This window comes from Homo sapiens, chromosome 19 (assembly GCF_000001405.40).
Source record: "Homo sapiens chromosome 19, GRCh38.p14 Primary Assembly".
Classification (NCBI taxonomy): domain Eukaryota; kingdom Metazoa; phylum Chordata; class Mammalia; order Primates; family Hominidae; genus Homo; species Homo sapiens.
This window is the reverse complement of record NC_000019.10, coordinates 15,815,915-15,957,525: the sequence shown is the minus strand read 5'-3', so window position 1 is coordinate 15,957,525 and position 141,611 is coordinate 15,815,915. Positions and strand designations below refer to the sequence as shown.

The window sequence follows — 141,611 nt, the reverse complement described above, 5'->3', positions numbered from 1 at the left end:
TAGACGGAGTCTTGCTCTGATGCCCAGGCTGGAGTGCAGTGGCTTGATCTTGGCTCACTGCAACCTCTGCCTCCTGGGTTCAAGTGATTCTCCTGCCTCAGCCTCCCAAGCAGCTAGGATTACAGGCACCCGCCACCATGCCCAGCTAATTTTTTGTATTTTTAGTAGAGATGGGGTTTCACCATGTTGCCCAGGCTAGTTTCTAACTACTGAGCTCAAGCAATCCACCCACCCCAGCTTCCTGAGTAGTTATGACTAGATGTCTGTACCACCATGCCTGGGCTTTTTTTTTTTTTTTTTTTTGTATTTCTTTTTGTAGAGATGGGGTTTTGCCATGTTGGCCAGGCTAGTCTCTAACTACTGAGGTCAAGCAACTTGCCAGCCTTAGGTTCCCAAAATGCTGGGATTACAGGTGTGTACCACTGCACCAGGTCAGGGGGTGGACATTTTCTATTATAGAAAGGGTGTGTCTTCTTCAATAAAAACCATCCTTGCCCTTATTAGTTACTGCAGACTACAGATGACACCAGAAAATGAATATACAAAGTCAGACACACAGGTTCATAGAAACCCACACCCAAGGTTGCTGTTGATCTGTCTGTATGCCACAGCCCTGAATTCAGTGTGGGTTCATGTGGAGTGACCCCCAAATCAGTGCATCAGCCCCATCAGGCTGCCAAATCCCAGTTACTCCCATGAAAGCAATGCCATACCAGTGGGTCACAGGTGCAAAGCTCAGAGCTATCTGGGTCTTCTGGTCAACCTCGGGTGTGAGTTCAAATGTTAAAATTTCAAACATGGAAGATACAAGAAGTAGGGCTGGCCCTGGCAGTTGCCAGGCACCAGAGGGGACATTGACATTTTTGCAGTAGGGACTTTCCTACTTTTGCTGAGCAGCCAATGTGAGTAGAAGCATGGGAATCAGTGGTTACCTCCCTAAGGCTTCCAAAGCACTGCTTTTGGATCCTGACAGCAGGTCCAGGTGTCTGGAGGATGCTGCGAGGGTGAGAGGAGGGTGCAGGGGAAGGAAGGGGATCCATCTCCTTCAGCACCAGGGACATTGACTGCCCTGGGATTCCTTGGCCTCCTAGGCTGCAGGGAACTCTGGCTCAGGTGCATCCCACACACTCCTGCAGTAGAAAGTCCAATGACCAGGCACCTTGCAGGGTCCTACAGAGTGGAGACCGGGGAGGATTACTGGTTATACACACAGATGGAATAAATGTTGCAAGTGAAATATGTAAACATATAAATAGTTATACATACATAAACAAGTACATGTTAAGCTGAAAAGTTATTCATGCTAGAGTTTATTTATGCAAATATGACAAATAGAGGCATATGCATTTATGCACTCTCCACCTCATTTCTGTGAAAATGTTGCAGACATACCTGGTGTTCTGTACCTCACTCTCTTAGCATCGTATTTGCCTCCCTTGATATGTGTGCACGTAAAGGAAGACACATTTTAAACAACCCCCCTCCTCATCAATTTTATGACTGGTTACATAAGGCCCATTGCCATTCAGTATCTACCTTCTAATATTCTGTAAACGAATAGGGTGTCTGTGCGTGTGTGTGTGCTGAGCTCTCCATGCTGGGAGGCATCTAAGTAGAGACTGTCAGGGATGCCGTAGCTGGGCTGTGCAGAGCTTACGTCTTCATTGGATGGGAGGCTGGGCTCCATGGGTTGTCCAGTTCCCAGCCCCAGAATAGCTGATGTCCTTCCCCAAAATCCACCTATGAGTCTGCCTTAACATCTGGCAGGAGTTCAAGGTTTCCTGTTGTTCTCCATGGAAAACTCTTCTAGATTCAGGCCAAGGCTCCCTGTGTCCAGGAGGTTGCTCTCCTAGCCATTACCCACAGCCAAAGAGAGCAGGTGGTGAGGACAGGCTGGACCTTTAGGGCCCTTCTCTCAGACAGCGCAAGGCCATGTTTCTGCCCCCTGTGGGATCCAGATCAGACCCCATATCCAGCTTACACAGCAATCGCAGTAACAGCAGGAACAGTGAGTTGCACTTGCTGAGCCCTTAGTCTGCCTTGTGTATTTTGCATGCATTGTCTGTTTTAGTTATTACCATGACCTTGTGAGGCGGGTGCTGCTGAAACGCCCATTTATAGACGTGAAGGAGCACAGCCCGGTGGTGAGGGTGGCACAATGTGAGACTGGGTGGGTAGTCTGGGGGTGTACAGCCTGGCTCCACCAGCTGTGTGACTGTGGGTGGTCACTTAAATATCTCCCGGACTTAATTTCTCATTTGTAAAATGCAAAACAAGGTGGTTAATATACTTAAAAGACTTAAAACAGGTTCCGTGACTCATGTTGGCAAATGTCAATGGCCCTAGTAGGAAGGACTGCATCTCGTGGGTTGAGTGCCAGCTCAGCCACAATAAATACAATACCAGGTAGATTTCTAAAGTTTTTGATGCCAGTCCCTGGCACACAGTACTAATAATACCAGTCGCTAGCAACTCTGGACCCACGCAGGGCATGGGGCAACTCGCTGCCCTGAAGGGAAGGACACAAGTCCAGCTGGCTTCACCACCTGCTGACTGCGGAGTCCCAGGGCCTTGAGTGAACTTAGGCAGTAGCCAGGTAGTGGTCATAGGAGGTTTTGTGTGGGATCCAGTGCTCTGCTGGTTTTAGGTCTAACCCAGCACAGCTCCAGTGCTGATGGCCACAGAGGTGCTTGTGTCAGTGCTTCCCCAACTCCTGGAGGCTTAGAACAGAGTGAGAGCAACTATGTTTGTTTCTGAGAAAGTAAGGGGGAAAAAATAAGTGTCTCTGCCTGGTAATCCAGAGAATTCTCTTAAATGTCATCTAAGACCATCAAGGTGGTACCTTTATGAGTCTGCAAGAACCACAGTGTTATTGGGCTTGGGGTGCCCCCTAATGCAGATACAGCGTATTTTATACCACCTAAGTCTGAATACCTGGAAGCCTTCCTAAGAAAGATGGGTACAAACAAACCCAGACTGAGAAGATTACAATAAACACCTAATTCTTCAATGACCGGACACAGATGAATATCTAGAAGCATCAAGACCATCCAGGAAAACATGACCTCACCAAAGGAACTAAATAAGTCACCAGAGACCGATCCAGGAGATACAGAGACGTGACCTTTCAGCAGAGAATTCTAAATAGCCGTTTTCAGAAAACTCACAGAAATTCAAGATAACATAGAAAAAAATTCAGATTTCTATTAGATAAATTTAACAAAGAGACTGAAATAATTTAAAAGAATCAAACAGAAATTCTGGCATTGAAAAAATGAAATTGACGCACTGAAGAATACACGAGTCTTTTAATAGAAGAATTGATCAAGGACAAGAAAGAATTAGTGAGCTTGAAGAAAGGCTATTTGAAAATGCACAGTCAGAGGAGACAAAAGAAAAAAAAATTTTAAATGAAGCATGCCTACAGAATATAGAAAATAGCCTCAAAAGGGCAAATCTAAGAGTTATTGGTCTTAAAGAGAAGGTGTAGAGAGAGATTGGGGTAGAGTGTTTATTCAAAGGGATAATAACAAAGAACTTCTCAGACCTAAAGAAAGATATCAATATTCAAGTAAAAGAAGGTTACAGAACACCCAGCACATTTAACCCAAAGTAGACTACCACAAGGCATTTAATAATCAAACTCTAAAAGGTTAAGGTTAAAGAAAGGATCCTAAAAGCAGCAAGAGAAAAGAAACAACATAAAATAGAGCTCCAACACATCTGGCAGTGGACTTTTCAGTAGAAACCTTGCAGGCCAGGAGAGAGTGACAGGACATATTTAAAGTGCTGAAGGAAAAATCTTTTACCCTAGAATAGTAAATTCAGTGAAAATGTTCTTCAAAGATGAAAGAGAAATAAAGCCTTTCCAAGACAGTCCTTACTTATCAATCATAACATGGAATGTAAATAAACTAAACTCTTCAATCAAAAGACATAGAGTGGCTCCGTGGATTAAAAAATAAAAAAGACCCAATGATTTGTTGCCTTCAAGAAGCACATTTCACTTGTAAAAACATACTTAGTCCAAGAATGATGGGATAGAAAAAGACACATCATGTCAATGGAAGTTTAAAAAGCATGGGAGTACCTATATTTATATCACACAATATAGATGTCAAGACAAAAACTATAAAAAGAGACAAGAAGGTTGTTGTCTCTTGGACCTAATTGATATTTACAGGACATTTCCTCCAATGGCTGCAGAATATACATTCTTTTCCTCAGCACATAGATCATTCTCAAGGAAACACCAGATGTTTGATTACAAAACACGTCTGAAAACATTCAAAAAACTGAAATAATATCAAGCATCTTCTCTGATCACAGTGGCCTAAAATGGAAAGAAATAATACAAGAAAATTTGGAAACTATACAAACACATGGGAATTAAACAAAATGCTCCAGAATGACCAGTTGGTCCACAAAGAAATTGAGAAGGAAATTGAAAAATTTTATTAAGCAAATGATAATGGAACCCCAATATATCAAAACCTATGGGATACAGTGAGAGCTATAAACGTTCCTCTTATTGCTGCTCTCACTGTATTCCATAGGTTTTGGTAAGCCAGGCACAGAAATACAAACATCACATGTTCTCAAATATTTGTGGGATCTAAAAATCAAAACAGTTGAACTCATGAAGTTGCCAGAGGCTGGGAAGGGTAGTGATGGGTGATTGGGGGAGCAGGGGCAGATGGTTAATGAGTACAAAAAGTAGTTAGAATGAATAACATTTGATATTTGATAGCACAACAGGGTGACTATATTCAATAATAATGTAATTGTACATTTTAAAATAACTAAAAGTATAGCAGGATTGTTTTTAACACAAAAGATACATGCTTGAGGGGGTGGATACCCCATTTGCATGGTATGATTATTATTTATTGCATTCCTGTATGAAAACATCTCAAGTGACCCATAAATATATACACGTACTATATACACACAGACACAAAATATGTTTTTTAAAGTGGCAAAAGATATGAACAGACATTACTCAGAAGAAGACATAGAAAAAGCAAACAGGCATATTAAAAGATCCTGAACATCATTGATTTAGCAGAGAAATGGAAATCAAAACTACAATAAGAAATCATCTTATCCCAGTAAAAATGGCTTCTATCCAAAAGATAGGAAATAACAAATGCTGGTGAGGATGAGGAGAAAAGGGAACCCTTGTACACTGTTGTTGGGGATGTAAGTTAGTACCACCACTATGGAGAACAGTTTGGAAGTCCCTCAAGAAATGAAAAAAACAGCTACCATAACATCCAGTAATCCCACTGCTGGGTATATTCCCCAAAGAAAAGAAATCAGTGTATCAAAGAGATACCTGCTGTCCTATATTTATTCCAGCACTATTCACAATAGCCAAGATTTGGAAGCAATCAAAGTGTCCATCAACAGTTGAATAGATAAAGAAAATGTGGTACATATACATGATGGAGTACTATTCAGAATGAGATTCTGTCATTTGTAACCACATGGATGGAACTTGAGGACAATATATTCAGTAAAATACGCCAGACACAGAAAGACAAACTTTGCATGGTATCACTTATTTGTGGAAGCTAAGAATTAAAACAATTGAACTTATGAAGATAGAAAGTAGAATGGGTAACAGAGGCTGTTAAGGGTAGTTGGGGCTTCCGGGGGAAGTGGGAATGGTTATTGGGTACTAAAAAATAGTAGGAATGAAGATTAAGACCTAGTAATTGCTAGCATAACAGAGTGACTATAGTAAGAAACGATTTAGTTAATTATTAATTAAAACGCATCAATTAAAATACAGAGATTGTCACAGGGGGTCAAAAAAATAAGACTCAGATATAAGTTTTTTTTTTAACAAGAAAACCCTGTAAATATAAAGGCATATATAAGTGAAAAGTAAACAGATGGAGAAAGATATACCATAGCAACATGAGTCAAAAGAAAGTGGAAGAAAAAGGTAACAAAGTGGTTAACACTCACAACAGCTTGGCTCTTGGAAAAATTTTTGATTTATTTGTATAGAAAGTTCTGCTTCTGTAGCACTTTCATAGGACACATTTAATGCCATTTCCATCATTAACTATGTCACTTCATCATCTGTGACCATATGCCCAGAGGGTCTCTCACTGGTTGCTATGGTGCAACCATAGCAGACATGCAACGATGAGAAGCACACATGCGAGTCTTGCCCAGAGTATGCAGGATAAGGGAAAGGATAGTTTGTTTTTGTTTGGAGTTTTATAACATAAACAAAGAATAAAACTTCTTCCAACCATGTCACCTTTTGACTTTTTAAGGCCATGATCTCTGCTTTCCTAGAATGAAATCTCTTTCCATGTTGACCTTCACATTCCAGCAGCAGCAGGAAGCACAGGTGAATGGCACTATGAGTAGCATTAGAAGAGCAGTCACACTGTAAAAATAATATTCATTCCTCAGCTGGTGGAACCAATGGCCAGAAACAGAAAACCAGAAAATTGATACATCCATTGGAGGCAAGGAAGTACATATCTTAGAATGACACATTGAGACTGCAGAGCAACTGTGTCAAAAACGCTGGGATGAGACACGTGGCTATCTTATTAGGCTACCTTATTAGCCCTATTATTAGGACATATTAAAGCCCTATTACCAACCTCCTTTTTTCTATTTTGCCCCAAATTCTTAGTTATTACATTTCCTGTACAGATAAAAAATTTAAAGAACTCTCTTTTTACTTGACACCTGCTTTCTCTCTCTCCCTCTCTCTCTCTCTGTCTTTTGCTCTTTCTTCTGTCTCTGTATCTCTCTCTCTTTCTTCTGTCTCTGTCTCTGTATATATGTATACATATATATGTATACATATATATGTATATATGTATACATATGTATGTATATATATATATGTATATATGTATACATATGTATGTATATATATATGTATACATATATATGTATATATATATGTGTGTGTGTATATATGTATGTGTATATATATATATATCTCCTTCTTGCCCTCTCTCAACGTTTGCATTCTAACATCTTTCATTCAACTCAACATATTAATATCCACACACAAACTTAGGGTATATCTCTCCCAAAGACAGTGAGGAACTTTAAATAAGAAACCAGTTTATCTGAGGCAAATAGTTTATTTTCCTTTGTACATTTCTTCTAATTAAAAGGATAATATTTATAAAACACTGGACACAGTGCCAATACATAGAAAAAGCTCAGTGCTGGGTGGCATTTATGACTATCATGTTATTCTTGCTTTTTCTTACACTAGGGGAAAATAAAATCTTTTTTGCCTGTCCATTCAAGAAGAACTGTGTTCATAAGTGCCCAGACACATCCACGTGATGATCCCCACCTGTCCGTGGACAGAAAACACATTTCTAGGCACAGATAATGGGATAAAGGTCATCATAATGGCTCATAAAGAAAAGATTATGATCACTTGAGCTTAAGCAAAAAGGGAAGGGAAAACAATAGCTAGTATGTATCAAACACATATTTTCACATACCTGAACACTTACAACAGCCCTATGGAGATACACATTATTATATTTCATCACCACCAAACTGGCGCTCAGGAACTTGGAGGACAGAATTTTCTGTAAAAGTTTTTATTTATGGCATTCTTCAGCTCCTTGTTCCTTAGGCTGAAAATGATTGGGCTAAGGAAGGGGGTGAAGACAGTATAGGTGGTGGCCATCAAGGCGTCACTGTACATAGAATGGAGGCCCTTGGGCTTGAGGTAGATAAAGGAGGCAAAACTATAGTGCGTGACCACCACAGTGAGGTGGGATACACACGTAGAAAATGTCTTGTGCCGGCCTTCGGCAGAGGGAATCCTCAAGATGGCAGCCACAATGAAGACATAGGAGAGGATGATGAGGAATAAACAGCCTATCAGGGCTGTGACACACACCAGCATCACACCCATGATGACAGATGATGTCTTGTTTTCACAGGCCAACTTCAAGAGGGAAAGCACATGACAGAAAAAATGGTGGATCACATTAGACCCACAGAAAGTGAGGTGGAAAACTATCGTTGTCACCATCATCCCCATGACTGAGCCACCAGCCCAGGTACAGGCCACAAGATGGGCACAGTCACGGGGGCTCATGAGCACATTGTAACGCAGTGGGTGGCAGATGGCCACATAGCGATCATAGCCCATGACCAGGAGAAGGAAGGAGTGAGTGAAGCCAAACATGAAGGAGAAGAACATCTGGTTGGCACAAGCCACAAAGGTGATGGAATGATGGGTGGAAAGCAGATCAGCCAGCATGCGAGGGGTGATGGCAACAGTGAACAGAATCTCAGAGACGGAGAGGGTGCACAAGAAGAGGTACATGGGTGTGTGGAGTCTGTGTTCAATCCAGATTGTGGCCATGATGAGAAGGTTGCCCAGCAATGTGAACAGGAACATCAGGAGGTACAGCAGGAACAAGATGGGCAGGAGGTGCTGGGGGAAGGCTGAGAAGCCAAAGAGGTTAAATTCAGATATGATGCTATAGTTCTGACTAGGCATGGATACTGTATCTGGTGAGATCAGAAACAAAATTAAGTGACAGTGGTTAAAACATAGACTCTATCACAGACCAAATGGCAACTCAACAGCTCTATGCTATTCAACAACCAGCAGAATTTTCTGGGTCTCACTTTCCTCATCTGTAAAATGGAATAAATAATAATAGTTCTTAACATTCAGCAATGTGACAAAGATCAAATGAGATCACTATATTAGATGATCAAGTCAGATTTTGGCTACTAATTGGGTTTCTATTAACACTGACTAACATAAAGAAAAGGTTCAATACTTGGAGCCATTAGAGACCAGCATAGATGATCAGGGTCAGGTTCTCTTGATAATGTGCCAGTTCTAGAAAACATGTATTTTGATCTTGGGGTTTAAATCTTTTTTCCCTGGGAGTCTTTGTCTTTTAGTTGCTTATTTAACCCATTTACATTTATTTTAATACTGTTTTATTGGTACTCATTTATGCCATCTAATTTCAAATGGTGCATTTACTATTCTAAAAAAATTGAACAGAAAATTTGAAAAGAAATGGCTGGATACATACATGTCAGACAAATATGCACCAAATAAAAGCTGAGGTTGCAATCTTAATAATAATAAAAGGTGGAATCTAAGGAAACAGTGATCACAATGTCTTTAATACCATATGCCACTGCAGGGAACCAGAGTTCCTTGAGACATGGCAAATCTGTGATCTGGACATGGAAGAAAGCCTTGGATATCTTGTACCAGTGTGAAATGAAACCTTCACTAAGTAATGGGATAATATTAAAAGACTGCAAGTACTAGATTGAAAAGATGCCCACTAGTCAAAAAGAATAATCATTGTACAGAAGATGGAGGAATAAGCTAAATGACAATGTGAGGAAGCTTTCAGAAAAATTCAGAAGGTGGATAATTCCACAGAACAATTGGTCTGGTCTCATTGATAAAGGCTCATCCAAAAGATAAGAGAGATTCGGGGACATAGCAACTGGATGCAACATAGGGGACCAGTTGAATCTTCATTTCCATAACCAGCTGTAAGTATTTTTAAGGCAATGGAGAACATTTTGATTATAGTATGAATGAATGATTAGGTATGAGTAATATTAAAGCATTATTATTGATCTAATTACTAATTATTTAGAGACAGGTCTTGCTCTGTCCCCCAGGTTAGAGTAGGATCGTGATTCACTGCATCCCGGAACTCCTGGGCTCAAGCAATCCTCTGCCTCAGCCTCCTAAATAGCTGGGACTACAGTTGTGTGCCACCTCACCTGTCTAATTAAAAAAAAATTTTTTCCATAGAGACTGGGCCTCACATTCTTGCCCAAACTAGTCTCTAACTCCTGGCCTCAAGTGATCTTCCTATGTCATCCTCCCAAAGTGCTGGGATTACAGGCATGAGCCACCATGCCCAACTAATTATTTTTTAAAAGTGCAATCTGGTTATTTCGGCTGTGAAGAAAAATGTTGTTTCTTGATGCATGCTAAAATTTTGAAATCACACACGCTAAAGGATAGAGAATAATATTCATACCATTTAAAAGAACATTATAGCAATCAGCATAAATATAATGTCTACATTACTATATATCCTGGAATATTAAGGATAATAATCCTGGAATAATAACTAAATCAATGACAGATAGATATTATAGTTAGAAAGTTTAACAGAGTTCAGAAATGTAATTTATTAATTATTAATTGCAATGCAATTAATAATTACAATGCAATTAATAAATATTAGCTATTATATATTAGACTCTTCACCAGAGAATAAATATTTTTTCAAGCACATGGATACTTTTACAAAAACTGACATTTCATTAAGATATAAAAAATTCTTTAATTCCAAAGTATAAATGTTATTTAAATGATAATGCATTAACATTAAAAATTAATAGAGAAGAAATAGCTTTTCAAATCTCATATGCTTGGAAGCTAACTATATAATTGAATAATCTTCAGGTTCAACAGTAAATTATAAAAATTAAGAAAGCTTTAGAATTAAATGATTATTCAAATATTGAATGTCAACATTTTAACCTAAAATAGTACTTTGAGGGAAATACATGGCACTAAATAGATTTATCAAGAAACTGCCTCAAGAAAAGTTCATGCTTAATAAAGCCAAAATCACGCATGAGAAAAGATTGAGAAGATAGAGGGAAACAAGGAGAAGGTGCCAATAACAAAACTCCAAATTAAAAATGGTAAATAATTACAGAGAAAATGGATATGTTTAAATTAATAAGTTTTAAAAAATAATAAATTTACTTTGTAGATGAAATGACCAAATACTCAGAAAAATATAAAATTCTAAAACTGGTTCAAGAAAAATGGGGACCTTGTATGCTCAAATAAGCTTTAAATAAATTGAAATGGTAGTCAAAGATGGTCTTTCTCTAAAATCTTTGCCCCAGTGGGTTTTATTAAAGTTTAGCAATTATTATTATGTTAAGAAACAGTTAGTATCTTATACATGAGCTTCAAAAACATAGAAAAGTGTTAGGAAATCTGACCAGCACATCTCAGCAGGTTAATGCAATCTCAGTCTAAAATCAGGTAAGAATATTTGCTGAAAAAAGAGACAAATTGGCCAGGGGTGGTGGCTCACGCCTGTAATCCCAGCACTTTGGGAGGCTGAGGCGGGTGGATCACGGGAGTTCGTGACCAGCCTGAAAAACATGGAGAAACCCCATCTGTACTAACAATACAAAATTAGCCAGGTGTGGTGGTGCATGCCTGTAATCCTAGCTACTTGGGAGGCTGAAGCAGGAGAATCACTTCAACCCGGGAGGTGGAGGTTGTGGTGAGCTGAGATTGCACCATTGCACTCCAGCCTGGGCAACAAGAGCAAAATTCTGTCTCAAAAAATAAAAAGAAAGAAAAAAAAAAGAAAAAGAGACAACTATAGGCCTACTTCACCTATCCATGCAGATTTTAAATTCCAGAATAAAACCATAACCTAGTCAAATTTAATGGTATATTAAAAATGGTTTACCATAATAAAGTGGTATAGATTTATTTCACAAATGACAAGGATGGCTAACATCAGAAAACCTATCATATGATTTATCACAGGAGTTGATTAAAAAAGAAAAATCATGATTATTTCAATAAAGGCATAAATATGTTTTTCTTAAACTCTACTCCTATTTATGATTTTTAAAGAACACTTCACAACACAAAATTCAAGGAGATTTTCTTATCTAAATATAGAATATATAGCACAAAATTAGCAAATACTACATACACTAAATGAAGAAACTTTTTGATGCATTATTTTAGGATCAAGAAAAAGCCAAGGATACTCACTAACTCTGCTGTTCTTTAACATGGAGCTGAAAGTCGTGAGTGATGTTACAAGGCAAGAAAAAGAAACAAAGTATCTAAGGTATCTGAGGACTGGAAGCGAAGAGACGTGATCATCTACATATAAAAGATAAAAGAATGATGGTATAATCTATTGGAACAATAACAGAGCCCAGTGATGCAGAAGGCAAGGTCAGCTGGCAAAAATCCCAGTGATCCTCCTAGTGTCACACCAGTAACAAGCATTCAAGAAATAGAAGTTGAATACAGAGAAGGGGAAGATTCCCAACAGCAACACAAACTATTAGGTTGGTGCAAAAGTAGTTGCACTCTTTGCCATTATCTTTACATTTAATAGGAGAAAGTGTAGGATAATAACTTTGTAATCTAGGCACGAGGAAAGACTTCCTAAGCAAAATTTCAAATGCACAAAATATAAAGAAAAATATAAAGAAACATGTCTCAGGATTCCTTTACACACCCAAATTACTGAGCACTCTAAAGGGCTTTTGTTTATTGTGGCTTAGAACTATCATTGTTTTTTACCATATTGGAAATGAAAATTGAAAATCATTTAAAATATTAGTTATTAGTACATTTAAAAGAGCAATAATGAACCTATTGCATGCTAATATTGACAGAGCAGGAGCATCACTATCTTGGACAAGCCCCTCATTCTAAAATTCCCCTTAATAAAAAACCGCCTAAATCCAAAGGGTGTCAGGCTAATGGCTAAGGTCAGCACAACCATAAACCATAAATAACATCTCCAGCCAGAAATATTCCAAACTCCTCCCCAGTGAGAGACATGCTGGCCCCGAAATTTGCCTCCTCTGGCTGGGAAGATGCCAGCCTCAAGATCACTCCCACCCGGCCGGAAAGATGTCAGCCCCAAGATAACCTCCCCTCCTCCCAGAGACATTCCAACCCTGCCATAAAACTTCTCCCCCACACAGAAACATTCCAAGCTTGTGATAAGCCCCTCACCCTAAAACTAATATGTACTCTTAGTGTGTAAGAGAAACTTCTCCTGACTGAAATTGGCCAGAAGCCCCCCTCAGGTTTTATCTAAAGTAAACCTGTCTTTAACTGCCAAGCCATGTTTCGTGTTTCTTTCTTCTTTCTTTAACTCTTACAAATATAAGTAACATTTTCAGGCAAATAACCACATTAAGAAAAAACATTCCGTGAGAAGAGTAGCCTTGTTTGACGTTTTAGCAAAAACATCGTATGTCCTGGCTTGGCAGGAAACAGCTTGATGCTCACATTTCTTTCTTTATTCAGTCTGTGGCAATATGTGCCAGGCGCGGTGGCTCACACCTGTAATCCTAGGCTGAGGTGGGCAGATCACGAGGTCAGGAGATCAAGACCATCCTGGATAACATGGTGAAACCTCGTCTCTACTAAAAAAAAAATACAAAAAATTAGCCGGGTGTGGTGGTGGGAGCCTGTATGATGTCTTAGTTGAGGCATATGATGAAAATATATTCTAATATATAATTAGAAAAAATAAAGACTTCAGGGATCACCCTGCAGAGGTCCTCATATCATACTTTGAAAAATTCTACTATGAAATATCTAGGAATTAACCCAAAGCATCCCATACCTTCAAAGAGAAAAATTTTAAATCCATACTAATAAACATGTAGAAGATTATCTGAACATACGGGGAGCAGTTTACAGTCTTGGGTGGTATGGCTTGATGTATGAATGATGTCAATTCATACTCAAATTATAACCTCAATACAATTGTGTTTACAGTTCCAGTGAATCAACCATACATTTAATGAAACTATTTGAAAATTCCTTCAGAAAAATAAATGTCAGGCCAGTGTGGTGGCTTACACCTGTAATTCCAGCACTTTGGGAGGTTGAGGAGGCCAAGAGTTTGAGACCAGCCTGGCCAACAAGACAAAACCCTGTCTCTACCGAAAATACAAAAATTAGCCAGGCGTGGTGTTGGGCACCTGTAATCCCAGCTACTCAGGAGGCTAAGGCAGGAGAATCACTTGAAACCAAGAGGTGGAGGTTGCAATCAGTGGAGACGGCACCACTGCACTCCAGCCTGGGTGACAGACTAAGACTCTGTCTCAAATACATACATACATAAATGTTAGCACGAACCATACTAATATTATAAAAATGGAAACAAGAGAAGAGCTGTTCTCTCCCACATGCTGAGACACACAATAGCGTCATAGTCATTTTTAAAATTATGAAAGATGGAACAGACATAGATCTGAATAAGTTGATTGGAAATCTCAAAAAATATCCCTGCATTATTCAAAACCTAATATAGTACATGATAAATGTACTGGCACAAGTCAAGAGGAAAAGGTAGATTGTTTACTCATTGTAGTGAAAAAACTGCTCATTTTATGAAGCAAAGTAAATCTGATTTTCTGCCTAACAGCACATACAAAGGAGGAATCCAGCTGGATTCAAAAAATAAATACCAAATGTCAAAGTATAAATTTAGTAGAAGAAAGTATAGGAGAATAACTTTGTGAGCTAGGCTTGAGGAAAGACTTCCTAAACAAAATTTCAAAAGCACAAACATTAAGATGATTTTTAAAACATGAAAAAAATCAGCATTAAGGATTTCCATTCAACAAAGGGTTTCCAGGATGAAGTTAACAGGCAGATGGGAAATGGGGAAAAGATATTTGCATTGTCTAAAACCGACAGGAACACATCCAAGTAGTGTGGGGAATTTCTTAAAAACTGACAAGGGAATAACATAGAACAAACAAGAAACCGGTTATATCAAGAAGAAGGAGGTACCTTAACGCAAAAATGAGCAAAAGATGTGAGAAGATGATGCATAGGAGTTACTCAGGCAAATGAAAGAATGCTAAAAAAAAAGAAAGAAAAAGAAAAACAAAAAGGAAGAAAAGAAGAAAGGAAGGAAAGAATGGAGGGAAGGGGAAAATAAAAAACAGTAGTGGAATTTCACTGTATACCCCTGCAATTCCCAAAATTATAAAATGTCCAGGGTTGATTGGTCTATGAGGAGAAAGAAATACTTACACACTCTAGGCTGGGCATGGTGGCTCACGCCTATAATCCCAGCACTTTGGGAGGCCGAGGCAGAAGGATCACTTGAGGCCAGGAGTTTGAGACCAGCCTCGCCAACATGGCAAAACCGTGTTTCTACTAAAAATACAAAAATTAGCCAGGTGTGGTGGTGCGTGCCAGTAATCCCAGCTACTCCGAGGCTGAGGCACGAGAAATTCTTGAACCCAGGAGGTGGAGGCTGCAGTAAGTAGAGGTCACACCACAGCACTCCAGCCCGCTGGTGACAGAGGGAGACTCTGTCTCAAATAATAATAATAAAAGAAATACTTTTGCACTATTAGTGGGCAGGTAGAATGGTAGAAATTAAAATTTTTAATGGGATTCATGCTCTGTGTACCAGCAACCTTGCTACTGTGTATCTATCTTGACTTCTGAAACCTGTTTATAGGGGGTCATGTAAGAGAATGTTCCCTGCAGCAGTTATTTTAGTGGAGGTGTTGGATAAGCCTGCTTGTTCCTAATTGGAGAGAAGGCAGGTAAAATTATATAGAGGCAAACAACGGATATAGAGGAAAAAGGATATAGAGCTTTTGGCAGGAGTTAGATGCACACATAGTAATATAAGTCAACCTTTAAAATAATATTGAGTGAAAAAAACAAAAAACAGGATGAACTCTCTAGCATAATTCCATGTGGTCACATTAAAATATATGTACATGAAACTACTCTGAATGATACAGTAATAATGAATCCATGTCATTTGTCAAAATCCATATACACAATGCGAAGAGTATAACCTAATATAAACTATGGAATTTAATTAACAATAATTCATCAATATTGGTTCATCAGTTGGAACATGCATACCACAGGAATGCAAGATGTCAACAAAAGGAAAGACGACTCTAGAACTTGGTTAATAATGTGTCCATATTGGTTCATCGATTGTAGCACAGGTGCTACAGAAATGCAAGATGTCAGGAATAGGAGAGATGACCCCACATGCAGGGGTGAGGCCCCACATGCAGGGGTGAGGCGTATGTGAGAACTCTCTATACTTTCTGATCAATATTTCTATAAACTTAAAACTTCTCTAATAAAATTAAGCCCATTAATTTACCATTTTAAAATAGTCACATAAAAAATATGTGCAGATAGAATGCAATGTGTATCTTACAAAAGCATATACAAATCAAAAAGTGCATATTAAGTATGTGAAAACTCCTGTCAGAAAAGAATGGAAACAGTGAAAGAAAGGGGATAAACAAATGAAATAAGAAAAGGATCTTGCACAAACCAATGTCAATCAAAAGCCTCAAACAGGAAATATCACAGTCTGAATCCTCTGCACCTGAATTCTACCATAAAAGAAAACAAAAATATTTTTATGAATAATGTGAGCCATATTGCTACAAGAGTTTCTGAAATCCTTGGTTCTCGATGGACCCATCCATTATTACACCCCATAGTAGTCTCAATAGGACATTGTCCTCAAGTATCTGCCCTCCCAACCCCCACCATGCAGGAGGAGTCAGCCCGGCGCTTGGAGAACACAGAATCACCTGGACAATGAGGAACTTTACTGGACAACGTATCCCACATGAAAAGACCACGCTTATGACATGGAAGGAAAGTCTTCAGACCATGCAGCCTCCCTACCCAGAAACCATACTCCAGCGTCAGCCACCTTCCTCCCCCATCCCTCCCATTGCTGGGCAACCTCTCTTCTATTAAGCACTTCATCTGCTCCACTCCTCTCCATCCTCTCTCCTGGACTGCTGCCCCATCCTCCTCCTTATCTCCTCTCCTCTGCACACACTCCACTCTGGCTTCCAGAGAGAATTTTCTGAAATGTTTACAAGTTGTGGAGGCATCAGACCCAGGGTGGAAACCCCAGCTCTCACTGTGTGTCTTTGGAGAAAGGACTTTGCAGCTCTGAGGCTCCTCTCCCCAAGTGAAAAACAGGAGTAACCAGAGCACTGTGAGAGTCCACCTCGTAAAAGTCATTGTCATTGACTGATGATGATTTTGGTCTTCTGAGCTGGTTTGTTTGTATCATTCTGTACCAGATGTCACTCACTGACCCCATTCTAGATGCATGGTCTCCAACCCTAGCAGGGACCTTAGTATTCCTGGCAATGACACAACACAGTGTCTGATCCAACCAAGAGTCTGATCCAACCTTCCCCCTCTCCTCAAGCTCCTGCTTCACCCCTACATTCCACCATCCTGCCTCCTGCTTGCTGGAGCAGCCACAGCTCTCGAGGCTGCAGTCCCCCATCTCCTCTGACAGGTGGACAGAATTCTGCCTACTCTGGTATCACTGCGGATGGCTCACACACAGGTGCAGAGCAAACATCTCACAGCACTGGAATGCATCCAGCTCCATCCTACCTCTTGCAACCAGGTTAGCAAGGACACAACAGTGGAGACAAAATATACCTAGAACAGGGTTTCTCAATCTCAGCACTCGTGACATTTGGGACCGGATCATTCTTCATAGTGGGAGCTGTCCTGTGAATTGTCTGACATTTAGCGGCATCCTTTACCTCAATCCCTCAAATGCTAGTAGGAAAATCACCCCCTCCCCACAAGTCCTGACAACCAGAGTATCTCTGGACATGACCACATGTCTCCTGGGGGCCACAATCACATTCACTTGAGGACCGTTGACCTATAAGCTGCAATGGGTACCTGGGCTGGCTGAACAGCCAGGTGCTCTGTGTGGGAAAAACAGACCCCAGGCAGCCACCTAAGCCTGAGATCTCTCTCTTCCCTGTCTCCTCAGTTCTGCACCCCAACCGCCGGCTGGGCAGCTCCATCCACAACTCTCTGACTCTGCCCTTGTACCCATATCCTCTTGGTTCCCCTCCACCTGGGGCTGCCTTCAATCAAGTGGCCATAAGGCAAATGCAGAAAAAGCAGCCTTTTAAGGTGTTTTCAGGGGGTACCTGTAGGCAAGTGTAGGAGCCAGACAAAGGCCTCCTTAAACTGGTGCTGTGAGCTTTATTCCTGCAGTGGCCTTCCCAGCAGGTCATTCCCATGGGCCTCCCCAGGAAACCACCCTGGAAGGGCTGTCCTCTGGGTCTGGAGGGGCCAGGAGGAGCCTCAGGGGGCGTTCAGGAACCTGCAGCCTCCACCTCTTCCTCCAGCACACAAGGGCTCTCTGCCCAGGGAGGCTTTAGCTCCTGCAAAGGATGGGAAGATTCCAGTCTCAAAGGAGATAGGACTGGAGATAATTCTGGTTAAAGATTAATAAGGAAGGGACATACTGAGGCATAGCCGACATCCCCTCCCATCATAGCTGGGAACTCAGTTTTTAAGATTTCTTTTGGGTTTCCATGTTCAAGAGGGTTCAAGTGGTACTCCTGCCTCAGCCTCCTGAGTAGCTGGGATTGCAGATGCCCACCACCATGCCTAGATACTTTTTGTATTTTTAGTAATTTTTGTATTTTTAGTAGAGACAGGGTTTCATCACGTTGGCCAGGCTGTTCTCAAACTCCTGACCTCAGGTGATCCACCCACCTCGGCCTCTCACAGTGCTGGGATTACAGGCATGAGCCACCGTGCTCGGCCCATAAACTTCTATACTCTAAGCTTAAAAATTATTCATGCTAGAGTTTATTTATACAAATATGACAGATAGAAGTGTATGCATGTGTGCACTGTTCACCTAATTTCTGTGAAAATCTTGCAGACATACCTGCTGTTCTGTACCTCAATCCCTTAGCCTCATATCTTGCCTCCCTTGACATGTGTGTACATAGAGGAAGATGCATTTTAAATGATCCCCTTTCTCATTGATTTAGAACTGGTTGAGTTTGAGGCTCATTTCCGTAGAGTATCTACCCTCTAATATTCTGTAAAGCAGGGACCCCCAACCTCCAGGCAGCAGACTGGTACTGGTCTGTGGCCTGTTAGGGACTGTACCACACAGCAGAAGGTGAGCGGTGGGCAAATGAGCAAAACTTCTTCGGTATTTAGAGTCGCTCTACATCACTCGCATTACTGCCTGAGCTCAGTAATGCTCAGTCAGATCAGTAGCAGCATTAGATTCTCAAAGGAGTGCAAACCCTACTGTGAAATGCACATGCAGGGAATCTAGATTGTGTGCACCTTATGAAAATCTAATGCCTGATGATCTGTCACTGTCTCCCATCACCGCCACATGGGATCATCTAGTTGCAGGAAAACAAGCACAGGGCTCCCTGATTCTACATGACGGTGAGTTGTATAATTACCTCATAATATATTACAATGTAATAATAATAGAAATAAAGTGCACAATAAATGTGATGCACCTGAATCATCCTGAAACCATCTTTGCCTCTCCTCCCCCTGCTGCAACTTGTGGAAAAATTGTCTTCCACGAAACTGGTCCCTGGTGCCAAAAGGGTTGGGGACCACTGCTGTAAAGGCAGAGTGTGTGTGTGTGTGTGTGTGTGTGTGTGTGTGTGTGCTGAGGTCTCCATGTTGGGGGACATTCAAGCAGAGACTCTCATGGATGCAGTAGCTGGGCTGTGTAGAGCTCACTTCTTCACTAGATGGGAGGCTGGGCTCCACGGATTGTTCAGTTCCCAGAACCAGAACAGCTGGCATCTCCCCTGCAAGAATCCACCTGTGAGTCTGCCTTAACACCTAACAGGTGTTCAAATTTTCTGTTACTACTTCACCACAGATAACTCTTCTGGATTCAGGCCAAGCCTCCTGTGTCTAGGAGGTTGCTCCCCTAGCCATAATCTACAGCCAAAGAGAACACGTGGTGAGGACAGGCTGGACCTTTAGGTCCCTTCTCTAATACAGTGCAAGGCCATGTCTCTGCCCCCTGTGGGATCCAGGTCAAACCCCATATGCAGCTTACACAGCAACTGCAACAACAGCAGGAACAGTGAGTTGCACTTGCTGAACCTTTAGTCTGCCTTGTGCATTTTGCATGCATTGTCTTTTTAAGTATTATGACAACCATGTGAGGTGGGTGCTGCTGAAACGCCCATTTACAGACGTGAAGGAGCACGGCCCGGTGGTGAGGGTAGCACAATGTGAGGCTGGGTGGGAGGTCTGGGTGTATAGCCCGGCTCCACCAGCTGTGCAACTGTGGGTGGTCACTTAAGTATCTTCCAGGCTTAATGTTTCATTTGTAAAATGAAAAACAAGGTGACTAATATACTTAAAGGACTTAAAACAGGCTGTGTAGGTTATGTCGGCAAATGGTGGTGGCCACCATTCCTGCTCTAGGCTGCCTGCTCATCCCAGGCACACAGGTGGTCTACAGTGTGCCAAACCCCTCTAGCCACTGGGAGCGCTTTCTTCTGTGTCCCTATAACCCCGCCTGTTCATCAAACTCTGGCTTTGCTCCCTGAGCCTAACAGGGATGGAACTGCCAGTAGGTGAGGTCTGTCCTTGCAGAGGGAGTAGGGATTTTGGGGGATGCACCCTACCCCACTGAGGCTGTAGGGCCAGGAGCCTGAATCCCCTGGTTGATTGAGCTGGCAGTGGTGGTGGGGTGGGGGAGGCTTTGGGGCTCCCCAACACCCAGCCAGTGTCAGGAGCACTGTCTTCCCTGCCCTCCTGCTTAGCAGCTGTGCTAGGAGCCCCATCCTTCAAGCACCCCCTCACCCAAGTCCACCCGGCAGGGCAATTCTGGACAGGATACAAGGAGGGCCAGGAGGGGAGCCCTGGGTCTGCTGGGTGGAGCATCCGGGGTGTGGGAGGAGGAGCCAGGTGCTGATTCAAAGACCTCAAGATATTTCCCCTCTGGGACCATGACATTGCCTGAGATTCCTCCATTTATACATGTCCCTGTATTAATATGGCATTGACCCTAATGAATGGGTGCAGAACAGCATGGCAGAGGAAAAAGGTTTGGGCTTGAGGATCTCACAAACCTGGCTTCCTGTGAGCTCTGTAACTTGGGCTAGAGGCCTGCCCTCTCTGAGACTCAGTTTGCTCTTTTGTTAAATGGATGCATTCCCTTCTCTGGATGCCATCACTCAGGTCTCTCCAACAATCCCAGGGCTCTGGCTCAGAGAACCGAGGGGAGGTTGGTGTGAAGGCTTTGGGCATGGTGACGCGGGTGAGCATCTGACATGAGCAGGTGCACTTGACCTAGAGTAGGTGGAACACAGTAGGCATGCTTTACCTAGAGCCCCTGCCACATAGTAGGAGTGCTTTGTGGAGAGTGCCTTGCACACAGTAGGCATTCTTTATGTCAAGAACTTTACATAGAGTAGTTTTACTTTATGTGGAGCACTTGACACACAGAAAAAACACTTTATATAGAGCATCTGGCACACAGTAGGTGTGCATTATGTAGAGTACCGGCCACACAGAGTCAGAGTTTATGAAGAGTACCCAGCATCCAGAGTAGGCACGCTTTATGTAGAGCACTTGACACACAGAAAGAACACTTTATGTAGAGCATCTGGCATACAGTAGGTGTGCTTTATGTAGAGTACCGGACACATGGAGTCACAGTTTATGAAGAGTACCCAGCACCCAGAGTAGGCACGCTTTATGTAGAGCACTTGACACACAGTAGGTGCACTTGACATAGATCACCAGGCACGTAGTAAACATGCTCTACATAGAACATCTGACACACAGTAGGTGTGTTTTATATAGAGCAGCAGGTGCAGAGTAGGTACACTTTACATAAGTTACTCCGCACAAATTTCACTTTATATAGAGGACCGAGAACAAAGAAGCAAGATTTTCTGTAGAGCGCCCAGCACACAGTGGACACACTTTTCATAGAGCACTTGGCACACAGTACACAACATGTATACAGAGTACCTGGCACATGGTAGGTGTGCTTTATTTAGAGTCCAGTACACAGTAAAAGAACTTTGCATATTGTCTTTTGCAAAGAGCAGAGACTGACACACAGCAGCTAAAGTGCTAGCTGCCAGCCCCTTCCCTTCACTCCCTCCTCAGAATCTTTCATCTGTCCCCATCTAAGGCCCATTTTCCTGTGATCCCTCCTCTGTCCCCCTCTAAGGCCTTATCTGACATCCCATTTCCCAGATGGGAAGCCTGAGTCCAGGAGGGGCTCACTACCCACAGTTAGGGCAAGGGGAGGGCAGAATAAGGACTCCACTCAGGGTCCCCCATCTCTGCCCTCCTGTCCCTGGCCCCATCCACTCATGGCCCCTCTCAGCCTTACCTCCCATCTCCCCTCTCTGTCCTCCTATGCTGAACCTAGCCTCCAGGTATTCTCCTCCAGCGGGGCTCTTTATCTCTAAAATCTGACCGGGTAATCCCCAGCACAGTTAGATAGTTTGTTCCTACTCCTGTCAGTCATGTCTCGACCCAGGCCCTGGGTTGCCTGGAGGCAGGACTTGAACTCCTGCCAGACTGTGAAGCCAGAGGCCAGGAGCTTCTGTCTCTGAATCTCCTAAGTCTGCACTGAGAAATGGTGCATGATGAACTCCTGGACCACATGTGGAGAGGAGCTCAGAACATGATCTGGCACAATGGTTGGCCTGGCCCCACTCTCTTGCCACCTGAACTCTCAAGTTCATGACTTTATCTGCCACACTCTTGCCTTGGAAGGGCAAGGTGGCTGTAAACTTTGGGGCTCAGAGTCACCTTTGACTCTTCCTCAAGATCCCCTCCCACTCAGGTGTGAGATGTTGAGACCTGCGGATCCTGTGCCCATGCTGTGTCACCCTGAGCTGGCTCCTCTGCACCCAGCTGGCCCTACGCCAGGTTTTGGTTGGTTGCCCAGGCTTGGAAGACACACCCAGTCCATGGGGATTGGCTCGACCAGCCCAGCCCAGCCTCGCCTCCCACAGCCTTCCGGAAATCAGGGGCCAGAGGCAAAGACCTCCTAGCAGAGGGGGAGAGGAGGGTATGTGGGACAAGCTGCTTCTGATAGGAGCCAGGCTGGCAGTGGCAGGGCTGGAGGGTCCTGGCCTGGGATGGGGAGGGGACTGCCCAAGGTTGGGGTGGGTCAAGGCTGCTGGCCTGGGAGACTGGTGATTTCCTGGTAACTGGACCCCTGGCAACCTCCCAGTGATTCAGGCTGGGCCTTTTTGGATTCTAATCAGCCTCTCTCTCTCTTTCCCTTTCTGTGTAACTGGAGGCCACTTGGCTGCTGGTTTTCATTGGGCATTTCTGGACTTTAGATCTCAGCTCTTGTTTACCCATCTCAGAGCCTTCCCTGATCTGCCTCCAGCACTGCCCATCCTTGCCCCTTTCCACTGTCCTTGGAGCTTCCTGGGCCCTTCCCTGGGCCTCAGGATCCCACCCTCCATCCCGTCTGCCCTGCAGGATGCCGCAGCTGAGCCTGTCCTGGCTGGGCCTCGGGCCCGTGGCAGCATCCCCGTGGCTGCTTCTGCTGCTGGTTGGAGGCTCCTGGCTCCTGGCCCGCGTCCTGGCCTGGACCTACACCTTCTATGACAACTGCCGCCGCCTCCAGTGTTTTCCTCAACCCCCGAAACAGAACTGGTTTTGGGGACACCAGGGCCTGGTGAGTTTGTCAGCAGGACGGGTCTGGGGTCTCAGGATGCATGGAGTTCCTGAGGGGCAGGAATGGGGCTCAGGGAGCTGGGTTTTGAGGGTGGCTGGGGTGTGGGAACACAGAGAAGAGAGGGAGGCAGCTCACTCATTCCTCTGCCCACTCACTCATTCCTCTCCCCGCTCACTCATTCCTCTGCCCACTCACTCATTCCTCTGCCCACTCACTCATTCCTCTCCCCGCTCACTCATTCCTCTCCCCGCTCACTCATTCCTCTCCCCGCTCACTCATTCCTCTCCCCGCTCACTCATTCCTCTGCCCACTCACTCATTCCTCTTCTCGCTCACTCATTCCTCTGCTCACTCACTCATTCCTCTCCTCACTCACTCATTCTTCTCCTCACTCACTCATTCTTCTCCTCACTCACTCATTCCTCTGCTCACTCACTCATTCCTCTCCTCACTCACTCATTCTTCTCCTCACTCACTCATTCCTCTCCTCACTCACTCATTCTTCTCCTCACTCACTCATTCTTCTCCTCACTCACTCATTCCTCTCCTCACTCACTCATTCTTCTCCTCACTCACTCATTCCTCTCCTCACTCACTCATTCTTCTCCTCACTCACTCATTCTTCTCCTCACTCACTCATTCCTCTCCTCACTCACTCATTCTTCTCCTCACTCACTCATTCCTCTCCTCACTCACTCATTCTTCTCCTCACTCACTCATTCCTCTCCTCACTCACTCATTCTTCTCCTCACTCACTCATTCCTCTCCTCACTCACTCATTCTTCTCCTCACTCACTCATTCCTCTCCTCACTCACTCATTCCTCTCCTCACTCACTCATTCCTCTCCTCACTCACTCATTCTTCTCCTCACTCACTCATTCTTCTCCTCACTCACTCATTCCTCTCCTCACTCACTCATTCCTCTCCTCACTCACTCATTCCTCTCCTCGCTCACTCATTCCTCTCCCCGCTCACTCATTCCTCTCCTCACTCACTCATTCCTCTCCTCACTCACTCATTCCTCTCCTCACTCACTCATTCCTCTCCCCACTCACTCATTCCTCTCCCCGCTCACTCATTCCTCTCCTCGCTCACTCATTCCTCTCCTCACTCACTCATTCTTCTCCTCACTCACTCATTCCTCTCCTCACTCACTCATTCCTCTCCTCACTCACTCATTCCTCTCCTCACTCACTCATTCCTCTCCTCACTCACTCATTCCTCTCCTCACTCACTCATTCCTCTCCTCACTCACTCATTCTTCTCCTCACTCACTCATTCCTCTCCTCACTCACTCATTCCTCTCCTCACTCACTCATTCCTCTCCTCACTCACTCATTCCTCTCCTCACTCACTCATTCCTCTCCTCACTCACTCATTCCTCTCCTCACTCACTCATTCCTCTCCTCACTCACTCATTCCTCTCCTCACTCACTCATTCCTCTCCTCACTCACTCATTCCTCTCCTCACTCACTCATTCCTCTCCTCACTCACTCATTCCTCTCCTCACTCACTCATTCCTCTCCTCACTCACTCATTCCTCTCCTCACTCACTCATTCCTCTCCTCACTCACTCATTCCTCTCCTCACTCACTCATTCCTCTCCTCACTCACTCATTCCTCTCCTCACTCACTCATTCCTCTCCTCACTCACTCATTCTTCTCCTCACTCACTCATTCTTCTCCTCACTCACTCATTCCTCTCCTCACTCACTCATTCCTCTCCTCACTCACTCATTCCTCTCCCCGCTCACTCATTCCTCTCCCCGCTCACTCATTCCTCTCCTCGCTCACTCATTCCTCTCCTCACTCACTCATTCCTCTCCCCGCTCACTCATTCCTCTCCCCGCTCACTCATTCCTCTCCTCGCTCACTCATTCCTCTCCTCGCTCACTCATTCCTCTCCTCGCTCACTCATTCCTCTCCTCACTCACTCATTCCTCTCCCCACTCACTCATTCCTCTCCCCGCTCACTCATTCCTCTCCTCGCTCACTCATTCCTCTCCTCGCTCACTCATTCCTCTCCTCACTCACTCATTCCTCTCCTCACTCACTCATTCTTCTCCTCACTCACTCATTCCTCTCCTCACTCACTCATTCTTCTCCTCACTCACTCATTCCTCTCCTCACTCACTCATTCTTCTCCTCACTCACTCATTCCTCTCCTCACTCACTCATTCTTCTCCTCACTCACTCATTCCTCTCCTCACTCACTCATTCCTCTCCTCACTCACTCATTCCTCTCCTCACTCACTCATTCCTCTCCTCACTCACTCATTCCTCTCCTCACTCACTCATTCCTCTCCTCACTCACTCATTCCTCTCCTCACTCACTCATTCCTCTCCTCACTCACTCATTCCTCTCCTCACTCACTCATTCCTCTCCTCACTCACTCATTCCTCTCCTCACTCACTCATTCCTCTCCTCACTCACTCATTCCTCTCCTCACTCACTCATTCCTCTCCTCACTCACTCATTCCTCTCCTCGCTCACTCATTCCTCTCCTCGCTCACTCATTCCTCTCCTCGCTCACTCATTCCTCTCCTCGCTCACTCATTCCTCTCCTCGCTCACTCATTCCTCTCCTCGCTCACTCATTCCTCTCCTCACTCACTCATTCCTCTCCTCGCTCACTCATTCCTCTCCTCGCTCACTCATTCCTCTCCCCGCTCACTCATTCCTCTGATGTGCCATCCCAAGTCTTTCTCACCTCCCTGTCCTCCCACTCCAGCCTGCTTGGATCTTTTTCCTGCCTGTCTTCCCTGTGTTACTGCACCTCTGAGGGTCTCCTGTGGGAGTGGTATGGGTGCACAGAGCAAAGATCTCCTGGCATTTGCACCTTCTCCACTGCTGGACTTGAGGCCTCCTGAGTCTACTGTCCAGGGACTACTCCCTGCCTGGCCCATTTGCTTGTGTCTGCCCATCTCTGTGCTGCTGCTTTCTCACAGGAATTAGCTCTGAGCCCCTTTCCATACGCAGGGACACAGAGGGTCCAGAAGAGAAGTGTGGGCAGTCTCCCGCTGCCTCCTTTTCTGGAGGCACCTTCCTCCTATCTTGCTCTTCCTCACTAACATGTCCCAGTCGGCCTTGTTACCTGCCTGAATAAAAGTTGGCCACTCCCTTCTCTTTTCAGAAGCTGTCCTTGACTCCGCAGACCTTGGCCTCCGACTTAGACCTGCTCTCCCATTTGGGGGACATGGCCTTGGTCTGCTCACTTGTAAATGGCAAAATTGATGGGCGTGTCCATCGGTGCAGTGGAGGGTGAATAGGACACACTAGCACAGAGCCTGGCCTGCAGGAGGTGCTTACTGTAGACAGTTAAGAGTCACTCCTCTACGCCTGGGGGCTGCTGAGAATGGAATGTCCCCAGTGTGGGAGGAACAGCCGCTGGTGGGGACCAGCCAGGACGTGAAAGGGATGTAGGAACCAGCCTCAGGGACATGTCCTGAGGCCACACTGCTGTCCACAGACCTCCTTCCATGCGGACTTTTCCATGTGGCCATCCCCAGGTTGAAACCATTTCCAAGACGAGAAAACACATCCTCTTGAGCAGACAGCTTGCCTTCTCCCTCTGCTTTGGTATTTACTCTTGGATCTTTTATTTATTTATTTATTTTTGAGACAGAGTCTCACTCTGTTGCCCAGGCTAGAGTGCAGTGGTGCGATCTCAGCTCACTGCAACCTCCGCCTCCCAGGTTCAAGTGATTCTCCTGCCTCAGCCTCCTGAGTACCTGGGACTACAGGTGTGAGCCACCATGCCTGGCTAATTTTTGTATTTTTAGTAGACACGGGGATTTCGCTGTGTTGGTCAGGCTGGTCCCGAACACCTGACCTCAGGTGATCCACCCACCATGGCCTCCCAAAGTGCTGGGATTACAGGCATGAGCCACCACGCCCGGCCATTATCTTTGGATCTTGGAGACAGCCCCAAGAGAGAAGGAGCAGGGGTCAGCTGAGATTCTCTGCAGCTGTTCAGAATCCAGACACGATGCTCAGGGCAGAGGCTGCACCACATCTGGAGGCTGCAGGGGGAACTTGATGTGGCTCCTGGTGGGGAGGTGCATTACTCAGGGTTCTCTTTAGAAACTGAATTGACAGGATATCTTCCCGCTTATATCTCATGCATGTATGAGACAGAGAGAGAGAGAGAGAGCGTGAGAGAGAGAGTTTATTACGGAAATTGGAAAATGTGATGATGGAGGACAAGAAGTCCCATGATATAGCATCTGCAAGCCAGAAACCAGGGACACTGGAGTTGTAAATTCAGTCTGAGTCCCAAAAGGCCTGAGAACCTGGAGTTCTCATGTCCAAGGACAGGAGCAGATGGATGAGCACATCCACCCTTTCCTCTGCCTCTTTGTTGTATCTGCACCATCAAAGGATTGGATGACACCCACCCCCACTGGGGAGGTGGATCATCCTTCCTCAGTTTACCTATTCAAATGTGAATCTCTTCTGGAAATACACCGATGGACACATCCAGAAATAATGTTTTACCAGCATGTTTTATCTGGGCATCTCTTGGCTCGGTCACGTGGAATTCATGATTAATTCAGGATGCCTAGAATTAACCATCACAAGGGCTGACGGCCTCTGCCTTGTTTTCAGGTCACTCCCACGGAAGAGGGCATGAAGACATTGACCCAGCTGGTGACCACATATCCCCAGGGCTTTAAGTTGTGGCTGGGTCCTACCTTCCCCCTCCTCATTTTATGCCACCCTGACATTATCCGGCCTATCACCAGTGCCTCAGGTACCCGTGCAGAGCTTGTGGTAGTGGGGGCTGGGAAACATCAAAGGCCTTCTAGCCTCTCCCCTCCCCAAGCTTCTGTGTGGCCCCTGCAGGGCCCAGGCCCCTCTTCCTGCTTCTCTCTCAGCCATGTTCCTCTTTCCTTCATGTATTCACGAACCCCCCATGTCAGCGTCTCCTCCCTCCACTGCCATCTCTCTCTGCCTTTGTGTTCTGGGCACCACTGGGGCTCCAAAAAGCCTCAATTTAGGGCCCTGTCCTCGAGAAAGCCCCGTGCTTGAGGAAATGGATCTGGACAGAGACATCTCAAACTTCGTGGAGTCAGGAATTGGCAAGAAGGAGATGGGTGTGACAACTGGGAGAACAAGGTCTTTCCTGGGGGCAGATTGGAAGGCTTCCTGGAGGAGGAGTTGCTGGAAAAATGAGTAAAAAGATTTTAAAGCAAGGGGAAGGGTGATGCAGTGGACATCATTAGTATACAGGTACCGCTGCCAGGCCTGGCATCAGCCTTGTCTGTCCCTAAGCCTATGGTACTAGGGGGATTTGAGGCTGGTGGAGAATCTGGGCTGCTATTTATGTGATGTTCAAGTCTGGTGAGTTTATTCCTTTTACCTCATCCTGTCACTCATCCACCCTATTCATGGCTCTCCTGCTCCAGGCCCCAGCAATCTCCAGTAGGAGATCCCACCCCAGTCTGGGGCCCTTTCTTTACCTCTGCTCATCCTGTGCTTGAACAGGCCAGACTAAGCAGGGGCAGGGGAAGCATCCCACAGAAACTATGGCTATAACCTCAGGATGCTGAGTGACTCTGGGCAGGTCCTCAGCTCTCTCTGGCTGCTGAAGTCTCTTTCAGTTGCGAGTGATGGAAACTCAGACTCATGTGGTCTAAGCAAATAAAGAGAATCAATGTGCTGTAAGTCTGGGGAGAGTGGTCTTCAGGCATGGTTGGATCCAGGTGTCAATTAATCCACATCACTGGGAATCTGTCTCCTTCTCTCGATTTTACCATTCTCTGTGTCACTTTGCCTTTTCATATGGTGTCAACGATGAGTCTCAGAAGCCCAGTTCCAATCAGAAAGCCCACCTTTCTTCCAAGGGTCCCATATATAGCCTATGTTTTCTACATTATATTTGATTGTATCTGGTATATGCTTCCACCTGGGATCATATACAGAAGTCATCATGTGTGGGGCTCAGTTGTGGCTGAGGACATTTGGGGCATGTCAGAGTCTTTTTGGTTCTTGTCTGAGATGTAGTGTGAGATTGTCTTTTTATTCTACTTCAAATGTCTTGGCCATGTTTGGTGCTTGTCCAAGGTGTAGGACCCAGGGAATCTTTGAGAACTGTCTGAGATATTATTTGAGTCTTAGTATAGTTAGGTCTTAGGGTAGATTTGAATTATGCCGAAGAATAGGCTTGGTTATACCCGGGCCATGTTTAGGACATTAGTGACATCATATTTAAATGTTATCTAGGACCCTTCACTGGGATACACAGAAGTCATATCAGACCATCTCAGGTCCATGGCAGAGCATGTTGTGTCATTTAGGGTTTGTCATATGTGTTTTGGCCATGTCAGGGAATGTTAACAACTGTCGGGGCAATATTCCAGGTCCCAGATCCATGTCAGAAGATAGCAGAGAGTGCTGGGAGTAGACAGAGTGTCCTAGGTCCCTGTAAAGGCATTCTGTAGAGTGTTGAGCTATGCTCAGGTGTTGCAGAACATGTTGGACCTTGTAGGAGATATGTCACTGTGTGCTGGGGCATGCTGTGTTATTGCTCTACTCTGTCGCTGCAGCCTGGTCTGGTCTCTCCTTCCTCCACCATCCTCCCTTCTTCCTCTACCCTTGGCCTTCTTCCTGCTATGCTGGGTGGGATGCGTGGAAGTGCACACCCCTGGCTGGGAGCATTCCTCCATACCCAAAGTCCTTCTCTCACCCCTCTCCATGGCCACTGATGGTCCTCAATCATGTCAGCTGCTGTCGCACCCAAGGATATGATTTTCTATGGCTTCCTGAAGCCCTGGCTGGGTGAGTAATTGAGGTGAATGGGGTTGGGGATATCCTTTAGGGATAAGGGAGGGTGCTGCCCTTGACCACTGTCCTTGGTTGCCCTGCCAGGGGATGGGCTCCTGCTGAGTGGTGGTGACAAGTGGAGCCGCCACCGTCGGATGTTGACGCCTGCCTTCCATTTCAACATCTTGAAGCCTTATATGAAGATTTTCAACAAGAGTGTGAACATCATGCACGTGAGTCCCTTGAACTCTGGGTCCCAGCTGGAGCCTTGGGGTAGAGGGACCACAGGCATATCTGCTCTGGAATTTTGGTTGTGCTTTGGGGACAATGCTCTTCCTCTCTGAGCCTTGGTTTCCCTATCTGTAAAATGGGAATAACAATCTCTACTTAAAAGGTGGTAATGGATTCATGTCCCCAGCACATAGTATGTCTCAAAAGGTGTGAGTTTCCATGCTTCTCTCACAGAAATCCTTCAAACTCAAGAGAGTAAAGATCAAGATTGCATAGTAGCAATTGCTGAGTACAAACCGCCTGAAAACTCATTGGTTTAGAGCAATAAGGGTTTATTATACTTAACAAGTGTGTGAGACAGTTGGCTGGTTCTTCTGCATGTGGATGGGATCACTCTTGGTACATGAACAGCTGTGGGTCATGTGGGCAGCTTTGCTGATCCTGGCTCAGTTTATTCACATGTTTGTTTGGGGCTTTGCTAGCTTTAGGCTGACCTGGGATGGCCTCAGCTGTGACACCTGGACTTTTCTCCATGTGTTTCTCTGCCTCCCGGAGGCACCCTGCTGTTCACATGGCACAGACTGGGTTCTGAGAGACTGCCAGGAGACTGCAATGTCTCTGGACATTTTCTCTGCAATGTTTCAAAGTTCAACCAGGCTTAGGTTAGCACAGACTCAAAGGGTCATAAAACAGTCTCCATCTCTTAATAGAAGTTGCTGGAAATCACAGTGCAAAGGGAGAAGTGAAGAATTGGGAGTTGGGATTTTGTGAAGTGCTTAGGATGTTTTTCTTAATTGCAAGCTGATAAGCTAGTTTTGTTAATACTTCATGGATTCTGCAAGGAGATACGAGAGTCCTGGGTCAGAGACAAACAGCAATTTATTACTCACGGCATAGCAAGCAGCATGTTCTTGGTTTGCATAATTTCTCCAAACCACTTAAATCCCACGGGGTGCCATAGAGAGGTTTGAATAGTTGCCTGCTTATGCAGTACGGTGCATGGAAGGAAAGGAGCACTAGGCTTAGGGAATCTGCTTTCTTTTTTTTTTTTTTCTGGAGTCTCACTCTGTCACTCAGGCTGGAGTGCAGTGGCATGATCTCTGCTCACTGCAAGCTCCACCTCCCGGGTTCACGCCATTGTCCTGCATCAGCCTCCTGAGTAGCTGGGACTATAGGCGCCCATCACCATGCCCGTCTAATTTTTTGTATTTTTAGTAGAGACGGGGTTTCACCATGTTAGCCAGGATTGTCTCGATCTCCTGACCTCACGATCCACCTGCCTTGGCCTCCCAAAGTGTTGGAATTACAGGCATGAGCCACTGCACCCGGCCGGGAATGTGCTTTTTTAGCAAGCAGAAGCAAGCCTGATATGTGTCCAGGAGCAGTCATTGCCTTATCTCTCAATGTTGTTCTCTGCAAACACAATTCTGAGAAACGGCCCAAACAACTACAGGGTGTGTGTGTGTGTGTGTGTGTGTGTGTGTACATATATGTATATATATATGTGTGTGTATATATATATACACACACACATTTGCTTTAAGTTCTGGGATACATGTGCAGAACGTGCAGGTTTGTTACGTAGGTATAAATGTGCCATGGTGGTTTGCTGCACCCACCAACCCGTCATCCAGGTTTTAAGCCCCACATGCACTAGGTATTTGTCCTTATGCTTTCCTTCCCCTTGTCCCCAAACCCCTGACAGGACCCAGTGTGTAATGTTCCCCTCCCAAGTAATAGGGATATTTTTGAAATGAATTTATAGCAATGGAGATGAGTAAAACCAACATTTACTGAGCACTCACCATATCCCAGAAACAGTACCATTTGCCAACTCCATGATACATATTTAGGAATTTAATTTTAATAACCCCATGAGGCTTTGGTTGGTTTTGCCCTGTTGCAGACTATGAAACTGAGGTCCAGAGAGATTAGGGAGTTTGCCAAAGTTCAACCAGATAGTAAGTGAGCTACGAGTGGTGGAGCAGTGATTCTGTCCTGGTTTATCTGGCCCCAAAGCATGTTGTCCTAACTGTTACTGAAGATTTGATAGATGGGACCTATGGGAGTGCAGGAGGTTGACCAAGAGCACACAGACCATAGGAGGCTGAACTGGGACTTGAACCCAGATCTCTCGACTCCCAGCCATGAGTCTTTATCTCCTAATAGTAACAGTTTCTGCTCCTATCCAAGGCTGGTCCTTCCTGGGGATGGGTACCTGGGGCAGAGGACCAGGAGGATGATTGCAGGGAGTCCATCTTGATGTTTGGGTCTGGGAAGGTGCTCCCAGGAGGCAGTTCCCAGCTTTGGCTCTGTTTTTTCTCTGGCCAGGACAAGTGGCAGCGCCTGGCCTCAGAGGGCAGCGCCAGACTGGACATGTTTGAACACATCAGCCTCATGACCTTGGACAGTCTGCAGAAATGTGTCTTCAGCTTTGAAAGCAATTGTCAGGAGTGAGTCCTTTCCTAGGACCTGAGAACTTGGGCCTGGAACCCAAGGGAGTAGGCTGGAAAAGGATGGCTGACCGGGGTAACCAGAAGTGCCTTTCTGAAGGCACTTTCTGTGTGTCATAGCTGGGCTTTGAAGGATGGGGAGGGGGAAAGAGACAGTAGACATGAGGTTGTGGAAGTAGACAGGGGATAGATTTCAGGACATTGAAAATCAGGAAAAGTGGCATGAACTTTATCAGGAGGTTCCCAGGAATCTTTTGAAGAGGGTTGGGCCGATGACAGATGTGGTCACAGCTGAGCTCTGTGGAGGTCTGCCTGTCATGTAGACGCTACATGGAGCAGACATTGAATGCAAGTCTGTTATGGTGGGGGCTGGGTCAGAAAGAGCTGGAAGACAGTGAGGTCTGAGTTTTGTGAACAGTTTTTGGAAGGAAAAGAGTGCAGGCTGGATACTGGGTGGGAGAGACGGGAGAGAAGCATGGTGTCCAAGCTATGCTCTGGGTACCTTGGTGCATGGAGGCAGCTCTCAGAGATGGAATGCCTCAGAGAAGAGAGTTTGGAGAGTCAAGTCTCCTGGCTGTTTCTGGATACTCAATTTCCTGATGGGCAGTAGCTTCTAGCTGCTGGTGAGAGGTGCTCCTGGGACTTTGCATATGTTAAGTTGTTACCTCCTTCATGCAGGAAGCCCAGTGAATATATTGCCGCCATCTTGGAGCTCAGTGCCTTTGTAGAAAAGAGAAACCAGCAGATTCTCTTGCACACGGACTTCCTGTATTATCTCACTCCTGATGGGCAGCGCTTCCGCAGGGCCTGCCACCTGGTGCACGACTTCACAGATGCCGTCATCCAGGAGCGGCGCTGCACCCTCCCCACTCAGGGTATTGATGATTTCCTCAAGAACAAGGCAAAGTCCAAGACTTTAGACTTCATTGATGTGCTTCTGCTGAGCAAGGTAGGCTTCTCTGGGATGTGAATTCAAGTAATAGAGTGGAGATTTATGCCTCTGTCAAATGAAAGAACTTGGACTTGATCCAAAGGGCACTGGGAGCCATGGAACATGCTTGAAAAAGACAGGTCAGAGATAGGTTTGAGAGATGACTCTGTGGAATTCAGCTGGCAGGGGACTGCTAAGTTTGAAATAGTGAGGAGCCTGAGATTTTACTCTACTTACATGTTAGCAAGTTAGGCTGACATATTTTTATGCATATCTATCTATGTCTATATCTATGATGACAGATGCACCAAATCCCTGGATCACAGCAGCCTATTCATCATTCACAGCAATAGCAGCAACCAGAGTAGGATTGTAGAGCTGGCTCTCTATTCCCATATTCCTTCTAGGGTAATGCAATGTTTTTACCTGTAAATACACCAGAATGCACTGCAGAGAGGGGCCCCACAGTATACATCTTGGGGCTTATATAGGATAGCTAGCTAGCACATCTGCCCCTTCTTCCTTCCAGGGCGAGAGTGGGAATGAGAAAGAGAGAGAGAGAGAGAGAGAGAGAGAGAGAGAGAGAGAGAGGATGTTTGCTTTGTTCTGGAATAAAAACTACTCCTTTCCAGTGAGATCGACATGCCTGTAGGTTTATAGGTTTATAACCCAGATGCCTTCTGGAAAGATAAGAAGTATTCTCTGAGTTTACCACTCTAGAATGTGAGCAAATACATTCAGAGTAATACTTCAGTTCTTTCTTTCTTTCATTTTTTTTGAGACAGAGTTTCACTCTTGTTGCCTAGGCTGGAGTGCAATGGTGTGATCTTGGCTCACTGCAACCTCTGCCTCCCGGGTTCAAGTGATTCTCCTGCCTCAGCCTCCTGAAGAGCTGGGATTACAGGCATGCAACACCATGCCAGGCTAATTTTTTTTTTAGTAGGGACGGGGTTTCTCCATGTTGGTCAGGCTGGTTGCGAACTCCCGACCTCAGGTGACCCACCTGCCTCGGCCTTCCAAAGTGTTGGGATTATAGGCGTGAGCCATTACGCCCAGCCAATACTTAATTTCTAACCTCCAAGTGAAATTGCCATTGAAATATGCTGTAACCCAGGTTGCCAGTTAATGCTTTACTCCAAAAGTCCTCATTATTCGAAACAAGAAAATATCCATAGGTCATTGACTCTTCCCAGCAGGGCCAAATAGGAGGTGAAGAAGCCAGCGGGAAGCCTGTGGGTGGTGGGCTCTGATGGTGGTGACCAAGAGACATCTAGGAGTGCATGATGGGCTTGGGTTTCTGGAAGGAGGATGGATCTTCAGAAATTATCTTAGGTTTGACTCAAGAGCCTTCAGAGCTGGTGTGATTTGGGGCAGGGATATTGTCTTGCCTTCTCTCCAGGATGAAGATGGGAAGGAATTGTCTGATGAGGACATAAGAGCAGAAGCTGACACCTTCATGTTTGAGGGTGAGGGTCTCAGTGTGGGACTACGGTGGGGACAGGGGCCTCTCCATCCCAGGAACGTAGTGGGTGGACCCTGGATCACTTAATTCTGCCCATCCTCCTCCTCCCTACATTCTCCTGAGGGCCTCAGAGTTTGGGTGCTCTCCTCCCTCTGGTGCTGAAGCAGCCCAGAAACCCAGTTTTGCTTGGCTGCCCCTCAGGCCATGACACTACAGCCAGTGGTCTCTCCTGGGTCCTATACCACCTTGCAAAGCACCCAGAATACCAGGAACAGTGCCGGCAAGAAGTGCAAGAGCTTCTGAAGGACCGTGAACCTATAGAGATTGAATGGTGAGTGCAGGTGCTGGCCTGTTCCTGATCTTTTGTCATTGGTTCTGCTCCTCAGGTGGGCAGAGGGAGGGAGTTTTTTTGGTCAATTCTTCCATTATCGCTTAGTGGGAATCGGTGCAAATCTCAGAGGCAGGGCTTAATACACAGCCAGGCCAGCAGGGGATGGTTTGCAGGCTTTTGGGACCTGGGCTGCTGGGAGAATTTGTGACAGCATGTGAAGGCAGATGATGCCACTTAGCATGTGTTCAGCAAATGAATTTCTCCTCCACCTCCTCTTTTCACTGAATTATCATGTTTTTTCAAACATCTTCACTTTCTGAATGTTTGCTCTTCCTTACCCTAATTTCAATCCTGTTGTACAGTCCAGGGATTTATAAGAGAGACCTGAGGGTAAAAGTCATTCATTCCTATCCAGAACACCTGCATTGTTCATCCATCCAGTCTTCATTCAGCAAATGCTCCTACACTGTATTCCTATCCCCAGTTTTGTATCTAGCACCTTTCGGTGCTCTGGAGAGCTTGGAAGAATCCAGCCCTGCGATCTGTTTTCCAGGTGCTCCCAGCCTGGTGGGGGAACAGTCCCAGGACAGGAAACTCCCAGCCCACATGGGCAGGGATGAGGCTGAGAACAAGAGAAGCATGACTGGAGGTACAGAAAGTGTCTCACCCGGCCACAGTGGCTGGCACCTGTAATCCCAGCCACTCAGGAGGCTGAGGTGGGAGGATCACTTGAGGCCAGTACTTCAAGATGAGCCTGGACAACATAGTGAGAATTTTTCTCTAAAAGACATGAATAGATGAAAATAAAAGTGAGGTGTCTCAGTTGAGATCCTTAATAATGATCAGTAGATATTTGGATGCAGTAGGGCTCTAGGTCAAGAAGAGAGCCTAGGCAAAGGTCGAGGGAGGAGAGAGGGAGTGAGAGAGAGAGGGAGAGAGAGAGAGAGAGAGAGAGAGAGAGAGAGAGAGAGAGAGAGAGAGACAGAAAGAGAGAGAGAGAGAGACCAAGAGTGAGAGAAACAGAGAGAGAGAAGAGAAAGAAAAGAGGGAAAGAGAGAAGTGGCTTGTGTGCAGGGGGAGGGAGAAGGTCATAAAAAGAGAATGGAGAGAGAAGGAAAGCAAGAGAGAAAGAAAGAGAGAGGGAAGACAGAAACAGAGAGATGAATAGAGAGGGAGAAACTGAGTCATGATGAGATGATGAACCTGGAGATGGCAGCAGAGCCTGGGTGTGGAATACATGGAAAAAAAAGTCAAGAACTTCAATTTTAACTCAAGGGCAATGGGAAGAGACAGGTAGCAGGAGAATCTTTTTAGGGCTAGTGTAGAGGGCATACTGGAGAGGACCAGTTGTAGAAGGAAGTCCCAGGGAAGGACATTCTGAGGTCTGAGCCAGGCCAGGAGCTGGGGATGGAGAGGAGACATTGAGCTGGACAGGCCTTTTGAAGGTAGTGCCCTTACATCCAAGCCTTTGCTCAGCACAGGGTCCTGTAAGGTGGAGAAACATTTTTATGCTTTTAAAACCAAGATTTCAAGCAAAATTACACATTGTTTAAAAAAGTGTCCAAAAATTTTGATAAAAAATGAGCTTCCTTCTTAAGCCTCACACTCCTCACTCTGGCAGTTTCCATCATCAATGGTTTTCTGTGTGTCCTAGAAAATGGCTATCCTGATGCCCACTGTATATGAACACATGCTCTCTTTTTCTGTGTGAGTAGGAGTACATAAAATAGACACAGGTCTGCCCACTAACAATGTATCTTTACCATCTTCTGTTTTTCTCAAAATATGAGTTTTAGAAAATGAGTTTGTTTTTTAATTTGTCTTTATTTTTAATTGACAAATTTTGATTATATATATTTATGGGGTACACTGTGATGTTATGATGTACACAATGCAGAATGATTAAATCCACCTGATGGTCATATCCATTACCTCATATACTTATTATTTTAGCAGTGAGAACATTTGAAATTTTCTCTTTTAGCCGTTTTGGAAAACATAATCTATTATTATTAACTGTAGTCACCATGCATATAATAGATCTCAAAACTTTTTCCTCCCGTCTAATGGAAACTTGTACCCTTTGACCAACATCTTCCTGTTCTTTCTTCCTCCCTCCTCTGGCAACCACCATTTTCTTCTGTCTCTGTGATTTCTATGTAACCTATTTTAGCTCTCACAGGTAATTGAGATCATTTGCTATTTGTCTTCTTGTGCCTGGCTTATTTCACTTAGCATAATGTCCTCCAGAATCATCCATATTGTCACCAACGACAGGATTCTTTTCATTTTAAAGACTGAGTACCATTCTATTTTGCATTTATACATGGAAAATGAGTGTTGACTTCCAAAAGCAATGATGAGAACAGATTCTTCTTGGACTCAATGCGACACTACAGATAAGACAGGGTTTAACCTTGACATTCCCACCACCCCACCTAATATCCTCGCTTTCCCTAAAGGGGTCTCTTGAGACATCAATTTGTCATCTAACTGTCTGCTTATCTATCTGTCTATCTATCTATCTATCTATCTATCTATCTATCTATCTATCTATCTATCTATACATCTGTCCATCCGTTCATCCATCCATCCATCCATCCATCCATCCATCCATCCATCCGTCCATCCATCCTTTATCCTATCTATTCATCCTTCTTGTCTATCTATCTATCTATCTATCCATCCATCGATCTATCTATATCATCTATTTCCATATATATACTATGTATTTTATTTATATAAATAGGAGTCAATGAAATATATACATATTTATATATTTTAATATATATTAAATTTATTAACATATTTATTTAATTTAATAATTAGGAGTCAATGAAATGTATATATTTCATATACATAGAAATATATATTTCCATATATACTATATATATTCCTAATTATTAAATTATAATGTTATTAATATGTTTATTTAATTTAATAATTAGGAGTCAATGAAATGTGTATATTTCCATATACATAGAAATATGTATTTCATATATATATATACTATGTATTTTGCCCTTTGCTATTTACATGTATGCATTTTGTGGCTTATTTTTGCCACTCGACAGTGTGTCTTACAGCTGTTTTTTTTTTTTTTAGCATGGCATAACATTCCATATTTTATTTGTTTCACACCTTTGTTGAAAGCACTTGTGTATCTTTCCAGTTATTGTAGATATGGCCAATTTGCCTTCCAGAATCTCTGTACTGATTTACCTTCCAGCCTGCATTGTGTGACACAGCTAGTGACCTGTTTCCTCCTTTTTTGTAGTTGCATTGTATTCTATGGTACTAGCATTCTGTTGTGTGGATGTTTATCTAAACCTCTTTCCATCAATGTATATTTAGCTTGTTTCAGACTTTTGCTAAATTAAACCTGTTGCAGTCAGCATGTGTGTACAGTGACCATTGCTTATTTGTGTGAATATCTCTGCAGGACAAATTCCCAAAAGTGCAATTGCAGAATAAAAGGCCATTTTACTCCACAATTTTAATAATAATAAAAAATCTATTCCTATTAGCTGAGTTTGATGGCAACAGCTTTCCCATAACTTCGCCAAGAGTATTACATTATTATTATTATTTTTTTCAACTTTTATTTTAAGTTTCAGGCTATGCAGGTTGGTTACATAGGTAAACGTGTGCCATAGTGGTTTGCTGCACCTATCAACCCATCGCCTTGGTATTAAGCCCAGCATCCATTAGCTATTCTTCCCGATGCTCTCACCTCCCCAACCCCTCCCTGTGACAGGCCCCAGAGTGTGTTGTTCCCCACCATGTGTCCATGAGTTTCCCTTGTTCGGCTCCCACTTGTAAGTGAGGACATGTGGTGTTTGGTTTTCTGTTCCTGCATTAGTTTGCTGAGAATAACGGCTTCCAGCTCCATCCATGTTCCTGCAAAGGACATGATCTTGTTCATTTTTATGGCTGCATAGTATTCCATGGTGTATATGAACCACATTTTCTTTGTCTGGATTATCACTGATGGGCATTTGGGTTGATTCCTTGTCTTCACTATTCTGAATAGTGCTGCAATGAACATATGCATGCATATATCTTTATAACAGAATGATTTATATTCATTTGGATCTATACCCAGTAATGGGATTTCTGGGTCAAATGGTATTTCTGCCCCTAGATCTTTGAGGACTCACCACACTAAATTTTTGTCAGTCTGCATATTTCTTCTTTTAGTGAACGTTTCCTTAAATAAGAGTGGGATAGAACATCTCTTGCCATTTTTTTTCTTTTTGTGGAAGAGATCATCTTACATTGCTGTTTTCCTTTGGGTTATTTTCCCATATTTACTTATGAGACTATGTGTTAAAATAAATCTTTTTTTCTGTCTTTTGTTGCCTTTTGACTTCTTGGGGACACTTTTGGTTAGTTTATATGAAGCCAATTTTGTCCACATTTTCTTTTGTAGCTGTACTATCCATCCATTTCCCAGGGTTTTGTGGGGCTTCCTTTACCAGATGTGGGTTTTCACTTATTCACATATCTGTCTCTGAGCTCCCTATTCCATTCTTTGGTCTGTTTTTCTGTTCTTGCAGCTTTGCCATGCTACATTTGTTACTGTAACTCAGTAATAGGTCTTAATGTCTGGTAGAATGACTTTCTCTTCTGTTTTTATTTCAGTAATTTGGGGGTGGGGTACAGGTGGTTTTTGGTTACATGGATGAGTGCACCTGTCTCCTAAACAGTGTACACTGTACTCAATATGTAACCTTTTATCCCTTGCCTCCCTCCCAACGTCCCTCCCTGAGTCCCCAAAGTCCATTATATCACTCTGTATATTTTTGCATCCTCATAGCATAGCTTCCACTTATAAGTGAGACTATATGATATTTGGTTTTTTATTCTTGAGTTACTTCACTTAGAATAATGGTCCCAGCTCCATCCAAGTTGTTGCAAAAGACATTATTTCATTCCTTTTAATGGCTGAGTAGTATTCTATGGTGTATATATGTCACATTTTCTTTATCCACTCATTTGTCAGTGGGCACTTAGATTGGTTCCATATCCCTGCAATTGTGAATTGTGCTACTATAAGCATGCGTGTGCATGTGTCTTTTTCATATAACGACTTCTTTTCCTTTGGGTAGATACCTAGTAGTGAGATTGTTGGATGGAATAGTAGATCTACGTTTAGTTCTCTAAGGAATCTCCTTACTGCTTTCCACAGAGGTTGTACTAATTTACATTTGCAGCAGCAATGTAAAAGTGTTCCCTTTTCACCATATCCACACCAAAATCTATTGTTTTTTGACTTTTTAGTTATGGTTATTCTTGCAGAAGTAGGGGGTATCTCACTGTGGTTTTAATTTGTATTTCCCTGATGATTAGTGATGAGCATTTTTAAATATGTTTGTTCACCGTTTGTACATTTTCTTTTGAGAAATGCCTATTCATGTCTTTGCCTACTTTTTGATGGGGTTATTTGATTTTTTGCTTGCTGATTTGTTTGAGTTCCTTGTAGATTCTTGATACTAGTCCCTTGTCAGATGCATAATTTGCAAATATTTTCTTCCACTATGTGGGTTGCCTGTTTACTCTGCTGATTGTTTCTTTGGTTGTGCAGAAGCTTTTTAGTTTAATTAGGACCGATTTCTTTATTTTTGTTTTTGTTGCATTTGCTTTTGAGGTCTTAGTCATGCATTCTTTGCCTAAGCCGACTTGCTTTTCTCTAATATTTTATTTTCAGATTGACCTAGCTCTTTATGATGTTTTTCTTCCCAAAAAAGTTTAGAGTAAGTTCATCAAGTTCCTAAAAATTAGATAGATTATCATTTGCACTGAATATATTCTCTTGTTTGACTTGAATATGTGATTGATATGTGTGAAAACAGGTAACATCATAATATTGACACATAGTTTGTCATAGTAAAATGGTTATTAATGTATTCAAATAATATTTAAGCTTTTAATAGAGCTTAAAATATTTGCCTAGATATCATATGCATGTTTTGTTAAATCAATCCTTAGATATTTTGTTGCTATGGTGAAATGTATCTTTTATTCAGATAGAGGGAAATGTATAAATTCATTGGAAATACAGAGACTTTACGTCTCTTGTTAAAATTTAATTCAGATATTTTATATTATTATCATTATTATTAATATCTTATCTTTTATCTTTTTCCAGATGCTTCTTATTTTCCTGGAAAAAAAATCAACTCAATCTGGTTGCCATGTCTTATAATAGGACAATGTTTAGATTACTCAAGTATATAGTTTTTTTTAAAGGCTGTTAAAAGCTCTAGAAGAAACCATGGGAAAATTATTTTATAGCTTCAGAGTAGGGATAACCCTATTTTGATACAAGTCCCAGGAGCTACACAAGAAAAGACTGACATACTGTTAAATGAGAAAAGATATGGAATATGTGTATAGTATATGATGTACTCATATTTTTAAGATACTAAAAATTATCTCTAGAAAGATACATAAAAATAATAATAACTTAGGCAACCTGTGAGGAGAAGAAGCAGGTGACTTTGGGCCATAGGGGTAGAGGATGTTTTATAGTTTTTAAATTTAGAGCCACTTAAGTGTACAATGTATTAAAATTTTAAACAGCCACAGAAAAAGAAGAAAGATTAAGCAAACAATTCAGCTCCCTTACTGGGTCTTAAATGTTTATAAATGTTTTCCAGTGAAGTGTTCTGTTTTTCTAAGTATAAAATCACCGTCTGCCACCACCACATTTCAAATTGCATTCCTCTCTTTTTTATTCCCTTGTCTAATTGCATTTGCTACTATCGCTAATACAATGATGAATAAGAGCAAAACAGTGGATCTGGGTATTTTGTTTCTTATTCACTTGCATTTTGTGTTTGCTTTCTTACCATAAAGGATATTTACCTTTAGGCCAATATGTTAACCTTTTTAATAGCTGGCTTCAGAGTGTTGTGTTTTCCTCAGAATAATCTTTAAAAAATCGGCACCATTTTTTTCTGGTACTTTTCTAATTTTCTGCTTTTCTAATTTTTTTCTGCTTTTTAAATTCTCCAGTATTTCATCCATGTGGAATTTATTTTGTGATAGGGAGAAAAAGTCTCGCTTGGAAACAGAGAAGCTGGAGAATTGTGTCTTTGTTCCCTTGATAATGATTGGGGCTGGGGTGTTTTCTTAGGGACGACCTGGCCCAGCTGCCCTTCCTGACCATGTGCATTAAGGAGAGCCTGCGGTTGCATCCCCCAGTCCCGGTCATCTCCCGATGTTGCACGCAGGACTTTGTGCTCCCAGACGGCCGCGTCATCCCCAAAGGTGCTCACAGCCTCAGGGGGAGGAGCCTCCTGGGTAGCAAGAGGGGTCCCTCAGGCAGGGGGGCCTTGTCCTGACTGCCCTCTTCTCTCCCACAGGCATTGTCTGCCTCATCAATATTATCGGGATCCATTACAACCCAACTGTGTGGCCAGACCCTGAGGTAGTGCCTCCCTCACCCCACCCTTTTTGGAGTCCATTCCAAGGTTCCTAGAGGAGGTGACAGGGTTTTGACCAGGAAAATCCAACATCACCTCTCCTCAATGGAGACACATCTGCCAAAATGTCTCTCCAAGGCCGGGGGTCTTGGAGACAACTGGGAGACCCCACCCAACTGGGTGACCCCACCCAGCAAGCCTTCTTGGTCTCACCTGCAGGTCTACGACCCCTTCCGTTTCGACCAAGAGAACATCAAGGAGAGGTCACCTCTGGCTTTTATTCCCTTCTCGGCAGGGCCCAGGTAAGGATGGCCTGTGTCTGAGGCAGAGATGGCATGATGGGTGCAGGGGTCCAAAAAGGGGGAAGTTACAGATGGTCCCAGTTCCAGCTCTCCTTCCCTCCCTTCCTCAGGAGTTCATGGGCAACTGTTCACAGAATGGGTTTGGGAAGGTCCTAGAGGGGTCTGCGGTGTGCTCAGAGTCCCCTCCTTCATCTGTTTATCTGAACTGGGGGTAGGAGCCTGGGCCAGGTTTGGGGGATATGCAAGCACACATGGGAGTCCTGTGGACACTTATCCCCTCTTTCTGCCCCTCAAGCCTATGTGGGTGCGTTTGGGGTCCCAGGCCAGGTTCTAAGCATGATGGGGCCGGGATGGGGGTCATGGGCACAGTCAGATTCCCTCACTTTTGCCCCCAGAAACTGCATCGGGCAGGCGTTCGCCATGGCTGAGATGAAGGTGGTCCTGGCGCTCACCCTGCTGCACTTCCGCATCCTGCCGACCCACACTGAACCCCGCAGGAAACCCGAGCTGATATTGCGCGCAGAGGGTGGACTTTGGCTGCGGGTGGAGCCCCTGGGTGCGAACTCACAGTGACTGTCCTACCCACCCACCCACCTCTGTAGAGTCCCAGAAACAAAACTATGCTGACACCTCTGCTTGAGCCTCGTTGACAGCCAGCATGGGGCTCCTGGGGACTGGTGGGATCTAAGAAAGGGAGGTGAGTGGGTGGAGGCAGGGTGACGTCTCTGAACCCAAAACCCTGACGGCCTCTCTGGCTGAGCACAGGGCATCTAGGCCCTTAGTGGGTTCTCCCAGAGCCCAAGTAAAAACTTTATCCTGTGGGCAGTAGGGAGCCCTGGGAGGTGTTTGAGCAGGAGAGGGAACAGGATTAAGAATGGGTTTAAGGAGCAAGACTGAGACTCTGATTCAGCGAGAAACAACCATAGGGGCAGATCCCTTCATCTGTCCTGGGAATGTCCTCCCAAGACTGGAGTCCTCAGCTCAGAACAAAGGGAAAGGGGTGCAGCTTCCACCCTGGCAGGCTCTCAGAAATTTTTAGTTCCTTTTTCCACCAACTTCCCACCCCTGTTTCTCCCCCTCCCAGTGCGTTCTCTCTGTGACTCTCTTCCCTTACTTTCAGAGGCATAGGATCTGGAGCCAGACTGCTTGGGCTCAAGTCCTGGCTCTGCTGCGTGACTTGAGCAAGTTAATTCCTCTCTCTGTGCCTCGGTTCCCTCAACCATATAATGGAGACAACAGCATTACCTATATCAGGGTTTTCCTGAGGTCTCAATATAAGGGACTCAGAGCTGTGCCTGGCACACAATGAATGCTAAATATATGGAGCCATTATTATTTCCTGTCTCAGAAAGTCTGGCTGTTAAAGAATGTTGTCTTTCAAGATCGTTATTTCTACCACGACTTTAAAGGCTGTGTTTTGGAACTCAAAGGCAAAAATTCTAATATCTGTGCTCCTTGAACAACCTCTTCTCCTAGAGGGCTGTGCATATAAGATATGTATATATATATATATATTATATATATATATATATACACACACACACACACACACACACACATATATACATATACACACACACACACACACACACACACACACACACACATATATATATATATATATTTTTTTTTTTTTCCTGAGGATGGTGAAGGTACCTGACTGTGTGAGGTGGTAGGAGAATGAGAGAAACCTCAGTCAGTGTCTCAAAATAAAATCCTGCTACAAACATTGATCTCTTTTCATAGCCTAAGGGATGTTGCATCGCTAAACCCTGTTGACTTCTCTAATCTCTTCTGTAGCTGATCTCCTTCCCTTGCTACACTCGGTTACTCTGGCCTTGATTCTGATCTCCAAATACATTATATTTTTTATTTGGGACCATCGTATTGCCTTTGCACCTTTATCAAATATAAGTTGCCTATATTTATTTGGATCTATTTTTTGGGCTTTTAATATTCTGTTCCATTGACCTATTTCTCTTTTCTTTTACCAATACCGCAACATCTTGGTTACTGTAGCTTCACGGTAAGTCTTAAAACTTGGATATTGTCAGTCCTCCAACTATGTTCTACTCCTTCAATATTGTGTTGGTTATTCTGAGTCTTTTGTCTCTCCATATAAATTGTAGAATTAGATTGCTGATATCCATAAAAAAACTTTCTGGAGGGCCCCAGGGAGCGCGGGGCGCCGCTGCTGCTGCTGCTGCTCCTCGGCTGGGTTGTGTCTACTGGGCCCGCGGCTGCGGCGGCAGAGGGGCCTGAGCCGGGAGCCGCGCTCAGCCGAGAGTTGGGCAGAGGGAGTGCCCGCGCCGCCGCGGCGTCATGGGCCCCCTCCCCTCACCTCAGCGGGCACCAGCCGCGGGAACCCCCGGGCCTCCTCGCGCCCGAGCCTGAGCGACCCCTGGGTTCTCCGGCGCCCCCTCCCTCCCCCTATTTTTCTTTTCCTGCTCTTGCTGACCCTACCGCTTCTGTTCTCCGTTATGGCAAGAGAGCCACCATCCCCGCTCCGGGTCGAGGCGCCGGGTCCCCCAGAAATGCGGACCCCACCGGCGATCGAGGCCACCCCTAAGGGCACCCTGCAGCCGGCAGGCGGCAGACTCCGCTTCCTCAGTGGCTGTGTGCCCATCTTGCATCAGGTGGCCGGGCACAGGTATGGGAAGGACAAAATGGGTATACTGCAACATCCAGATGGCACAGTTTTGAAACAGTTACAACCACCTCCAAGGGGCCCAAGAGAGCTGGAATTCTATAATATGGTTTATGCTGCTGACTGTACCGATGGTGTTCTTCTAGAGCTACGACAATATTTGCCAAAATATTATGGCATCTGGCCACCTCCCGCTGCCCCAAACGATTTATACCTAAAACTGGAAAATGTGACCCATAAATTTAATAAGCCCTGTATAATGGATGTAAAGACAGGGCAAAAAAGCTATGATCCTTTTTGCCTCATCTGAGAAAATTCAGCAATAGGTCAGCAAGGACCCATTAATGGAAGAGATTGGGTTCTTGGTGCTTGGCATGAGGGTTTATCTTGTTCATTCCCATAGCTATGAGACACAAACCAACATTATGGAAGAAGCTTAACAAAAGAAGCTATAAAGGATGGAGTCTTCGGATTTTTTCATAATGGGTACTGCTTAATAAAAGATGCTGTTGCTGCCATTATTCAGAAGACTGAGAAAATTCTGCAGTGGTTTGAAAACCAGAAGCAGCTTAACTTTTACGCAAGTTCATTACTGTTTCTTTAGGAAGGTTCATCTCAGCCAATCACTACAAAACTGAATGACAGAAATTTGGCAGAAAAGTTTTTGTCCAAAGGACAACTGTCAGACACAGAAGTACTAGAGTGCAATAATAACTTTCATGTATTAACTTCCACAGTGAATGGAAAAATAGAGGCTTCAGTAGGCAAAAGCTTGTCCAAGATGTATGCCCATCACAGGAAAATGTATACAAAAAAGTATCACAGTCAGACTTCATTGAAAGTTGAAAATCTAGAGCAAGACAATGGGTGGAAAAGCATGTCACAGGAACATTTAAATGGAAATGTACTTTCCCAACTGGAAAAAGTTGTCTACCATCTTCCCACTGGTTGCCAAGAGACTGCTGAAGTGTGCATGATAGATATGGCTGATATGTTCCTTAGCAACACAGTAGATAAGGGATATGTTTATGGGCTAAAGCATTTAATTTCTGTACTTCGAAGTATTTTAGACAATTGAATCATCTGTTGCAGTATTTTTTTTTTTTTTTTGAGACGGAGTCTCTGTTGCCCAGGCTGGAGTGCAGTGGCGCGATCTCGGCTCCCTGCAAGCTCTGCCTCCCGGGTTCAGGCCATTCTCCTGCCTCAGCCTCCCGAGTAGCTGGGACTACAGGCGCCTGCCACCGCGCCCGGCTAATTTTTTGTATTTTTCAGTAGAGACGGGGTTTCACCGTGTTACGCAGGATGGTCTCGATCTCCTGACCTCGTGATCCGCCCGCCTCGGCCTCCCAAAGTGCTGGGATTACAGGTGTGAGCCACCGCGCCCGGCCTGTTGCAGTCTTTTTAAGAGGTGGGCCAATCATAATGAAGAGGAGCAGGCAATATCTCCGCACCTTTAATGCTATGCAAAAAATATGTATTGTGAGTCGACATTTTATTTGTCTTTATACTTTTGGAAGAAAGGTTAACTTTTTTATAATCTTACTCAGGAAAATATATGTTCATTAGAAAACTATGAAGAATAAAGAAACTTAGGAATGTTAAGCAGGGAATGTAGTGGTACATGGCTTAAACATCTTTTTTGGCTCAAGCAAAATGCAAACCATTATTCAGTCATTAAGAGTTTAGTTAGCTTTCTGTAACCAATTCATGAAATCTCTGTCCACCCAATTTGACAATGAGCCATATCTAAAATAATACATTATTAGAACACCTACCAAAATCTCAAAAGCACAGGTTGATGTCCTTAGTCTTGCTATGTATGAAGTTATTAAAACTGGAGAAAGTTCTACTTCAGAAATAAGTACTGCTTAGGTTTTATATTAAAAATTCAGACCAGCATATCAAAGGATGCTTCTTAGTGAAATGATTTAGAATTGCTGCATTCCAAAAGCAGGTTTTCTCTTTAATTTTTACAACTCTCTCTCTCTCTCAAAATATTATACTTCATGAAAAAGACAATTGACATGGATGACAACAAGAGTCTTGAAATTAAGGGCACACTCATTGTTCTTACCAGGGTTAGAAGAGAGAGGTTATTTTCAAGGAACAAATATTTTGCTTTACAACCTCTCGTTTATGAGAAAATTGGAATATAAATTTATTACATTGTGAAAAGTATCATAAACCATATACCTTTTTATCTAAATGCAGTTTCAAAAAAGTAAATAATTGAAGTTTTATTTCTCCTCTAAATAACTGGAATTTTTTTCTTTAAAAATTTATATATTTATATGTCCCCATTTAGTTAAGTGGTAGTGTAAATGTATACTGTTAAAAGTGGTTTCTCAGAATTATAGTAAGCAATGAAAGACAGTATCTAATTAGGTTGTTATCAAAAATACTATGTGTGAATAAGTCCATCATATAGGGCTGGTGTGTATCTAAATTCATGCTTCTATTTCACTGTTACTCAAAACAGTTTTATATTATGTTGAACAGTGAAATTATAATTTAATTTCATGGGGACGGGCAGTGCTATAGTTCCTGGAAAAATTAGATTTGTATTATCTTTATTTCACACCTACCACCTTAGAAAAATCAACTAGTTGTCATTGAAAACATTTAAAACTTTGAGTCTTCAAATACATTTGATGTTAATGCTGTCATTACTTGCACTTTGATTCACTAATAACATTTCTAGGTAGTTACCAGTTTTGTCATTTTTCTGGAAAATATTTTGGAGTTGTAAATTGTTTCTCTTTTTCTTCTAGAGTTACAAATTGAATTTTTAAATCCAAGCACCTTTGTTGTGGTGTGGAGAGAAGTATCACAATTTTATGTTTATTTTACCTTCTCAACCTTCTCTTGGGGTACTTTGCAAATACCTGAGTCTAAACAGAAGTACCAAATACATGCTCTATGAACTCTATCCTTAGTAAATCTATTAAACCTGAATAACTTAAAAGATCATGTGTGTTTTGTAATAGCAAAATTTGATTTTAATTTTTTATTTGGAATTGGTGTATTTATCATGGGGACTTCCAGTTTTTCTTCACTTTGCAAATGGATATTGGCTATAGTTTTATGTTTTAATGGGAATGAATTTCAAGTCAATTAATAATCAGAAAATTTTTAGTTTTACTTTTTTCTTTTACAATATGGACTTTTGTTGTTATTTGGATAGTAGTTCAATAAATCTTAAGCTCAGATAATTAAACACTATTTTGAATCTTAACAAGATACTGAGCATTTTTTTGTATGGGATGATATCAGCCTATGTACAATGAATTTAATAAACTTAAGTATTATCAGATATTTTGCACATTTTAGATCAATAAAATCTGAATTAACTGTTCAAGATTTTTTTATCTGTATTTGGAAATATAATTTTGTAAAATCAATGTCTTACCTTTTTATTACAATAGATCATGTTTTGTATTCAATAAAGCAAGAAGCCCTTTTATCTGTTGTTTTTCAGGGAAGGGAGTAACATTTAATTCTGTTTGTTTACATTTGTTTTCATTGTTATCCAATGCTCATTTTATGTTGCTTTATAAGTAAGCTTAGGTATAACAGAATAAGTATCTGTTTATCTAATCTACATGTGACTACTTTAGTCTCTCTCAGTCACTTAATATTATGCTGAAATTTACCACTGTGGGGATGAATGATCACTATCCAACAAGCGTATTTGAACATGTAAATGCTTAAGAAATAAGTATAATATGGATATAGTTTGGGTTAATAGTATTCTCATAGTTTTTTCCCTCTATGAAACATAAGTAATGATTTTAGTGTATTTCTTATGGAATACACTCATTTATAAAGGACTTTAAGAAATTGTGGATGTGAATAATATCTTTCTCTAGTAAAAATTTAAATTGTAAAAAAAAAACCCAAAACCTTTCTGATATTTTCATTGTGATTTCACTGAATCTATAGATTTAGTTGGGAAGAACTGACATCCTGACAATATTGAGCTTTTTGTCTTACAAGAAATGTTCAAGGGAGTCCTGCATCTGGAAGTGAAAAGAGGATCATTACCATCATGACAACATGCAAAAGTATAAAATCCACTGGCAAAGCAGATACACATAAGAGAAAAGAATCAAACCTTATTACTACAGAAAACTACCAAAACCACAATCGTAAACAATAAGAGAGGAAGAGAGGAATAAAAGATATACAAAACAACTAGCAAACAATGAATAAAATGACAGAAGAAGGTTCTTACCTATAATAACTTTGAATGTAAACAGATTAAATCCCCCACTTAAAATATATAGACTGGCTGAATGGATTTTTTAAATGACCCAACTATGTGCTTCCCATAAGAAACTCACTTTACCTATCAAAAAACATATAGACTGAAAGTGAAGGGATGGAAAAAGACATTCTACCCAAGTGGGAACCAAAATCAAATAGGAGTAGCTATGTTTATATCAGATAAAAATAAAACAGACAAGGGATAAATTCAGCAAGAGCATATAACAATAGTAAATATATATGCACCCAAAACTGGAGCACCTAGCTACAGAAAACAATTATTATTAGATCTAAAGGGAGAGATAGACTCCCATACAATAATAGTTGCAGACTTCAATAACCCAATCTCAATACTGGACAGATCATCTAGACAGGAAGTCAACAAAGATACATTGTATTTAAATTTCACTTTAGACCAAATAGACTTAACAGACATTGACAGAATAGTTCATGCAACAGCTGCAGAATACACATTTTTTTTCATTAGCACATGGAAAAATCTCCTGGAGAGACCACACATTGGGCTACAAAGCAAGTCTCAACAAGTTTAAAAGTACTGAAATCACATCAAGTATACTTTCTGACGGCAAGGAAATAAAGCTAGAAATCAATAACAGAAATAACTTTCAAAACTGTACAAATACATCAAAATTAACAACATGCTCTTGAACAACCAATGGATTAATAAAAAATTAGGAAGTACATTTAAAATTTCTTGAATCACATGAAAGTATAAACACAATGTATCAAAAGCTATGGGATACAGCAAAAGCAGTATTAAGAAGGAATTTTATAGCAATAAACACCTACATCGAAAAAAGTAGAAATATTTCAAATAAACAATCTAATGATGCACCTCAAGGAACAAGAAAAACAAAAGCAAACCAAACTCAAAATTAGTAGGAAAAATGAACTAATGAAGATCAGAGCAAAAATAAATGAAATTGAAAGTAAAAATAAAATACAAAAGATCAATAAAACAAAGAGTTTTGTTTGTAAAAAAATAAACAAAATTAACAAATGTTTAGCTAAACAAAGTAAGAAAAAAGAAAGACTCAAATAAATGAAATCAGACATGAAAAAGGAGACATGACAATTGATACCACAGAAATACAAAGAATCATTGGAGTCTATTACAATCAACCATGAGTCAACAAATTGGAAAGCCTAGTAAAAATGTATAATTTCTCAGGCACATACAACCTATCAAGATTGAACCAAAAAGAAATAGAGAGTCTAAACAGACTAATTACAAGTAATGAAATATAACCAGTAATAAAAACTCTCTCATCAAAGAAAAGCCCAGGACCTGATGGCTTCAATGCTGAATTCTACCAAACATTAAAAAAAATACTTAATACCCATTCTTTTCAAACTGTTCCAAAAAATCAAAGAAAAGAGAGTTCTTCTTAATTCATTCTATGAAGGCAGCATTACCCTTATACCAAAACCAGAATGGGACACAAGAAGAAATGAAAACAGCAGACCAATATCGCTGATGAATAGAAGTGCAATAATTCTCAATGACATACTAGGAAATCAAATCCACCAGCACACTACAAAGATAATTTACTATGATCAATTGAGATTTATCCCAGGGATGCAAGGATGTTTTGACATATTCAAATAAAAAAAATGACATCACATCATATTTATTGAAGAGCAACAGAGTGAATAGCAAAAACCATATAATCATCTCAATAAATGCAGGAAAAGCATTTGATAAAATTCAACATTTCTTCATGATAAAAAACACTAAACAAAGTAGGTATAGAACAAGCATACATAACAAAATAAATATATAGAACAAGTATACCTAACAAAATAAAGGATAGGCATGAAAAATCCACAGCCACCATCATACAAAATGGGGAAACACTGAAAGCTTTTCCTCTAAGAACTGGAACAAAACAAGTATGCCCACCTTCACCACTTTTATTCAGCATAGTGCTGGAAGTCTTGGCCAGAGAAATCAGGCAAGAGAAAGAAATAAAGGGCAAGGATGTCAAATTTTCCCTGTTTGAAGATGACATAATATGTGCATAGAAAACCCTAAAAGCTCCACCAAAACTGTCTTAGAACTGGTAAACAAATTCAATAAAGCAGCAGGATTCAAAATCAGCATACAAAAATCACTAGTGTTCCCATACACAAATGATGAGCTAGCAGAAAAAGAAAAAGAAAGCAATGCCATTTACAATAGGTGCATATATAATATTTAGGAATAAATTTAACCAAGTAGTTGAAAGTTCTCTGCAAGAAATGCTATAAAACACTGATGAAAGAAATGGAAAAGGTCCCTCAAAAATGGAACATCTTCCCATGTTCATGGATTGGAAGAAATAATATTGCAAAAATGACTCTACTACTAAAAGCAATATAGAGATAGAATGCAATTCCTATGAGAATACCAATGAGATTCTTCATAAAAATACAAAAAAATTCTAAAATTCGTGTGGTATCACAGAAGACCCCAAATAGCCAAAGCTGTCCTGAGAAAAAAGAACTTAGATGGAGATATTACACTGCCAACTTCAAATTATACTACAATGCTATAGCCAAAACCATATAGTACTGGTATAAAAAGAGATGCATAGACCAATGGAACAGAACAGAGAACCCAGAAATAAATCCATGAATTTAGAGCCAACTAATTTTTGACAAAAGTGCAAAGACCATTCAGTTAGAAAAAAACAGTCTCTTCAATAAATGGTGCTGAAAAAACTGGATCTTCATATTTAGAAGAAGAAACTAGACCCCTCTCTTTCATCCTATTCAAAAATCAAATCAAGATAGATGTATTAGTTAGGGTTCTCTAGAGGGACAGAATTAGTAGGATAGATGTATGAATCCCACTTCTGGTACCAAAATCTGTATTAGTCAGGGTTCTCTAGAGGGACAGAACTAATAGGATAGATGTATGAACCCCACTCCTGGTGCCAAAATCTGTATTAGTCAGTGGTCTTTAGAGCAACAGACTAGTAGGATAGATGTACATATAAAGGGGGGTTTATTAAGGAATATTGACTCACACAATCTCAAGGTGAGGTCCCACAGTAGGCTGTCTGCAAGGTGAGGAGCAAGGAAACTAGTCCAAGTCTCAAAGATGAGGAATTTGGAGTTTGATGTTCAAGGGCAGAAAGCAACCAGCGAGGGAGAAAGATGTAGGCTGGGACGATAAGCCAGTCTAGTCTCTTCACGTTTTTCTGCCTGCTTTTTTTCTGGCTGCACTGGCAGCTGATTAGATTGTGCCCACCCAGATTGAGGGTGGGTCTGCCTTTCCCAGTCCACTGACTCAAATGTTAATCTCCTTTGACAACACCCTCACAGACACACCCAGGAAAAATACTTTGCATCCTTCAATCCAATCAAGTTGACACTCAATATTAACAATCACAATAGATTACAGACTTAAATGCAAGACACGACACTTTGAACCAGTAGAAGAAAACATCTGGGAGACACCTCAGGACATTGGTCTGGGCAAGGATTTTTTTTTTGGTAAGACCTCAAAAGCACAGGCAACAAAAGCAAATAGACAAACGGGGTCATACGAAACCAAAAAGCTTCTGCACAGCAAAGAAACAAATCAACAAAGTGAAGAGACAACCTACAGAATGAGAAAAAATATTTGCAAATCATCCATCTGACAAGGGATTAGTAATTAGAATACATAAGGAACTTAAACAACTGAATAGCAAAAAAAAAAACCACCTCAAAATAATCCTTTTAAAAAATAGGCAAACTATCTGAATAGACATTTCTCAAAAGAGGAGATACAAATGGCAAACACATACATTAAAAAATGGTCAACATCACTAATCATCTAGGAAATGCAAGTCAAAACCATGATAAGATGTCATCTCACCCCTGTTAACATATGTAATTATTTTTATACATTGTTGGATTTGATTTGATATTTTCTTGAGGATTTTGCATCTAGGTTTGTGAGCAATATTAATCTGTATAGTTTTTTTGTTTCTTTCTTCTTTTCTTCTTTCTCTTTTCATTTCTTGTCATGTCTTTGTCTGTATTTGCCATTAGGTATAATGCTGGCCTCATAAAATGAATTAGGCAATATTTCCTCTGCTTCTGTCTTTCAAAAGACATGGAAGAAAATTGGTATAATTCCTTCCTTAAATGTTTAGTAGATGCAACGGCCTACAGCATTATGCTGCCCTGGGCCGCGACAGCGTGGGCGCCGCCTCAGTCAACCTGGAGCCCTCGGATGTGCCGCAGGACGTGTACAGCGGCGTGGCCGCGCAGGTGGAGGTGTTCCGTAGGCAGGACGCCCAGCGGGGCATGCGGGTGGCACAGGTGCTGGAAGCCTTCATCACCCGCAAGGTGGTGAAGCAGACAGTGATGACCGTGGTGTACGGGGTCACCCGCTACGGTGGGCGCCTGCAGATTGAGAAGCGCCTCCGGGAGCTGAACGACTTTCCCCAGGAGTTCGTGTGGGAGGCCTCCCACTACCTCGTACGCCAGGTCTTCAGGAGTCTACAGGAGATGTTCTCGGGGACCCGGGCCATCCAGCACTGGCTGATCGAGAGCGCCCACCTCGTCTCCCACACGGGCTCTGTGGTGGAGTGGGTCACCCCCCTGGGCGTCCCCATCATCCAGCCGTATCGCCTGGAGTCCAAGGTCAAGCAATCAGGAGGTGGAATTCAGAGCATCACTTACACCCACAACAGAGACATCAGCCGGAAGCCCAACACACCTAAGCAGAAGAACGGCTTCCGGCCCAACTTCATCCACTCGCTGGACTCCTCACACATGATGCTCACCACCCTGCACTGCTACAGGAAGGGCCTGACCTTCGTCTCTGTGCACGACTGTTACCGGACCCATGCAGCTGATGTCTCCATCATGAACCAGGTGTGCCGGGAGCAGTTTGCTTGCACAGCGAGTCCATCCTGCAGGACCTGTCCAGGTTCCTGGTCAGGCGGTTCTGCTCTGAGCCCCAGAAGATCTTGGAGGCCAGCCAGATGAAGGAGACACTGCAGGTGGTGCCCAAGCCAGGGGCCTTCGACCTGGAGCTGGTGAAGCGTTCCACCTACTTCTTCAGCTGACACCCGGCGGGCCTTGTGCCAGTGTGTAAATAAAGCTCTTTTGCCACCCCCTCAAAAAAAAAAAAGTCTAGTAGAATTAATCAGTGAACCAATTGGGGTCTTGGCTTTCTGTTTTGGAAGGTTATTAATTATTGTTTCAATCGATTTAATAGATATAGGCCTATTCGGATTATCTATTAGCACTTACCTTTTATTCTTTTCTTTCCCCTTCTCGTATCTTTTGGATGGATGGAAGGTAAATGATGGTATATACATGTGATTCAAAATTATGTAGCTGGTAAAAATTATAACATTGATAGAGAAATATAGGACCCATATGCATTATTTAAATACCTATATAATAATCATAAAACATGTTTATGCCATAAGTGCAAGGATTGAAGGACAATATGAAAAGTGTAGTTAGGTGAATCTTACAAATTATTTAAAGAGACTGTTTAAGGTTAGTCAAGCAGAGTGACATACAGAAAAGAAGACTACTATTAAATCATTGGCAATATCCCTCTGTATTAGGCCACTCTTGTGTTGCTATAAAGAAATACCTGGCTGGGTATGGTGGCTCATGCCTGTAATCCCAGCATTTTAGGATGCCAAGGTGGGAGAATTGCTTGAGGCTTGGAGTTTAAGACCAAAAAAAAAAAAAAAAAAAAAGGAAATACCTGAGACTGGGTAATTTGTAAACAAAAGAGGTTTAACTGGATCACGGTTCTGCAGGCTGTACAGGAAGCATAGTGGCATCTGGTTCTGGGGAGGCCTCAGGGAGCTTTTACTCGTGTTAGAAGGCAAAGTGGGAGCGGGCACATCACTTGGCAAAAGCAGGAGCAAGAGAGAGAGGGTCAGGTGCTACACAGTTTTAAATAACCATATCTTGCAAGAACTCACTAACACGAAGACCACATCAAGCCATGAGGGATCCGCCCCCATGATCCAAACACCTCCCACCAGGCGCCACATCCAGCATTGGGGATTACAATTCAACATGAGATTTGGGAAGGGACACAGACAGACCCAAACCATATCAACCCCTAATGCCAGCAGAACCACTGAGTAGCTTTAGGATCTTCAGAAAGGATTTTAAAGCTCGAATAGTCCCAGCACTGTAATAATTACAAGAGAAAATGTAACTACAATGTAGCATCTACACAATAATTGTGATTCTCTTCTCCGTTCTTGTTCAATCCAATGTTTAATATAAAAATTCAAGTGAAGGTAAATAAAAGCATTGGGGAATGACCTTGCCATGTGGTATTAAGAAGAAGATTCTCAAGCACAACTGCCTAAGTTGCAATTACCACAGCTACATCTAGAAGGAAGATGTGAGAGTTTTCATTCCACATTAACTAGAAACCTAGCATGAGGCAGATGGCTGGAAGCAGTCGAGGGAGTGTCCAAGACCTTACACAGAAAATCATGTTCAGAGAGGAAGCTTGTTGCTCATTCCTTTTTTGTGCCCAGCTGCCTGGGTTCCCTTCTCCACCATTTTATTTGGTAGTAAGCTATCTAGAGAACTTGCTCCCTACGCTGAGCCAATAAGCGAAATGTGTGAGCTTTGAAGGATACAGTTTCATTTCGAGGAATGGAGAATATCTGTGCAAAGTTGGGGCAGTTCAGAGCAGAGTGAGCTGCAGACTGTTCTGCAGGTATGGGGCTGGAAGTCTTCACACGACCTCATAGTCCTGGCACCCAAACTTACTCAGACAATGGTGTGTCCGGAATTGGTGGGTTCTTGGTCTCACTGACTTCAAGAATGAAGCCGCGGACCCTCGCGGTGAGTGTTACAGCTCTTAAGGTGGCGCGTCTGGAGTTTGTTCTTTCTGATGTTCAGATGTGTTCGGAGTTTCTTCCTTCTGGTGGGTTCGTGGTCTCGCTGGCTCAGGAGTGAAGCTGCAGACTTTCGCGGTGAGTGTTACAGCTCATAAAAGCAGTGTGAACCTAAAGAGTGAGCAGCAGCAAGATTTATTGCAAAGAGTGAAAGAACAAAGCTTCCACAATGTGGAAGGGGGCCTGAGCGGGTTGCCACTGCTGGCTCGGGCAGCCTGCTTTTATTCTCTTATCTGGCCCTACCTATGTCCTGCTGATTGGTAGAGCCAAGTGGTCTGTTTTGACAGGGCGCTGATTGGTGCGTTCACAATCCTTGAGCTAGACACAAAGGTTCTCCACGTCCCCACCAGACTCAGAAGCCCAGCTGGCTTCACCCAGTGGATCCCGCACCGGGGCTGCAGGTGGAGCTGCCTGCCAGTCCCGCGCCGTGCGCTCGCACTCCTCAGCCCTTGGGTGGTCGATGGGACTGGGCGCCCTGGAGCAGGGGGCGGCGCTCATCGGGGAGGCTCGGGCTGCACAGGAACCTACGGAGGCCGGGGGCTCAGGCATGGCGGGCTGCAGGTCCTGGGCCCTGCCCCGCGGGAAGGCAGCTAAGGCCCGGCGAGAAATCGAGCGCAGCGCCGGTGGGCTGGCACTGCTGGGGGACCGAGTACACCTTCCCGAGCAGCCGCTGGCCCGGGTGCTAAGCCCCTCATTGCCCGGGGCTGGCAGGGCCGGCCGGCTGCTCCGAGTGCGGGGCCTGCCAAGCCTACGCCCACCTGGAACTCTAGCTGGCCCGCAAGTGCCGCGCGCAGCCCCGGTTCGTACTCGCGCCTCTCCCTCCATACCTCCCTGCAAGCTGAGGGAGCCGGCTCTGGCCTTGGCCAGCCTAGAAAGGGGCTCCTACACCTATAAGTGAGAATATGCGGTGTTTGGTTTTTTGTTCTTGCGATAGTTTACTGAGAATGATGATTTCCAATTTCATCCATGTCCCTACACAATGAGAACATATGGACACAGGAAGGGGAACATCACACTCTGGGGACTGTTGTGGGGTGGGGGGAGGGGGGAGGGATAGCATTGGGAGATATACCTAATGCTAGATGACGAGTTAGTGGGTGCAGCGCACCAGCATGGCACATGTATACATATGTAACTAACCTGCACATTGTGCGCATGTACCCTAAAACTTAAAGTATAATAATAATAATAAAAAAATCCAAAAAAAAAGAAAAGAAGAGAAAAGAAAGGGGCTCCCACAGTGCAGCGGTGGGCTGAAGGGCTCCTCAAGTGCCGCCAAAGTGGGAGCCCAGGCAGAGGAGGCGCCGAGAGCGAGTGAGGGCTGTGAGGACTGCCAGCATGCTGTCACCTCTCAGTGGGAGCAGGTGTGACAAGAGTTGGGCAAATCAGACCTTTAATCCACCCTGATAGGCTGGAGTGTGGGCTTATGGCATTTCTCCTTTGACCCAATTAACCTCCACTCCCAATGTATCTCTGTGCAGAAGGCTCAGCTAGGTGTATCAGCCATTGTAAATCCTCAACATAAATTATAATTTAACCTAGAATACAGAGACTAGGTAGCAGGAGGAGAGGAAATGTAGAGATACTAATCTCTTCTCCCTTATCAGAAAGAAACCTAGCATAAGAAATTTCACGCTTAATGGGCCAAAGAGTAAATCAGAAAACTCCATGGGTGATGGTATGCTCATGGTGGTGGTGGTGGTGATGGGGAATTATTTGCCCTCCTGTGACCTCCCTTGGATTAATTTCTCCCCAGGACAATGGGAAAAATCATTTAATCCTTGGAGTTTTTTTTTTTTTTTTTTTTTTTTTTTTTTTTTTTTTTGCTTGAGAGTGACTCTGATCCTGTTTCTGATGGTCATGTTCCTCAGCATCATACTGAGTAAGTCACTGGCCTTGTAGCATCTGGAGTGATTGGAGTGATCCAAGATCCCTAGTTCCCATGTCACAAATGAGGATCCCACATATCTGGGACAGAGATGGAACATTATTTCTGGGTGTGTCTATCTAATCTATTCATCCTATCTATCTAATTTCTCATCTATATATATATTTGCCTACCCATCCATCCATCAATCCATCTTAGCTGTACGTTTATCCATTCCATCTATTTATCCTATTATCTATGTATCTATCTATCATCTATTAATAGCTATCTATCCATCTGTCTAATATATCCATTATCTATATCTACTTTATCTATCTACCTAATGTATCCATCCTATCTACTCTATCTATCTGTGCATCTACCCATCCATCTGGACCCTGAGCTGATTCCTCTGCACCCAGCTGGCCTGACGCCAGGTGTTGATTGGCTGCCCAGGCTCAGGAGACACATCCAGGCTGCAGGGATTGGTTGGCCCAGCCCAACCCAGCCAGCCCTCCCACAGCCTTTGCTATATCAAGGGCCAGGGTCAAAGGCCTCCCAGCAGACAGAGAGAGGAGGTTGTCTGGGACAGACTGCTCCTGACAGAAGGTGCCAGGCTGGGGGTGGCAGGCCTGGGGGGGGTCCTGGCCTGGGATGGAGAGGGGCACTGCCCAAGGCCCACGCAGCTCCTGGGTGCTGGCCTGGAGGATGGGTGGTTTCCGAGTAACTGAAACCAAGCCCCTGGCAACCTCACAGTGATTCAGGCTGGGCCTTTCTGGACTTTAATCAGTCTCTCTCTCTCTTTCCCATTCTAAGTGCTTACTAGGGAACTGGAGGCCACTTGGCTGCTGGTTTTGGTTGGGCCTTTCTGGACTTTACCTCTCAGCCCCTTTTTACCCATCCCTGAGCCCTCCCTGCTCTACCTCCGGCACTGCCCGTCCCTGCCTCTCCACTGTCCCTGGAGGTCCCTGGGCCGTTCTCTGGGCCTCAGGATCTCACCGTCCATCCCGTCTGCCCTGCAGGATGTCCCAGCTGAGCCTGTCCTGGCTGGGCCTCTGGCCAGTGGCAGCATCCCCTTGGCTGCTCCTCCTGCTGGTCGGGGCCTCCTGGCTCCTGGCCCATGTCCTGGCCTGGACCTACGCCTTCTATGACAACTGCCGCCGCCTTCGGTGTTTCCCACAACCCCCAAGACGGAACTGGTTTTGGGGACACCAGGGCATGGTGAGTGTGGCAGCAGGATGGGTCTAGGTCTCAGGATGGATGGACTTCCTGAGGGGTACGAGGCTTAGGGAGTGGGGGTGAAGGGGTGGGCTGGGATCTGGGGTGGCAGAGAAGCAGAGGAGGCATCTTACTCATTCCTCTGCTTATTCATTTCTGTGAGGTGCCTACGCAAGCCCTTCTCACTTCCTTGTCCTCCCACTCCAGGCCTGCATTGAATCCTTTTCCTGCCTGTCTTCCCACATTAATGCACCTCTGCGGGGCTCCTGGGCAGAGGGTTGGCTGCACAGAGAGGCGAGTCCCTGGCATTCCCACATTCTCCATTGCTGGACTCGAGGCTTCTTATGCCCACTGTCCAGGGTCCTCTCCTTGCCTGGACTATTTCCTGTTATGAGGGTACAGCTGGGCCAGAGGAGAGGCATGGGCCGTCTCCCACTTCCACTACACCCGAAGGCACCTTTCTCTTATATTCTTCTTCTTATCTCCCTCTTATCAATGAGACCTGTTGCCAAACCCAGATAAAAGTTGGCCACTCACTTCACCTTTCAGAAGCTTTCCTTGGCCTTTCTCCTCCCCGTGACCTTGCCCTCTGACTTAGACCGCTCTCCTCTTTGGGGAATGTGGTCTTAGTCTGCTCATTTGCAAATGGCAGGATTGATGGATGTGTCCACAGATAAAGTGGAAGGGTGCACAGGACACACTAGCACAGAGCCTGCTGCAGAAGCTGCTCCCAGGTGGGAGCCATTGTCCTGATGGACAGTTAGAGTCACCTCTGCTCCACTAGTGGCTGCTGAAAAGGGAAGGTCTCCCATGTGCAGAACCTTCTCCATGGGAGGAACTGGAGCCTCTGTGGATCAGCCAGGACATGAAGGCATGTGGGGACCAGCCTTAGGGACATGTCCTGAGGCGATACTGCTCCCCACAAATCTCCCCTGTGAGGACCTCCCCATATAGCTGCCTCTGGGCTGAAATGACTCCCAGAAAAAGAAAATCCTTCCTCTCAAGATAACTGGGCCTCTGTGAGTGGACAGTGCGTCTTCTCCCTCTGCCCTGGGATGCACCCTTGGGACTTGGAGATGGACCCAAGAGAGATAGAGCAGGAGGAATGTGGATAGATAGATAGATAGAGCAGGAGGAATGTAGATAGATAGATAGATAGATAGATAGATAGATAGATAGATAGCTAATAGGATAGATAGATAGATGCACAGATAGGATGGATAGATGGATGGATGGATGGATGGACAGGCACGTAGGTAGATAGATAATAGAATAGATGGATGCATGGACACATGGATGCACAGATAGCATGGATGGATGGATGGATGGATGGATGGATGGATGGATAGATAGATAGACAAATAATAGGACATATGGATGCATGGACACACGGATGCACAGATAGGATGGATGGATGGATGGATGATGGATGGATGGGTAGATAGAGTAGATAGGATGGATAGATTATGTAGACAGATGGAGTAGATATATATGATGGATAGATTAGACGGATAGATGGCTATTAATAGATGATAAGCAGACAGACAGATGAATATATGGATGGATGAAAGCACAGATAAAATGGATTGATGGATAGATGGGTAGGCAGATAGATATATAGATAGAAAAATTAGATAGATAGGATGAATAGATTAGACACACCCAGAAATAATGTTTGACCAACTACCTGGGCATCCCTTAGCCCAGTCAAGTAGACACCTAGAATTAACTATCACAGAAGGTAATGACCCCTGCCTTGCTTGCAGGTCAACCCCACAGAGGAGGGCATGAGAGTTCTGACTCAGCTGGTGGCCACCTACCCCCAGGGCTTTAAGGTCTGGATGGGACCCATCTCCCCCCTCCTCAGTTTGTGCCACCCCGACATCATCCGGTCTGTCATCAACGCCTCAGGTACCATCTGGAACAGCTGGTGGGGCAGTGCATTTGAGGCCTGCACTTCCGCTATCCCCAAGCTCCTGTGTGGGCCCTGCAGTACTCTGGCCTCTCCTTTCCTTCCCTCTCAGCTATCTTCATCTTTCTTTCATGTATTCATCAATTTCCATCTCAGCGTCTCCTCTCTCTATTGCCATCTACCCCCTGTTCTGGTGTTCTGGGCTGCCCTGGAACCCTAAGAGACCTCAACCCAAGGCCCAGTCCTGGAGGAACCCCCAACTTTAAGGAGATGGACCTGGATAGAGATATCCCCAACTTCATGGGATCAGGAAAGGGCCAGAGGGAGATGGATCACAGCCCAGGGAAGAACAAGGTCTCTGCTGGGGCAGGCTGGAAGGCTTCCTAGAGGAGGAGTTACTGGAGCTGTGTCTGGAACAATGAGTAGGAATGTTTGAAAGGAGAGTGCAGGGTGAGGCAATTGGACATCGTTAGTATTCAAGGCCCCTTGCCAGGCCTAGCATCACCTTGCCTGTCCCAAAGCCTAGAACAATGAGGAGGACTTGTGGCTGGTGGGGGATCTGGGCTGCTACTTCCATGATGTCCACCTCTGGTGGGTCAATTCCCTTTACCCCATCCTATAGCTTGTCTGCCCTAAGTTCGTTGCTCTCCTGCTGCAGGTCCCGGGGATCTCCAAGAGGAGACTCCACCCCAGCTTGGGTCCCTTTCCTTGACCCCTGTGCTTCCCATCGTTGGACGGGCGAGGCTGAGCAGGGGGAATGGGCAGCATCCTACAGAGACCATGGCTCTGACCTCAAAATGCTGAGTGACTCTGGGCTGGTACCCAGCTGTCTCTGGTTATTGAAGTCTCTTTCAGTTGTGAGTGGTGGAAACCCAACCTGGTGTGGTCTAAGCAAAGAAAGATAATCTATTGACTTTAAAGTCCAGGGAGGGTGGCCTTCAGGCATGGCTGGATCCAGGTCTCACACAAGGTCACTGGAAATCTGTCTTTCTCTCTTGGCTTTAGCTTTCTCCATGTCGCTTTTCCTATCAAGGTGGCCTTTTCCTCATGATGTCAACGATGAGTCCCAGAAGCTCAGTTCTTATGGGAAAGGCCACCTTTCCCCTAGAGTTCCCAGAAATGGCCCATGGTTTACTTCTCCTGGCCTGGATCACAGGACCAATTTTTCACCCAATCCCTGTGTCTCTGATTGCCCAGTCTTGGTAGGCCTGGGTCTTCCAGAGCTACTGTTTTGGGGGCACAAAGAAGTTTGTTGGTTAAGGATTCAGGCCATGGGTGCAGACAGACCTAGTCTTAGGCCTCAGGCTTGCCGTGGTCTGGGACTGTGGGCAAGTGACTTTATTGTTCAGAGCCTCAGGCTCTTCATCTGGAAAATGGGATGAATGAGAGCCCAGGGAACATGGTGTGTGGATCCACATGGGGAAAGACCTTTTCTGTCTGTGTAACTGAAGGACTGGAGAGTCCTGCATGGAGGATGTGAGGAGGCAGGGGGTGCTCAGCACTGACAGGAGGATGAGATGCTGCTTGAAATTCTCAGGGAGAGGGCTTCGACCTCTTCCCTGCAGATCCTTCTCTCTCACAGCCTAGGAGAGCATGAATTGGGTCCTGTGTGTTTTTCTCCAGATTCACAGCTCAGAAGAAGGTCTCCTATACACACAAAGCCTGGCGTGCACCTTTGGGGATATGGGCTGCTGGTGGGTGGGGCCCTGGCAGGCAGTCATCCACATCTTTCTCCCCACGTGCATCAAGCCTGTGCTCTTTGCTCCAGGTAGACATCGCACTGGCCAAGCTTTGCCCACAGCTGGGGTTGCTGTGCTGCCTCCAGCTGAACACGTGACCGATGTGCAGACAGGAGGGGCTGTGGTGGAGATGCCATTGCCTCCATCGCCCCTGGACTTCCACCTGTCTAACCTCTGTTGCTGTTTGCTCATGTCTGGGGCGTGTCTCTACAATGGCTGTTATATGGCCAGGTCTGCCTTGTATATTTACACCTGGGTCCTGGTTACACCTGAAATATGTTATACCTGGTTACATCTGGTATATAATTCCAACTGGGGTCATGTAGAGCTGGTCAAGTTTGGGGCTTATCTGTGGCCAAGGACATTTGGGGCATGTGAGGGCCTGTTTGGTTCTTGTCTCAGGTGCTGTTTGACACTGCCGTTTTCTCCTGGTGGTCCAAACATCTGGGCGTTGTGTGAGGTCTGGGGGTTGTGTGAGGTCTGGGACCCAGGGTCCCTATGTGAACTGTCTGAGACATTATTTGAGTCTTGTCTGAGGCATGTGTTATAGTATATTTGGGTCATGCCTGAGGAACAGTCTGGTTCACATGTTGGCTATGTCTGTGACATTAAAGGTACCATATTTATATTCAACCCAGAGCCTGTATGTGGAACACGCTTTTAAGATCATGTTAGACCATCTCATGTGCATGTTAGAGCACACCATCTCATGTTAGGAATTGTCATGTATTTTGTGGCCATGTCAGGACATGTGAACACATGTCAGGGTCATGTCTCATGTCCAGGTCCATGTCAGAAGATGCCATATCAGAAGATGTCAGAGAGTGCTGGGACAGACAGGGTGTCCTAGGTCCTTGTGAAGCATTCTGTAGAATGCTGAGCTGTGCTCAGGGGTTGCGGAACATGTTGGATCGTGTAGGAGGCATGTCAAGGCATGCTGGAACCCTGACATAGCTCCTACACGCCATGTTAGGCAGTGTCATTGCTGTACTGTGCTGCTGTAGCCTGGTCTGGTCTTCCCTCCCCTCCCCATCCTCCCTTCTTCCTCTGCCCTTGGCCCTCTTCCTGCTATGTGGGGCTCAGAGTGGGAGAAGTGCAAACCTCTTGCTGGGAGCCTCCACCCACCCCCAAAGTCCCTCTTTCACCTGCCTCCATGGCCCCTGATTGTCCTCATTTATGTCAGCTGCCATTGCACCAAAGGACAAGTTCTTCTACAGCTTCCTGGAGCCCTGGCTGGGTGAGTATCTGCAGGTGAACAGGGTTGGGAAAAACGTTGGGGGGCCAGGGGAGGGAGAGGTCCTTGCCCATGGCCCTTGGCTGCCCTGCTAGGGGATGGGCTCCTGCTGAGTGCTGGTGACAAGTGGAGCCGCCACCGTCGGATGCTGACGCCTGCCTTCCATTTCAACATCCTGAAGCCCTATATGAAGATTTTCAATGAGAGTGTGAACATCATGCACGTGAGTTATTTGAAGCCAAGGTCCCACTTGCAGCCTTGGGGTGAAAGGACAACAGAGAGATCTAGTCTGGAGTTTTGGCTCTGCTGGGTGCCATTGGGCCATTGCTCTTTCTCACTGAGCCTTGGTTTCCTCATCTGTAAAATGGGGATAATAATCCCTACTTAAAAGATGGTCAGAGTAATGTAATGGAGTCACGTCTCTGGTGCATAGCAGGTGCCCAGAAGGTGTCTGTTTCTATGTTTCCATCACCAAAGCCCTGTAAACACAAGAGGGTCATGACAACAATTTCATAGTAGCTGTTGCTGATAAGAAACCACCTGAAAACTCATTGGTTTAAACCAATAAGTGTTTATGTTTGCTAATAAGTCTTTGGGACAGTTGGCAGGTTCTTCTGTATATGGAAGGGACCACTCATGGTACATGAGCAGCTGGGGGTCAGGTAGGCAGCCTTGCAGGTGTTGACTGAATTCTGCCACATGTTTGGGTTTTGGCTGGGACATGTTTGGGTTCTCTCACGTGTCTAGGTTTGGCCTCATCTGGGACCCCTGGATGTTCCTCCCTATGATTGTCTCCTTCCAGAAGGCGCGCCATGGTTCACAATGCAGGCAGGGTTCCAAGGAGTAAGACAAGGCTTAGCTTCGTTAGTTATTAACTCATCATTTTCACCACATTGTATTTTGACATCGAAAGCCAAAAGTCCAACACAGAATCAAAGGCAGGGGGATAAAATAGGCTCTGTCTATTAATGGGAGTTGCTGAAAAATCACATTGCAAAGGGTGTGGATATGGCAGGAAGGGAAGAATTGTGGCAAAGGTTTTGCGAAGTATCTAGGATTTTTTTTTTAACTTGCAAATTGATAAGTTAGCTTGTTACTGTTTCATAAATTCTTCCAGAAGGACGAGAGACTCCTGGGTCAGAGACAAAGGATAGTTTACTACTCATGACACAGACAGCAGCATGTGTTTCTTGTTAGATTGCCTTTTTTCCCTCCAAGCTTCCCAAATCCCATGGGCTGACACAGGTGGGCTTCTATAAGTGCCTGCTGACATCATATATTGCATTACAGAAGAGGAGCTTTAAGCTTAGGGAATCTGCTTTTATAGAAAGCAAAAGCAACATGTCTAGAGGGAGTCTTTACCTTATCCCTCAAAGTTTTTCTTCGCAAACACAACTCTGAGAAATTTTCCATGTTAAGGACATCAGTGTCTTGCATTCATGACATGCCCAGAAAGAATGCTCAGGACTCAACGAAGGACTACCTCCCCCAAAACAGGGATATTTTTGAAATCAATTTATAACAATGCAGACGGGGAAATCCAACATTTATTGATCACATACCATATGCCAGAAACAATGCCATGTGCCCATTCCATGATACGAGTATGTATTGTCTAATTTGATTTTAACAGCTCTGCGAAGGAGAGATTATGTATTTTTGCCCCATGGTAGATGATGAAACTGCAGGTCTGAGAGATTAGGGAACTAACCCAAGTTCACCCAGCTAATAAGTGAGCATGGCGAGGTGGAGCAGAGTTTCTAATGTGAATTATATGGCTCCAAAGCACATCATCTTAACTGTTTCTGAAGATTTGACAGGCAGGATATAGGGGAGGGTAATGAGTTGACTAATGGCACACAGAGCACAGGGGACAGAGCTGGAACTTGAACCTAGTTCTCCTAACTCCCAATCTTGGGTCTTCATCTCTTAATAGTAACAGCTTTTGTTTGCACCATAACCTGGTGCTCCCTGGGGAGGGGTCCCTGGGGAGAAGATGAAGAGGCTTATTCTGGGGAGCCCATCTTGGCAGTTGGGGTTGGAGAGGTGCTCAAGGGAGCAAGGAGCCTGCCCCAGCTCTGTCCCCTTCTCTGGCTAGGCCAAGTGGCAGCTCCTGGCCTCAGAGGGTAGTGCCTGTTTGGATATGTTTGAGCACATCAGCCTCATGACCTTGGACAGTCTACAGAAATGTGTCTTCAGCTTTGACAGCCATTGTCAGGAGTAAGTTCTTGCCCAGGATCTGGGATCTTGGGCTGTGGACCCAAAGTGGGTAGGTGGGAGAGGGAGGACTAAGCAGGGAAACCAGACAAACCTTCCTGGAGGAGTTTTGTTATACCTGATCATTGAAGGACTGGTATGAACTTTATCTTGAGGTTTCCAGGGAGCCATTGAAGGGGTTTGAACTGGTGGGTGTGGTCAGAGCTCTGTAGGGGACTGACTAATGTAGCACTAAATGGAGTTAACACTGATGCAAAGAGGCTAGGGTGAAAGCTAGACCATGGACCAGTTGCAGGAGGATAAAGTCTGAGCTTTGTGGACAGTTTCAAGGAGACGGGTCAGGACTGTATACTGGGAGGGAAAGAGAGAATAGGAGAATAATGTGCAAGCTATGCTCTGGGTGCCTAGCGGCATGGAGGCATCTCACAGAGATGGGATGCAGGGAGAGAAGAGAGCTTGGAGAATCAATCTCATGCTGATCCCCACCCTGTATCTGTGGGGTCATCTGTTCCTGGATACTCTGTTTACTGATAGGAGGTAGATCCTGGCTGCTGGTGGGAGGTGATCCTGGGGCTTCAGGTATATTAAATTGTTGCCTCCCTTTCTGCCCTTATCCTGCAGGAAACCCAGTGAATATATTGCCGCCATCTTGGAGCTCAGTGCCCTTGTATCAAAAAGACACCATGAGATCCTCCTGCATATTGACTTCCTGTATTATCTCACCCCTGATGGGCAGCGTTTCCGCAGGGCCTGCCGCCTGGTGCACGACTTCACAGATGCCGTCATCCAGGAGCGGCGCCGCACTCTCCCTAGCCAGGGTGTTGATGACTTCCTCCAAGCCAAGGCCAAATCCAAGACTTTGGACTTCATTGATGTACTCCTGCTGAGCAAGGTGGGCCTCTCTGGGATCTGAATTCAAGAAGTAGAAGGGAGCTTCATGTGAAATGTCAGATGAAAGGATTTGAACTTGATTAAGAGGGCACTAGGGAGCCATGGAAGGTGATTGAGGAAGGGAGGGACAGGTCAGAGATAGGTTTTAGAGATGACTGTGGAGTGCACCTAGCAGGGAGCTGCTAGGCTTGAAACTGACAAGTCTGAGAGTTTGCTCTATTTACAAACTAATGAGTTAATTGTCCACATTTAACTCCATACATCTACATCTATATCTATGTCTGGTCTATGTTTATGTTTTTGCCTATGTCTTTCTATATCTTTGTCTCTGTTTGAGTTTGTGTCTCTATGACTGTGACTATGTGTATGTCTTTGTCTTTGTAATTGGCCATATCTGTATGTCTTTTTATCTATGTCTTCATCTTTGTCTATGTCTACGCCTTTGTCCTGTCTTTTCTATGTCTCTGTTTATGTCTTTGTCTCTGTCTATATTTTCATCCATGTCTATGTGTATGTGTATATCTGTGTCTGCGTCTATGCCTTTGTCTTTTTTCTGTGTTTGTGTCTTTGTCTCAGTGTATGTCTATGTCCATGTTTTTTGTCTGTGTCTATGACTATGTCTTCGTCTATGGCTATGTCTATGTCAATGCTATGTCTATATCTTTGTCTGTGCCTGTGCTTGTGTCTGTTTCTGTCTATGTCTATGTTTATGTCTATCAGTAGTTGTGTCTGAGTGTGTGTCATGTCTATGTTTATGTGTATTTTTGTGTCTGTGTTTCTAAGTCTGTGACTTAGTCTATGTATGTGTGCGTCTGTGTCTATATCTGTGTCTATGTCTATGTTTATGTGTACTTGTGTGTCTGTGTTTCTAAGTCTGTGACTTTGTCTATGTGCGTGTGTGTCTGTGTCTATGTCTATGTGTATTTGTATTTGTGTGTCTGTGTTTCTAAGTCTGTGACTTCATCTATGTGTGTGCGTCTGTATCTATATCTGTGTCTATGTCTATGTTTATGTGTACTTGTGTGTCTGTGTTTCTAAGTTTGTGACTTTGTCTATGTGCGTGTGTGTCTGTGTCTATGTCTATGTTTATGTGTATTTGTGTGTCTGTGTTTCTAAGTCTGTGACTTCATCTATGTGTGTGCGTCTGTGTCTATCTGTGTCTATGTTTATGTGTATTTGTATTTGTGTGCCTGTGTTTCTAAGTCTGTGACTTTGTCTATGTGTGTGTGTCTATGTCTATGTTTGTTTATGTGTATTTGTGTGTCTGTGTTTCTAAATCTGTGACTTCATCTATGTGTGTTTGTGTCTGTGTCTATGTCTGTGTTTATGTGTATTTGTGTGTCCATGTTTCTAAGTCTGTGACAGTCTATGTGTGTGTGTGTCTGTGTCTATATCTATATCTGTGTCTATGTCTATGTTTACGTGTATTTGTGTGTCTGTGTTTCTAAGTCTGTGACTTTGTCTATGTGTGTGTGTGTCTGTGTCTATATCTGTGTCTATGTCTAGGTTTATGTGTATTTGTGTGCCTGTGTTTCTAAGTCTGTGACTTAGTCTATGTGTGCGTGTGTCTGTGTCTATGTCTATGTTTATGTGTGTTTGTGTTTCTAAGTCTGTGATTTTGTGTATGTGTGTGTATGTCTGTGTCTATATCTGTGTCTATGTCTATGTTTACGTGTATTTGTGTGTCTGTGTTTCTAAGTCTGTGACTTAGTCTATATGTGTGTGCCTGTGTCTATATCTGTGTCTATGTCTATGTTTATGTGTATTTGTGTGTCCATGTTTCTAAGTCTGTGACTTAGTCTATGTGTGTGTGTGTCTGTGTCTATATCTGTGTCTATGTCTAGGTTTACGTGTATTTGTGTGTCTGTGTTTCTAAGTCTGTGACTTTATCTATGTGTGTGTGTCTGTGTCTATATCTGTGTCTATGTCTATGTTTATGTGTATTTATGTGTCTGTGTTTCTAAGTCTGTGACTTTGTCTATGTGTGTGTGTGTCTATGTCTATGTTTATGTGTGTCTGTGTTTCTAAGTCTGTGTTTTTGTGTATGTGTGCGTATGTCTGTGTCTATATCTGTGTCTATGTCTATGTTTACGTGTATTTGTGTGTCTGTGTTTCTAAGTCTGTGACTTAGTCTATATGTGTGTGCCTGTGTCTATATCTGTGTCTATGTCTATGTTTATTTGTATTTGTGTGTTTGTGTTTCTAAGTCTGTGACTTTATGTGTGTGTGTCTGTGTCTATATCTGTGTTATGTCTATGTTTATGTGTATTTGTGTGTCTGTGTCAGTTTCTAAGTCTATGACTTTGTCTATGTGTGTTTGTGTCTGTGTCTATGTCTTTGTCTATGTGTAGGTCTATTGTGACAGATGCATTAAACCTCTAGATCAGAGCAGCCCATGTCTTGCTCACAGCAATACTGTTAGCCAGAGTGGGATTGTGGCACTGGCTCTTCATCCTCAAGTCAAATTTCTCCAAGGGTAATGTTTTCACTTGTATGTGCAGCAGAGTTTGCATCCTAAGAGAGGGGCCCTACATTATGAGTCTTGGCACATTTTCTATTTCTTCCCAAGAAAGAGAATGAGAGAGACAGAGAAAGAGAGAGAGAGAGATTGAGTGAGAATGGTAGCTTTGTGAGAGATGGTGTGCTTTGTTCTGGAGCATAAACAAATCCTCTTCAGTGAGATGCCATAGTCCTTAGCCTTACAACCCAAACGTCTCCAGGGGGATAAGATTCTCTAGATTTATCACTCTAGAATGTGGGCAAATCTTTGAAGCAATACTTAATCTCTAATTTCCAAGGGAAATTGCCATTTAATTCTCCTGTAACTCAGGTTGCCAGTAACTTTTTCTCAGAAACTTTTCATTAAAATATTCATGGGTCATTGAGTCTTCCCAGTAGGAACCCAAGAGGAGGCAAGGAAGCCAGAGAGGAAGGCCATGAGGTGAGGGCTCTGGCCATGGTGACCAAGAGGGGTCTAGGAGTGCAAGATGGACTTGGATTTCTGGAAAAAGGATGAATCTTCAGAGACTGTCTCAGATTAGACTCAAGAGCCCTTAGAGCTAGTGTGACTTTTTATGGGGGTGGGGGTTGGGGGGGGTTACTGCCTTCTCTCCAGGATGAAGACGGGAAGAAGTTATCTGATGAGGACATAAGAGCAGAAGCTGACACCTTTATGTTTGAGGGTGAGGGCCCCAGTGTGGGGCTAGAGAGGGGACCGGGATCTCTCCCTTCCAGGAACAGGGTGGGTAGACCCCCACAACCTTCCCATCCCCCTTCCCCCATCCTCCCTGAGGCCCTCAATGCATGGGTGCTGTCTACCTTCGGGTGCTGAAGCAGCCCAGAGACCCAAGCCTGCCTTGCTGCCCCCCAGGCCATGACACCACGGCCAGTGGTCTCTCCTGGGTCCTGTACCACCTTGCAAAGCACCCAGAATACCAGGAGCGCTGCCGGCAGGAGGTGCAAGAACTTCTGAAGGACCGTGAGCCTAAAGAGATTGAATGGTGAGTGCAGGTGCTTGTGGCCTCTTCCTGAGACCTTCTCATTGGCTCTGCTCCCCAGGTGGGGAGGGGAGGAAAAGCTGTTTTTGTTGATTCTGCCACTATTGCCTAGTGGGAATAGGAGCAGAGGACCACAGGCAGGACTTAGTACCCATCCTGACTGTCTGGGGAAAGGTTATAGGCCCTTAGGACAGAAAGACCTGGGCTTCTGAGAGAGTTGGTGATGATATGTGAGGACAGATAACGCCACTTAGACGTGTTCAGCAAATGAACTTCCCCTCCACTCTCTTCCTTTCCTCCCAGAAATATCATTTTTTTTGAACATCTTCACTTCTTGAATGTTTGCTCTTCTGTTCCCTAATTCCTACTCTCCAGTCGAGTCCAGGGTTTTATAAGGGAGACCTAGGGGTAAAATTCATCCATTCTTGTCCGGAACACTTGCACTGTTCATCCGTCCCATCCTTATTCAGCAAACACTCCCACACTGCATTTTCACCCCCACATCTGTGCACAGCATCTTTCTGTGCTCTGGAGACCTGGGAAGGAACCAACCCAGGGATCTGTTTTCCAGGTGCTCCCAGCCTGGTGGTGGAGCTGTCCCTGGGCAGGACACTCCCAGCCCACATGGGCAGAGATGGGATTTACAGTAAGAGAAGCAGGACTAGGGGGTATAGAAAGTGTCTCAGTTGAGAGCCTAAATAATGATCAGTAGATAATTGGGTACAGTTGGGGGGCAGTGCTCTAGGTCAAGAAGACTGCCTGGGGTCTTTGGGGGAGGAAGAGAGAGGGAGGAAGAGAGAGAGGAGAGCGAGGGAGAGAGAGAGAAGGAGAGAGAGAGAGAGCAGGGTCAGGACAGAAAGGAGGAGAAGGGGAGAGAGAGGGAGAGACTGAGTTGTAATGAGATGATAAAACCGGAGATGGTAGCAGGGGCTGGCTGTGGAAGCCTTGGGGAAAATGTTAATGGCTTCAGTTTTAGCCCAATGGCAATAGGGAGCCATGGGAAGTGTTTGAGCAGTGTAGGGACAGGTCACATCTGGGTACCAGGAAGATCTTTCTAGGGCTAGTGTGGAGGGCGTACTGGAGAGGACCAGCTGTAGAATGAAGGCACAGTGGGGACATTCTGAGACCAGAGCCAGGCCAGGGGCTGGAGGAAGGAGAGGAAGCATTGGAATGGACGGATGTCTTGGATTCAGTGTCCTCTCGTCCACACCTTTGCCCAGCACAGCAGTCCAGTGAGGAGGAGAAACATTTTTCTGCTTTTAAAACCAATAATTTTTCTGCATTTTTAACAAACAATTTTTTATTGCTGCATAAATAGATGCACATAGATTTGAAATACATGTGATAATCTAATACATTCATATAACTGGTAAAGATCAAATCAGTGTACTTGGGATATCTGTCGCCTGAAATATTTAGTCTTTTCTTTATGCTAGAAACATAACTAACATAAGCTAACTATTTAGGAATATACAGTACATATCGTAAACTATAGTGAACCCACTGATCTATCAAGTGCTAGGTTTTATTTCTCCTATCAAACCTCTTATTTATGCCCGTTAATCAACTTCTCCTCACCCCTCCCTCCCTTCTACCAATCTACCTTCTACTTTCATGAGATCCACTTTTTCAGCTCCCACATGTGAGTGAGAACATGCGATATTTGTCTTTCTCTTTTTGGCTTATTTACTTACCACAGTGACCTCCAGTTCCATCCATGTTGCCACAAATGACAAAATTCCAGTGTTTTTAATGGTGCATAGTATTCCATTGTGTATACATGCCACATTTCCTTTCTTCCTTCCTTCCTTCCTCCCTCCCTCCCTCTCTCTCTTTCTCTCTTTCTTCTTTCCTTTCTTTCTTTCTTTGAGACAGAGTCTTGTTCTGTCGCCCAGGCTGAAGTGCGGTGGCACGATCTTGGCTCACTGCAACCTCTGCCTCCCGGGTTCAAGCTATTCTTCTGCCTCAGCCTCCCAAGCAGCTGGGACTATGGGTGCACACCACCATGCCTGGCTAATTTTTGTATTTTTAATAGGGCTGGGGTTTCACCATATTGGCCAGGCTGGTCTCGAACTCCTGACCTCATGATCTGCCTGCCTCGGCCTCCCAAAGTGCTGGGATTACAGGCATGAGCCACCGCACCCGGCCGCCACATTTTCTTTATCCATTCAGTTGATGGGCACTTAGGTTGATTCCATATTTTGGCTGTTTTGAATAGTGCTGCAATAAATACGGAAGTATAGATATCTCTTCAACAGTTTTATTTTCTTTCTTTGGGATAGAAATTTCTTCTCTTTCTTTTCAGTAGTGGAATTTCTGGGTTATATGTTAGTTCTACTTTTAGTTTCTTGAGGAACCTCTGTGCTGTTCTCTGCAGTGGCTGCGCTAATTTATATTCCTGCCAACAGTGTGTGAGAGTTCCCCTTTCTCCATATCCTCACCAGTGTCTATCGTTGCCTGTCTTTTTGATAAAAGCCATTTTAACTGGGATGAGATGATATCTCATTGTGGTTTTGATTTGCATTTCTCTGATGATTAGTGACATTGAGCATTTTTCCATCTATCTGTTGGCCATTTGTATGTCTTATTTTAAGAAATGTCTATTCAGATCTTTTGACCATTTTTAAATAAGATGATTTGAGTTCTTTTTCCCCTATTGAGTTATTTGAGCTCCTTATATAATATATTCTGGTTATTAATCGCTTGTCAGATGAGTAATTTGAGAATATTTTCTGCCATTCTGTAAGTTGATTCTTCACTTTGTTGACTGTTTCCTTTGCTGTGCAGAAGCTTTTTACCTTGATGTAATCTCATTTGTCTATTGCCTGTGCTTTTGAGGTCTTAACACAGAAAATCTTTGCCTGGACCCATGTCCTGGAGTATAAAATCCAGATTTCAAGCAAAATTATGGATGTGGTTAAAAGAAAGGGTCCAAAAAATTTTATGATAAAAATGAGCTTCCTTATTAAGCTCCACCTTAGCAGTGACTATGGTCAACAGTTTTCTGTGTATTCTTCCAGAAAATGGCTATCCCAATGCCCACATTTATATGAATTCACACTGTGATTTTTATTTATATGAACACATACTGTGTTTTTCTTTGTAAAGAAAACTATACAAAATAGACGCAGTTCTGGACATTATCTCTGAGATCTATTTTTCTTAAAATACGAGTTTTCAAAAATGAGTTTGTTTTTAAATTGTTCTTTCATTGATAAATTTTAATTATATATATTAGAGGTACAATGTGATGTTATGATGTATGTATACAACCTGAAATTATTAAATCAAGGTAATGAACAAATCCATCACTTCATATATTTATCATTTTTATGTTGAGAACATATATATATTAGAGGTACAATGTGATGTTATGATGTATGTATACAACCTGAAATTATTAAATCAAGGTAATGAACAAATCCATCACTTCATATATTTATCATTTTTATGTTGAGAACATTTGAAATTTACTCTCTTAGCAATTTCAATTAATACATTGTTCACTAAATCACCATGCTGTGCAGTAGATCTCAAAAACTATTCCTCTTGTCTAACTGAAGCTTCTATCCTTTGACCAACATCTCACCCTTCTCTATCCCTCCCTCAGCCCTGGCCTCTGGTAACCATCATTCTGCTTCTATTTCTTTTCTTTTCTTTCTTTCTTTTTTTTTTCATTTTTGAGATGGAGTCTCGCTCTGTCACCCAGGCTGGAGTGCAGTGGCACGATCTCAGCTTACTGCGACCTCTGCCTCCCAGGTTCAAGTGATTCTCCTGCCTCAGCCTCCTGAGTAGCTGGGATTACAGGCTCCCGCAACCACGCTTGGCTAATTTTTTTGTATTTTTATTAGAGACGGGGTTTCACCATATTGGACAGGCTGGTCTTGAACTCCTGACCTTGTGATCTGCCGCCCTTGGCCTCCCAAAGTGCTGGGATTACAGGCGTGAGCCACCGCGCCCGACCTCCACTCCTGTTTCTATGAGCTTGACTATTTTAGGTCCCAAGATAAGTAAGATCATGTGTGTTTGTGTTTCTGAGCCTAGCTTACTTCACTTAGCATAAGTTCCTCCAGGTTCTTTCATGTTGTGGCAAACAAAATAAGTTTTCTTTCTTTTTTTTTTTTTAAGGCTGAATGGTATTCCATTGTATATACACACCACATGGAAAATGAGCATTAAATTATAAAACCAGTGATAAGAACAGATTCTTCTTGCACCAAATGAGATATTACAGATAAGACTAGCTTTTTCCTTGACAATCCTGCCACCCCACCTAATCCTTTCTCATTCTCCAAAGGTGTCTCCAGAGCCATAGATTTGTTATCTATCTATCTATCTATCTATCTATCTATCTATCTATCCATCATCTATCTATGTATCTATATACCTATCTACTATCTATATATCATCTATGTATCTCTGTTTCTATCATCTATGTATGTATCTGTCTATTCTCTATCTCTCTATATCTCTTATTTATTATCTGTCATCTATCAATCTATCATCTATCTCTGAATCATTAATTTCATAAATATATATTCATATACTTTTTGCCCTTTTTATGTGCACAAATGTATATATTTGTAACTTGTTTTCACTCGACAGTGTGTCTTAATGCTATTTTTTTCTGAATGCTAAATATTTTATTCCTTATTTATTCAGCTCATTCCTATGTTGAATGCACATAAACATTTTCAGTTATAGTAGATATTTCCAATTTGCCTTCCACAGTGTCTGTACTGATTTACCTTCCAGCCTGCAGAATGTGATGAGACTAGTGATCCCTATTTCCTCCTTTTGTGTAGCTGTATAGTATTCCATCGTGTGGCTGTTTATCTAAACATCTTCCCATCAATGTGTATGTGGCTTGTTTCCAACCTTTTGCTAAAAGTGGACATGAGGCAGTCAGCATGTGTGCACAGTGACCATTCCTTGCATGTATAAGCATCTCTGCAGGACAAATTCCCTGAAGTGCAATTGCTGAATCAAAGAACATTTGCACTGTACAATTTTAATTATCATTGCAAATCCTTTCCTATTAGCTGAGTTTGATGGCACAAGTTTTCCCATAACTTTACCAATACTACTAATGTATTATTAAATTTTAAAATCTATGCCAATCTTCATATTTCTTCTTTTGATGGACATTGTTTTAAATAAGAGTGAGGTTGAACATCTCTTTCACGTGTTGATGTTTGTTTCTTTTTATGGAAGTGGTTCCTTTATTTTTTTGCTCTTTTTCTTTGGATTCTTTAAAAATATTTACTTTTAAGAATGTGTATTAAAATTGATTTTTTTTTTTTGAGATGCAGTCTCTATCGCCCAGGTTGGAGTGCAGTGGTGTGATCTCAGCTCACTGCAACCTCCACCTCCCAGGTTCAAGCCATTCTCTTGCCTCAGCCTCCCGAGTAGCTGGGACTACAGGTGCCCTCCACCATACCCCGCTAAGTTTTTGTATTTTTAGTAGAGACGGGGTTTCACTGTGTTAGCTAGGATGGTCTCGATCTCCTCATGTTGTGATCCACCTGCCTTAGCCTCCCAAAGTGCTGGGATTACAGGCATGAGCCACCACGCCCAGCCAAAATTGATTTTTTTTTTTCTGTCTTGGGTTGCAAAATATTGCCTTTCAACTTTTGGAGGGTACTTTTCATTACTATCCTTTATCTGCAAAAACTACCATCTTGAGCATATTCAACTTCTGTGAAGTTAAATTGATCCACTTTTTTCTTTTACAACTGTAAAATCCATCAGTTTCCCAGGATTTTGGTTTGAGCAGGGGCTGTCTTTATCAAATGTGAAGTTTTCACTTATTCTCATGTCTTTTTCTGAGCTCTCCCTCATGTTCCATGGGTCTGTTTTCTCATTTTTGCCACAGTGCCACACTATTTTTATTCTTGCGACTTTGTAACAATTCTTGTTAAAAGTTTATTTTATTGCGGGGAGAAAAGGTCTCACTTGCAAACAGAGAGAAGCTGGAGAATTGTGTCTTTGCTCCCTTGATAAGGATTGGGGCTGGGGTGTTTCCTTAGGGACGACCTGGCCCATTTGCCCTTCCTGACCATGTGCATGAAGGAGAGCCTGCGGCTGCATCCCCCAGTCCCGGTCATCTCCCGCCATGTCACCCAGGACATTGTGCTCCCAGACGGCCGGGTCATCCCCAAAGGTGCTCACAGCCTCACGGGGAGGAGTCTCCTGGGTAGGAAGAGGGGCCCCTCAGTGAAGGAGGCCTTCTCCTGACTGCTCCCTTCTCTCCCACAGGCATTATCTGCCTCATCAGTGTTTTCGGAACCCATCACAACCCAGCTGTGTGGCCGGACCCTGAGGTGCGGGGCCCCTCTCTCTGTTTTTGTCCATTCCAAGGCTCCTAGAGGAGGGGGCAGGGTTTTGATCAGGAGTATCCAACATCACCTCCCTCAAAGACACACACAACTGTCTGTCTCTCCAAGGCTGGCGGACTGGGAGACCCCACCCAACAACCCTTCTTGGTCTCACCTCCAGGTCTACGACCCCTTTCGCTTTGACCCAGAGAACATCAAGGAGAGGTCACCTCTGGCTTTTATTCCCTTCTCGGCAGGGCCCAGGTAAGGGCGGCCTGTGTCTGAGGTGGGAACGGGTTGATGGGTGCAGGGGTCTGGGCATGACAGTGGGGAAAAGGGGGACATTGTAGATGGTCCAAGTTCCAGCTCTCTTTCCCTCACCTCCTCTGGAGTTTATAGGAAAAGGTCCATAGAGTACGGTTGGGTTGGTCCTAGAAGGGTCTGTGGTGTGCTCAGAGCCCCCTCCTACCCCACCTTGGTCTAGGCTGGGGGTTGGAGCTCGGCTAGGCTTGCAGGATATGCAAGCCCGCATGGGGATCCAGGCACGGATACCCCCTTCTCTATTCCTCAAACTGCTCTAGGTGGGGTTGGGTGTCCCAGGCCAGGTTACCGGCTTGATGGGGCCAGGATGGGGCTCCTGGGTGCAGTCAGAGTTCCCACCTCCCTCCCCTAGGAACTGCATCGGGCAGACGTTCGCGATGGCGGAGATGAAGGTGGTCCTGGCGCTCACGCTGCTGCGCTTCCGCGTCCTGCCTGACCACACCGAGCCCCGCAGGAAGCCGGAGCTGGTCCTGCGCGCAGAGGGCGGACTTTGGCTGCGGGTGGAGCCCCTGAGCTGAGTTCTGCAGAGACCCACTCTGACCCCACTAAAATGACCCCTGATTCATCAAAAGTGAAGCCTAGAATTACCCTAAGACCCTGTTCCACAGTCCTGTATTCCATCCTAGATATCTACTCAAAATAATTGAGACAAGTGTTCAAACAGAAAGACGCTTGTGCGTGAATGTTCATGGCGGCCCTATTCACAGTAGCCAAACGATGAAAACAACCCCAAGCTATATATTACCAGATGAAAGGATAAACAAAATGTGGTCCATCCATACAATGGAGTATTACACAGCCATAAAAAGGAATGAAGCAGTGATCCCTACTACACTGTGGATGAACCTTGAATGCATGATACTGAATGAAAGACGTCAGATGCAAAAGGTCACATAGTGTACTGTCCTTTTATACGAAATTTCCAGAACAGGCCAATCTGAAGAGATGCATAGCGGATTGGTGGCTTTCAGCAGCTGTGGGGAGGTGGGACTGAGGAGCGACTGCTAATCAGTATGGGGTTTCCTCCCGGGATGGTGAAAATGTTCCGGACCTAGATAGTGACGAAGGTAGCACGACACTGTGAGTGCACTAAATGCTATTGAATTGGACACTTTGAAATGGTGAATTTCGTGGTATGTGAATTCTACCTCAATCAAAAAAATTTGCTATTTTATCTCACATACATTTTTTTTCTGTCCAGGTTGTTCATATAATAATATGCTGTGAGCATCTTTCCATGACATTAAATCATCTTAGGAAACATTATTTTGTGGTCCTCAAAATGTGTGTGTTAAGTGTTCAAATCAGTCTTAATTTAAAAAAAGACATCATATTAGAAAATAAAAGTGTTTTGTCTCACTTTGTAAGAATTAGCTTCATATACATTGACTATTAGTAACAAATTGAGTTATTCTTCATCAAGTAACTTTTGGGGTAGAGATCTCATTTTCACAGCAATAGATGCACAAATATTCATGTAAGATACAGGTGTGGTTAGACACCTTTCATAGAACAGTTATGATCTGGAAATTCCACAGACACTGAATATTTTGGTCGTATTAACAGAAGTAGATCACTGAGAAGGGAGAAGGTGACTTTTCAGCTCCCCCAGGTAAATGCTGATTTCATCCTCACATCGATCTTACAGATTGTAGATGAACTCACTTGTTCAAGGTCACTCAGTGAAGGGTGGAGTCAGGGGTGAATCTGAGCAGTTGGCATCAGAGGTCATGCCTTATCGTATCAAGGACATGATTTTCAAAGCGAGTCTCAGCCCTAGGCACATCAGATTACCTGGGAACCCCTACAGACTCTAGACTGAGTAGATGAGACTCTTTGACAGGTGGTGCCTACATTTGCTTTGTTTTGTTTTTTGTTTCTTTTTCTTTTTCTTTTTCTTTTTTAATTCATTTTGTCTTTTTGAGACAGAGTCTCCCTCAGTCTCTCAGGCTAGAGTGCAGTGGCACAATCATAGCTCACTGCAACCTCAAACTCCTGGCCAAAGTGATGGCATTAAAGGTGTGAGCCCCTCCTCCCAGTCCCGATTTTTTTTTTTTGAGATGGAGTCTCACTATGTCGCCCAGGCTGGAGTGCAGTGGCACAATCTTGGCTCACTGAAACCTCTGCCTTCCGGGTTCCAGCGATTCTCCTGCCTCAGCCTCCCGAGTAGCTGAAATTGCAGGTACGCTCTACCGCACCCAGCTAATTTTTTGTATTTTTAGTAGAGACGGGGTTACACCATGTTGGCCAGGCTGGTCTTGAACTCCTGACCTCAGATGATCCACCTGCCCTGGCCTCCCAAAGTGCTGGGGTTACAGGCGTGAGCCACTGCACCCAGCCCCAAGTTTTTAAATATAATATTGTTGACCAGAAGTACATTCACTCGTGTAAAAAATAAAATACCCAGTGAGAAGTAATGGTGCTACATATGCCCTTCATCTGCCCAGTTTCTTCATGTGTATAAAGGTAAATACTTTCACACCTAGTGCATCCTTTCATAGTATATTTAGCCAAACAATATATGTAATTAGTCACCCTAATTACATATTAGCATGCCTACATTACAATGAGTGTGCTTACTTGCCACTCCTGTATTTTCATGGCTCATCTTAAAATCACATTAAATTTTCAGAATTTGTTTTCTTTGGTGCTTAGTTCAGTTTGTTTTTTGAGACAGAGTCTCATTCTGTCACCCAGGCTGGAGTACAGTGGTGCAATCTCAGCTCACTGCAACCTCCACCTCCTGGGTTCAAGCGGTTCTCCCGCCTCAGCCTCCCAAGTAACTGGAATTACAGGTGCACACCACCACACCCGGCTAATTTTTGTATTTTTAATAGAGATGGGGTTTTGCCATGTTGGCCAGGCTGGTCTCAAACTCCTGACCTCAGGTGATCTGCCCCCTCAGCCTCCCAAAGTGCTGGGATTACAGGCGTGAGATAGTTCAGAGTTTTGACACATGGCTAGAGTCATGTAACCACTACTGCCACAGCCACCCTTGGTGGTCAAAAACCTCCTTCCACTCCTGACCCCTGAAAACCACTGCTGTTTTCTGTCTTCCCATAGATTTGCTTTCTTCCTATAGTTGTGTGAATGGGGTTATGCCATTGGGAGCCTAGGAGTCTTGCTGCTTTCACTTAGTATAAAGCATCTGAGAGTCTCCCATGTTGTCTGTATCAAAACCTTGTTTCCTCTTATTGCTGGGTAGAATTTCTGGGCATGGATAGGACACTCTTTGTTCAGTGGCTGAAGGGCAAGTGGATTGTTTCTGGTTTTTGGATATTATGAATAAAACTGTTATGGATATTTGTACACAGGTTCTTCAGGGAAACTAAATTCCCATTGCTGTTAGAATGGGATGGCTGGGGCATATTATCAGTGTATGTTTACCATGATGAGAAACTATCAAACTGTTTCCAAAAGGTCCATGTCATTTTTAATTCCTATCAGGAATGTATTGAAGTGGCGTTGTTGTCTGGGGTAAATACCCAATGTTCATCATCTCACATCAAGGAAATCAAGGACACCGACACACAAGAAGTAAGCTTAAGAGTTGAGGTTTAGGCTGAGCGCAGTGGCTCATGCCTGTAATCCAGCACTTTGGGAGGCTGGGGCAGGTGGATTACCTGAGGTCAGGGGTTCGAGACCAGCCTGACCAACATGGCAAAACCCTGTCTCTACTAAAAATACAAAAAATTAGCCAGGTGTGGTGGCGCACACCTGTAGTGTGCTACTCGGGAGGCTGAGGCAGGAGAATCACTTGAACCCAGGAGGCAGAGGTTGCAGCAAGCTGAGATCGCACCATTGCACTCTAGCCTGGGCAACAAGAGCAAAACTCCATCTCAAAAAATAAAAATAAAAAAAAGAGTGGAGGTTTAATAGGCGAGAGAAAAGAGAAAAGCTCTCTCTTCTGCAGAGAAAGAGGGGCTCCTGAATGGGTCTTGTGGTTTTGTGGTGAAACGCATGGGGTTTTATAGACAAGCTTGAGGAGGCAGTGCCTGATTTACATAGGGCATGAAAGATTGGTCAGACCAGGTGTGCTGTTTGCATAGCATGGGAGGAAGCTGGCTATCCCACCCTGATCTTTTATTATGCAGATAGGGGTCTCTACCTGGCCGGTGCTTTTTCTACCTGTTGCCTGCTTTTCACTACACACATGGTGACAAAGAAAAGGGAAGAGGAAACCTCCAAGTTGAATACACCTGGCTTCCAGATATCCCTTTTCTATTGGCACAGCTGCCGGCATTTACCCATGTAAACTTCCAGCTTGCTTATCTGTGCTTGCAGCTTGATATTTCAGGCTGCTTTTTGTTAGAAAAGAAATGACTTGGGGGCTGCTTTTTATGAAAAGGAAACCTTACTGATAACTGTCTTATCCTCACTATCTGCCAAAATAATTTCTTTCTAGCTCCTGTATTGGTATGAGAATTCTAGTTCCTCCAAATACTCACCTGTACTTGATAGTGTCAGTTTTTTTTTCCAGTCTTCCTTGTGGGTATGCTGCGGTATGTCACAGAGATTTTAGTCTGCATTTCTCCATCTTTTCATGTGCCTTCTTTGTATTTTCTTTGGTAAAGTGTCTGTTCTAATCTTTTGTCCATTAATTTTCCTTGGGTTGTTTGCTTTCTTATTTTTGGATTTTGAGAGTTCTTTATAGATTATATTTTGCAGACAAGTCTTTTGTCAGATGTGTGATTTGCAAGTATTTTCCCCTAGTCTGCGGCTAGCCTTTTCATTATCTGTTTTTTTTCTTTTCTTTTTTTTTTTCCTTTTTAAGACAGAGTCTCACTCTGTCGCCCCAGCTGGAGTGCAGTGGCGCCATCTTGGCTCACTGCAATCTCCATCTCCTGAGTTCAAGCAATTCTCCTGTCTCAGCCTTGGGACTATAGGTGCCTGCCACCATGCCCCGCTAGTTTTTGTATTTTTAGTATAGACGAGGTTTCACGTTGTTGACCAGGCTGGTCTCGAACTCCTGACCTCAGGTGATCCACCTGTTATAAGTAAAGTTTTGGTGCCGCAAAAGAAATATCACTCGAATATAAAATTTTCTTTTTAATTCTCAGCAAGGAAAGGTACTTCTATAGAAGGGTGCGCCCTTACAGATGGAGCAATGGTGAGCTCACACTTGGACAAGGGAGGGGAAGGGGTTCTTATCCTTGATGCATGTGGCCCCTGCTGCTGTGTCGTTCCCCTATTGGCTAGGGTTAGACCACACAGGCTAAACTAATTCCGATTGGCTAATTTAAAGAGAGTGGTGGGATGAGTGGTTTGGCGGGAAAAATGGTTATGACAGAGCAGGTAATCAGAATGAGTCACGGTGGAGTAGGTAATAGGAATGAGTCAGGGTGGAACAGGTAATCCGAAAAGGCTGCTTTATGAGGAAGTTAAATTTAAAAGTAGAAGGCAAAGAATTGAACATCCTGACATATTGATTCTTTGAAAAGAAATTTAGAACTCATATCTAACACACCTGCCTCAGTCTCCCACAGTGCTGGGATTACAGGTGTGAGCCACCGAGCCCAGCCCTGAAGTTTCTTTTATAGAGCGAAAGGTTTTAATGTTTATGAAGTACCCTTTATCAATTTTGTTTTTTGTGGATTACTTTTACGCCATTATATTTAAGAACTCTTTGCCTAATCCCTATGTCCCGGGGGTTGAAATATTTCTGTATCCCTGGGATATACAGGTTAGGCAAACAGGTTTTTGTTTGTTTGTTTTTTTGTTTGTTTGTTTTTGTTGTTGTTGTTTTGGTGTTTTTTTTTTTTTTAAGACAGATTCTCGCTCTGTCACCCAGGCTAGAATGCAGTGGTGCAATCTTGGCTCACTGCAACCTCCACCTCCCAGGTTCAAGCAATTCCCATGCCTCAGCCTCCTGAGTAGCCGGGATTACAGGGGCATGCCACCATGCCCGGCTAATTTTTGCATTTTTAGTAGAGATGAGGTTTCACCATGTTGGCCAGGCTGGTCTTGAACTCTTGGGCTCAAGTGATCCGCCAGACTCGGCTTCCCAAAGTGCTGGGATTACAGGTGCGAGCCACCATGCCCGGCCAAAGAGTTCTTACCTGTAACAGTGAAATATGTGGGATGTAGAAATATAATTGAGTTTTGTTTATTGACCGTGTATCCTACACTCTATTTGATCATTCCTGTTGGAATACATATAATGCTATATTTCCTCAATCTTAAAACAGTTCTTCTCTTAGCCTCACTTTCATACTAGCTGATGTTTGTTATTTTCCCATGTTTAGATTCCAGCCATCCTAGGGGCTGTGAAGAAGCATCACACTGTGGTTCTGATTTGCTTGTCTCTAATGACAAATAATGTTGAGCACCTTTTCCTGTGCTTCCCAGTGTTTAAAACAGCATTTTCAGGCTGAACGCAGTGGCTCACACCTGTAATTCATTTTGGGAAGCCGAGGTGGGTGGATCACTTGAGGCCACGAGTTTGAGACCAGCCTGGCCAACATGGCGAAACCCTGTCTCTACTAAAAATACAAAATATGTAGCCAGGCGTGGTGGTGCATGCCTGTAGTCTCAGCTGGTTGGGAGGCTAAGGCAGGAGAATCACTTGAACCTGGGTAGTGGCGGTTGCAGTGAGCCAAGATTGCGCCACCACATTCCAGCCTGGGCAACAGAGTGAGACTGTCTCAAAAAATAAAATAAAATAAAATAAAATAAAATAAAATAAAATAAAATAAAATAAAATAAAATAAAATAAAATATAAAATAGCATTTTTTGTTTTAGATAGAGTCTCACTCTGTGGCCAGGTTGGAGTACAGTGGTGTGATCTCAGCTCACTGCAACCTCTGCCTCCTGGGTTCAAGCGATTCTCCTGCCTCAGCCTTCCGAGTAGCTGGGACTACAGGAGTGTGCCACCACACCCAGCTAATTTTTGTATTTTTTGTAGAGACGGGGTTTCACCATGTTGGCCAGGATGGTCTCCATCTCTTGACCTCGTGATCCACCTGCCTCAGCCTCCCAAAGTGCTGGGATTACAGGCATGAGCCACCACACCCAGCCTAAAATAGCATTTTTAAACAAAAATATTGCACGTAAATGTAATAAATTTAGATATTAATAAGCATTTTCCCAGATAAAAAGATTACATATAAATAAAAAACCTGGACGTGTGAGAGAATATTTACAGTGCTTATTTTGACATGGGATTGTGGATAACTTCTATTTCTTACTTTTGCTTACTTGTCTTTTTTATGGGAATATTCATCATTTTGGAATGAAAAATTTAACTATGAACTCTAAAGGCAAAGAGAAATGAATGTGACATAACTTAGGCTATATATCTAATGTATATTTATTTCATTTTGCAGCATTGCTTTTCTATTTTGCAGACAGTAATCCTCTCAGAGCTGTGCCTGGTTTGGGGGATGGTGCCAGGATGGGGCCAGGATGCGGGTCTTGGGCACAGTCAGAGTCCTCTCATCTGCCCGCAGGATCTGCATGGGGCAGGTGTTCGCCGTGGCCGAGATGAAGGTGGTCCTGGCACTCACGCTGCTGGGCTTCCGCTTCCTGCGGCACCACATGGAGCCCGGCAGGAAGCCAGAGCTGATCATGCATGCGGAGGGCGGACTTTAGCTGCTGGTGGAGCCACTGAGCTGAGGCCTGCAGGGATCCACCCTAACCCCACCCACCCACCTTTGCAGATTCCCAGGAATAAAATGTTTGTCACCTCTGCCTGAGTCTCATCTAAAGCCAGCAGGGGCTGCTTGGGGACTGCAAGGATCCAGGGTGTGTGTGGGTGGAAGTGGGGCAGGGTCTCTGAAGCCAAGACCCTGACTGCCTCTCTGGCTGACCACATGGATCGCAGGTTCAGAGCCCAACAATGGACTTTATCATGTGGGCAATAAGGAGCTATGGGAGGTGCTTGAGCAGGAGAGGGACCAGGTTTTAGGATGGATTTAAGGGGCAATATTGAGGCTCTGAGTCCCTTTCTCTTCTGGGTCCCTGATGCTGCACAGGCAGCCTGTCCAGCAGATGCTACCTGAGCACCCCTCCCTCCCAACTGTGTGCCAGGTGCTCTCATAAGAGTGTCGGGGGGAAGGTGCATCCCCATCCTTTCACCTCTAAGTTCCTCCTCCATTCCCAGCACAGGCCTCCCTGGCCCATTTTTGGGGGGGTCAGGGTCAGGGTCATCCCTTTTGGCTCTAGAGATTCAAAGCCAGACCACTGGATGCAAACACCACCCAAAGGCATGGGATCTGGAGCCGGACTGCTTGGGCTCAAGCCTCAGCTCTGCTGTGTGACTTGGGCAAGTTAATTCCCTTCTCTGTGCTTTGGTTTCCCAACCATATAATGGAGACAACAGCACCTACGTCAGACTCATCCCAGGGACTAAATATAAGGGGCTCAGAGCTGTGCCACTTTATAGAAAATGCACTATAAACGTGGCCATTATTACTTCCTGCCTCAGAAAGCCTGGCTCTTGCAGATCTCAAAAGGTCTTTTGAGACTGTTATTTGTGTATCTTGGAAATCAATGGCAACAATTTTTTTTTTTTTTTTGAGACAGAGTCTCACTCTGTCACCCAGGCTAGAGTGCAGTGGTGTGATCTCGGTTCACTGTGACCTCTGCCTCCCGGATTCAAATGATTCTCCTGCCTCAGCCTCCTGAGTAGCTGAGATTACAGGTGCACACCACCACGCATGGCTGATTTTTGTATTTTCAGTAGAGATGGGGTTTCACCATGTTGTCCAGGCTGGTCTCGAACTCCTGGCTTCAAGTGATCTGCCTGCCTTAGCCTCCCAAAGTTCTGGGATTACAGGTGTGAGCCACCATGCCTGTCCGGCAAGAATTCTTTTTGTTTCTTTGTTTTGTTTTGTTTTTTGTTTTGAGACAGAGTCTTGCTCTGTCACCCAGGCTGGAGTACAGTGGCACAATCTCGGCTCACTGCAACCTCCGCCTCCTGGGTTCAAGCCATTCTCCTGCCTCAGCCTCTGGAGTAGCTGGGATTACAAGCGCGTGCCACTACGCCCGGCTGATTTTTGTATTATTAGCAGAGACGGGGTTTTGCCATGTTGGTCAGGCTGGTCTCGAACTTCTGACCTCCTGATCTGCCTGCCTCGGCCTCCCAAAGAGTTGGGGATTACAGGCGTGAGCCACTGCGCCTGGCCAAGAATTCTAACGTGTGCTCATTGAATGAGCTCTGCCTGCCCTCTCTGCTGTGCATATAGGAGGCGCTTCTTTTTTTTCTGAAAGCGATGGGGGCACATGGAAGTGCAAGGGGGTGGGAGCTGAAGGAAACCTCAGTGAATGTCTCCCAATAAGATCCTGCTACAAACATTTATCTCTTAGCATAAGGGACTCGGCACCACTGATCCCTGCAGACCCCTCAAACCTCCTTCCCAGCTGCTCTCCCTCCCTCTCTGCACTTGGCCGCCCTGGGCTCAATTCTGATTCCCTAATAGACTCTCTGTTCTTCTCTCACAGCCTTTGGATTTGCGGTTCCCTGTGCTTGGAATGCTTTTCTCCCAGCTCTTTTGTGACTGAGTCTCATCTGATTCCAGGATTGGCTGAAATGGCACCTTTTCATCCAAGCTCTTCCTCCTCTATCTAAACAGCCCCCCATCCCAGATAATTTTTATCCCATGATCAGTTTTTGTCATAGCATTTTATTGCTCTGAGAGAGTGTTTGTTTCCTAGTTTATTGAAAGCAGATAGGGTACGCAATCCTTTATCGTTTGTCTTCTTCATCGAGCTGCAAGTTCCATAAGGCAGAGAGATCTCTTTTGTCCTGTCTGTTCTTGTTCTGTTTATTCAATTATAGTAGATTCTGTTAGAGCTCTGCCTGTAACTCTTTGCATATTGCTGTTGCAATATTTACTATCCTGTCTTCCAACTGCCAACGTCTCTTTGCTGCAGAGCTTCCTGTAGCTGGATCTCACTCTGCCTCTCAGACAAGCCCAGAAGTGTTGGGAAATTAACCTCTCATTGATTGGTTCTTAACCAAGGACTGATGGTTGCTGGCAGATGAATCCTTCAACCCCCCACCCTCCAGCCCTTTTCCTGGAATAACTCAGTGCATTCCCTACACTGTCCTCTAGAGGTTCCCAGTGAACCGCACCCCCTCTCCGATTAAGGCTCACACTTAACAATAGGCCCAACACCAGGCTCTTTATCTCAATCTGCTTCTGGAGACCCATCTAAGACACCTGCTTGAAGAGAGCCTAGACATAATTCAGTAAATATTTCTCCTTCTCTCCCCTCCCCCGCCCCTTCCTTCCCCTCTCTAATGACCAATAATGTTGAGCATCTTTTCCTGTGCTTCCCAGTGTTTAAAACAGCATTTTTAGCCTGGACGCGGTGGCTCACACCTGTAATCCCAGCACTTTGGGAAGCCGAGGTGGGTGGATCACTTGAGGCCATGAGTTTGAGGCCAGCCTGGCCAACATGGCGAAACCCCATCTCTACTAAAAATACAAAATATGTAGCCAGGCATGGTGGCACACGCCTGTAGTCTCAGCTCCATGGGAGGCTGAGGCAAGATAATCACTTGAACCTGGTTGGTGGAGGTTGCAGTGAGCCAAGATTGCGCCACTGCACTCCAGCCTGGGCAACAGAGTGAGACTATCTCAAAAAATAAAATATAAAATAGCATTTTTTTTTTTTAGATGGAGTCTCACTCTGTCAACAGGTTGGAGTGCAGTGGCGTGATCCCCCTCCACTCCCCTCCTTTTGTTTTTGCTCTTTCTTTTTTCCTTCCTTTCCTTTCCTTTCCCTTTCTTTCTTTCTCTTTTTTCCTCTTTCTTTCTTCTTCTATCTCTAGCTCTCCTTCCTTCCTTCCTCCCTCCCTCCATCCATCTCTCCCTTCTTCCTTCCTCCCTCCTCCCTTTCTTTCTTCTTTCTTTCTCTCTTTTTCTTTCTTTTTTCTTTCTTTCTTCCTTCCTTCCTTTCTTTTTCTTTCTTCTCTCTCTTTCTTTCCTTCTTTCTTCTTTCTCTCTCTCTCTGTCTCTCTCTTTCTCTCTCTCTCTCTCTCTTCCTTTCTTTTCATCTCACTCTGTCGCCCAGGCTGGAGTACAGTGGTGCAGTCTTGGCTCTCTGCAACCTCTGTCTCCCGGGCTCAAGAGATTCTCGTGCCTAAGCCTCCTGAGTACCTAGGATTACAGGTGTGTGCCACCACGCCTAGCTAGTTTTTGTATTTTTAGTAGAGACGGGGTTTCGCCATGTTGGCCAGGCTAGTCTCAAACTCTTGGTCTCAAGTGATCTGCCCGTCTCAGCCTCCCAAACTGCTGGGATTATAGGTATGAGCCATCACCCCCAGCCGGTTCAGTAAACATTTCTGAATAAATGACAAACACGATCAACACTAGTACCACACGATATCGCTATTTATTTGTCAGAAATATTGCTTCTAAACTTCTCCCCAGACTCACCCCCAAGAAGTTGGCTAGAACTTGAGCAGTTGTCCTTTAATTGCGATTTATTTCATGAACAGGTAACATATGATTTTAACGTGGTTGTCATAAGGAAGTGCTGATAGGCAAGGTATCTGGGAGTGACGCTGACACAGTTGGGTCCCAGTCGGACTGTGCTTCTGTATGATAAACTCCAATTGTATAGTTCATTTGTGCTTTCAAAAGGTACTTATTAAGGCCAGGCACACTGCACTCCATCTTGGGCAACAGAGTGAGACCCTGTATCTTAAGAAAAAAAAAAAAAAAAAGGACTCACACCTGTAATCCCAGCACTTTGGGAGGCCGAAGCGGGAGGATCACTTGAGGTTGGGAGTTCAAGACCAGCCTGGCCAACATGGTGAAACCTCGTCTCTACTAAAAATACAAAAATTAGCCGGGTATGATGGTGCATGCCTGTAGTCCCAGCTACTTTACTAGGGAGGCTGAGGCAGGAGCTTTGCTTGAACCCGGGAGGTGGAGGTTGCAGTGAGCTGAGATCATACCACTGCACTCCAGCCTGGGTGACAGAGTGAGACTCTGTCTCAAAAAAAAAAAAAAAAAAGATATTTATTAAGTGCTTAAGCCTGTGTAATAGTTGTCTATTACTATGTAACAAGTCAGCCCCCCACCAAAACATAGTGACCTAAAACAACAAATATCAGGATTAGGGCATTATATTTCAATACATTGGAATTATTTAGAAGACTGTGATACTCAATATAAATATGAGAAAGAGTCTCACTCTGTTGTTTTTGTTGTAATTGGTTTTTGGGATTTGCCAAAAATTATTTGCCAAGGCTGATGTCAAGAAGGATGTTTCTTAGGTTTTCTTCTAAGATTTTAATACTTTGAGGTCTTACATTTAAATCTGTAATTCATCTCGAGTTAATTTTTGTACATGGTGAAAGGTCAGGGTCCCGGTTCATTCTTCTGCACATGGTTAGCCAGTTATCCCACGAACATTTATTGAATAGGGAAGCAGCCAACAAACAAATGAAAAAATGTTCCTCTTCGTTAATCATCAGACAAATGCAAGTCAAAACCACAATAAGATTCCATCTCACACCCGTCAGAATGGCTGTTACTAAAAAGTGAAAAAAAAAAAAAACAACCAAATACTGGTAAAATTGCAGAGAAAAGGGAACACTGCTGGTGAGAATGTAAATTGGTCTAGCCACTGTGGAAAGCAGTTTGGAGATTTCTCAAAGAACTTTAAACAGAGCTACCATTTGACCCAGCAATCCTATCAGTGGGTATCTACCCAAAAGAAAATACGTTATTCTACTAGGTAGACACATGCACTTGTGTGTTTACTGCAGCACTACTCACAATAGCAAAGATGTGGAATCAGCCTAGGTGCCCATCAACAGTGGATTGGATATTTTTTTCCTTTTTTGAGATGGAATCTCTCTCTGTTGCCCAGGCTGGAGTGCAATGGTGTGATCTTGGCTCACTGCAACCTCCGTCTCCTGGGTTCAAGTGATTCTCCTGCCTCAGCCTCCCGAGTAGCTGGGACTACAGAGACCCACCCTCACGCCCAGCCAATTTTTGTATTTTTAGTAGAGACAGGGTTTCACCATGTTGGCCAGACTGGTCTTGAACTCCTGACCTCAGGTGATCTGTCTGCCTCGGCCTCCCAAAGTGCTGGGATTACAAGTAGGAGCCACCGCACCTGGCCTGTATTCATTTTTTTAAAATATCATTTTACGTTCAGGGGTACATGTGCAGGTTTGTTACACAGGTAAACCTGTGTCACGGGAGTTTGTTCTACAGATTATTTTTGTTACCCAGGTATTAGGCCTAGTACTCATTAGTTATTTTTCCTGATCCGCTCACTCCTCCTACCCTCCAGCCTCCAATAGGCCCCAGTGTGTGTTGTTCCCCTCTATGTGTCCGTGTGTTCAAATCATTTAGCTCCCACTTATAAGTGAGAACATGTGGTATTTGGTTTTCTGTTCCTACGTTAGTTTGCTTAAGATAATGGACCCCAGCTCCATCCATGTTCCTACAAAGGACGTGATCTTGTTCTTTTGCATGGCTGCACAGTATTCCATGGTGTATCTGTACCACATTTTCTTTATCCAGTCTATCATTGATGGGCATTTAGGTTGATTCCATGTCTTTGCTATTGTGAATAGTGCTACGATAAATATTCTCATGTGTGTGTCTTTATGGTAGAATGATTTATATTCCTTTGGATGAATACTCTATAATCAGGTTGCTGGGTCAAATGGTAGTTCTGTTTTTAGCTCTTTAAGGAATCGCCACACTGCTTTTCACCATGGTTGAACTAATTTACACCCCCCACCAACAGTGTATAAGGATTCCGTTTTCTCTGCAACCCCCTGCCCCCAGCATCTGTTATTTTTTGGCTTTGTAGTAATAGCCATTCTGACTGATGTGAGATGGAATCTCATTATGGTTTTGATTTGCATTTCTCTAGTGACCGGTGATGTAAAGATTTTTTTTTCATATGCTTGTTGGCCACATTAAAACTACAAGTAGCTACCTAGCTGGGGAGATGAATGAAAGCTGTTGGGAAATGTCATTGTCCTCGGTGTCCAAGAAAAGAGTCACACAAATCATTTCCTCGGTTGAAATGTCCACCACTTCATCGTGAGAAGCCAAGAGCACTTTTCATGCTAAGCTGTGAGAAGCAGAGAGTGGCGGTGGGGGTGTCAGTACAGGGATCTGAGATTCCGTTCTCTGTTGCTTTGTGTTTCAGTCACCTTGGACAGAAATCAGCTTTGCAGAGGAGACTTGGTGCCCACTGCCTCCTGAGCTCAGAGACCCAGGTCCTCTTTCCGGCTGTGTTAACAGATGACCAGATATCTCAGGATCTCGGGCCACACTCTAAGCCAGGAAGGAGGAGCAGTGTAAGAGACTTGAAGGGGAGTGTTTCCTTCCAAGGGCTGGGTGGAGTTTCCCAGAAATAAGCATGTAGAGTAGGAGCATCTCAGAGCAGAGTGAGCTGCGGTCATGATTGAAGGCAGGGATGCTAGCAGCAAGGACCCCAAAGAATTATCAGCATTGGGGCCCAAACTTCCCCCCAGGCTGGGGGAAACTGGTGAGTCAAGAAGCTGGGACCAGAAACCCTTTTATGTGCAATTAAGAGCTTGGTGGGCCAGGCGCGGAGGCTCACGCTTATAATCCCAGCACTTTGGGAGGCCGAGGTAGGTGAATCACAAGGTAAGGAGTTCAAGACCAGCCTGGCCAACAGGCGAAAACCCGTCTCTACTAAAAAATACAAAAAATTTAGCTGGGTGTGGTGGCGGGCGCCTGTAATCCCAGCTACTTGGGAGGCTGAGGCAGGAGAATCTCTTGAACCCTGGAGGCGGAGGTTGCAGTGAGCTGAGATCGTGCCACTGCACTCCAGGCCGGGTGGTAGTGCGAGACACCATCTCAAAAAAAAAAAAAAAAAAAAAAAGAGCTGGGTGCTGGGTTGCCCCTGCACTCTAACCATAGGCAGGAGAAAGAGAGGGCATGGAGTTCCCATCTTTCTGAGGCTTCCTCCTCATTACTCCACATCCCAGAGGGACAGGCTTCTTTTTCTAGTCTTTTCTGAGTCCTCAACATCCGGTGCATTCAGCAGGGGTCCCAGAAGAGCACGGGGGATTCAGCGATTTCCCTGCAGCCTGAGAGGAGTCTCGGGCATCTAAGGAAAAGAGAGTGGGTATCCCTGAAGGGAGGGGAAGCTGACCTGGTTTCCACCCAGGGCAACGGGCACAGAAGCCCCATGACAAGACCTGGAAATGCCGGGCGCGGTGGCTCACGCCTGTAATCCCAGCACTTTGGGAGGCTGAGACGGGTGGATCACGAGGTCAGGAGATCGAGACCATCCTGGCTAACACGGTGAAACCCCATCTCTACTAAAAATACAAAAAATTAGCCGGGCGCGGTGGCGGGCGCCTGTAGTCCCAGCTACTCGGGAGGCTGAGGCAGGAGAATGGCGTGAACCCAGGAGGCAAAGCTTGCAGAGAGCGGAGATTGCGCCACTGCACTCCAACCTGGGCGACAGAGCAAGATTCCGTCTCGGAAAAAAAAAAAAAAAACAAAAACAAAATAAAATAAAAAATAAAAAAAGACCTGGAAGTATCTCTGCCCGGTGGTGTCTCTGATCCTGCTTCTCCTGGTTGTTCTCCTCAGTGTGCTTCTGTCCAGAGGTAAGGCGGCTGAATCAGGGGGACCAGGTGGCCCCGGGACAGCAGCCATGAGGGCTCCCAACCTGTAGGGTGGGTCGGATTCGGAAACGCTGGGATAGGGGTGGAGCCGGAGGGGCTGCTGGTCGTGTCCCTGGGGGTGACCATGGTGACACAGGAGGGAGCTGACCTCCTCACCAGCCTCAGAGGGAGGCATGCGGGGGTGTGTATGAACTGAAGGAGCAGAATCATTAGCGAGCAGGTTTGAGTCATTGGTGAGCACCTCCCCTAAGCCCAGCCCTGAGCTGGGATTAGAACCTCCAGGCTGCCTGCATTCCCTAAACAGTCCAGACACACTGGAATGAAATTCCCTCCTTACTACTCACTAGCTGGTTGCTTTTAGACAAGAAACTTTATGTCCCTGGGCCTGGGTTTTCTCATCCGCAAAATGAGTGGAACATTTCAGAGCTCCAAAGTGCCTTGCCCTGGGGCTGGAAGAAAGTCTTGGACTCTGGGAGTTGGGGGAACACAGAGAAACCCCAGGGAGGTTCTTTGAGTGAGGGGAGCGTCTAGAACATGCTGCTGGCGTCTCTCCCCAGTCTTGAGGATGACGAAGGATGTGCGGGATGAAAAAGGTGAGTGGGCGTCCAAGGAGATGCCCCGCCCCCCGACCCTTAATCACATCTCCCAACCCGCAACTCTGCCAAGACCTTTACCAGCGCGTTCTCTTTGGGTCTCTCAGTGACACCGGGGCTGGCAGACACCGGACATGACCGGGACTTCATTCGGGGTGAAATGTTCAGGCAAATAAAGGTTGTCCAGGCACGCAATGGTGAGGAGTGGGGAAAGGGAGGTGGGGGAAGGGCGGGGACTCTGCTCCTTTCGGCACTGGTGACGGGGGCTTCCTGTAGCAGGGATCTCGGAAAGGCAGCCCAATGCCCGGGGGATTCTTGGGTCTTTTTAGTGCTAGCGGAACATGGAGAAAGTTGAGGTGACATGGTCAGACCAACGGATAGTGAAGGGATACCAGAAAAGTAAGGCTTTGAGGACAGTGAGACCTGCTCTGCAGGTGTGGCTGTGTGCAACCGCGGGGACAGCCCCTTTAACCTCTCTCAGCCTCAGTTCCCTCAGCTGCAGAATCGGGGGGAAATGAGCAGTGTCATTCTCAAGAGTCATTGTCAGGATTCAGAGCCTCCTCTTTTCTTTTTCCCTCCCCTCCCTTCCCCCTTCCCCTCCCCTTCTTCTTCCCCTCCCCCTCCCCCTCTCCCTCCCCTCCCCTCTCCCTCCTCCTCCCTTCCCCCTCCCCCTCCCCTTCCCTCCCCTCCTCTTTCCCTGGACTATGTTGCCCAGCCTTGTCTCACATTCCTGGGCTCAAGCGATCCTTCCACTTTGGCCTCCAAAAGTGCTGGGATTACAGGTGTCTGCTGTAAATCTACCTCTGACCGGAGCCTCCACTTTAAATCACCACATCAGTGTGCTGCAAAATACAGTGGGTCCTCTGCAGCCTGTCAGATGAATGCAGCGAGTTTGCTAAAATGCAGATGCCTGGGTTCCACACAACCCTATTGGATCACATTCCGTTGTAGGTGGTACCTTTGTGCTACATATTTTAAGTAGAACTCTTTTCCTTCCCAAAACTAAAAAAAATTAAGTCGATATCAAAAAGTTAATAAAACTTTGAAAAATATTTAATTGACTTTAATGCAAGTTTAATTTAAATTTAAATGAACATTTAATTAAATGAAATGTTTTATAAAATTTCAATGGATAATTGTATAGATCCATGAGGTATAATGTGAGGTTTTGATAAAGGTACACATTGTGGGCCAGGCACAGTGACTCACACCTGTAATCCCAGCACTTTGGGAGGCCAAGGAAGGCAGGTGGATCACTTGAGGCCAGGAGTTTGAGACCAGCCTCGGCACCATGGTGAGACCCTGTCTCTACTAAAAATACAAAAATTAGCCAGTCGTGATGGCCTATGCCTGTAATCCCAGTTTCCTGGGAGGCCGAGGTACAAGAATTGCTTGAACCCAGGAGGCAGAGGCTTCAGTGAGCTGAGATCATGCAACTGCACTGCAGCCTGGGTGACAGAGAAAGACTCTGTCTCAAAAAAATAAAAATAAAAATAAAAATTTAAAATGCATACATTGTGGAATAATCATTCCACAAGCTAATGAACATATCTATCAGCAAATCAAGCTAATGAAACTATCACCTCACCCACATATTCTTTTGTGTGTATGTGGTGAGAACAGTTAAAATCTACTCTTGGCTGGGCGTGGTGCCTCATGCCTATAATCCCAGCACTCTGGGAGGCTGAGACGGGCGGATCACCTGAGGTCAGGAGTTCGAGACCAGCCTGGCCAACATGGTGAAACCCCTTCTCTACTAAATACAAAAAATTAGCCGGGCGTAGTGATGGGAGCCTTTAATCCTAGGTACTTGGGAGGCTGAGGCAGGAGAATCCCTTGAACCCCGTAGGCAGAGGTTGCAGTGAGCCAAGATTGTGCCGTTGCATTCCAGCCTGGGCAACAGGAGTGAAACTCCGTCTCAAACAAACAAACAAAACAAAAAGCAAGAAAGAAAGAAGGAAAGAAAGAAAGAAAGAAAGAAAGAAAGAAAAGAAAAAATAAAATCTACTCTTTGAGGAATTTTGGAATAGAGATGACATTATTATTAACTATGGTCACCATGCTGTGCAGTGGATCATGACCAAACTTACTTCTCCTGTCTGATGGAAACTCTGCATCCTTTGACCAACATCTCCTTACCCCACCCCCCCTCCCCCATTCCCTGGTAACCACGGTTGTACTCTCTGCTTCTACGAATTAGATTTTTTAGATTCCACGGATAAGTGAGATCATGCAGGATTTATCTTTCTGTGCCTAGCTTATTTCACTTAACAGAATGTAAATAGAACTTTTGAATGACAGGATGAGATATGCTGTATATGCCGTTGAGTCTTAGTATCCACCATTGCTACACACTATGAAGTCCAGAGAGAACTGATTTCATGAATCCTGAACCACAGGTCCCAGGAGAAAATACAGTTAGGTTCCAGCGAGACTCTCATCACAGCATTTTGTCAACTGATCATTACGTAGCCTTGTTTGTGTGTGTTTCTGTTTAAATACATTTTTTTTTGAGACAGAGTCTCCCTCTGCCACCCAGGCTGCAGTGCACTGGCATGATCTTGGCTCACTGCAACCTCTGCCTCCGAGGTTCAAGTGATTCTCCTGCCTCAGCCTCCCAAGCAGCTGGGAATACAGGCATGCACCACCATGCCCAGCTAATTTTTGTATTTTTAGTAGAGACGGTGTTTCGCCATATTGCCCAGGCTGGTCTTGAACTCCTGGCCTCAAGTGATCCACCCAACTTGGCCTCTCAAAGTGCTGGATTACAGGCTCTGTTTAAATACGTGTTATATATATTGTTAATTCATTCACTTTGAATTATGGTCAACAGCACTATAGCTCAAGCCTGAATGAAGCTGCTCTAATACACATATTTTCTCCACGAGGCACATCACAGCCTTCTTGCATTTAGGAACACTAGACAGTGCTTCAGCATTATGCCAGGGCCATTTTCAACAACAAAGTCATCGACAAAAAGCACAAGGTCAGGAGTTTGAGACCAGCCTGGCCAACATGGTGAAACCCCATCTCTACTAAAAATACAAAAATTAGCCGGATGCGGTGGCGTGTGCCTGTAGTCCCAGCCACTCGGGAGGCTGAGGCTGGAGAATCACTTGAACCCCGGAGGCAGAGGTTGCAGTGAGCCGAGGTCGCACCACTGCACTCCTGCCTGGGCGACAGAATGAGACTCCGTCTCAAAAAAAAAAAAAAAAAGAAAGAAAGAAAGAAAAGCACAAAAATGTGAAAAACATGGCACTTAATAGTCCATGAAAAGGACACTTGTTTACAGCAGGAAAGCTGAAACAAGACAGCAGAGAGTTCTTTTCTTCTATCTCAGACTCAAACTTTTCACTACTCTGCTTATCCGCACAAATGACCCCCAAAATGACATAAGTATCTGCTCTGGGGTTACAAATACATTTCAGTGAGTAGGTGGATTTGTAAATATGGAACCCACAAGTAATGATTGATGGTGTATGTGTTCTGTAGATGGATATAGATAAAATCAGTGAGAATTTTCCCTCCCACTCCTGAAACCTCATTGCCATGTTCCCCACCTAAGCCCCAACACAAACTCCCAAGAACTACTGGAATTAGCTGGGCTTTATTCCTTTAGGGCAGCCTTTCTCAAACTCAATACGATTGACATGTGGGGATGAATCATTCTTTGCAGTAAGGGGCTGTCCTGTACATTGCAGGGTGTTTAGCAACACCCTTGGTCTCTACCTTCTCCATGCCAGTGGTACCTCTCCGCTAGTTGTGGTGAACAAAAATGCCTTCAGACATTGCCAGATGTCCACTGGGGACAAAATCGCCCCTGACTGGGGACCACTGCTTTACACTTTCTTTCTTTTTTTTTTTTTTTTGAGACGGAGACTCGCTCTGTTGCCCAGGCTGGGGTGCAGTGGTGCAATCTCGGCTCACTGCAAGCTCTGCCTCCCAGGTTCAAGCAGTTCTCTGCCTCAGCCTCCCAAGTACCTGGGACTACAGGTGCCTACGACCACGCCCGGGTAATTTTTTTTTTTTTTTTGTATTTTTAGTAGAGACGGGGTTTCACCATGTTAGCCAGGATGGTCTCGATCTCCTGACCTCGTGATCTACCTGCCTCGACCTCCCAAAGTGTTGGGATTACAGGCGTGAGCCACTGTGCCCAGCCGTAGAGTTTCTTTAAGAAAACAAGGAATGTCAAACATATGCTTTTCTATTTTATTTAAAGGTAGTATATTATTCACATTCTCTCAGGCTGGAGTGCAATGGTGTGATCTCAGCTCACTGCAACCTCTGCCTCCTGTGTTCAAGCAATCTCCTGCCTCAGGGTCCTTAGTAGCTGGTATTATGAGCACCCGCCACCACACCCAGCCAATTTTTGTATTTTTAGTAGAGATGGGGTTTCACCATGTTGGACAGGCTGGTCTTGAACTCCTGACCTCAAGTGATCCACCCGCCCCGGCCTCCCAATGTGCTGGGATTACAGGCGTGAGCCAACCGCGCCTGGCACATTATTCCTACAGTTGCCTTTTCCACTTAATAGGATATTTATGGCATTTTTTTTTTTTTTTTGAGACAGAGCTTCACTCTGTCACCCAGGGTGGAATGCAGTGATGCCATCTTGGCTTACTGCAATCTCCAGCTCCTGGATTCAAGCAATTCTCCCACCTCAGCCTCCCAAGTAGCTGGGACTAGGTGCGTGCCACCATGCCCAGCTAATTCTTGTATTTTTTTTGGTAGAGATGGGGTTTCACCATGTTGGCCAGGTTGGTCTCAAACTCCTGACCCCAAGTGATCCACCTGCCTTGGCTTCCCAAAGCGTTTGGATTACAGGCGTGAGCTAACACACCCAGTAGGATATTTATGGCATTTTAGTATGTCCTTCTGATATGTTTCAGTAATGTCAAGCACCAACTGTCTAGGTAGTGAGTTCCCCATTGTTGGGTGTATTCAAGTGGAAGCCATTAGGAATGTGGCCAGAAGCGAGTGGGTGGGCAACTGGGTGGAAAGCTGGATACACTAAATTTGCTAATGGCTCCATCCTCACAGAATCCTCCTGCCTGCCCTGCCCCAAGAGCTGGAAGGCCTTCCAGGGCTCCTGTTACAGCTTCTTTTCAGACAACCTCACCTGGCCCCAGGCCATTGATTCTTGTGCCCAGAAGCAGCTCACTTGGTTGTCATCAACAGCTGAGCAGAATAGGTGGGAAACGGAAAGTTAGGACCCTAGTGGAGGTGGAGGAAGGATTCTACAAGAATTTTGGGATTCCTATCCTTATCCCCTTTGGGATCATGTACAGTACTCTTAGTAGGATCTTGAAGATCTGCCTTCCCTTGCCCCAGCCCAATCTCACTGCTCCGTCATTCAGGGAACGGACCCTGTGCACTGTAGTCTTGTCTCGAAGCTCTGATTCCTGTGGGTCACTCTCTGGACAGTCCTTTCCTTTGCCATCTGCATGGAGAAGTCTTATTCATCCCTCAAAAGCCCAACACAAACATCCCTTCCTCCACATCCTCTTGTAGCATCATCAGAGATTTTTTTTTTTTAAAGATGAAGTCTCACTCTGTCGCCAGGCTGGAGTGCAGTGGCGCAATCTCAGCTCACTGCAACCTCCATCTCCCAGGTTCAAGCGATTCTCCTGCCTCAGCCTCCCAAGTAGCTGGGACTACAGGCGCCCGCCACCACGCCCAGCTAATTTTTGTATTTTTAGTAGAGATGGGGTTTCACTATATTGGCCAGAATGGTCCCGATCTCCTGACCTCAGGTGATACACCCTCCTCTGCCTCCCAAAGTATTGGGATTACAGGCATGAGCCACCGTGCCCGGCCCATCAGAGATCTTTATCCCAGAACTTCATGCTGCATTGGGGTTGCCTGGTATCCACTGACTCTGGGGCTAGATCTGAATCATGTCTGGGTCTCCTAGGCCAAAAACAAGGCTTGACCTAAGATAGGGTCTCAAGATTGTCCCTGGGATTGAGTCTCCTGACAGAAGTCTTCCTACGGCCTATAGATCAAACTGCTTGCTCTGACATGCACACTCACAGCCAATATTTATCCAGGGGGTCTTCCTAGGTGCACACACTTCTCACAATTGACTTGTGAGAATATATATATATATATATATATATATATATATATATATTTTTTTTTTTTTTTTTTTGAGACAGAGTCTCGCTCTGTTGCCCAGGCTGGAGTGCAGTGGCGCGATCTCGGCTCACTGCAACCTCCGCCTGCAGGGTTCACACCATTCTCCTGCCTCAGCTTCCCGAGTAGCTGGGACTACAGGCACCCGCCACCATACCTGGCTAAATGTTTTTTTGTATTTTTAGTAGAGACGGGGTTTCACTGTGTTAGCCAGGATGGTCTCGATTTCCTGACCTCGTGATCCACCCACCTCGGCCTCCCAAAGTGCTGGGATTGCAGGTGTGAGCCAACGTGCCCGGCCGTGAGAATATATTAAGAGCTGGGGATCTCCATTCTTTTGTTTGTGCTGATGGGGAAACTGAGGGGTGGCTGAATTGTTGGAGGCCATTGCAACGTGTATTACTTTCAATGGCAAAAACTGCGATTATTTTATTTTTTATTTCCATAGGTTTTGGGGGAACAGGTGGAATTCCTTGGAAGCTGAAATGATGGAGGCGGGGGTGTCCAGAGGGCGAGAGGAGTAAGATGCAGAGACACAGTTAGATGGGAAGACAGACAGAGGCAGGCAGGGAATTCACTGCCCTCGAATCCTGACTTTGAATCCCAGATCTACTATGTATTAGGTTGGTGCAAAAGTTATTGTGGTTTTACCACTATAGAAAACAGTGTGGAGATTCCTTAAAGAACTGAAAATAGGGCCGGACACGGTGGCTCACGCCTGTAATCCCAGCACTTTGGGAGGTGGAGGCAGGTGGATCACCTGAGGTCAGGTGGTACTTGGTTACATGAGTAGGTTATTTAGTGGTGATTTGTGAGATTTTGTGCACCCATCACCTGAGCAGTATACACTGAACCTAATTTTATCCCTCACCCCTTCCCACCCTTTACCCCCAAGTTCCCAAAGTCCATTGTGTCATTATTATGTCTTTGCATCCTCATAGCTTAGCTCCCACTTATGAGAGAACATACGATGTTTGGTTTTCCATTCCTGAGTTACTTCACTTAGAATAATGGTCTCCAATTCCATCCAGGTTGCTGCAAATGCCATTAATACATTCCTTTTTATGGCTGAGTAGCATTCCACTGTGTGTGCATATATACATACATATACACATATATACATATGTATGTATGTGTATATATACACACGTGTATATATGTATATGTGTATATATACACACGTGTATATATGTGTATATATATACACACATATTATATATGTATATATGTATATATACACACATGTATATATGTACACATACACACATATGTGTATGTGTATATATATCTCACAGTATACATATGTGTATATATTATATATGTGTGTATATATGTGTATATATATATCTCACAGTATATATATATCTCACAGTATATATCTATCTCACAGTTTCTTTATCCACTCATTGATTGATGGGCGTTTGGGCTGGTTCCATATTTTTGCAATAGTGAGTTGTGCTGCTATAAAAGTGCTTGTGCAAATATCTTTTTCGTATAATGACTTCTATTCCTCTGGGTAGATACCCAGTAGTGGGATTGGTAGATCAGATGGTAGTTCTATTTTTAGTTCTTTTTTTTCTTTTCTTTTCTTTTTGAGACAGAGTTTTGCTCTTGGTGCCCGGGCTGGAGTACAATGGTGTGATCTCGGCTCACCGCAACCTTCGCCTCCCAGCTTCAAGCAATTCTCCTGCTGCAGCCTCCCGAGTAGCTGAGATTACAGGCATGTGCCACCATGCCCAGCTAATTTTGTATTTTTAGTAGAGACGGGATTTCTCCATGTTGGTCAGGCTGGTCTCGAACTCCTGACCTCCGGTGATCCACCCGCCTTGGCTTCTCAAAGTGCTGGGATTACAGGCGTGAGCCACCGTGTCCGGCCCTATTTTCAGTTCTTTAAGGAATCTCCACACTGTTTTCTATAGTGGTAAAACCACGATAACTTTTGCACCAACCTAATACATAGTAGATCTGAGATTCAAAGTCAAGATTCAAGGGCAGTGAATTCCCTGCCTGCCTCTGTCTGCCTGCCCATCTAACTGTGATCTCTGCAACTTACTCCTCTCGCCCTCTGTACACCCCTGCCTCCATCCTTTCAGCTTCCAAGGAATTCCACCTCCCAAATGTAACTTCTTCCTTCCAGGACTTCCTGACATCAACTAACCAGGCGACATCCTGGATAGGCCTCTTCAAAGATGGCCAAGGAAGTGCCCACAGGTGGATGGATGGCTCAGCCCCCACCTACATGTGAGTATCTCCTTTGACACCAAAGATAGTCTCCCCTAAGAGGCAGGCATGGCTTTCAGGCAGTAAGTTATGACCACTGTAGGTGTTTCTCTTTCATTCATTCACAATGAAGTACCCGTAGTAGCTCCCAAACTGCCTGATATCCTTTCTGTTTTTTGTTTTTTTTAAGATGGAGTTTCACTCTTGTTGCCCAGGCTGGAGTGCAGTGGTGCGATCTTGGCTCGCTGCCACCTCTGCCTCCTGGGTTCAAGCGATTCTCCTGCCTCAGCTTTCTGAGTAGCTGGCATTACAGGCACCTGCCACCACACCCAGCTAATTTTTTGTATTTTTAGTAGAGACGGGGTTTCATCATGTTGGCCAGGCTGGTCTCAAACTCCTGACCTCAGGGGATTCGCCGGCCTCGGCCTCCCAAAGTGCTGGGATTACAGGCGTGAGCCACCGCGCACAGCCGACATCTTTTCTATTATCCTAGTTATAGTTATTTTGTTACTTGACAAGAGTGTTCCCAGTTTGGTGCTTGAGAAATTATGGGTTCAATGTCAAACTCTTTTTTTTTAAATTTAAATATACTTTATTGATAAAAAGTGCTAACAATCATCTGAGCCTTCAGAGAGAGTCATAATCTTTTTTAAATTTTATTTGAATTTTAATTTCTGGGGTACACGTGCAGGATATGCAGGTTGGTTACATAGGTAAATGTGTGCGATGATTGTTTGCTGCACCTATCAACTCATCACCTAGATATTAAACCCAGCATGCATTAGCTATTTTTCCTAATGCTCTCCCTCCCCCAACCCCACCTCCTGACAGGCCTCACTGTGTGTTGTTCCCCTCCCTGTGTCCATGTGTTCTCATTGTTTGGCTCCCACTTATAAGTGAGAACACGCTGTGTTTGGTTTTCTGTTCCTGCATTAGTTCACTGAAAATAATGGCTTCCAGCTCCATCTATATCCCTGTAAAGGACACGATCTCGTTCCTTTTTACGATTGCATAGTGTTCCATGGTGTATACGTACCACATTTTCTTTATCCAGTCTATCATGGATGGTCATTTGGGTTAATTCCATGTCTTAAATAGTGCTTCAATGAACACAGGCGTGCATGTATCCTTGTAACAGAATGATTTATACTCCTCTGGGCATATACCCAGTAATGGGATTGCTGGGTCAAATGATATTTCTGGTTCTAGATCTTTGAGGAATTCCACAATGGTTGAATTAATTTACATTCCCACCAACAGCGTAAAAGCATTCCCGTTTCTCTGCAACCTTGCCAGCACCTGTTGTCAAACTGCTTTCTTTGTTGCAGGACTTTTCAGAGCCCTGAATGTGCTAATGAGCACTAAGCCTACTCAGAAGGAGTGAAACAATGTAGCATTTGCCAACTGTATGACTTTCCCATGGCTGCCATAGCAAAGTACTGCAAACTGGGTGGCTTAAAACAACAGAAATGTGTTCTTTCACCGTTCTGGAGGCCAGAGGTTTCCAGTCAAAATGTCGGTAGGGCCATGCCCCTTCCAAAGGGTCTGAGGAAGAATCTTTCCCTGTGTTTTCCAGCTTCTGGTGGCTCCAGGCATTCCTTGGCTTGCGGCGGCATCACTCCACTGTCTGCCTCTGTCTTCTCACGGCCTTCTCCTCACCTCTGTGTCTCCTTTTTTCTGTCTGTTATAAGGACACTCAACATTGGATTTAGGGCCCACCTGACAAACCCAGGATGATCTCATCTTGAGAGCTTTCATTTAATTACAGCTGTAAAGACCCCCTTTCCAAGTAAAGTCACATGCACAGGTGTTAGGGGGTTGGACATGGCATATATTTTTGGAGAGGACACTTTAATTCACTATACCTCTTGGCATTGTCTTGCATCCTCACACTGTATGCCTTTTTCTGCGACATTTCCTACCTCCTGCATCACCTTCCCTGACTGGCAAGCTGCTCTGCATGGGGCCAAGCTTAGGGCAGAAGTTGTCTCATTGGCAGATTGATCTGCAATCTGAGCACCTTCCGTATACCTTATGTGCACTGGTCATCATATCCTCAGAATGAATTTCTATTTTGTGAAACAGGAAACGGCAGCTCATAGACATTAAGACCGTAGTCAAACAGATACAAGTGGCAGAGCTGGAATTTGAATGGGGTCTGTCTGGTTTCAAGCGGAATGGACCTTGGAGAAGGGGAGAAGCCCAGAGGGATGGGGCAGTCGGATGGTGGCCCAGGAGCTGGAAGACTTTCAGCTTTTCTGAAGACTGTGGCCTTGTTGCTACTCCTATCTGAGCTCCACTTGGAAAAAAAGAGGGAAGGGGTTGACCAGATGGTTACCATACAATGGGCTCAATAAGTGGCCATACAATGGGCTCAATAAGAGGCCCCAATAACTGGGGGCCTCTTGAGCTTCAGGTGGCAGATCCTGACTCACAGAGGGCAGGAGTTGGGGCTTCAGGCTCTGGTCCCATCAGAAAGGGATGTGGTGGGCATCTCTTCACAGAAACTGGGACTCCAGGAAATTGGATGATAATGGAACCACCCCAGCCTGTGTGATGATGCTCTACCAGGGACACTGGAGCAACTCCTCTTGCAAATCAGAGTCTCCTGTTTACATCTGTGAGAAGAGGCAGAGCTGCTGACCTAGGCCCCTACCCCATAAGATTGGTGTAAACCTCTTGTTGTGCATCCTCAACCTCCATCCCTGCCCTCTCTGGGCTCTGAATCCCCAGAGGCAACAATAAAGGACGTTTCTCCAAAGCCTAGAGTCTTTCTTGGCACAAGGCTTACTCACTTTTCATGTCCTTTTCTGATTTCTGCTGAGTGGAAGAAACGCCCCAGGAGCAATGTTGGGTCCGTCTATCCCTGCAAGGGGATTGTAGTTCCCACTCCCATTAAAGCCAGGCTTGGCCATGCTCCTGCTTGAGGTAATGAGATGGAACAGGAATTGGCATGTACCACCACTGAGCAGGAACCTTAAGAGCCTTATGTGGTTATATTATTTTTGCTTTTCCCTTGCTACAAGAACAGCCCATCCCAGAGAGAGGCCACTTTTTCACACTTGGTCCTGCAAGGAAGAAGACCCTGCAGAACAGAGCTTCTGTGGACCCACTATGGATATAAATGTAGCCAAGAAATGAAGCTTTGTGGTTGTCAGTTGTGTGAATCCGAAAATATCTGAGACAGGTCTCAATCAATTTAGAAAATTTATTTTGCCCAGGTTAAGGATGTAACCCTGACACAGCCTCAAGAGGTACTGACAACATGTGCCCAAGGTGGTTGGGGTACAGCTTGGCTTTATACATTTTAGGGAGACATAATACACCAGTCAATACATGTAAGATTTGCATTAGTTGAATCTGGACGTGTGGGACGACTTGAAGCTGGGCAGCGATGCAGGGTTGGCAGAGTGGGGGCTTCCCAGTCATAAGTAGATTTAAAAATTTTCTGATTGGCAGGCCAGGTGCGGTGGCTCATGCCTGTAATCCCTGCACTTTGGGAGGCTGAGTTGGGTGGATCACCTGAGGTCAGGAGTTTGAAACCAGCCTGGCAAACCTGGTGAAACCCCATCTCTACTAAAAATACAAAAAAATTAACTGGGCGTGGTGGTGGGCACCTGTAATCCCAGCTACTCAGAGGCTGAGGCAGAAGAATCACTTGAACCTGGGAAGCAGAGGTTGCAGTGGGCCAAGATTGTAACGTTGCATTCTAGCCTGGGCGACAGAGGAAGACTGTGTCTCAAAAAAAAAAAAAATTTTTTTGGATTGGCAATTCGTTGAAAGAGTTATTACCAATAGAAAGGAATGTCTGGATTATGATACAGGGTTGTGGAGACCAAGGTTTTATTATGTAGATGAAGTCTCCAGGTAGCAGGCCTCAGAGAGAATAGATGGTAAATGTTTCTTATCAGACTTAAGGTCTGCATTGACGTTTATGCTGGTCTGCTTTTCCTGAATACCAAAAGGGAGGAGGCTGTAATGAGGCATGTCTGGCCCCTTCTACTTCTACCTTCTCTTCCCATCATGGCCTGAACTAGGTTCAGGTTTTTCAGGTTAACTTTGGAATACCCTTGGCCGAGAAAGGAGGAGTCCATTCAGATGGTTGGGAGGCCTTAGAATTTTAGTTTTGGTTTATGGTTGCTAAAATTTCAAGGTCACTACTTGTTACTGCAGCATTCCAAACCTAGGTTGACCAATACAGGGGACCAACTTCTATTTCACTAAACACCCAGATCAGAGGCTTTCTTCTGATGCAATTAGCCTGAAGCTTTCAGGAAAAAGATAGCTGAGGCCCTCAGGTCCTGATATAGTTTGGCTGTCTGTCCCCACCCAAATCTCATCTCGAACTGTAATCCCCACTCGTGGAGGGAGGGACCTGGTGGGAGGTGATTGGATCATGGGGGTGGTTTCCCCCACGCTGTTCTCATGATAGTGAATGAGTTCTCATGAGATCTGATGGTTTAAAAGTGGCAGCTTTGGCCAGGTGCAGTGGCTCATGCCTGTAATCCCAGCACTTTGGGAGGCCAAAGCAGGTGAATTGCTTGAGGCCAGGAGTTTGAGACCAGCCTAGCCAACATGGTGAAACCCCGTCTCTACTAAAAATACAAAAATTAGCTTGGCATGGTGGCACGTGCCTGTAATTCCAGCTACTCAGGAGGCTGAGGCAGGAGGATCACTTGAACCCAGAGGTAGAGGTTGCAGTGAACTGAGATTGTGCCATTGCACTCCAGCCTGGGCAACAAACACCTTGTCTCAAAAAAAAAAAAAAAAAAAAAGAGTGAGTCCATCGAGAGAAACACGTCATAGTGCAGATGGTTCTTAGTGAAAATTATTAAGGCAGTAAAAGACCAAAGTCTGTGAGGCAATGGTGGATCAATGTGAGGAACTGGCTAAGGGATGTGATCCTCCCAGTCCTGTTGCTGCATCCAAGCCCAGTTCAAACCCATCAGAATACTTGCTCAATAAATATTTATTGAAAGAATAAAAAAGAATTAGGCATGATCGTTCCTTGAACCTGGCTCAAACTCACATATTTACAGGAATATCACTCACAGCCAAACAGTCATGGCATAACAAGGTCACGATCCGTAGGAACACTTCTTCCCCAACAAATATCATTTTGGATTAGGCCATGGTCAGTGGCTCATGCCTGTAATCCCAGGACTTTGAAAAGCCGAGGCGGGCAGGTCGCTTGAGCCCAGGAGTTCAAAACCAGCCTGGGAAACATGGTGAAACCCCATCTCTATAAATAAAATAAAATATAAAATAAAATACTAAAGTTATCCAGGCATGGTGGCACTCACCTGTACTCCCAGGTACTCAGGAGGCAGAGGCAGGAGGGTTGCTTGAGGCCAGGACTTTGAGGCTGCAGTGAGCCTTGATCGTACCATAACACTGCACCCCAGCCTGGGTGACGGAGTAGACCTTGTCTCAAAAAAAGGAAAAAAAAAAAAAAAGGAATTAGGTCAAATAGGAACCTGGTCTGGTTCTTGCTCTCACTGCCCTGAACCTTAGGACTGCAAGGGAACTGAACCTGGAACTGTGTGGGAATGAGATAGATGCCTGCATCCTTGCTGCAGAGAAAAGAAACATAATGTTTGATTTTTCTTCCAGGGTCATGGAGACAAGCTATCAGAAACTAAGAGTAGTTTCTTGCTCCTGGTTCAGAAACTTAGCTTCAGATCAGGGTTATGAGCTGAATGTGTGTATCCCCAAAAATTCATGTGTTGAAGCCCTAACCCCCCATGTGATAATACTTGGAGATGGGGCCTTTGGAATGTAATTAGGTTAAGATTAAGCCAAGAAAGTAGGGTCGCCCAGTGGGGTTAGTGTCCTTAAAAAAAGAGAAATCAAGACCAGATCGGGAGTGGCAGCTCACGCCTGTAATCTCAGCTCTTTGGGAGGCTGAGGCCAAGAGTTTGAGACCAGCCTGGCCAACATGGTAAAACCCCATCTCTACTAAAAATATAAAAAATTAGCCAGGCGTGATGGCAGGCGCCTGTAATCCCAGCTACTCGGGAGGCTGAAGCAGGAGAATCGCTTGAACCCAGGAGGCAGAGGCTGCAGTGAGCTGAGATCACGCCATTGCACTCCAGCCTGGGCAACAGGCTCTGTCTCAAAAATAAATAAATAAAATAAAATAAAATAAAAAGGCAACAATGGGGTCTGAGCTTCATGGGGATGCAGCCGCACTCTAGAAAGTCATTTAATTACAGTCCGCCCTGATTGTGACATAATATCCATTTATTTGTTTACTCTGATGCTAAATTTGACCCAATATTTACAATCACAGATCCATTTTCTTGAAATTATTATTTTATATGTCTGATGCAGTAACTCATATTTTAATACATTTTCTCCCCACGAGAACAAAAAAAACACCAGGAGGGCAGAGGATCTCATCTTGCTTGTTCTCTTGTTTGAGCTGCAGGCAGACAAGGTTTGGTTCCTACAGCCTGGAACACAAAAAGTGTTGAATAAATCCTTAATACAGGCATGAATAGATGAGTTTTAAAGGCGTGGGGGTGAGGTAAGTAAAGCCATGAGCTGGCTCCATCAGTTGTACCCAGATCCCTACAAGACTCTACTGGGTGACACAATCATACTGTCTAGCACGTATTGAGGATTTATGAAATGCCAATACGTTTACAGGCATCATGCTGTGGGGCAGGTGCTATTATTATTGGCCTCCCCATTTGCAGACACAGGTTCAGAGAGGTCAATTCACTTCACTAAGGTCACACAACCAGGAAATAGGTAGGCCAGGATTCGAGTCAAGTTTATCTGATGTGAGCCAGGGTCCTGAGGCATGAAGCCACTTAGACTATTATACAAGTCACCCTCTGCCTGTTAATCTGTGTTTAAGAACCCAAAGAGAAATCCACAATTCATACGTCCAGTGGATCTCTGCTGAAACAAAGAAAACAATGGCTGGGTGCAGTGGTTCATGCCTGTAATCCCAGCACTTTGGGAGGCCGAGGTGGGAGGATCACTTAAGTTGAGGAGTTCAAGACCAGCCTGGCCAACATGGCAAAATGCCATCTCTACTAAAAATACAAAAATTAGCTGGGTGTGGTAGCAAGTGCCCGTAATCGCAGCTACTCAGGAGGCTGAGGCCGAAGAATCACTTGAACCCTGGAGGCAGTGGTTGCAGTGAACCAAGATTGTGCCACTGCATTCCAACCTGGGTGACAGAGTGAGACTCCATCTCAAAAAAAAAAAAAAACAAAAAAACAGAAAACAAACAAACAAAAACAAACTCCCAGAGAATTCAGTTGAAGTGATGTCATGGGGTCCATATACCAAGCAATTAGTAGAATTCATCTGAACCCGCCACCTCCAGCCCTCCTCCAAAACTCCCCGTGCTCATCAGTCAAAGCCCCTGGACACCCTTCCTGGAGGACACATCAGAGATGCGCTTGGCTAGAGCCTTGAGTGGCATCAAACAGCCCAGTGGAACACCTGCCGGCACGATCTACCAAACTCTATTGTCATAACAATCCCTGGGAAGCCAATTCTAAGTTTCATCAGTGAACTAGCCATGGGATTTTTCAATGACCCTTGAGGGCTCATTAAAAGTTGACACACAATTCTTATCTACACTTCATTTGTGTAAATGAAGGAGTCCCTCAGGATCAACCACAGAGCTGCAGGCAGCCGAGGTTTGATCCATAGCTCGGGGCTAAGATGAAGACAGAAACACAGGCTCACTCCAGTCCGGAGGAATGGTCCCCAGGTAGTATCCCCCTTAGCCTCTAAACTTAGATGTTTAATTAGCAGCAAGAGACATAGGTAGGAATTAGAAGTGGTCCTTCAGCTGGGCGCAGTGGCTCATGCCTGTAATCCTAGCACATTGGGAGGCCGAGGCGGGTGGATCACCTGAAGTCAGGAGTTCAAGACCAGCCTGGCCAACATGGTGAAACCCCATCTCTACTAAAAATACAAAAATTAGTCGGGTGTGGTGGCAGGCGCCTGTAATCCCAGCTACTCAAGAGGCTGAGGTAGGAGAATCACTTGCACCTAGGAGGCGGAGGCTGCAGTGAGCCGAGATCATTCGCTGAACTCCAGCCTGGGCAAGACAGAGCAAGATTCTGTCAAAAAAAAAAAAAAAAAAAAAGTGGTCCTTTCTTCCCCCAAGACACAAGAGTCCCAGAGCTCCACACAGTTAAATGCTACAGAAAGCACCATGGCATCTTGGCCCTCAGAAGCAAAGCGTGGAAAACACTTGGTGCCAGCTGTGGCCCCCGTGAACTTCCCATGCTGCTGGAGTAGATGGAGGGGAAGGTTTCCAGAGCTCTGAGAGGGGCCGAGGCTTCTACTTCTACTGTAATGCTAACTGCATTATGTCATATAAGTTACTTAATAGACATATCCCTTGTTCCTTCCACTAGACTGGCCACCTGAGGAGGCAGGACCACTTTGGACTCGCTCATCATTGTGTCCCACCACCCAGCATCTAATAGGTGCTCAATAAATACTTGCTGAGAAAACAAGCAAATGACTCTCTCATTCCAATGCTATGGAGATTTGTGAGTTGCAAAATCCTTTTGAAATGTGAATGGCTATTCCTGAGTTTATTTGAAATTCATTTTCCAGGTGTGATTGACCTCATTTGAACCCACTGTTCCTTCTGTGTTTATCATGGACAGACAGTATCACCCGTGTAGATGAGTGTAATCTTGGGGCTGTTGGGACCCTTTGAAATCAGACCCCTGACTGTCTATTTTGGCTCCATGAGCCACTCCCCACTCCTTGCTGCCCAAGGCCCCTGTCATATTGTTTGTCTGTCTTTCTTTCTTCCTCTTCTCCTTCTTCTTTTTTTCTTTTTTGAGATGGAGTCTTGCTCTATTGCCTAGGTTGGATGATCTCAGATCACTGTAACCTCCGCCTCCTGGGTTCAAGAGATTCTCCTGCCTCAGCCTCCTGAGTAGCTGGGATTACAGGCATGCATCACCACACCGGGCTAATTGTCCTACTTTCAGTGGAGACGGAGTTACACCATGTTGGCCAGGCTGGTCTCGAACCCCTGGGCTCAAGTGTTCCACCCACCTCAGCCTCCCAAAGTGCTGGGATTACGGGTGTGAGCAACTGTGCCCGGCCCATATTGGCTTTCTTCTCCTTCTTCTTCTCATCCTCCTCCTTCTTCCTTCTCCCTCTTCTTCCTCTTCTTCTCCTTCTGCTTCTCCTTCTTCTTCTCCTTCTCCTTCTCTTTCTCCTTCTCTTTCTCCTTCTCCTTCTCCTTCTCCTTCCCCTTCCCCTTCCCCTTCCCCTTCCTCTCCTTCTCCTTCTCCTTCTCCTTCTTCTTCTCCTTCTTGAGATGGAGTCTCACTCTGTCGCCCAGGCTGGAGTGCAGTGGCACAATCTCAGCTCACTGCAACCTCTGCCCCCTGGGTTCAAGCAATTCTCCTGCCTCAGCCTCCTGAGTAGCTGGGATTACAGGTGTGCATTAACATGCCTGGCTAATTTTCCTATTTTTAATAGAGACAGAATTTCATCATGTTGGCCAGGCTGGTCTTGAACTCCTGACCTCAAGTGATCCACCCATCTCGGCCTCCCAAAGTGCTGGGATTACAGGCATGAGCCATCACACCCGGCCCATATTGTCTTTCTTCTTTTCCTTGGATGGGCAATCATCTTCCCACCTCGGGTCGTTGGAACATGCTCTTCCCTCTGCCTGGTGCACCCTTTCCTCTCCCTCTGCTCCTGGAGCAGAATGTCTTGGCTGAAATGCCATCTCCTCCCCGAAGTCCCAACCAGGTGTCCTGATTTCTGAGGATGAGGTTGTTCATCCCCCATAGCCACTGCCATCTCTTCCTCACACTCCTCATGCTCTTTTCTAAAACTCAGCCAATAATTCATCCTCCACCTTCTCCGTCCAGTGTAAAGTCCACAAGAGCAGGTATCATGTCTGCCCTGGCCACTGCAGTCATCCCAGCTCCTGGCTCAGTGATGAGCTCAGATGTTCTGGGAAGATCTGTTAAATGTGTGGTAGCTGGGGCGGAACTTCCTCTAAGCTGGAGATAAGTTATTTCATGCACAGTCTTTATGTACTGAGGATGGTCATTTTTATCATCTTAAGCAGCTACTGTGGTGGTTTTGATGTCTTCTTGTTATCAAGCAGCAGATCAAACATGAGGTTTCCTGCCTCTATTTACTGTCAAGCAGCCGTTTATCTCAGGAAGAGGAGACCTCTTTAGCAAGATGTTTTTCTTTAATTGAAAAAAAATTTTTTGTAAAGTTGGGGTCTTACCATGTTGCCCAGGCTGGTCTTGAACTCCTGAACTCAAGTGATCCTCCCATCTTGGCCTCCCAAAGTGCTGGGATTATGGGTGTGAACCACTGTGCCTGGAGCTTTTATAACTTGTTTTTTTTTTTTTTTTTTAATTTAGAGGCTGGGTGGGGTGGCTCACGCGTAATCCTGGCACTTTGGGAGGCTGAGGCAGGTGGATCACCTGAGGTCAGGAGTTCGAGACCAGCCTGGCCAACATGGTGAGACTCCGTTTCTACTAAAAATACAAAAAACTAGCCAGGCGTGGTTGTGTGCGCCTGTAACCCCAGCTACTCGAGAGGCTGAGGCAGGAAAATCACTTGAACTCGGTAGGTGGAGGTTGCAGTGAGCCGAGATCACGCCATTGCACTCCAGCCTTGGCAACAAGAGCGAAACTCTAGCTCAAAAAAAAAAAAAAAAAAAAAAAGACAAGCTCTCAGTCCATTCCCAGCCTGGAGTGCGGTGGCGCAATCACAGCTCACTGCAGCCTTGACTTTCCAGGCTCAAGTGATCTTCCTGCCTCAGCCTCCTAAGCAGCTGGGACCACAGGCAGATATTTCACCTTCCCTGTTAGCTGTATTCCTCAGTATTTTATTTTTTTGTGTGGCTATTGTGAATGAGATGGTGTTTTTGATTTGGCACTCAGCTTGGACATTGTTGGTTTATAGAAATCCTATTGAGTTTTTGCACATTGGTTTTTATTCTGAAACTTTACCAGTTGTTTATCAGATTGAGGAGCTTTTGGGCAGAGACTATGGAGTTTTCTAAGTATAAAATCGTATCATCTGCAAACAGAGATAGTTTGACTTCCTCTCTTCCTATTTGGATGTCTTTTATTTCTTTCTCTTGCCTGATTGCTCTGGCTAGGACTTTTAGTACTATGTCGAATAGGAGTGATAAGAGTGGGTATCCTTGTCTTATTCTGGTTCTCAAAGGGAATACTTCCAGCTTTTGCTCATTCAGTATGATGTTGGCTGTGGGTTGACCATAGACGGCTCTTATTATTTTCAGGTATGTTCCTTTAATGCCTTATTTGTTGAGGGTTTTAACATGATCTCTTCACTTTCTTGCCAACACTTGTTATCGTTCATCTTTTTGATGTTGATCAAAGCACACACAATTTCAGTTAGGCAGGAGGACCAAGAGATCTAGTGTACATGATGGTGACTATAGTTATAACAACCTATTGTATATTTGAAAATTATTGAGAGTAGATTTTAAGCATTCTCACCACCAAACGAAATGATAAATGTGTGAGGTAATGCATATATTAACTGGCTTGATGGAGCCATTCCACTATGTATACATATATCCAAATGTGTTGTGCAGCATAAATATATACAAATAAATAAATATATTTTTATTTCCAATAAAATACACTTATTTCATGTATCTGATCCCAAACACATGAAATCTGGCAGATACTCTTTTTTAAGTTGACATATTCGATAAATGGCACTGGGTTAACTGGCTAGCCACATGGATATTTTATTTATTTATTCATTCATTCATTTAGAAACAGAGTGTCGCTCTGTCACCCAGGCTGGAGTGTAGTGGCGTGATCTTGGCTCATTGCAACCTCAGCCTCCTGGATTCAAGTGATTCTCGTGCCTCAGCCTCCCAAGTAGCTAGGAGGCGTGCACCACCATGCCTGGCTAATTTTTGTATTTTTAGTAGAGATGGGGTTTCGCCATGTTGCCCAGGCTGATCTCGAACTCCTGGCCTCAAGTGATCTGCCTGCCTGGGCCTCCCAAAGTGCTGGGATTACAGGTGTGAACCACTGCCCTTGGCCCATGTGCATATTTTCTTTGTCAATTTAAAAATGAGCATCTGCCAGATTTCATGTGTTTGGGATCGGATAAATGTATTTGGGATCAGATTGAATAAATGAGGAAAATCGTATCATAGTCCCTGACTCAAGGGCAGGGTGCAGTGAAGGGAAGTAGATGGAGAAGATGTTTCTTGAGGGAGGGATGGGTCTCATCCACGCCTCTTTGCAGCTGTGAGCACAGGTTCTGGTGCAAAGGAAGGGCTGATGCTCGTGTGGGGAATGTATCTTCTGGAACTCATATTTTTTGATCATCCCTGGGTGAAGCCCAGTGGAGAGATTCAGAAATGCAAGGGTCCTGCCTGGGAGAAAAGCTGAGTGGAGCCACAAGGCTGAGGTTCAAAGGGACTTTTTGCTTATTTGCCACCCACTGCTGCGTACATAGCAGGCGCTCAACAAATATTTGTGGGACAAATGAAGGAATAATGTGCACAGTTCAAGAGAAAAATGAAATGGGGAAAGACGAAGGGGCGTTCACCCCAACCAAGCACCTACTCTGGGCCAGCATCCTCACACATAGTGTGTCTCTTACTGGAATAATCCAGGCCCACTTTACAAAATGGAAAATGAGGTCCAGAGAGGCCAAGCTGCTGGTCCAGGGTCACAGCGCCCCCACCAGGTAGGGCCGCAAGATGCAGCTGAACTGCCACCTTAGTGTCCCCACCCCAGCCCCTGTCTCACAACTCACCTCGTTTCCTGTGAACCCAGCCCCATGTCTCATTTCTCTGGGCACCCAGAAGCAGCAACAAAATACTTTTCTCTGGCCAGGCACGGTGTCTCACGCCTGTAATCCCAGCATTTTGGGAGGCCCAGGCGGGTGGATCACTTGAGGTCAGGAGTTCAATACCAGCCTGTCCAATATGGTGAAACCCCGTCTCTACTAAAAATACAAAAATCAGCTAGGCGTGGTGGCGGGCGCCTGTAATCCCAGCTACTCGGGAGGCTGAGGCATGAGAATCACTTGAACTTGGGAGGCGGAGGTTGCAGTGAGCCACGATAACATCACTGCACTCCAGCCTGGGTGACAGAGCGAGCCTATGTCTCAAAAACAAAAAAAAAAGAAAAAGAAAGAAAGAAAGAAAGAAAAATGATAGCAGCATCCAGAGGGTAAAAAACACATCAAGTAATAGAATGTATAAATTAGTTATACTTGTTTTGGCCGGGTGCGGTGGCTCATGCCTGTAATCCCAGCACTTTGGGAGGCTGAGGCAGTAAGATCCCTGAGGTCAGGAGTTTGAGATCAGACTGGCCAAAATGGCCAAACCCTATCGCTACTAAAAATACAGAAGTTAGCTAGGCGTGGTGGCGCGTGCCTGTAGTCTCAGCTACTGAGGAGGCTGAGGCAGGAGAATCGCTTGAACCCGGGAGGTGGAGGTTGCAGTGAACTGAGATGGTGCCACTGCACTCCAGCCTGGGCGACAGAGCAAGACTCCATCTCAAAAAAAAAAAAAAAAAAAAAGCTGCCAGCCAAAACCCACTAAAACCAAGATGGTGACCAAAGTGACCTCTGGTTGGCCTCACTGCTCATTATGCATTAATTATAATGCATTAGCATGCTAAAAGACACTCCCACCAGCACCATGACAGATTACAAATGCCATGGCAACGTCAGGAAGATACCCTATATGGTCTAAAAAGGGGAGGAACACTTATTCTGGGAATTGCCCACCCATTTCCCCAGAAAACTCATGAATAATCCACCCCTTGGTTAGCATATAATCAAGAAATAACTATAAAAATAGCCAACTAGCAGCTCTCGGGCTGCTCTGCCTATGGAGTAGCCACTGTTTCATCCTTTTGCTTTCTTTTTTTTTTTTTTTTGAGACAGAGTGTCGCTCTGTCTCTAGGCTGGAGTGCAGTGGCACGATCTTGGCTCACTGAAACCTCTACCTCCCGGGTTCAAGCGATCTCCAGCCTCAGCCTCCCGAGTAGCTGGGATTACAGGCGTGCACCACCATGCCCAGCTAATTTTTGTATTTTTAGTACAGATGGGGTTTCACCATGTTGGCCAGGCTGGTCTCGATCTCTTGACCTTGTGATCTGCCCGCCTCTGCCTCCCAAAGTGCTGGGATTTACAGGCGTGAGCCACTGGGCCCGGCCCATCCTTTTGCTTTCTTAATAAACTTGCTTTCACTTTATGGACTTGCTCTGAATTCTTTCTTGCACAAGGTCCAAGCACCCTCTCTTGGGGTTTGGATGGAGACACCTTTCCAGTAACAACAGTTTTTGAATTTGACAGTTTATTCAGGTCTGAATCTTAAAATGAGTCTGTCAGAGGCATGTGAACCAGAGCAACTCCTTCTTGAATAGGAGCTGGGTAAAATGAGGCTGAGACCTACTGGGCTGCATTCCCAGGTGGTTAAGGCATTCTAAGTCATTGGATGAGATAGGACGTTGGCACAAGATACAGGTCATAAAGAGCTTGCTGATAAAACAGGTTGCAGTAAAGAAGCTGGCCAAAACCCACCAAAACCAAGATGGTGACGAGAGTGGCCTCTGGTGGTCCCCACTGCTACACTCCCAACAGCCCCATGACAGTTTACAAATGCCATAGCAACGTCAGGAAGTTACCATATATGGTCTAAAAAGGGGAGGCATGAATAATCTACCGCTTGTTTAGCATATCATCAAGAAATAACCATAAAAATGGGCCACCAGCAGCCCTTGGGACTGCTCTGTCTATGGAGTAGCCATTCTTTTATTCCTTTATTTTATTTTTTTTTTTTGAGAGACAGAGTCTCACTCTGTCACCCAGACTGGAGTGCAGTGGCGCTATCTCGGCTCACTGCAACTTCATCCTCCTGGATTCAAGCGATTCTCCTGCCTCAGCTTCCCAAGTAGCTGGGATTGCAGGCGTGCACCCCTATGCCAAGCTAATTTTTGTATTTTTAGTAGAGACAGAGTTTCACTAGATGTTAGTCAGGCTGGTCTTGAACTCCTGACCTCAGGTGACCTGTCTGCCTCGGCCTCCCTAAGTGCTGGGATTACAGGCATGAGCCACCATGCCCAGCCCTTATTCCTCTACTTTTTAAATGAACTTGCTTTCAGCTTAGGGACTCACTCTGAATTTTTTCTTGTGTGAGATCCAAGAACCCTCTCTTGGGGTCTGGATCAGGACCCCTCTCCTGTAACAACTCCTTGTGAGAATTTTCTGTTGGCAAAAACCAAGGCATTGAAGGAGGGAAGCATTTCCACACTGTGAGAATGGGGCAAGAGAACATGGTAGGCTGACAGAGTTAAATCCTTAGGTTTCCCTGCCTCGTCACCCCTGGTCTGGTCCACCCTGGGTCTCCACTTCAGCAGAACATGGCTCTCAAGCTTGGGAATAAGTTTAACCCCTTGAAGGCGATTTTCTTTTTGAACTGTGGGTGTGGCACCCTGCTTATCTGAACAAGCTCATTTTTTGCCTTTTTGTGTTTTGATTCCTTTATGGAATATTGCTGTCATATAACTCTGTTTTTTTCATGCATTTAATAATTGTTCTTGCTGCTGTGTCTTTATCTTCTTGTATGAAAAGGAATAGATTGAATGATAAGGTATGAGAAACCCTTACTTTCGTTGCCAACAGCCTCACCCCAAAGGTCCTCCCTCCTGTTCCAGTCTTGCCTGGCCTGGCCTCCCCTCCTGCTCTGACGCCACGGGATCCTTGGCTCCACTGGGCCCCCAAAATCACTGAGCTAAAGGGAAAATTCAAGCTGGGAACTGCTCAGGACAAACCTGCCTTCCATTCTATTCGAAGTCATCCCTCCAGCTCACTGAGATAGACGCATATTCTGATTGCCTCCTTTGGAAAGGCATATTGGAAACTCAGGAGAAGGCAACCACTTGTCTCTCCGTGACCTGGAAGCCCTCTCCCTGCTTCGAATTGTCCCCATCTTTCTGGATAGAACCAAATACTCCTTATATATATTGACTGATGTCTCATGTCTCCCTAAAATGTATAAAACCAAACTGTTCCCTGACCACCTTGGGCACATGTCAGAACTTCCTGAGGCTGTGTCAGGGGTGCATGTCCTTAACTTTGGCAAATAAACCTCCTAAAATGATTGAGCCTTGTCTGGGCATTTTTCTTGATGGACAACACTGTGTGGAATTTCCCCTAGTCCAGGAGGAAGAAAGAGGAAGGGCCCAGTGAGTACTGATGAATGCCAGTGTCCACTTGCAAATGTCACCCCACCCCCACCCCCAATCCCCAGAGGTCCTTGTTTGAAATGCTTGTTCTCGGGCGCTGTAAAGAATAGCACTTGAACATGAATTTAATTTCTTCAGCAAGGCCAGTTTCTTACTTTCCGCAGAAAAGATACACTTGCTAGCAGTTTTTGCCACGAGAGTACACTGAACAAAAGAGACAAGGTCATTTACAACTTGACGCGTCTACCCTACTGCTGTGTCCAGTTACCATTAGCTGGAACAAGACCTCACACTCTGTATTTATCCCAATCAGCTAGCAACTTAGAACTTTTTTTAAAAAGGCAAAAGCAGAAGAAAACAAAAGAAAGAAGTAACTTGTAGAACGCTAAGAAAAGTAAAAACACCTTCAAATAAAGAACAAGCTACGACCTAATACTTGGTTAGACTAGTATAAGCATGCCAAAGCAAATATTTAAGCTAAAATGTAAAAGCTAGGAACATAAAGTACATTGATTTCTTTATTACAGCTAGCAAATATTTAAGAATATTAGTACAAGTCTTTAAATAAATGTTGCTTCTAAAACAAGTTATTGTTTGTAAAAAGTAAAGTAGAGGTTCCTCTTCAAAAATTTTCCTTCCCATTCGATTAGGAATAAATAGTAACTTCTCTTAAAAGCAAAATTTATTCAAAGACCTGTGCTAACATTCTTAAATATCTGCTAGCCATAATAAAGAAATCAATATACTTTATGTTCTTAGCTCCCACAATTTAGCCCAAATATTTGCCCTGGTATGCTTATACTGGTCCAAGCAAGCATTAAGTCATAGCCTCTTCCTCTTCCTTATTTGAAGGTGTTTTTACCTTTCTCAGCATTCCACAAGTTACTTCCTTCTTCCTTTGTTCTCCTCCACCTTTGCCTCTTTTAAAACGTTCTAAGTTGCTAGCCAATCAGGACAAACACAGAATGTGAGGTCCCGTTCCAGCCAATGGAAACTGGACACAGCAGTAGGGTGGACACCTCAGGTTATAAATGACCCTGTCTCCTTTGCTCGGTGTACGCTCGTGGCAAAACTGCTGGCGAGTGTACCCTTTCTGCAGGGAGTAAAAATGGCCTTGCTAAATAAATTAATGTTAAAGTGCTATTTCTTTATGGCACCAAAAACCAAGCATTTCAAACACTATTTATTCTTAATTAGATGAAGAAGGAAGTCTTTGAAGAAGAACCTCTACTTTTCTTTTTACATCCTGACACGAGGAAGACAACAAGCCCAGTTGCCAGGAACCGCCCATTTGGGCTCCACGCAGCCAAGTGTCTTCTCGGGTCTCCTGTCTTTCTAACCCCAGGGGGCGGGACCTGAAGCGGTATCCAATCAGGGGCACTAGGGGCCGTACTAACTATCCAATCAGGAGCGTAGCCGTAGCCGGGGGACGTGGCGGGCTGTGGAAGCTTCAGTTTCTGGCGGTTTCTTTGTTTTTTGGGGTTTGGGGTCTTTGCTGCTCGCGCAGGCCCTCCTCCCCTCTAATCCCCGTCGCCGCCCCTCTGCGACGTGAGCAGGCCCAGGGGAGGACGCCGGGACACCCGGAAGCCGGAAATGCTGAGTGTGCGGGGCCGGACGTCCCGAGACCGGAGGAGGAGCTGGTGGAACCAGCCGGATCTGGCTGTGGCGGGACCCGGGCCTGTCCGCTGCGACTCCGGGGTCTGGGACCCGAGTTCCCCTGGAGCAGCTCGGCCCTCGGTCCTCTCGGCCGCAGGGTGGGGCTGGGCCGGCAGCTGGGACTCCGGGAGTCCTGTCCTGTCCCTGCGCAGTGACTGTCGCCCCAGAGCCCTCTCTGGGCAGCTCCGCATCTCCCCAGATTGTGCGGGGGCCACGGGAGGATCATGGGGGGATCCCGCCTCCGGCCTGGGGATCCTGTGGGAGGAGCCATGGCCTGTGGGCTCCCCAGTCCCGCCTTTCCCCCCGAAGGCGGCCCCCGCTTCTCCCTGAGTCTTCCAAAAGGTGTGCGAAGCCGGGTCTCCGCGACCCGGTCCCCCAGCCTCGCTCCCCCTTGGGCTGGCCGTAAATCTTGTAATGAACGTTTCCCTCCCCGCATTCTCTAACGCCAGCGTCTCCACTGCAATCCACATGGTTCTCAACTGTTAGTCCCTTTGTTGTACGTTTCAAATCGACGTGGCATTTAAATGATCATCGTTCCACAGAGCAGTGGCTGACTCTTTTAGGAAGATTTCTTTTCTGTCACCTTTTCACATATAAGGAAAGGAAAGGAAAACCACATGAAACGCCTCTGTTTACAAAAGCCTTTGTGCCGCTACTTTTATCTTAGACACCTCATCAGACTGCCTTTGGGTTGAGGTTCCTGTCACGCGTGTCCGTATAGAAGACACCCAATCAGGCTTTGTGTGAGCAACAAGGCTGTTAATTCACTTGGGTGCAAGTGGGCTGAGTCCGAAAAGAGAGTCAGTGAAGGGAGATAGGAGAGGGGCAGCTTTATAGGGCTTGGGTAGGCGTGGAAAGTTACAGTTAAAGGTGGTTATCCTCAGCAGAGGAGGGGGTCACAAGGTGCATGGTGGAGAGATGATGGGACTCATTGTCCAGGAGAAGAATGTCACAGGGTTGATTGATCAGTTGGGGCAGGGCAGGAACAAGTCATAATGGTGGACAAGTCATAATGGTGGAATGTCGTAAGGTGGGTTAATTAGTTAAGGCAGGAACTGGCTGTTTCACTTCTTTGTGGTTTTTCGGCTGCTCCAGACTTCTTGGCTCCTGCAGGCCACCTGGACGGATATGTGCAGGTCACAGGGGTTACAATGGCTAAGCTTCAGCTCACAGGCCTGACATTTTTGTCTTTTTATTTATAAAATATGAAGTTGTAGGAAAAGATTAAAAAAAAGTGTAAGTTCCTTCTGGGGATTACTGGGGTAGGGCTGATATTTCTCCGGACTGCTTCAAGTGTGACCAGGGACTGCGTGGACACCTTAAAGAAAATTTTATAATGAGTCTAGTAAGTTTCGGGTCTAGGGTGCATTTTTATGTAGCTAACAAGGTGCCAGTTAGCGTATTTTTGAGCTTGGAACTGCCCTAATAAAATAAGTTCTCTAAAAACAGTAATCAGGCATATTAGCTTTAATGTAGGTGGCGATGAGTTTTTAGGCCAAGGAAGGAATAATGTTTTATGTACCAAAGCCTTTTGTCCCCATTTTCCATCATACGAATAGTATTCCCTGTTGCTAAGCCGATGATACATTACCCTTTTCCCATAGGTGTGAGTGGCGGTCTGAATGGAGAAGTTCAATAGTTCTGATTGCAGATCCTATGCAGAAGAGATAATAAGGAAAATAATCTTTGTCTCCTGGATTAAGCTGAGGCTGGCAAAGAGTGAAATGTCCCAAGCCCTCTAACAACAAACAACATACTTTGTGTTGTCCTGGATGCTGGTCTGGTTGCCAAATATGTGGAACTGGCCCCATATGCGTGTACTGTTGTCCATTTCATGAGAGTAGGCTTGAGGACACCATGGGCAAGGATCTGATGGTTGCCAGCCTAAGCGTTTTAGACTTTTGACCCAGAGATTTTTTGTTTTGGGTGTGGAAAAAATTTTAGAGGATAGGGTCTCAAGATATAATCCTTTTTATAGGCGGCAGGTCTTAAGAGATGAGGGTCCAGAGGAACGGATGAAGCCTGCTTGGAAGCATGCTGGGATGGCCATTTGGAAGGAGTGTTGCAAGGAAGCATGGCCTTGGCTGGGCGCTGCCAGGAGCTTAAGGGTTGTAGGTTGTTTGTCTGATCGGCTCTCGGCCTAATCTTGTGGCTTCCAGGAGGAAGAGGAGAGATCAAGCTGGCTGTCTGATGGGCATGGCTTTATTCTGGAATGGTGAACCCAATGGAGAGGGTCCTGCAGATGGACGGCAGTTGGTGTGCTATAAATGACCGGGTAGGGTCTGGTCCATTGAGGCTGTAGAGTTTGAGGGGTCAGACTTTTGACAAGGACTGATCGTCCAGCTAGGGTGTCTTCATATGGCTGGGAATCTGGAGTAGGCAAGAGAAGATTAGCAGCTTGGCAAATTTCCTGTCTAGCCTGCTAGAGGACTGGAAGATAGTTGCCCAGGGGGCTGGTGTCTGGAACAAGATTGTGGCTGAGTAAGAAGGTGCATCCATATAAAATTGAAATGGGTTGTACCCTGTGGCTTCTCAAGGACAGGCCCTAATTCTGAGGAGGGCAAGTGGTAAAAGTACTGTCCAGTCCTTTTTAAGTTGGAGGCTGAGCTTGGTGAGGTGTGTTTTTAAAAGACCATTCATCCGTTCTACCTTTCCTGAAGATTGAGGACGGTAGGGGGTATGAAGTTTCCACTGAATACCAAGAGCCTGAGAAACTGTGGAAGTAGGGAGGCCAAATTGGGGGATTATATCTGTCAGAAGGGAAGAAATGACTGTAGTAGCCTTTCAGAGCTAGTGGGAAAGGCCTCGACCCATCCGGTGAAGGTATTGGCCCAAACCAGGAGATATTTAAATTTACAGACACGCGGCATATGAATAAAGTCAATTTGCCAATCTTGTGTCGGAGGAAATCCATGAGCCTGATGCGTAGGAAAAGGAGGAGGCCTGAGAAGACCTCGGGGGTTGGTGGCATGGCAGACAGAGCATTGAGAGGTGATGGTTTTAAGGATGGATTTCCATGATGGGATGGAAATGAGGGGCTGTAGGAGGCCAGCCAGAGGCTTATATCCTATATGGAAATGGTCATGAAGGGAAGAGAGAGTAGACTGGGCTTGTGAGGCAGGAAGAACGAATTTTCCATGATCTAAGAACCACTTGCCCTGAGTTGGAAAAGACTGGTAGAGCAGGTTTTTTAGAAGAGGAGTAGGTGGGGGTGATAGAGAAGAAAGAAAAGTACTAGCCTTTTGGGGTGAGGGCTAGAATATTTGCAGGCGTGGAGGCATTTGCTGTTTCTTTTGCTGTCCTGTTGGCGTAGGCATTTCCTTTAGCAATAAGATCAGTTGGTTTCTGGTGTCCTTTACAATGAATGAACCCAGCTTTGGCCAGCAAGAGAGCAGCATTAAGGAGGGCCTTTATTAGAGAGGTATTGATAATGGAAGAGCCTTGTGTGGTGAGAAAACCTCTTTCAGTCCAAAGGGTAGCATGGTTGTGGAGGATGTGGAAAGCATATTAGGAGTCAATATAAATTTTAATGTGCATTCCTTTGGCGACAGAGAGTGCACAAGTTAAAGCAATCAGTTTGGCTTGTTGGGAAGTAGTGGAGGGAGGAAGTGCAGCAGCCTCAATAATAGAGGTATGGGACACGACAGCATAACCAGCTTTAGCTGGCGAGATTTGACTGGGTTTAGAGGAACTGCCATGAATAAACCAAGTGTGGTCTGGATTTGGGATTGGAAAAATAGAAATATGAGGAAAGGGGGAAGATGCTATGTGTATTAGGGAGATACAATCATGTTGGCCAGGACTTGTGTTGGGTGCTAAGTGAGAAGCTGGGTTGAAATCGGGCCCATGGGCAGTAGTTATTGTTGGGGTTTCAATAAAGAGTGAATAGAGCTGGAGATGTCGAGGGGCAGACAGCAAGTGTGAAAGGTGTGAGGAGGATATTAATGCTTGAAGGTTGTGAGAACTGTAGAGGGTAAGTGGAGCATAGCCTGTGATTTTGAGAGACTCTGGAAGTGTTAAAGCGGCAGCTGCCACCACATGTAGACATGAGGGCCAGCCTAGAATTGTGAGGTCAAGTTGTTTGGATAGAAAGGCTATAGGTCGTGGGCCTGGCTCCTGTGTGAGAACTCCAGCAGCACAGCCTTGTGTTTCAGCTGTGTGTAAGGAAAAAGGTTGGGACAAGTCAGGGAGTGCTAGTGTGGGAGCTGTTTCTAGGGCCTTTTTGAGAGAATGAAAGGAAGCATGGGGAAAGGACTTATGGTCTATGGGATCAGCTAAATTACCTTTAGTGAGTTTGTAAAGCAGTTTGGTTAGAATGGCAAAACCTTGGTACCCAGAGTCGGAAGTATCCAACAACGCCTAAGAAGGAAAGGAGTTGTTGTTTGGTGGTGGGGAATAGGGTCTGGGAGATTAACTGAACACAGTCTGCAGGAAGAGTGCGTGTATGTTGATGGAGGACTATGTCGAGATATGTAACACTAGGGGAGGAAATATGAGCTTTAGAGGGGGATACTCAGTACCCCTTTGAGTAGAGATATTGAAGAAGTAGGATAGGATAGTGTCCTGCTGGGAAGATTGGTAAGAAGGGCTGCAAAGAAGAAGGTCTTCAACATATTGAATAAGGTGGGAGGCAGATGGGCAGAAAGAAAGTCATGAGAGAGGGCCTGACCAAAGTAGTGTGGGCTGTCCCTGAAACTTTGGGGTCGGACAATCCAGGTGAATTGCTGGGACTGGTGGGTGTCAGGGTCAGTCCAAGTAAAGGTGAAAAGAGGTTGGGAGGAGGGATGCAAGGGGATGGTAAAGAAGGCATCTTTGAGGTGGATAACAGAATAATGAGTTGTGGAAGGGGGTGTCGAGGAGAGGAGAGTATAGGGTTTGGCACAACAGGATGGATGGGAAGGACAATCTGATTTATGAGGTGAAGGTCTTGAACTAGCCTCTAGGACTTGTCCGGTTTCTGGATGGGTAGGATAGGGGAGTTGTAAGGAGAATTTGTAGGCTTCAAAAGGCCACGTTGTAACAGGCAAGTGATAACAGGCTTCAGTTCCCTTTAAAGCCTGCTGCGGGCTGGGATACTGGTATTGAGCAGGGTAAGGGTGATTAGGTTTTAATGGAATGGTAAGGAGTGCATGGTCAGTTGCCAAAGAAAGAGTAGAAGTATCCTATACTTGAGGATTAAGGTGGGGAGATACAAGGGGAGGATGCGAAAGAGGCCTTGAATTGGGGAAAAGGACAGCAATGGGGTGTGGCTGTAGCCCAGCAATAGTCAGGGAAGCAGATAATGTGGTTAAAATATCTCAGCCTAATAAGGGAACTGGGCAGGTGGGGTTAACTAAAAAGGAGTGCATAAAAGAATGTTGTCCAAGTTGGCACCAGAGTTGGGGAGTTTTAAGGGGTTTAGAAGCTTGGCCGTCAATACCCACGGCAGTTACGGGGGCAAAGGAAACAGGCCCTTGAAAAGAAGGTAATGTGGGGTGGGTAGCCCCCGTATTGATTAAAAAGGGGATGGACTTACCCTCCACCGTAAGAGTTACCCGAAGCTCGGCATCTGTGATGGTCCAAGGGGCTTCTGAGGCGATCGGGCAGCATCAGTCTTCAGCCACTAAGCCGAGGAGATCTGGGAAGGAGTCAGCCAGAGAGCTTTGAGCCAGAGCTCCAGGGACCCTAGAAGGGGCTGTGATATTAGTTGGACAGTCCGATTTCCAGTGGGGTCCCGCACAGGTGGGACAGGCTTAGGAGGAATCCCGGGCTGCAGGCATTCCTTGGCCCAGTGGCCAGTTTTGCGGCACTTGAAGCAAGGTCCATGAGATGGTTTTAAAGGAGTGCCTAGAGGCTGTGGTTTGGTTGCTCTGAAGTTTTTGTGTGCTGAAGGCATGGCTGGGGTTTGTCTTACAGCAGAGGCAAGCAATTGCAGCTCTGAAAGACGTTGCTGCTTGGCTGCCTCTTCTCTATTGTTGAACACCTTGAAGGCGAGATTGATTAATTCCTGTTGTGGGGTTTGAGGGCCAGATTCCAATTTTTGAAGCTTTTTTTGTAATGTCAGGAGCTGACTGAGTGATAAAATGCATATTGAGAATAAGATGGCCTTCTGGCCCTTCAGGGTCTAGGGCTGTAAAGTTTCTAAGGGTAGCCACCAAACGGGCCATGAACTGGGCTGGATTTTCATCTTTACCTTGGGTGGCTTCTTAAAGCTTGTCATAATTAACAGCTTTGTATGCTGCCTTTTTCAGCCCTTCAGCTAGGCAAGAGACCATGTAATCTCGCCTAGCTATACCTGGGGAGCCTGTCTGGTATTCCCATCAAGGATCCTCTCAGGGAACTGCCCTGATGCCTTCTTGGAGGTCTGGCTCATGATGCCGGCGGGTGTTAGCGTGAGATTGGGCTAGGGTATAAACTCTTTCCTGCTCATCTGGGGAGAGGGTAGAGGTCAGGATGACATTTAGGTCACTGCAGGTTAAAGTGTAGGACTGAGTCAAATATTGGAATTCCTGTGTATATTTAGTGGGGTCTGATGAGAAAGAGCCCAGACGCTGACTGATTGGGAAAGGTCTGATAGAGAAAAAGGTATATGAACCTTTACTGTGCCCTCAGCTCCAGCCACCTCTCTATGAGGAAATTGTTGGGCAGGTGGGGGAGAGCTAGTCATGGAATGAAACTAAGCCTGACCAAGTTTGAGGAGGGGAGGTGATAGAAGAATTATAAGATGGGGGAGCGGAGGCTGAGGAAGAATTGGGACTTGATTCAGCCTGCCAAGGAGTGGCCTGGGGAGGGGGAGAGAGGTCAGAGGGGTCTGCAGAAAAGGGGGATTCAGGGGACTCTGAGGTTGGGGTAGAGACTGAAGGAACGGACGGGAGAGAAAGAAGAAAAATTTGGGATGAGTCACATTGGGAGCAGAGGCTTGGGAGGGAGCGAAGTGTAAAAAATGCCTGGACGCAAGGCACCTCAGACCATGTGCCCATTTTTTGACAAAAATGATCTAGGTCTTGTAGGATGGAGAAATCAAAAGTGCCGTTTTCTGGCCACTTGGAACCATTGTCAAGTTTATATTGCGGCCAAGCAGTATTGCAGAAGAAAATAAGACGTTTGAGTTTTATATCAGGTGTTAGTTTAAGAGAAGTTTTTAAGTACACAGGCTAAGGGGGAAGAGGGAGGAATGGAGGGCGGAAGATTGCCCAAAGTGAAGGAGGTAAGTTTAAAGAGAGAAGTAGAGACACGGAGAAGGGCGGGGGTGAGCAGCCAAAGCAGGCGTCCCCGCAAATGACTTGCCACCATGGGAATGTGGGTGAATGACCAAGGCAGGCATCCCCAAGGTGATCAGACACCAGTGGAATGTGGGTGAATAATTAGGCAGGCGTCCCCGCAGTGATTAGACACCAAGGGAAGACTGTCTTCCTGAGTCTGTGACCAGCGCCAGAGTTTTGGGTCCACGGATAAAATGTGTCTCCTTTGTCTCTACTAGAGAAGAAAAAGACTGGACAGGGAGATTGGAGGGTAGCGACAGAGGCTGGAGAAAAGAGTGAAGAGACCACTTACCCGATTTGAAATTGGTGAGATGTTCCTTGGGCTGGTCTGAGGACCCGAGGTCGCAGGTGGATCTCTTCACGGAATGAGGGCCAGGACAGGGGGCCGGTCTCACGAAGGAGTCCCCCTGGCCCAGATTTTGGCACCAAGTGTCAAGCATGTCCGTATAGAAGACCACCTAAACAGGCTTTGTGTGAGCAACAAGGCTGTTAATTCACTTGGGTGCAAGTGGGCTGAGTCTGAAAAGAGAGTCAGCGAAGGGAGATAGGAGAGGGGCAGCTTTATAGGGCTGGGGTAGGCTGTGGAAAGTTACAGTTAAAGGTGGTTATCTGTTGTCAGCAGAGGAGGGAGTCACAAGGTGCATGGTGGAGAGATGATGGGACTCATTGTCCAGAAGAATGTCACAGGGTCGATTGATCAGTTGGGGCAGGGCAGGAACACGTCATAATGGTGGAATGTCGTAAGGTGGGTTAATTAGTTAAGGCAGGAATTGGCTGTTTCACTTCCTTGTTTTTCAGCTGCTCCAGACTTCTTGGCTCCTGTAGGCCACCTGGACATATATGTGCAGGTCACAGGGGTTACAATGGCTGAGCTTCGGCTCAGAGGCCTGACAGTTCCCTTTTGGAAACGTTACAGGGTGATGTGACCTCAGCCCACCCTCTTATCTTTTCCTGGTCCTGGGTTTCAGAACTGCCTGGGGCTCATCTGAGATGCCCACAAGCTGCCGGGTCTCTTGGAGGGTCATGAATATCAGCTCCTGGGTCATTTCTTCCCAGAGGACAGCCTGAGATGTGCCTGTGGGGCCTCTCAGGGGAGCCGCCGGGTGCACCCCCTCCCCCTACCTCCCGGGAGGGAGGAGTCCCCTGGTATCTCCCTCCGTCATCTAAAAGGAAACCCCTTAGGACATTTAGCTTTTCTCACCCCAAGCCCAGTTTTCACTTCTTGGAAATACCTCTCTGGTCAGCCACTCAGATGCTGCTATTGAAGGGAAAAGACTGGAATGATCCCTGTCCTTTGAATCCTCTTAGCCTAGTGAAGGGAGAAAACTATGGCTAAGGACAGGAAAACCACCTTCACTGAGGTGACGCAAAAAGCTGAAACGCACACAATGCAGTGTCTTCTGGGAGGGTGGTCACTGAGTATATATGTGAGCAGCACAGGGTTTGGGGCATGTCTGAGGTTATATAGGATGACCTGATCTGACACTTGAGTCAGACTTGCCGGTATTCCAGTTTGCCCTACCCCTCCCTGGGTTTGTCACCTTGAAAATTTTTTTTTCACTTACTTACTTATAATAGAGTCAGGGTCTCACTACATTGCCTAGGCTGACCTCAAACTCCCGGGCTCAAGCGATCTTCCTGCCTCAAACTCCCAAAGTGCTGGGATTACAGGTGTGAGCCACTGCACCCAGCCTGAACCTCAGTTTTTAAAAAATTAAATATCAAATGGATTTTATTAGTAGAGTTTGATAGACAAGATAGAATATATCCAAGGAGGCAAGAAAGAGGTGTATTTCAGAAAAAAAAGAAAAAAGAAAAGAAATGTCTAGCCTTATATTTCATCCATTAATTTTTTTTTTTTTTGAGACAGAGTCTTGATCTGTTGCCCAGCCTGGAGTACAGTGGTGCCATCTCGGCTCACTGCAACCTCCGCCTCCCAGGTTCAAGTGATTCTCCTGCCTCAGCCTCCGGAGTAGCTGGGATTACAGGCACCTGCCACCACACCTGGCTAATTTTTGTATTTTTAGTAGAGATGGTGTTTCACCATGTTTGCCAGGCTGGTCTCGAACTTCTGACCTCAAATGATCCACCGGCTGGCCTCCCAAAGTGCTCGGATTACAGGCATGAGCCACCCATCATCCGATAAAGCTTTTAATTTACATTTTGTCTTACCCAGATGGCGTGTGATACATTTCTCATATTTGTTCTTTTCTTTTGGGTGATTTCAAATGGAATTCCAGGGCTTAGCCTTGAGAAGGCTACTGGGGCTGAGAATCTCAGCAAAGTAAGGAAAATCACTCTTCCATTATGGCTGCAGCGAAATGAATACATTTCCACAATAAAGTGTCATAGTTAAATTGGTAAATTACAAAGATTCATTAAAACATCCATTTTTCTCCTTTCCAGAGTGAGAACTTGTGACGGTGAATAACTCTTCTCTTTCCTGGTACCTGGACTTCAGAGATTAATACAAAACCCTGTGGGTCAGGACTTGGCAACACCAAGAAGCATTCAAATATAATGATTTATTCAACTGTGTATTGTCATGGAAATAATAATTAAATGGCACATCTTTGTTGTCTGAAAGGGATAGATACTTGTGCTTCTCTTGTTGAGCTATATAAAATACAAGCGCCTTACAATTTGTCTTCCCTGCCTATCTATATGGACACTGAGTTTGAGGGATTTTGTTGGTTTCTTCAAACGCTGAGTATTTTCTTTTAAAAGTAAGTGAATTATCTTGACTCGAGAGCCGAAACCCTCACACAGTGACTTCATGTTAAGGCGACTCTTGAAAAAGCATCTCAGCTGGGCGTGGTGGCTCACGCCTGTAATCCCAGCTCTTTGGGAGGCCAAGACGGGTAGATCACTTGAAGTCAGGAGTTCAAGACCAGCCTGAGTAACATGGCAAAACTCTGTCTCTACTAAAAATACAAAAATTAGCTGGGCGTGGTGGCAGAAACCTGTAATCCCAGCTACTCAGGAGGCTGAGGCAGGAGAATTGCTTGAATCCCAGGGCGGGCAGAGGTTGGAGTGACCTGAGATCACGACGTCACTGCCTCCAGCCTGGGCGATAGAGCAAGACTCAGTCTCAAAAAAAAAAAAAAAAAAAAAAAAAAGAAAGAAAAAGAAAAAACACCTCAAAGGTTAGGAATGATTCTTTCACAGGGAGGAGCAAACAAGATTAGAGAGAAGGTGATGGTGGTGGTGGTGGTGGTTGGCAGGGAGATGACAGAGACCAGAAGAAAGCTTTATCCTAAGGTCTGCCTCTTCTTCGGAGGGAAATAAAGAAGGCCTTGTATTTTGGCTAAGGGTGGGTTAAACATTTGCCTTAGGTTTAAAAAAAATTAAAACAAATTTAAAGATCTACTTAGCTTTTATTCGCAATTCCTGAACCGAAGAAGCATCCCATTCTATAAAATAGAATAAGAACTCCTGCTTTGTATAATGGAATAGGTGATTCTTGTAAGAGGAACAACAAAACAGAACAATTTAAAAAATCATTAGGTTCCTTTTTTGTAAGCGGCCTTATTATATATTATGCCAGCTCAGGTTGGCTGGGTTTTATTTTTGTTTTTTTTATTGGTTGCTGTGACTCTCCTGCTCTCAGGAAAAACTGGTGCATTTGAGGATTTGCCTCCTTCCTTAAAGGTTCAGTTTGATTATGTGGTACTTAGCCTGAGTGACTCCATTTTGGTTTGTTCTGGTCTGCTGGGGCCTAGTGCAGGAGCTCAGTCCAAAACAGTGGCCTCTCATAAGTTTTGTTTAACACTTTCTTCTAAGAGTTGTTTGGTTTGAGCTGGTCCCTTTAAGTCTTTAATCCATTTTTATTTCATTTTTCTATGTTATATAAATTATGGGTCCAACTTTATTTTTTCACATGTGGCTATCCAGTTTTCCCAGCACCATTTTTTAAAATAGAGCAGCCTTTTTCCATTGCATTATCTAAGCATTCTTGTCAAAAATCACTTTACCATATATATATGGGTATCTTTCTTGGCCCCTGTATCTATTCCAGTGATGTATATCTCTGTCTTTAGGCCAGTACCACACTGTTTTGATTCCTGTACCTTGGAGTATTTATTTGAGGATTGTTGCGTCAATAATCATAAGGGATATTTGCAAATCAAATATTGTATCATTGTCTTTATTGTCAGCACAATTTCAGGGCCTCAAGGAATAAACTAGGATATGTTCCTACCTCCTAAAGTTTTTGGAAGAGTTTGAGGAGAATTGGTGTTAATCTTCCTGAAGTGTTTGGTCTGTTTCATCGCTGAAACTGTATGGTGCTGGGCTTTTGTGAGTTGAGGGGTTTTGATTACTGCATCAATCTCCTTATTAGTTGTAGATCTGCTCCAATTTTTTCTTTCTTTTTTTTGAGACGGAGTCTTGCTCTGTCTCCCAGGCTGGAGTGCAGTGGTGCGATCTTGGCTCACTGCAAGCTCCGCCTCCAGGGTTCATGCCATTCTCCTGCCTCAGCCTCCCGAGTAGCTGGGACTACAGGCGCCCGACACCACGCCCAGCTAATTTTTTTGTATTTTTAGTAGAGACGGGGTTTCACCGTGTTAGCCAGGATAGTCTCGATGTCCTGACTTGTGATCCGCCTGCCTCAGCCTCCCGAAGTGCTGGGATTACAGGCATGAGCCACTGCGCCTGGCCCAATTTTTTCTTTCTTTATGACTTAGTCCTATGTTGTGTGTTTCTAGAAATATGCCAACTTCATCAATGTTGTTCAGCTTGTATGTGTGCCCGTAGTGACTTCGTAAATGTGGCATAAGGCATGCAGCTGTCTCACTTGTTTTCTGCTGTTGTAATACAGAAGCCCTCTTGAAGTGGCAGTAAGGTGTGGGGTGTGGGGAAGCATTCCATTGACCTATGCTTTGGCCTCATTTTTTGGAATCCTGTGTTTCTGGGTTGTAGCTTTCTTAAGTACTTCTCATTCTCACCCTTCCCTAGTTGTGGCAGGGAGATTGAAGTGGGTGGAATTGGGTATTTCTCTTGCTTCAGGAGGTCAGCTCTGCCAGCATCCCAGTTGGTAGGCTTTGGGAAATAGTTTCTTTTGAAGGCAGGAGATGTTAAGAAGAATAGCATTCTCTGGGCATATTTCAAAATGGCTAATCTTTCACATCTTCTGCCAAAAGCAGGAAGCAGTTTTTCTCTCATCTTCACTGGAAGAGCTGGTAGGATTTCTGGAGGTGCATGTCACTAATTAGTGGGGACCCCTTAGGTCTGGGCCTCCTGGCATTTTTAACTCTCAAATTGTCCACACTATCTCCAGCAATTCGTCAATTAAAATTTAGGTTTTCCTAAATTTTACTGCTTCCAAAGAGGTTTTTGCTTATTGGTTTCAGTTTTAGGAAATTATACGACTCTTTTATCAGTTGGGTTCATGGTATCCCATCCAAATTTCATATCCCATATGTTATCAAAGATCAAACTTTGTGAACAAACATTTCTAAGGATACAGAGTTTCAGGACTCCTAATGTTAAGTCTCTTCTGCACACTAGGTGGTAGGAGGACTTTTATGACAGGTGCTATAGACCCACTGTGTGAAGAGAAATTAGGGTGACCCAGGCAGTACATCCTACTCCCTGGACCCACCAAGGAGAGCTGTATTTGTGTTTCATGGTTGCTTTACCAAATAATTCTAGCATCGGAATTGCTATGTGAGAGGAAGTAAGTATACACAGCGTAAGAGGTGTGATAACCAAGTCATAGAAGAAATGTTTGGAGAACATGGAATCATGTGAACTTATTATGTGGTAAGTACAGATACCCAGGGCTGTCAGTCTCACCATCCTTTTCTACACATGTGGATGCTTCAGGACTCCAGCCTTTGAGGATGTGGCTTTCAACTTCACCCTACAGGAGTGGGCTTTGCTGGGTCCTTCCCAGACGAAACTCTACAGAGATGTGATGCGGGAAACCATCAGGATGCTGGCCTCTGTAGTTAAGGGTGACAACATTTCTTTTCTTAGTCATTTAGAGAACAAGTCTTTCTTACTCATCAATTGAGCTGCTCAATGATTTGGAATGTAGAAAAGAAATACTTTGATAAATATATAGGCAAAAAAATTAGCTGGTGTGCTGGCACACACTTGTAGCCCCCCCTAACTTGGGAGGCTGAGGTGGGAGGATTGCTTGAGCCTGGGAGGTAGAAGTGGCAGTGAGCCAAGATTGTGCCATTGCAGTCCAGTGTACCATGGTCATGGTGTACCATGAACCTAGAATTCAATAATTTTAAAATAATTTTGTAATAATTCATAATGATTTTTCTCTACCTGCATTTTAGGAAAGAAATGGGGAGATAAGAACATTGAAGATCTGTACCAAAATCCTGGGAGAAATTTAAGGTAATTTTCAAGAGAAAGCAGTGTCCATCAAGAGAATCGTAGACTGTCAGGAAATTCTAAAAACAAGCCCAGTTTCAATCTGTTTATTCTTAGAAAACTTTCTCTATAAATATATACTTAAATGAGACATATATATGTTTGCAAAAAAAGTTTACATGGAAACACTATTATGAAACCACATATAGGCTAGGTGCAGTGGCTCACACCTATAATCCCAGCACTTTGGGAAGCCAAGAAGGGTGGATTGCTTGAGGTCAGGAGCTTGAGACCAGCCTGGGCAACATAAGGAGATCTATTCTCTACCAAAAAAAAAAAAAAATTAGCTAGGTGTGCCAGCACACACCTATAAGTCCCCCTTACTTGGGAGGCTGAGGTGGGAGGATTGCTTGAGCCTGGGAGGTAGAGGTTGCAGTGAGCCAAGATTGTGCCATTGCACTCCAGCCTGGGTGACAGAGCTAGACCCTGTCTTAAAAAAAAAAGAAGAAGAAACCCCATGTTAATATTTCTATTTTCATAGCAGCTGTAGTTGGGCGCTCCTGCAGACCATTCAATCCATTCATGGCCAAACAGTGGAAACAGGTTAGAAATCCTACCTATGCTTCCACTGATGATGTTAAAAACATAAATCCAGGAGGTTGAGGCAGGTGGATCACTTGAGGTCAGGAGTTTGAGACCAGCCTGGCCAACATGGTGAAACCCCGAATCTACTAAAAATACAAAAATTAGCCAGGTGTGGTGGCGGGTGCCTGTAATCCCAGCTACTTAGGAGGCTGAGGCAGGAGAATCGCTTGAACCTGGGAGGCGGAGGTTGCAGTGAGCTGAGATCGCACCACTGCACTCCAGCCTGGCAACAGAGTGAGTGAGACCCTGTCTCCAAAAAACTCCACATAAATCCAATACCCATCAATAACAAATAAATTATTTATAAAAATACTTAATAATGTACTTATTTTGTACAGAAATCATATGGTAGAGAGACCCTGTGAAAATAAAGAAGGTAGTCAATGTGGAGAAGCCTTCAGCCAGATTCCAGGTCATAATCTGAATAAGAAAACGCCTCCTGGAGTAAAGCCACCTGAAAGCCATGTGTGTGGAGAGGTCGGCGTGGGCTATCCATCCACTGAAAGGCACATCAGAGATCGCCTTGGACGCAAACCCTGTGAATATCAGGAATGTAGACAGAAGGCATATACATGTAAGCCATGTGGGAATGCCTTTCGTTTTCACCACTCCTTTCACATACACGAAAGGCCTCACAGTGGAGAAAACCTCTATGAATGTTAGGAATTTCAGAAAACATTCACTTCCCCCCCAAACCTTCAAAGATGTGAAAATGCATAGTGGAGATGGACCTTACAAATGCAAGGTGGGTAGGAAAACCTTTGACTCTCCCAGTTCATTTCGAATACATGGAAGATCTCATTCTGGAGAGAAACCCAATGTGTGTAGGCACTGTGGGAGCACCTACAATCATTTCAGTTTTGTGTGTGTGTGTGTGTGTGTGTGTGTGTGGCAAGGTCTCACTCTTGTCATCCAGGCTGGAGTGCAGTGGCACGATCTCAGCTCACTGCAGCCTTTGCCTCCCAGGTTCAAGTGATTCTCCTTCCTCAGCCTCCCAAATAGCTGGGATTACAAGCGCGTGTCACCACGGCCGGCTATTTTTTGTATTTATGGTAGAGACGGTGTTTCACCATGTTGGCCAGGCTGGTCTCAAACTCCTGGCCTCAAGTGATCCGCCTGCCTTGGCCTCCCAAAGTGCTGGGTTTAGAGATGTGAGCCACCACACTTAGCTGGGATTCTTCTTAGCAAGAGCTGAAAGACTAGGGTAAAAGGACTCAAGGCCCCAACAAGCCTGTCTTGAAGCTCTTTTTGATGGTAGGAGCACCCGGTGGCCAAAGATACCCATACATCACAAACATCTGGATAGAAGTAAGAGGTCTCCCTCCCATGCTGTGTCATTGAGTGCACACCAAGTTTCTTGGGTTATATATTTGGCATTTCTGTAATTCCATAGAGATAATCATCAACGGTTTTCCCCAAGTGATACCTCCTTGGGGGCATCCTAATCCTTGAGCACTGGCATACCGTTTCAGTGCCAGTCTTGTGGCCATTTCTAGGCCTAAGTTTTCCAGTTTAAGTCCCCTCTCTGAGCCTTCTGGCTGGAAAATGTCTTTGTGAATCCACATCCACCCATGCTTTCGAAGAGTCAACAGAGATCCCAAGCGGCTGTGATGTGAGATGGTGGAGGAAGCAGTGGCAGAACCCAGGTCATGAGTGTGAGTGACCTCAGTTACTCCAATCCCTGCAGCTACATAAGAGCTCAGTCACCCACAGACACGGTCACAATAGTCTCACAACTGAAGAAGACGCCAAGGTTATTTTTCTTCTTCAGCACTGGTTTTGTTGTGTCCCATAAGACAGGGGTTCCCCAAAACGCCCAGCTGGTAGCGGTCTGTGGCTGTTAGATCTGGGCCACACAGCAGGAGAGTGGCGGAAGGGGTGGGGTGGGGTGAGCATTACCACTTGAGCTCCGCCTCCTGTCAGATGGGTCAATGGTGGCATGCTGGTATTAGATTCCTATAGGAGCGTGAACCCTATTGTGAACTGTGCACACGAGGAATCTGGGTTGGGTGCTCTTTATGGGAATCTCATGCCTGATGATCTATTACTGTCTCCCATCACCCTCAGATGGGACAGTCCAGTTGCAGGAAAACAAGCTCAGGGCTTCCACTGATTCTACATGATGGTGAGTTGTATAATTACCTCATTATATATTACAATGTAATAATAATAGAAATAAAGTGCACAACAATAAATGTCATGTGCCTGAATCATCCCAAAACCATCCCCCAACCCCAGTCCGTGGAAAAATTATCTTCCATGAAACTGGTCCCTGGTGCCAAAAAGGTTGAAGCCTGCTGATGTGCTACTAGTATATGGAGTATTTCCACAGTACACGTGCAATAGTCATAAACTCAAAAGCACAGACAATGGTAAAATATATATGAAATAATTAAGAAGTGATACATTTTAAGCAGTTATTACAGCTTTAAGCTTCTAGAGTTCATTACTTTCTCACCTGCTTAATCTTTAAGAAAATTATTTGTCTCTAAGAACTTCTGAGACTTTCAGATAGAAGAATCAATCTCCTTATAATCTGTATTTACAGAAGACCTGCCATCAATTGGTAGGTGCTGAAAATAACGCTAAGAGTCATAGATGAACCTTTCAATCATGACAGAAGTGAGAAGACAGAGCTCACTCCTAGATTCCCTTAATTTATTTCACTGTAATTTCATACAGTTTACTTTTAATCAGAGCTGTGTTTAACAACCAGGTTGCAACAATTTTCAGAAGTTGACAACTGGCTGTTCTGAGTTGGTTGAAGCTGTTCAGTCATCACCTCCCCCGATCCCATCCTCCCTCAGGTGGCTGAACATGTCACTCATAGGATTTATTTATTTATTTTTAATTTGTAAATAATTGTTGGTAGAGATGGGGGGGTCTCATTATGTTTCCCAGACTGGTCTTGAACTCCTGGCCTCAAGTGATCCTCCTGCCTCGGCCTCCCAAAGTGCTGGGATTACAAGGATTTAAACCCTCTGGTGACTCTCCAGACATCAAGAGGAAGCCACAGCTCCTTCGACCACCCTCCAAGTCTCCTTAAGCTGTCCTTGGCCACCTCTCCAGACCCTCTTCCATCTTTGTCCTCTCCTTGCCTCATGTCCCTGGCTTACTAGACTGCATTCAGGCTCGTTCCACCATATCCCTCTGAAGCCATCTTCAAGACTCTGTTCTGTCTACTTGTAGCACCTTTTCTCTGATCTTCTGACTGGCTGAAGTCTACTCATCCTTATGACTCCCATCACCAATTTTGATGGACTTTTCCTGGTCCTGCCACCCCTCCTTGCTAGCTCAACATCGATCACACCATGACATATTTTTTTTTTTTTTGAGATGAAGTCTAACTCTATCACCCAGGCTAGAGTGCAGTGGTGCGATCTTGGCTCACTGCAACCTCTGCCTCCTGGGTTCAAGCGATTCTCCTGCCTCAGCCTCCCAGGTAGCTGGGATTACAGGTGCCTGCCACCGCGCCCAGCTAATTTTTGTATTTTTAGTAGAAACGGGGTTTCACCATGTTGGCCAGGCTGGTCTCGAACTCCGGACCTCATGATCCATCCGCCTCGGCCTCCCAAAGTGCTGGGATTACAGGCGTGAGCCACCGTGCCCTGCCACCGTGACATAATTTTAACTTTAATATTTGTGTCTTTCCTGCCACTGTGTACTCCACAGGAGAAGGTTTCCAGCTTCATTTATCTTTGTACCTTGGTGCCAGGCACACAGTTGTCGCTCCATAAATGTCTGCATATTAGTTACTTAGTGTGAGCATGTTTTATAATCCCGATTAGTCTGTTTATGTGCTCCTGGAACAGATAAGTTAGAAATGGCTAAGTTCAAAGTTCTTCATTATATTTATATCATTCCAAATTTTGAAAAATCTCTCCAAAAATTTTAAGGCTTTAATTTGTATACGTGCTGCCATATCTTATTTCTGCGGGTCCCTCCAGTGTATCTAAATTCCTCCAAGACAAAGATGCCAAGAACATACACTGGGGAAATGACACTGTCTTCAGTAAATGGTCCTGGGAAAACCAGATATCCATGTACAGAAGAATGAAACTAGACCCCTATCTCTCACCACATAAAAAAATAAAGTCAAAATGGATTAAAGACTTAAATCTAAGACCCCAAACTATGAAACTACTAAAATAAAACATTAGGGAAACTCTCCAGGACATTGGTCTGGGCAAAAATTTCTTGACTACGGGCATAGACAACGAGAGCAAAAATGGGTAACTGGGATCACATCACGTTACAACCTGCACAGCAAAGGAAACAATAAACAAAGTGGGCTGGGCGTGGTGGCTCACGCCTGTAATCCCAGCACTCTGGAAGGCCGAGGTGGGCTGATCACCTGAGGTCAGGGGTTCGAGACCAGCCTGGCCAACATGGTGAAACTCCATTTCTACTAAAAATACAGAAAACTAGCTGGGCATGGTGGCGTGTGCCCATAATCCCAGCTACTCAGGAGGCTGAGGCAGGAGAATTGCTGGAACCCGGGAGGTGGAGGTTGCATTGAGCCAAGATTGAGCCACTGTGCTCCAGCCTGGTCGACAGAGCGAGACTCCATCTCAAAAATAAAAAATAAAAAAAAATAAAAGTAAATAAAAAATAAACAAAGTGAAGAGACAATCACAGAATGGGAGAAAATACTTGCAAACTATCCATCTGATAGGGGATTAATAACCAGGATACATAAGGGGCTCAAACAACTCAATAGGAAAAAAATTAATGATCTGATTTTAAAATGGGCCAAAGATCTGAATAAACATTTCTGAAAAGAAGACATACACATGGCAAACAGGCATATTAAAAGATGCTCAACCTCACTGATCATGAGAGAAATGCAAATCAACACTACAAGATAATGTCTCAACCCAGTTAAGATGGCATTTATCCAGAAGACAGGCAATAAGGAATGCCTGGGAGGATGCTGAGAAAAGGGAACCCTCATGATTTTTTGGTGGGAAAGTAAATTAATACAACCACTATGGATAATAGTATGGCGGTTTCTCAGAAAACTAAACATAGAGCTATCATATGATCCAGAAATGCCACTACTTAAGTATATACTCCAAAGAAAAGAAATCAGTGTATCAAAGAGATATCATTTGTATGGAATTATCCATAAAATTAAAAGCCTAGCTCCTTTCACATAGCACATGTTTTCAACGTTCATCTCTACTGTGGCCTGGACTGGGATGTTATTCCTTTCTGTGGCTGAATAATAGCCATTATATGATTATACCACACTTTGTTTATCCATTTATTTATTAATAGACATTTGGATCTGCCATTGATAGACGTTTGGATCAGGCCATGTCCAGTGGCTCACACCTGCAATCCAAGCACTTTGGGAGGTCAAGGCAGGAGAATCGCTTAAGCCCAGGAGTTCCAAGAGCAGCCTGAGAAACAAAGTGAAATCCTACTCTCTACAGAAAAATTAAAAAATACCGTTTGGCTACTGTGAACAGTGCTGCTATGCACATTTGATGTCCAAGGATTTGTTTGAATCCTTTTCCATTCTTTTGGGTGTATACCTAGGAGTGAAATTGCTGAGTCCTTTGATAATTTCTATGTTAACTTTTTGATAAACTGTCAAACCATTTTGTGTGTTTTTAAAATGCAGATCTGATTCTCCCGTAGATATCTTTCCGTAACTTGGTTTTTCACTCAGCGTCTTAGAGTGAACTCTGTGTGAGTTTATGCAGACCAAAGTTTCTCAGTCTTGGCAATGTCGACATTTTTGTGTTGACAAAATGGCTGGAGTGCCGTGGCTACTCACAGGGGCAATCATAATGCATCGTTATATATAGTAGTATATAGTCCCATTTATATGAAATGTCTAGAATAGGTAAGTCCATAGAGCCAGAGCCAGAAAACAAATTGGTGGTTTTGAAGGACTGGGTGGGGTAGGGGAGTGGCTGCTAATGGGTATTAGGTGATGAAAACATTTTGGAACTAGACAGAGGCGGCGGCCACACAACATTGTGAATGCATTCAATCCCAGGGAATTGTATACTTTAAAGTGGTTGATTATTTTATGTGAATTTCACCTCAAAAGCAGAACGAAGCGAAAGCAACAATAATGCACAACAGAACTCTGATTTTATGGGTTTGCATTGTTTTCACATCCTACATGCTCATGAAGATCTGAAGGGATACCCATTAAATTCACCGTCACGATTGCCTGGCTGGCCATTGCATGGTTTGCTGCTTTGTATGTAGCATTTCAATTACATAATAAGAAGAAACAGGCCAGGCATGGTGGCTCACAGCTGTAATCCCAGCACTTTGAGAGGTCAAGGTGGGAGGATCCCTTGAGCCAAGGAGCTCAAGACCAGCCTGGGCAACAAAGCGAGACCCCATCTCTACAGAAAAATTAAAACTTAGCCCAGGTGTGGTGGCAAGCACCTTTACTCCCAGCTGCTCAGGAGGCTGAGGCAGGAGAATCATTTGAGCCTGGGAGGTTGAGGCTGCAGTGAGCCATAATCACACCACTGCACTCCAGCCTGGGCAACAGAGCTAGACCCTGTCTCAAAAAATAAAAATAAAAACAAATACGTGTGTGTGTGTTGGTTTTAAAAAATTATTTTAAAGGACATTTAGTTGGGCAAATGACCCAGTTGGAGAAGAATGAAGGTGACGGGGCATATCAAGGCAGCCTCTGCAGTCCCTGGGGGCAATGGCAGGGCTGCCCTCCTGTCAATTTCAACAGTCATGGGCCCAAACCCCAAATCT

At 44.8% G+C, this 141,611-nt stretch overlaps 4 protein-coding genes, 1 long non-coding RNA gene and 6 pseudogenes across 10 annotated transcripts, besides 7 other annotated features; 7 read left to right on the top strand and 4 right to left on the bottom strand.

Annotated features, from left to right (window-relative positions):
• Positions 1-7,567: 7,567 nt before the first annotated feature.
• On the bottom strand, positions 7,568-8,518 carry OR10H4 (olfactory receptor family 10 subfamily H member 4). The gene has a single exon (NM_001004465.1). It carries the CDS (start codon positions 8,516-8,518, stop codon positions 7,568-7,570), a length of 951 nt encoding a protein of 316 aa, NP_001004465.1.
• Positions 22,659-45,149, top strand: CYP4F11 (cytochrome P450 family 4 subfamily F member 11). 2 transcript variants are annotated; one of them, NM_001128932.2, is made up of 13 exons: positions 22,659-22,694; positions 23,117-23,315; positions 27,925-28,069; positions 30,043-30,096; positions 30,187-30,314; positions 32,644-32,765; positions 33,444-33,714; positions 35,096-35,162; positions 35,360-35,489; positions 42,631-42,764; positions 42,860-42,924; positions 43,139-43,221; positions 43,617-45,149. In NM_001128932.2, exons 2-13 carry the CDS (start codon positions 23,118-23,120, stop codon positions 43,792-43,794), a joined length of 1,575 nt encoding a protein of 524 aa, NP_001122404.1. In that variant the 5' UTR covers positions 22,659-22,694; position 23,117; the 3' UTR covers positions 43,795-45,149. The 2 variants fall into 2 exon arrangements, with proteins under 2 accessions (NP_001122404.1, NP_067010.3); NM_021187.4 differs by lacking the exon at positions 22,659-22,694 and having other exon boundaries at positions 22,997-23,315.
• Positions 45,429-49,759, top strand: LOC729654 (inositol polyphosphate multikinase pseudogene; annotated as a pseudogene).
• On the top strand, positions 54,287-55,254 carry LOC100421620 (RNA polymerase mitochondrial pseudogene; annotated as a pseudogene).
• LOC89844 (RNA polymerase mitochondrial pseudogene) lies at positions 54,287-55,254 on the bottom strand (annotated as a pseudogene).
• On the top strand, positions 59,452-79,503 carry CYP4F2 (cytochrome P450 family 4 subfamily F member 2). Its single transcript, NM_001082.5, has 13 exons — positions 59,452-59,500; positions 59,914-60,112; positions 61,876-62,020; positions 64,944-64,997; positions 65,090-65,217; positions 67,093-67,214; positions 67,833-68,103; positions 71,218-71,284; positions 71,473-71,602; positions 77,629-77,762; positions 77,858-77,922; positions 78,098-78,180; positions 78,590-79,503. The coding sequence occupies exons 2-13, from the start codon at positions 59,915-59,917 to the stop codon at positions 78,753-78,755; spliced, it is 1,563 nt and encodes a 520-aa protein (NP_001073.3). The 5' UTR covers positions 59,452-59,500; position 59,914; the 3' UTR covers positions 78,756-79,503.
• Positions 64,241-65,440: an enhancer, noted in NCBI's record as "MED14-independent group 3 enhancer chr19:16002896-16004095 (GRCh37/hg19 assembly coordinates)". NCBI's record gives its function as "activates an origin of replication core promoter dependent on BRD2, BRD4, P300/CBP and CDK7 cofactors, and independent of MED14, by STARR-seq in HCT116 cells {active_cell/tissue: HCT116}" and the evidence as "EXISTENCE:reporter gene assay evidence [ECO:0000049][PMID:35650434]".
• On the top strand, positions 85,674-85,859 carry CYP4F36P (cytochrome P450 family 4 subfamily F member 36, pseudogene; annotated as a pseudogene).
• Positions 92,353-92,647: a silencer, noted in NCBI's record as "tiled region #12980; K562 Repressive DNase matched - State 8:EnhW". NCBI's record gives its function as "represses a minimal TATA promoter and a strong SV40 promoter by Sharpr-MPRA in K562 cells {active_cell/tissue: K562}" and the evidence as "EXISTENCE:reporter gene assay evidence [ECO:0000049][PMID:27701403]".
• On the top strand, positions 92,602-105,533 carry CLEC4OP (C-type lectin domain family 4 member O, pseudogene; annotated as a pseudogene). Of its 2 annotated transcripts, none has more exons than NR_171052.1 (3): positions 92,602-92,710; positions 102,690-102,793; positions 105,277-105,533. The product of NR_171052.1 is annotated as a C-type lectin domain family 4 member O, pseudogene, transcript variant 1 (transcript). The 2 variants fall into 2 exon arrangements; NR_171053.1 differs by lacking the exon at positions 92,602-92,710 and adding an exon at positions 94,493-94,614.
• Positions 120,089-120,238: an enhancer, noted in NCBI's record as "active region_14193". NCBI's record gives its function as "activates an Ori minimal core promoter by ATAC-STARR-seq in GM12878 lymphoblastoid cells {active_cell/tissue: GM12878}" and the evidence as "EXISTENCE:reporter gene assay evidence [ECO:0000049][PMID:35858748]".
• On the bottom strand, positions 120,146-128,579 carry LOC124900418 (collagen alpha-1(I) chain-like). Of its 3 annotated transcripts, XM_047439792.1 has the most exons (4): positions 128,188-128,579; positions 126,170-126,271; positions 122,246-122,308; positions 120,146-121,237 (listed from the first exon to the last, which is right to left on the bottom strand). In XM_047439792.1, exon 4 carries the CDS (start codon positions 121,122-121,124, stop codon positions 120,519-120,521), a length of 606 nt encoding a protein of 201 aa, XP_047295748.1. In that variant the 5' UTR covers positions 121,125-121,237; positions 122,246-122,308; positions 126,170-126,271; positions 128,188-128,579; the 3' UTR covers positions 120,146-120,518. The 3 variants fall into 3 exon arrangements, with proteins under 3 accessions (XP_047295748.1, XP_047295749.1, XP_047295747.1); XM_047439793.1 differs by having other exon boundaries at positions 120,146-122,308; XM_047439791.1 differs by lacking the exons at positions 126,170-126,271; positions 128,188-128,579 and having other exon boundaries at positions 122,246-122,557.
• Positions 120,379-120,608: an enhancer, noted in NCBI's record as "active region_14192". NCBI's record gives its function as "activates an Ori minimal core promoter by ATAC-STARR-seq in GM12878 lymphoblastoid cells {active_cell/tissue: GM12878}" and the evidence as "EXISTENCE:reporter gene assay evidence [ECO:0000049][PMID:35858748]".
• Positions 120,739-120,958: a silencer, noted in NCBI's record as "silent region_10287". NCBI's record gives its function as "represses an Ori minimal core promoter by ATAC-STARR-seq in GM12878 lymphoblastoid cells {active_cell/tissue: GM12878}" and the evidence as "EXISTENCE:reporter gene assay evidence [ECO:0000049][PMID:35858748]".
• Positions 121,205-128,579, bottom strand: UCA1 (urothelial cancer associated 1). The gene is given in 3 exon segments (NR_015379.3): positions 121,205-123,024; positions 126,170-126,271; positions 128,188-128,579. It is a non-coding gene; the product is annotated as a urothelial cancer associated 1 (long non-coding RNA).
• Positions 121,389-122,588: an enhancer, noted in NCBI's record as "CDK7 strongly-dependent group 2 enhancer chr19:15945748-15946947 (GRCh37/hg19 assembly coordinates)". NCBI's record gives its function as "activates an origin of replication core promoter dependent on BRD2, BRD4, P300/CBP, MED14 and CDK7 cofactors, with strong dependence on CDK7, by STARR-seq in HCT116 cells {active_cell/tissue: HCT116}" and the evidence as "EXISTENCE:reporter gene assay evidence [ECO:0000049][PMID:35650434]".
• Positions 128,136-129,335: an enhancer, noted in NCBI's record as "P300/CBP strongly-dependent group 1 enhancer chr19:15939001-15940200 (GRCh37/hg19 assembly coordinates)". NCBI's record gives its function as "activates an origin of replication core promoter dependent on BRD2, BRD4, P300/CBP, MED14 and CDK7 cofactors, with strong dependence on P300/CBP, by STARR-seq in HCT116 cells {active_cell/tissue: HCT116}" and the evidence as "EXISTENCE:reporter gene assay evidence [ECO:0000049][PMID:35650434]".
• Positions 133,739-135,533, top strand: ZNF861P (zinc finger protein 861, pseudogene; annotated as a pseudogene).

Bases quoted from the DNA above. Each gene is read 5' to 3' on its own strand.
- OR10H4 (NM_001004465.1), bottom strand. From the start codon at position 8,518: ATGCCTAGTCAGAACTATAGCATCATATCTGAATTTAACCTCTTTGGC.
- CYP4F11 (NM_001128932.2), top strand. From the start codon at position 23,118: ATGCCGCAGCTGAGCCTGTCCTGGCTGGGCCTCGGGCCCGTGGCAGCA. The intron at 30,097-30,186 runs GTGAGTAATTGA...TTGCCCTGCCAG, and splicing joins CTTCCTGAAGCCCTGGCTGG to GGGATGGGCTCCTGCTGAGT. The intron at 32,766-33,443 runs GTGAGTCCTTTC...TCCTTCATGCAG, and splicing joins TTTGAAAGCAATTGTCAGGA to GAAGCCCAGTGAATATATTG.
- CYP4F2 (NM_001082.5), top strand. From the start codon at position 59,915: ATGTCCCAGCTGAGCCTGTCCTGGCTGGGCCTCTGGCCAGTGGCAGCA. The intron at 77,923-78,097 runs GTGCGGGGCCCC...TCTCACCTCCAG, and splicing joins CTGTGTGGCCGGACCCTGAG to GTCTACGACCCCTTTCGCTT. The intron at 78,181-78,589 runs GTAAGGGCGGCC...TCCCTCCCCTAG, and splicing joins CCCTTCTCGGCAGGGCCCAG to GAACTGCATCGGGCAGACGT.
- LOC124900418 (XM_047439791.1), bottom strand. From the start codon at position 121,090: ATGCGGGGAGGGAAACGTTCATTACAAGATTTACGGCCAGCCCAAGGG.